The sequence below is a fragment of the Rhipicephalus microplus genome, chromosome 6 (assembly GCF_043290135.1).
Source record: "Rhipicephalus microplus isolate Deutch F79 chromosome 6, USDA_Rmic, whole genome shotgun sequence".
Classification (NCBI taxonomy): Eukaryota; Metazoa; Arthropoda; class Arachnida; order Ixodida; family Ixodidae; genus Rhipicephalus; species Rhipicephalus microplus.
The window spans coordinates 58,904,968-59,049,146 of NC_134705.1; the positions used below are offsets into that span (position 1 = coordinate 58,904,968).

The following is a 144,179-nucleotide window of genomic DNA, read 5'->3' on the forward strand; positions in this document are numbered from 1 at the left end:
TTTCACATGCAAAACCGGGATGCTCCAAAAAGAACTTAACACTGTTTGTCACATGCGCGCAATTTGTAATCTATCAGATACCTCTTTCATGCGGTAAACACTACATAGGACAAACTGGCAGGTGTAATAATGACCGGCTCCGCGAACACGCTTGCAACGTAAAAAATGGTTGAGATGGTTTTTTGGCACTACATTGCAGCACGTGTGGCTGCAAACCACTTTTTCATGGTACGGTAATCATAGGAAAAAACAGAAATAAAGTAACAAGGGAGATTATTGAAGCAGAAAGGATCAGTAGATTAGGGCTGAACTGCGTCAGCAATCCTTCTCTCGGTCTTTGTGAAAAAGAATTGTCGTTTTTTTGAGATCATAAGTTTTTAGCGCATGGCAATAGAGGGTTTTTCATCTGTTTGTCTGTTGTTTTCGAATTTCATGAGCATATATATGTACGCTCCTCGAAATAAAGTTTCGTTGGAAGTAAGCGCTCCCTTCTGTCCCTTCCCTTGTCCTATGTTTCAAAACGCGCTACGCCGATTAAGTACATAAATAAGTTGTTCAGTCACCCTACAGCAGTGTGTAACAGGCAGAACACAACCTAACTAGGCACAAACAACACAGTAAAGACGCATGATTTAGCGCGAAAACATGAAGAGAGTCACCCAGGGCGAGCATCTCTATGAAAGGCAGAATGCGCTTTACTCGCCGGTAATGTTATTGTTGCATAGGAGTCGTACACTGATTCAGTAGAGAAGAGCAATGATATTAACAGCAAACTGTAGTCAACGCATTTTATCCGTCGACAATCGGCTCAGACCGCACGCAACGAAGCGCCGCTGCATGTATTTGTATACGCGCCGCCGACCACCTATCCACACTTTCGCGGCATGGTGCTGCTACCTATAGGCCGATCTCACCGCGAATACCACCTGTCAAAGAGTCCCCCTGGTTGTTTTCTTCATTACTCGCTATCATGGAGCCCGAAGGGCCCATGTGCCCCCCAAAAAAGCTACTGCGCGTCCTGCAAGTCGCCAACCCACTTCATGGCCTAGCCTCCAGTCGAAGTGAATTCTGCCTCACTGAAAACCACCCCACCTATGCACCTCTCCATTTATTTCCACTATCTCGAAGCCTTTCTCTCGACTAATCTGCCATGTCTCTTTGTGAAACCGGCGGCAGGGCCCCTGGCGGGTGCCCAATCTGTCGATGCGGGGAGGGCCATGGCGGCGCAGCTCAGAGATAGGGCAGTGCGCCCACTGCCCCCTTATTCTGGTACACTGTACTACACAGAGGACCTCCGTGCTGTACTAGGTGTTCTGTGACTGTACTCTGTGGCGACTATGCAAATTGTTACGTGATTGGTTGACCATGGTGGCCTACCGGCATCTCTGTGAGTTGTCCAAAATTCATAACGAACGGTGCTGCGAACATACAGTTAATATACAGACTCTGCATAATAAAACTCTATAGCGGTCATAGAGTTTCATACAATTACTGTATGAAACTCAATGGTGGCGGTGGACGACTCATTTGAAGGCCTCAGAGATATAAAACTGTGGGTGACCTTGAATAGGAGGAGTGTCCAAAATGCCGGCTCCTGCGTGGGCCTTTTGCAGTGAACTACCCACGGAGGAAGAAACGACGACCCCGCGTCAGGCCTGTGCGCTTTCCACGCTCAGGAGCGCGCGGAAACCGAGGGACGTCTGCTGCGCGCTGTAGTGTTACAGCGAAAGCTGTTATAAGATCACAACTCGAGTCACGCGCGGCGCCGTAGTTGTCCGCCACCGGTGTCCGTAATCACATCGCACGAAATTAAGAAAAAATTTTTTAGTACCAATGAGACAGTTGGGTTTTAACTCGGGTCCGCTGGGTGCCAGCCGAGTAATCTACCATAAAAAAAAAAAAAAAACTGAGCCATGCCAGTGCTTGGCATTCATTTGCAAACTTGCCTTAGGCAAACTTGATGTCGTGAAAGCAATCTCGTTAGTACGACTGATAAAGCGTTTTAAAACAGTGAAAAAACAACAAGTCATCGCACCATGCGAATAGCGTAACAAGTGGGTTGTGCAATGCTACAATCCATTACAAAAGCTTGTTTTTGATCACCTAATGACTGTGGCGCATACCCTCTTCAGGTATGATTCCTAATCATCTTCAGCCAATGCATGAGCGATTGGCACATTGGCACAAAGTTCCTCGCAAGTGTTTAACGGATACCAGGCTTCTCAGAAAAATGGTAAAAAATAGCATAGCAAATGCCGGCCTACTACACAGTTTTATTATTAATGCCCTATTGGGTATCAAGAAAGTGTGCTTGCAGCAGTTACTCAATGAGTGTTTAGAAAAGGTTCTGAAAGGCCACTCTTCTAGCTTTCGCTGCGACTGTGCTGCACCTTCTGCGCAGGCCTCGTGTTTTTTAGCATTGAATTTTTACAGAGGGCACTTGAAGTAAATGTAACTTTAATAATGGAGTTTACCCATCTTTAAGCATTGTGTTTGTGCAGGGGCAACAATATATTGCAAGAAAACTATGTGCAATATGAGCAGGCATAAGAACGGAAGGAAAAGAAAGTTGTTCGCACAGATAATTGGGCATTGGCATTGCATACGCAAAAATTAAGAGTGATAAAAGGAATTAAAATACATGCACAGTCACCTCAAATACTTACACGCAGTGACCGCTTCTCTTACCAGTACACACGAGCACCATTGCTCATGGTCACCAGCAATTTTCTAGCCATATGCACACCGCTGCATTCGACAATTTATTAGCCTCGACTCAAAAGAAAAAGTTGGGGTGGCTACACGACCGCAATACTGTTCGTTTATTTTCTTTTATGATGTTGCTACCGTACAAGGCTCACCGAGCGCAAGGCTTGTGTTAAGTTCTGATATTTGAAAGAAACGTAATGCCAGGTAAAATTACATTAAACTCTACGAACTTGTGCATAAGACGTGCATTACAGGAAATGTTGTACCAATATCCAGATATATCCTGAAATTAAAGTCACAAATATCCATCCTCCTATTGCACCAGTGATATAGCTGCCTGAACAAAATAGGGTAAAATGTTTAGAGACATGGACATGCAATATTTCAACCACTTTAGAAAATGGTACGAATATGGAGATTACTTATGTGCCTAGTCTGAAAAAAAAATGCAACATGTGATGATATATAAATTATGGACCATCTTCTTGAAGGTAACCGTAATGGGATTCGAACCAGCAGAGGTGCGCATGCCTATGACCCGGCTGAAACGGGCGTCAACACTGGTGCTGGAAGAACGGTTTGAAGCGAAACTTGGTGTAGGCTTCACTCGAGTAAGTGTTTCTTTGAAATGCAGAGACATGGGAGGTGGGTCGATTGTAAGTTTCATCCCAGATAAACGAGCCGAAAGAGTACTCGAGGAGCGGTAAAGCGCTGCGGGCAATGGAGAGGGTCCAGCTAGAGAAAGTGTGTTGCGAGCAGGCGGAGGAACACCCCCACCTAGGTGTGTTGGGAGGGGTCTGCAGCTGCTGTCGGTGAGACAGAGAGTGACGTCAACGTGCAGCTGTGACTTGACCTACTTGGCGTCGTTCCAACAACTGCAGCAGTGGGAGGGAACGCGGTGCAGCGCGTTGGCACGGAGACACGGATGTACAGAATTACACAGGCTAGTCAAAGAGCTGCTTTGCATCTAATGTATAGAGAGGTTTTGAGACTAGTCGTTTGGGTGCCTATGGCCATTCATACGTTGGGTTTGTTCCTATCTAGAAGGATTGCTGAACGTCAGTATGAAACGTTTCTGCAAGGTGTGTGCATTGCTTCATGCCTTCACTATACTAAATGAAAACAGTTTCAAACAACTCACTTTCAGCTTCAGACATCTTCGAGGCTCTTGGTGGCTAGCATTTGCATGGTTCAGATGCTTTTATAAAAGTATGTACACGAGTAGTTACACGAAATATATTTGTTCCCACGGTGAATGAGTGGGCGTTGATAGGGCACCTGGATAAAATTTCCCTCTATTTATTTATCAGCTCAATATAGCGTACACCACATTTCCATGTTTAAGCTGCCAAGCACTGACACAGCTCCTAAGTACTGGCACGGAATTTTCCAATTAACTGACACGATAATCTCTTCAATAAATATAAAAAGATTGCCTGATAGGTAGAGCAAGCCTCTTGTATACCGTGAGCATGTGTAATCAGCTCCTGTGAGCTAAAAATCCCGTTTGTTTTCGGGTAATTGATTGTAAGATAGTGAAATCGGGACATGCTCTGTGTTCCCTTTAAGAGTGAACGCATCTGTGAATTCAGTATTTGACAAGTGCCCTGTCAAACTACTCAAGCAGTGATTGCGATCACTTTCGGAGAAATAAGAACAGAAAGAAAAGTGATGATGATCATATATCTTTTAATGAAAGGTAATGAACGACTACGTGACTACACTCCTTTAATCATCACGCAGTTTTTTGTTTATTACTTTTAGCAAAGTACAATTTTCTTTATTTCAAGCTGGACAGGTATACCACTGAAAGTTGAAGTAAAGAGGTGTTGATGCAATGCACTCTCTAAAATCGTTGTCCAGCAAGGCCATCATGGCTTCTCTACACTGAAAATACGATTGAACACATTCACAAGCAACCGCTCCACAGGATGATGCGAGAATGTTTTGAGGAAAGTGATCACACCAGCACTTTCATGCCTCTACGCTTTGCCAGTGCTCTTAGACCTCCTGCGTCTAACATTGGCTCCTGGAAAAACAAGAATACACAGCACTGTGAACTGTGCACTCAGCCTTTAAATAAGTGTACTAAGGATGCACATATATGCTCAAAACTTGATGCAACCAAACCAGAACTTTTAGACTCTTTCCAAAATTGTAAAGCTAGCTTGCCTCGATTGCAGTCTCAACAATATAGGCGGCTTGTCATTTAGCACAAATAGCCCATTCAAGCGTGGTTTGCTTATGCAATGACAATGACATGGCAAATGTTGTGTTGGCTCTCTTATGCCTTGACGTAACAATATGAACACTCACGATAAACAAGCCCCAGTACTTTCAACTAGGACCGCGTCCCCGCTTGAAGCATGACAGGTGCTGCCATTACTTGAGCAAATATGATAAAAAGGGTCGATTGTAAGGCAATTAAGGGACAAAAGGTGCTTCGTCTAGTGACAGCTAGTAACGCCTTGCCAATTTTCCCAGCATAAGATAACTTCACTGCGGCGAAAGTGAGTCTACTGTGTGGCGCTAACAGTTTGCTAAAGGAGGTGGAAATATTAAAAGCCATAAAAGCAAGGTTCTCTCGAAAGTCAATGAGCAAACTGAACACAAAGAGGAGCACGCAGAAGATGTGCAAGAAATGAGTCCTACGTCCTGTGACAGTGGTAAGAGAAAAACGATGAGCACAGCAGCACGGCCCAAGTTTGAAGACAAGCATCCGAGATAGATTGCCCACTGGCAAGGTGCGCGACTATCTGAGAGTGACCGCACCGTTTGGGCACATGCCAAAAAACTATGCACTGAAGATCAATTAACATTGAAGACCTCAAGGCATCAAAAGGCTGGATCAACCGATTTAATCCTTCGATGGTCGAAAACGTGCAGTAAACTCTCGGTAAACAAAAATCTGGTAAACGAACCTGCTACTTAAAGGCCAACCGCAACGAAATTTGGCACTTCGCAAAAAGTCAATATATATGTAGTCCAGCTAGAGGTAGTGCTGACTGCCAAATGTCGCCTTTGAAATACAAGCGCTTACCTTAGAAAAAAGCTTGCAAACGACGTTGTTCTTGAGACCGAAACTAGACAAAACTACGCAATCATGGCTAAACGGAAGTGACGTGAACGACAGAAAAATTGTCTGCTCTGCGCTCCACGAGCATGCACATCGCGGATGCGATGTGCGTGTTTTTTTCTATGTTAACTTAAGAAAGCTGCGTGAGCATGGCTCTTATCGAATGCTGGTCTGGGCTTCCGTAGGTTTTCTGTCTGACCGCTGTGTTAAGAAACGCTGCTTAACTTGACTTGTCTTCGACTTCGATGCAGCCCGAACGCGTTTTGAACGCGCTGTCTTTACACGGTGCCAAGGCAGCACAAATGCACAGATGCATTTCAAACACGCTGCATTGATAGCGGTTTCAATGCAGGAAAGAGCGATTAATCGACAGGGAGGATTGCTCACAAGGAGCGATGCGGCGACGTTCTGTAGTATTGGTCATATGTGGTTCTGTCTTATTTGCCTAGGCACACTGCTAGAGCTCTGCATCGTCTGCTTGCTGACAATTAGAGCACCAATTATAAATTAAATACACGACTGCAAGGTTTTTCACTGTCGTTATCGTAACTTACTGTATATATACTACGTGTTTATGGCTCTTTCCACCCAAGTGAAATTTCGTTGCGGTTGGCCTTTACCTGGAACGAGTGCTTCTGAGAAGATTGGCATTGTTTTTGCATTCTGCAGCCTTGGCCATCGTTCAGTCAATGAAACTCCAGCTAAACGAAACATATATTCCTGGTTCCTTCAGGTTGCGTTTAAAGGGACACTAAAGTGAAATAACAATTTTCGTCAGAGTGAAAGCTCAATGTATGACAACACCTAAAACGAAAATATTAACAACAGTGCTCTACTTACCAAGAAATTAAGCTAAATGCACAAGAACACAAGCGCCGCAGTAGGACATTTTCAAAATGACCCCAATTGCATCAGATGGACCGCCAACAATGAACCACTGGTAATCAATCTAACTGCACTAAATAAAGAAATTTTTGTACATCAAGAGACACAATAAAATGCTGCTTGCCCGTTTCTGTTTGATGAAAAAAAGAACTGCCGGACGTTACTATGGGGAATGACGAGAGTGGTTCAAAAATTCAATTTTCACGTGGTTACATGGGACAGGTGGTGCCATCTAGCGGGGCACAGTTGAAACAAAAAAATTTCTGCAGTCTCGAAGCCAATGGCGGGAAATTGATCAATGGCCGTTGTTGGTGCTCTGCCTCCCACTGCTTTCGGTCTGCTTCTTGAGGTGGGCAACTTGAAGTCCGCTAACCTGATGCGGACCACTAAAACATGATTTTATTTCAATATAGGCCCTTCCTTGGTACAGAAGTAACATTACGAGGTTTCTGGACAGCCATTTAAAAAATTGTCAACTTAATAGCTGCCTTTAGTGCCCCTTTAATGAGAGTCTACTGTATACCTACGTCATCCTCAACAAGACGGTTGAAGGCATATATCCAGGTCATTACCTGTGGTTCTTAAATGCACGGCTTTTTCGATCATTTTTCTTGCTTGGCAGGTGCTGTCACGTTGAAATATTTAGAATGATTTTTAGCACTGATGCCACTTCCCTTCTTTTTTTTTTTTTATGCTCTATAACGGTGGTGCAACAGCTAGATTCAGTATCGTCGTCCTTCGGTCAGTGGCAGTTTATAACACCCACAAAACTGATGGCTTTCTGGTTTAAAATCTTTCAAAATATTACGGACTTGTGATTAGTACTTGTGATTAGTATCTTGTTTCTTGCTTTCCAGTATGCAATTATGCCTGTTTCTGTGCAAGCACTGACTGACACAAACTATGCCGCTGTGGTTGCGTTTCCTGTTTCGGGGAATCACGAAGACAGTTTTCTTTTCCTTGGTGATAACATAAAATGATTGTTACAGGTTTAGAATTTTGCATTGCTTTCTGGGCATGCTTACAACTACACAATTTACTTCAGTGCGCTCGGCTGTGCTCATTGCTTGCACTGTGCAAGTACACGGTTTCTCGTCTGCTACAGTGAGCCAAGCGGTGATTATGCATCATCGTCAGACTGGCAAATCAGAATCTGGATTGGTAAATGCCAGCCCATCATAAGAGGCTTTACTTACAAGCTAAGATTGCAATTTTGATAAGCAGGCAATGCCATAAGGGTGCGCAGCAAGATGATGATGATGATTGGATAAAAAGTGGCTTTTTGTGCTCTCTCTCTCTGTTTCTATTTTGCACTCATATTCTTATCTCTGAACTACACAGACGCTCATTGCAACACATAATTTCTTAACAAATGTATAGGTTTTTTTATAATGTACGGGGCTGTTACTCTTGAATAAACAAATAAAATAATAAACATGTGCATGTGTATCAACACAAAAAGATTCTTTTTGTCACTTCATGGTGACCAAAAAACAATTTTAGACAAGTTTTTGCAGAAATCAATTTGTCTGAAGAATTTAATTCAATAAAAAAATCACTTTTCTCGAACACATTTTGCAAAAAAAAAAAATTGACCTGCAAGAAGTTAAATAATTTCTTGGTTTCAAAACAAACTCAATACAACTGTGAAGGCACACAGTTCTGTCTGCGTATGATATCAGCAAAACAATATGTATTTTTACTAGTACGATACAAACTGAGCATGTCATCACTGAGCTGTTTTATTTTTTTTACCTATTTGTAAACTTAACAAATGTATATCCACTCGGTTAAAGCCTCAATTGGGGGCTGCAGTACTCATAAATAAACAAATAAAAAATAAGCAGATAAAACAAACAAATGAATAATTTCCATCGCTGCTTCTACTGCTTAGAAACGTGGTGATAATGGTGTTCAACCTGAAGCACCATAAACAGTCAGGGTCCCCCCCATTCTGGGTGGTGGTGGAAATGCCGCCAAAGACTCCACTTCGCCACTCATCAATTTTCTTTACTACCCACCAATTCCAAGAATCCACCCACTCCTCGAACTGTTCCCTTTCAAACGTGCACCTTAGGAACCAAGAACAAAAAGCATATATGTGTGCACAACGCTATCGCATAAAAAACCTACATACAGTAAACCTCGTTGCAATAAATCTGCTTACAACAGACATTCGGATACTACATACTACTAATTGTCTGCGTTATGCCGACCTCCCTACGGGGAGTATGCATTGAAACTGAGCGTTACGTGGCGCAGTGGTGCTCCGGACCGCGCACCATCTCCGTGGTTTTCATGCAGCAGACATTCACGCTTGCCACTGTGTTTACTGTTCGTATATGATAAGTGTTGTGTGGTGTTCCGTGTGTGTATTAAGTTCGTGATACTACGGAGCTGGAACTCTTCTCTACCACTGCATGTTGCACAGATCGAGTCGTTGACCTGGCTGTGTTAACGATCACCGTGTTGTTGCTGTGAAAAGATGCAGCTCAGTGACTACACCAAGTCACTGTATGATCCCGAGCGCAGCAGATACCACATCAATGTCGCAAAATGCGGTGGCGACGACCCCTTGGTGCTTTCTGACGACCAGTTCACAAACGATGTAGGCTTTTATCCCAGCGTGGATCGTGCAGATATAAACGATTATTTTGTTCACGGGACAACCTTTGTGAAGGAGGAGCAGCTTAAGAGCTTCAAATCCCTGGAGGCTCACAATTATGTGACAAGCGGCCTCATGGAGCCACCAAGGATAAAAACTCTTCGTGATGGCAATGTTGTCGTTTCAAAGGTAGGCTGTACATAACATACTCAATGTTCGCAACTTGCTCTAGGTATCCGTAAAATGAGAGATCAGGTGCTAAAGTGGTAAAGCTTGCTATCAGCCGCTAATGTGGCACTCAGCCAATCAAACTTTCTTGCCGCTATCACTAGATGGGCAGCCAAGCGTTTCGCATGTTTTTCGCACTTGAGACCAGGGAAGTGCTGGAATTTTAGTGCTAAGGGAGGGGGGCACTGAAGACACGCAAGTTCATTTAGGGGGATAGGGAACATATGTGTTGTGTTTTGACTGTTTGCTCGAGGGGGCAGGCGGAAATTTAGAGGGAGCTCCAGCCCCCCCACCTGTTGGCGTCGCCCCTGGCTTGTAGTCTTCACGACAAATTCTGCTAAGCCATAGAGCTCTGCACCTTGGTGACAGCTCCGTTGTCTTCGCACACTATCCTGATACGACTTTCAGCAAGAAAAAGAAGCCTACTAATTGAAAGTTCTCGTCGTTGAACTTGTTTTTTGAGCGGTTGGAGCAACAGTACACGATGCAGTTCACCATAGCTGATTGACACAGCTCGATGTGCAACAATGTACTAGGGCCTGTGCACTCGTACAAGTCCATAAAACACACAGTGGTAGGGAGAAGTTTCAGCGCTGTAGTGTCGCAAGTTTAACCCACGAGGACACGGAAGGTCAAGGAAGACCACACAACACCCATCACATACGCAAGGTAAACACAGTGGCAAGCATAAACGTCTGCTGCGTGAAAACCACGACGAAAACCACGAAGATGGCGCCCAGTCCGGCGCACTGCTATGCCACATGGCAGCTCAGTTTCAATGCATACTCTCTAATTGGTTTTGATTTAGCTTTGTTTACTACGGATTCTGGTACAACAGACATTCAGATGTAATTGACTCAAATATGAGACCAGAAAGGTGGTCAGGACTCCCTTACAGCGGACTTTTCTAGCAGACATCTTACATTGTATTACTTACGACTTCAAACATTGCTTGGTATACTTTCGGGGTGGAAATAGCGCTGTTGATCGACGTACCGATTTCGGAACTAAGGCTGCCAATCTCTGGTCTGTTAACAATTAGTAATGCCAAAATACGGCGACGAAAAATAGACGCGCAGTCTACTCCGTTTCGCGTGTTTGGGCGCTCGCGTGAAATCGCTAGCCTTTGCCACCACTGTTCCAAGCGATCGGTGCGTGGCGAGCATGCCCGGAGTCCGCTACCGATGCGCAAGATGCCTATTCGCTGTTCTATTGAGCCAGAAGCTGATGTGATTCATCGCTTGCGACAAGCACATTACGGCTTCGTTGCTTTTGCATATTTGCTAGAGCAACGGTCTTGCCCGCCAAGTTCGGGGAGGAGTTAGGCAGCCACGACTTTGAGCAGGAACCCGGCTGCGATGTGCATGGTCGCGGTGCTCGATGTTCCAAAAGTATGGCATGCTCAATAGTGAGCACAAAGATGTGTTTCGCGACGGTCTTCGTCACCTCGCGACACACAAGAAGCAGATGGTGCTATCCCGGAGGCGTATATCCCAGAGCGACCATCGGACCAGCGAGGTGTACTGAAAAACACAGTAGAAGTAGCCAGTGGAAGGCCTTGAAATGAATTTTAAACATCTGCTATTTGAATACTGAACGCTTTTTACGATACACTTTTACAACGAGCCTAAAATGCTGGTGCGCAGTTGTGAAGCTATACATTAAAAAAAAAAAAAAAAGTTTTTTTTAAAAAATTTTCACAATGAATTTCACCACCTCCACAGGCACGAAATCTTTTCACAGCCCTTTTCCACAGTTTTCAGTGTAGATATTTTAGAATCAGCTGAAAAAAGCTACAGAAACTGAAAATAGGATCTAAAAAATACATCTTTTTATGCCCTGCTGATAATATATCTGTTTATGACCTGCTATTCTGTCTGGTTATATCAGACCCAGTCAGTGTCTACATAAAAGTCTATTGTAACAGTACTTGGATTTTACAAGCCGCTTTTACAACAGTCCGAAATCCTCTTCATTATGGAGGTCTATTGTAGTGAGGTTATACTGTACTTGCATTACTTTGAGCTTGTTGTTTGTACAGTGGTTATCAGTGGGCCGTGTCTTTTACCACCTCGATACTTATATCTGTGTCACACGGGCACGTTTGAAAAGCCTTAGAGTCTCGAAAAACCACAGGTCCATCAACTCTACAGAATTGTCGAACTGCTACAGGGCCGTTTTCAATGGCCGTTGAGGTGTTCAGGCATTTCTCGCAAAAATTATGTGGCGCTGCAAATCTTGATCTTTATTTCCATTTTATCTCAAGTGAAAGAAAATATATACCCTTAAATGCACACATGCGTCTGTTATTTTTGTTTAAAGATTTCAATAAATTGTTTATACATAATCCTGAACGTATGTTCGGTTTTTAAATTGTTGAGCAGCTGGTCACCGCTTGTCAACTTTGGCACGTTCGTGCTGTTTCTGCTTCCGTCACTCAATAGCCATCGAAGTTCTAGTGGAGTTGTGGGATGCTCCGTTGACTACACAGACACAATAGCCTTTGAAACCACCCGTGTGGCTGCTCGTGTTTTACAGTTGAGTTAATAGACCATTGGTTCAATGGCCTTCCAGATGCCCGTTAGACACAGGTAATAAAAGGTGTCTGCACAGGTGAATTTGAGGCCTCAAAGATCACCAATTCTAGCATGAATGCTTGAGCACAAGCATGAATGCTCGAGCACAAGCGTCCTTGCCTTCATCTTGCATGCACCGACCTCGTCGTTCCAGCCTGCGCACTCAAGGAGACAGATGTGCAGTACAGCTTTCCAGTACGCACAAGCAGATATCAAACCTAAATTGCATTGAAAATGATAAAGTTATAAGAGTTTTTCGACTTAGGACACCCAAAGGTCTCATGTTTATCTTCTGTTACTCTTCCGAGCCCTCTGACAACCACAGGGTTCAACAAAAAAGACACTCACGGCGGACTTCGCATATTTTGCTGCACAAGTGTCTGCGTATGGCACTGAGCCTCCGTGCCGCAAATAAATCCTTGCCCACGTACATTTCGAAGAGCTCTGTGCAGAAGTGAAAAGAGATAAAAAGAAAGAAAAGAGGCAATCAATGCAATAAAATGTTGCAGTGAATACAGCCCTTACCTTATTCAATACATGACTTAATTAGAAGAGACAGCCCATCTTAATGCCACACTCCCACACAACACACCTAAACAAATGGTTAAAAGGTGTTTAAAAGAAATTTGTCATCCCCCCCGCTAATTAAACGTACTATACTCTGCTCATCTGCGCTCAGTTCGGAGCAAAGTGAGGACGAGCAATTCACACAGCAAATCTGCGCGCACGACGGAGCGAGCCACCCGGCAGCGACAGCATGGGCGCCGCACTGAACGCACCTAACCAGGAGATGAAACACGACCACTCCGTGTTTCAGTGGAACTGTCAGTTGTTGCTTAGAATGAGATTGCGATAGAGAAGCACGTACATGTATCGTGGAAAGTCGGTTGTGTCTATCATGTCGCTACTTCAGCCACTGAGCAAGTTTCGACATGCTCCTTGGCGTCAGCACTGCACGCTATAAAACGATCGTACTGGGAGTGCCAGTCCAATAACTTTTCCGCATTTCGGCAAAAATAAGAAAAGAAGACTTTCTGGTGCCTACTTTGGCCAACATCTGCTGTGGTAGTGTAGTATTTGTTTCAGGAGATGCACATCTGTACTTCTAAACACATCTGCCATTTAGTGCATGGTCATGCCGCATTCCCGGCTGGTGCAAATTATCGAGCTTTCACTGTATAATTCACAGTTACTTATGTTGGTGCCACCACTTTTGCGGGGAAATCACGATGATAACAGACAAGCACTACTTGGAAAAAAAAAGCAAGCCCACAAACGAATCGAATTACGTGACCGAACTACACTGGATATGAATGTGGCCACATTCTTTGTGTAGCCGACATCAGTGTTGCTTGGTCGACAATAATAATCGGCTAAATTTCGCTGGTTTAACTTCCGATCGACAATTATCGCCGAATCGCCGTTTATGTGCAGCCTGGAACAGGGGGTCAGATTGGCACAGAATGGCGCAACTGGCACAGCGTTTTCACTTCTGTCCATAACAAAGCAGCAAAATTACTTTTTTTACACATAGTGACACCATAATGAATACGACACCATTTGGCTTGTGCTCAGCACTGGCAACGTTTCAGCGACAAATGGACACCGTACTATCAGGCCAGAAGTTGCAGACGTGCTTAGTGTATTCAGATGACATCATCGTATTTTCTGCCACATTCCACGAACACGTCGAGGGACTGCACTCAGTATTTCAAGCTATCTGTTCCGCCGGACTAACACTTAAGCCGCAAAAATGCCACTTCGGCTTCGAAGAGCTTCTGTTTCTGAGACATCTTGTCAGCAGTGAAGGTGTGCGGCATGACCCTGGAAAAATAGCTGCCGTTACGTATTTTCCAACACCAACTGACAAAAAGGCGGTCAGACCATTTTTAGAACTCTGTGCTTACAACTGACACTTCAGTGAGAACTTCTCGCGCATTGCCTAGCTGTTGACCCGCCTTACCAGACATGACCTCGCATTCGTATGGAATGACGAACACCAAAAATCATTCGACGAGCTGCGGCAACGCCTTCAGAAGCCACCAGTCTTCACACACTTCAATGACGATGCCCCGACAACAGTGCACATCGATGCCAGCAATGTCGGCTTAGGAGCTGCACTCGTGCAGTGGCAGGATGGCGCCGAACGAGTAATTGCTTATGCGAGCAGAACTCTTTCACGCATGCAAGAAAATTATTCCACCACAAAAAAAGAGCAGCCGCTTTGACGCCGTCTTTTTCGGAGGAACCATGGTTGCTGTCCACGCTCATCACTTTGTCGTCCTCTGCCTGCCTGCCCGGCCTTTAGCCATGAAAATATTAAATATTATGACAGCATTTTTGTACCACACTTGACTACACTCAGGTGAAACTGCGCTAAAAAATCTAACTGGCATGTTAGACTCTGCGATCACAATTAATCACCAACTGCATAGGAAAAATAGTCTAGCCCTTTTGGCCCTGAACGACAGCACAAAAATATTTTTCCGAAACCTTGAAAACAAAACCAAACCTGCTCATTCTTAGAGAAGTATTTTTCAATTATCCTTACTGCAATAGACACCACCACCGTATCATTTTTGCGGAGCTCAGAGATGTAAAGAAGTAGTTTGACCGAAGTCATGAGTGATGACGAGGCAGGGAAGCAGAGATGGGAAAGCGGTGTTTTTGGAATGAAGTCTCGAAATCGTTTTAAGAGCTTCCACAGTGTCAAATACTAAACTGGTTCAGATTTTGTGTACTCTAGTGCATGGCAGGAACAAATTTACCATTTTTGTCATTTCATGACTACAGGGCTATGACGACCTAATTTGATGTCATGTCTGTAAAACCATAAATACTTACAGCACTGACTAAACTTTTTGTTTGTGGTCCTCTAAGCTCCTAAGTATTAGTAAAATACGTACTAAAAATGTGTCTGAAAAAAACTGAAAATTTCAAGGCTGGAAGGGCTGAGATACAAGTTGTTAAAAAGTGTGGTCGATGTTTTCCAACAAATTACTTGTAGTTTGGCTAGGCTTCTATCCTAACTATTTCCAAACTTGGGCTCGAGCAATACTACCATGATTAAATGCAAGAACAATATTCAAAGTCGCAATCCCCATGACTCTGAATCTAAACAAAGACATCAAAGACACCGCAACTCCATTCCCATTAACTCAACATTTACACCGGGCCATTTTCACACACTATGCAGTCTAATTGCATCACAAATAATAGTCATCTCTATTAGAGCACACTCATTGTCACCATGTATGTGATTTGTCACAAGGCACAGAAGTGGCCGAGAGGTTCAACAATGAAGAGCTTGCTAGGTCATTGTTTAGCGCCTCAGTACGTCACTGGCTTTTATTCACACCTACAAGAGAACTGCACGGGTTTCCATGAAGTTTACACTTCCTGGAGACCTTCTTTACCCACAGCATCTAAGCTTATCAACAAGCACGGCAAAGACAAGGCGTAATGAAGCTAGGAGCTGAAAGTGTTCGTAACGATGCGCTCCGAAGACAAAGTGTGAACATCTTTATTACCCCCCCCCCTTCCCTACGTAATGCCTACATGGCGATGCAGGTCACCAGTAAATAAATAAATAAATAAAGACACAGTGTCTTCAGACGGCCTTAAAGGTTACCGGACAGTTTTCTTTACAAATTACATGAACTTTTTTTTTACAAAAATAGACCGTAAACACAGAGCGCATACGAGGGGCTTGTGCTAGGGTGGGCTTTCACCCGCTACTTGCTTTCCAGAAAAGTGGTTCTGAGCCACAAAAAATGCCGCTTAAGAAAAGCATGAACGTGGAAAATATGCACAAAAGGGACAGCCTTCTCCAATTTCAAAGAAAACAAAAAGATTTTTTTTAACATTTGCCTTACCTTGTGCTTTTAATCACAATACTGTAACTGTAGGCTGTGCAAGTATTTCTCGTAACTGTTTGTCATAAATTTTTTTTTGAAAAGCTTGCACCAAAATGCACAAGGCTGGGTCGCAGCAGAGCTAGCGGGCACCTAGCTCGTTATGGATCTGTTAGGCTTTCACGCCTCTGTCTTCACCACCCCTTGCTGAGCAACAAGCTTAAAAAGGCACTGAAACGAAACTTCTAAGCTCGAAATGTTTTCTTTATTTGATTGCTCAGTATGCACAAGTATTTTTGACCAAATTTGAATGACGTCCATCACTTGGGAAGTTATTTTATTTCGAGGGAAAAGAACGTCCAAAAGCACATGGGCTTTCGGCACATTGTGTCATCAACACTACTCTAGCGTGTTCGGAGTGGCGCATACCACCCGGAGTGAAGACGTGCAACGTCAACGATCCAAGTGTTCTTTCTAATTGTGGAGCCAATGCCTGGAAAAGCCCTCACTCTTCATGCCTGATCTTCCTCATGCTGCTTCAAATTATTTCATGGAATTGCAAGACAAAATCCATCAAAAGACAGGCAAAAGGATAGAGCCTAATTCAACATGTGCTCGTCAGTCAGCATATTAAGGAACAGCTGTGCGCTGTAGTTGTTTCGTTGGAAACGTGGAAAAAACGGAATGAGTGTATCGTTTCATTACATGTACAGTACAGGCTGACACGACTACTAGCTATCAAAGTGGAGTAGCGCACGGATGAATATCATCGCTAACTAACACGCAGGTAGCATTAACAGTGAATTAAAGTTTGTCTGTAGACCCCTTTGTGCTAGCATCATAGCCGGTTATTGCAGCTGCGAATGTAAGAGGTTCGATAGGCAGGCCCACCTGACCGCACAAAGAACCTGGCAAGCACAGAAATGCTTCATTGTGACAGCAATTATATGAACACTTTCTGATCAGGGTTCATGCTTGTTTATATGACCAAAATTCAAGGGTTGTCAATAACTTTCAAGATTATGTGTGCAAATTTTCAAGGAGCACATTGTCTGTTAGAAACCCTATTAAAAAATGTTCAGGGGAGAATAGAGGTTGAAATATAGCTTGAATTCATCAAAAAAAAGGGTAATATCACTGCAGCAGACGTTAAAGACATGGCTCCAATGACATTTCCTTTCTAGACAAATTTTATTATTTCATTCATTCATTCACTGTTTATTTATACAAAAACAAAGATTTTCCTAGGTTGAAGGGACTAAAGGCAGATTACCTCTGCCTGACTAAGGTCCCTCCACCCATACATTTAGATAGGAAAGTCTTCGGAACACTTACCGCATTTATTCCAATCTAGGCCGAAAGTCTTTTTCAAATTTCTTTGAATCAAACTGCAGAGTTGGCTTAGATTTGAGGATTTTGAAAAACGGGCCATTTTTCATCGAGAAAGATGGTGCACACTTAGTGCCACTTAGACAGTTTAGAGTCGTTAGTAGCCAATCCAACACCTAGCTTCAGTACACATGTGAGGCTGCTATTTTTATCTTTGTGGCAAGTGTTTAGGTACACTGTAGGTGAGATGTTGAGGCGAGCAGCATTTGTCATTTGGAGGCGCTGCGCCGTGCTCCCTACTGGGCTGCAGAAATTAGGCGTCTTCTTCTTTTTCTAACCGCCACCATTTCGAGTCACACTTTGAGTGGTCCTGTGTGTGGTGTATCTCAATGGTGCCAAACAGGCAGTGTCATATTAGTGCTGCTTATAAAAGGAAAGTTTTCCGAGCCACGGAGTCGTTGTCCAACGTTCAGACCGGGCGGGAATTTGGAGTGAACGAAAACAATTCGGGAACTTTGATTGCGTGCTTTTTTACGAAGTGCTGCACATTCAATGTGCTTGATGGCACCAAGAATTGCGCACTGTTTGAAGACTGCGACAAAGAAGTCAGCGACAACGACTTGGAATGAGCGCGACAGCTTTATGATGCAAATAACTAGAAGCAGCGCAAAAAAAAAAGAATGACGACAGAGAAACACAACAGGACTAGCGACTGTGTGTTTCCCAAGTAATTTGCACCATGAACCGACTGCTTTATTTCACCTTCATGCTCAATAAATGTTCTCTCTTTGTGAAAGCTGTCCTTGCTGTTTTGTTCGGCCTAGGTTTGAGGTAAGGCTTCGCGCTTTTGGGGGTCAACATAAAAATGGGGTTGGTCCAGATTCGAATGAATATGATATTACACTATGCCTAGTTGATGCTCCAGAATTTTCATATCAATATCCACTATTTCCTGCTGCTTGGTATTAGAAGATTCAAAGAATATTCAAGAGTTTTCAAGAATTTGCAAAAATTTTAGCATTTTTAAGGCCTTGTGAACAAGCTTTTCAAATTCAAAGGTGTTCAAGGATTTCACGAGCCCGCATAAACCCTGCTAATGGTTTTTGCCATCACCGGCATGTGCAGTATATGTATATGTATCTGTATGTATTTATAAAAGACATGAAAAAAAATGCCAATTCAAAAAAATTTTTCTGACACGCACAATTGAATGAGGGACCTCTCGCTCAGCAGCGCTGCATCAACCGCAGGTCCATTAAGGTGCACGTCCTTTAACGTTCAAACGGCCATGTATTTATATACACAAAATACTGCTGGCAGTTTTGGATCAAGGAGGAAATATCAGCATGTTCTCAGTATTATCAGCAAAATGATGCAAAAGGTGTGCTTGGCACCCTGCTCGTGATGGCGCAGGAGCACATGCGCTCATTCCCCGCACATACTTTTTGTTGTGGGGGATAGATGTCAGTGCGCGCGCATTTATCTCGCGGTGGGGGTGAGGGGTACTTCTTGTGCTTTCACCAGAACGACTGTGTTCTAGTTACTGAGCGTATGAAGGTTACTTTGCATTAGTGAAAGAGCACATTTTTCAAACTCAGCGGAGTAACAATGTGACACTTGTTAGCTCACACTCATCCAGTCTGTACCTGCGAGTACGTTGCGGGCGTCGTTTTCTTTGAGCTGAACCTTAAATTTCGAGCTGTGAATGTTCTTATTTCGCTCTCATCGTGTGTGTGTTGCTTTCGTGCATTGTATGTGTGTGAGCAGCACTGTACGTTTTGATCTGCTTGCCATTCTCCGCATGACATTTTCCATTTTTTTTCTATTGCATTCATTACTTTGTCCTTGTCACGAAAATGTGACATTTTTGTAGGAACCTAATGCAGTCTATTCCTCTGCTGGTGTGTATTTGCTGCACCGATATCCATAAGTTGGCAAAGCTTGTGGATCTCACTCACACTCACTCGTGAAATATATTTCGAGCATTGGACTCACTCGAACTCAGACTGACGAAAAGTTGCCTGATCCGGACTCACTTGGAACCACATTCATCAAAGTTTTCTTCAGCCAGACTCACTCAGACTTATACTCACAGCTTGATCTGAGTGAGTTCGAGTGAGTGGACTCATGAGTCCATCAGCCAAAAATTAGCTTCTAAGACTGTGGTGTCAATGCTCTTTAACAACAGTATCTCTCGTAATCGGTGCTCTTCTTGGTGCCGTTTGACATTGTATCTTCAAAAACGAGTTCCAAGTGCCTTCACACCAGTAAGCTAATATTTCTTGGAAGAAATGACAGCAAAATATATAATAATAAAGAAATTCTGTGGAATAGTTGATGGGGGGGAGGATAATTCACACTTCTAATTAATAAATATTGAATTGATGTATTAACGACAGAATGACACTGTTTTGAATGCCTGTGAGCAGACGTGAGCATAAATGTGAATTCAGGTAAGACGGACAGTAATGCTAAAGATGACACGATAGGATCTTATGAGGGCAAAAAAAAGTGTAACTTGCTCAGACTCCCTCAAGCACTATATTTTGCACTTTGGACTGACTCGGACCCACACTCACCATAATTTTTCTGGGCCAAACTGACTCGGACTCACGAAAATTTTCTTGAATCCGACTCACTCGGGCTCACAAAGTTATTACTCACCTGGTTTGACACTCACGGCTGGATGTGAGTCGACTCATGAGTGATTTCACCGACCTATGCTAATATGTTTTAGGCTGTGTTCCAATACTCATCGTAGACGGCTAAATAGAGAGCTAAATGGACGGCGGCCATCTTAAGTCCTATTTTAATTCTCACGTAGCCGGCAAAATAGACAGCTCCGAGAAGACCGCATCGTAGACAAATACGGTGCAGGCTACTTTGCCGTCTAAACAAGATGGCGGCTCATCGAATCGCTCAGATAGATCGGATATCGCCGGAATGGTCATCTGCACTCAAGCTGACGCTTTCCCAGATGCTCAATGTGAGTAACGTTTATTTGTTTTCGATTTCAACACGAAATAAGCCAGAAAATACAACTGTTACGTTTGTTTATTTTAGCTTTTCTTTCTCGACGCGAGGTAGTGCAATGTTGCGTGAAAGCAGTCTAAATGTGTTCCATTTCTCGGACAGCATGGGCTCGAAGCTGTCTTCTAAGCAGTCATCCTAGACTGTCTATGTGCTGTCTGAGAATTGAAACACAGCCATAGATCCTTTTATTGTATACTGGAATACGGTCCACAGTAAGATTTTCTAGCACAGGTGAGACACACCAGTGAGCAGGCATGCATCCTCAAGCACCTCCTTGTTGCTGCTGACAACAGCATCCATCTTTCAATAACTGTTCTGCAAAGGGGTCAAAGTGAATTGATTCGTGACATCACAAACCGTGGCAATTGGAGCAGATCTCAGCACTGTGTCATCAATTTGCAGAGAAGACTCAGGCTGGCTTTGTTAGGCTCTAAATTACAGGGCAGCCCTGTAGCCAGGAATGTTTTGCAGGGAGGGAGGCCCTTGTTGAAGGTCTTGAAAAACACCAATTTTTATTCTTTGTCCTGAGTACATCCTACTCCATCTAAATTTTGCGAAGGGGGAGTGCGGGCAGGTCCCAACCCTTAGCACCCTCCTAGCCTGCCCTCAGGTGAGCACGCTATGCTGAATTCGTGTCTCCAAATTCTGATCAAGACATGAGAAATTCAGACATGACAAACTCCTTTGTAAAGCTACAGCCTGTTTTCAATTGAGGATTGTTCCACAGACCAATACGATCACTCAAAATCTAAGAAAAGAACATAGTTCCATTCACGGAAGTGCCCTGCCTAGCCCTTCATTTGCGTAAGGGAGTAGTACCATGAGCTTCGTTCAAAGCAAATGTATTTTTTACACAATACTAATTTAAATGCTCTGCACATCGGAACAGTGTCTTTTTTGACTAAGATAATATTTTTGGCTAAGTGGTGATGTCAGAATGTTTGATAACATTTGCAACAACAATTAAAATGTTCTATTTAAAGCACGCAACAACAACGCACATTGCTATGGTCAAATTCGATTGCCTGCAATCAGTAGAAATATTTAACATTGCAAAGAATAGCAAATGCTATGGCATCAAGCATGCGTGCAAATATTTTTGCATAGGATGGCAATTGCTGTGGGCAGAACTTATAAATTTTTTAAAGTTTGAAATAATCTACGGTTATATATAACGCTAACTGCACTTGAACTACTGTATTTACTTGCATAATCCTTGCATTTACATAATTCCCGCACCCCCCACATTGGCCAACAAAAATAAGATTTTTTTTTTGCGAGTAATTTTCGCAGCCCGGAAAATTGCAGCCCTAATGTCGTCTGCTCCTTCCAACCACTGATGATGATAGCACACGACAGCCAGGTGCCATCTCTTATGCGTTTTGTGTAGTATTAATGCACGAAGGCTCAATCCAAGCTAAGCCAAGCCAAAGTGACAAGTGTGCATTGCAGCGTATTAGTGCACTCTATGCTTGTTATGCGGTTATGCGATGGGCCGATACGGGACCTACACTGTTGCTTTTAAGTTGAAAGTGATTGATCATGCGCTAAAGAATGGCAACAGGGCCGCTAGTAGGTACTTTTGAGTCAACGAGTTTTGTGCTCGCTACTGGCGACGAAAGCACAAGCAACTGAAAGCCACCAAGATGTGCTGGGTCTTCCGTGCGCCTCAGACTGGGATGGATTCTAAAACTATTTCGTCGGAAGGTAACTGCGGACGATTCTGTGTTGGATGTCCATCATACCGAGGTTGATGTCATACGCTAATCTTTTGCTGGCTTTGGTTGAGTGCAAACGCTAATGCTATGCCTGCAACGCCTTCAAGCTTTGCGTGGTATTCCAAACTCGGTACTATTTGCTTGCCGCTTTTGTGTCACAAATAAATCTTGCCTTGTGTTAAACCTGTGGTTTTATTGTTAAGGTAAGTCTTGACTGGCACTTCTCAAAACTTGTAATTAGTTGCTAGTGTGAGAATCCCGATTTGCGGCCATTTCGTTTTTTTCTCGCTCCGTATGTGTTTGCGTAAAATTTCGCTCGTGTAATTCTCGCACCCCCAACTTTTCATCAGTTTTCTGCGAAAAAAAAGTGCAAGAAATATGTGAGTAAATACGGTAATTTATTTTTTGTGCCTATGTACACTTCGTGGCCAGTAAAAAGCTTACAGGCATTACCCTAAATAAAACCAACAAAAGGCACTGGCCCACAATTTTCTTTTCAGTTATTGGGTCTTGTCACAAGACTAGGGGGAGTAGTCTACATGCTTCACAGGTTGCAGTAAGCGAGGCGAGAGAAGACACTGTCGCACCTTTCACGGAGTCTACCTTCTCGGGGGTGAGTGGCGGCCTCGCTTCGGCCCGCGTGCCTTGAGGTGTGCGTGACCTGTTAGCTGTTCCGGTGACGCTACGCTCCGACAGCTCCTTGTTCGTCCAGAAGAGCGAAGCAGCAATGGAGCAGAACCTGATGTCTGTAGGAGCATTGAACAGTAGCTGCCAGTCCCGCTTCTTGACCCAGACATTCTCGCCTGCATAGATCTATGGAGAAGCAGATGCATTGAAGGTGTCAGTCATGATTATCAATAACGTGTAGTTCTGTATCGTATGATGCTATAATGACTCCAGCACACCTTAAATGCAAGCACGTTTATGAATGGCACAAGGATAAGTGCAATAAAAGTAAAGCTGTAAGTGAAGGCAGAATGTGCGATTATTAGGCTTGTGCAAATATTCGAATACAGTCGAGCCCGCTTATAACCTGAATGTGACACGGAATCCGTTTGCTATATCTTGAAGTTCGTAGTAAATGAAACTCAGCTTTTAAAAAAAGTTGCGAGTGAAAACACAAACCTTTTTTGTCTCAAAAAGTCCGTGATGCTCGTGTATCGAAGAGCAGAAGCGATAAGGGTGGTCTCGAGTTCATTTAAAACGACAGGGTGCTCGTTCGCCGAGGCCCATGGCATAAGCTGCATGAGGCACTGGTTCCAAAGTTTCGTCGTTCTCGCAATCAGATTCCTCCAAATCGCTCTCGCCACGTACTTCATTCACAATGCCCCGATTCGTGCACGGTTCCGCAGTGTCGGCATTATCATCGGCTGTAATTAAACCATCGCAACAGATGTCCTATCCGCTTTCCCACGTTGTAGTCAACGACGCGCTACCACGAATCGTTGCCGCAGTGGTCTTGTTCGGAAGCTTCAGACTCGGCACCGGGCCCGACGTCGACGAAGTGGGCCTCGTGAAAACAGTTTCGCACGCATGTAGCCATCACCGCCGCCCACGAAATACTCACCATCTCCACAGCTGAATACCAGGACGCCCAAAGCGGCAAGTTGGCTGCCAGGTGGTCAACAGCTATGAGCAAGCGCGCAGTAATGCGGCAACAAACTTCTTGTTCTTCTCTCGCAAGTCTGCTCTCCTCTCTTGATAACAACCCCTTCGCCCGTCTCCACTGCTCCGCGACGCCCGCCACGCCGGCTCGAATTAGTTTTGTTTTCTGACTGGAAACGGGCCCAGAGCTGTTTCACGCATTCTGGCATGGTGTTGCGTGTGCGCGTCTTGCTCGCTCTTGGGGTGCATGTGTGGTCATGATGGCCAACAGGAGGACTAGCACGCTTCTTTCTGCCGCTCAACAAAACGTCGAAAGTGTGACCACTCAAGCTAAACGGTCACACTTTTTGCCGCCTCAAACAAAAAAATGGGAGTACATCACGTGGGAACTGTCGATGAGTGCATTTTGCGAGGATCAAGACGTTATCTTGCATAAAGAAATGACCGATCAAGCCATCATCAGTAGTGTGTGTGAGGCAGGTAATCCTAATGATTTAAAAACAGAACAGCCAAAGAAAAGTACGACACCGCAGGATGTCTTGAATGCCCTCGATGCAATTAGCTCGTTTTTGGCGAGCACAATGGTGACGTAGTGGTGGACCACTTTTTACAATGCGAGTCATAAGCTATGAAAGTGTTGCAGAGAAAGGCTCAGCAAAGCAAGCTTAGTATTGACTTATGACAATAAAGTGTGTTTTTAGTCAATTTCCTGTTCTTTCTGCTACATTCTCGCACCAATTTAATTGCCACAAGACGAAATTTTTTTCGCTTTCTCTGCTGATTTTATTATTGCTGGTTTCAACAAAATGCTAATCCACATGTAAATGCCTGTAATGGTGGTTTCACTGCAGTGAAACGGTGCTAAGGTGCACAAGCACCTATTCAGTGCAAATAAGCTTGCATGTAACTTCCCTGTGAATGTGGTTTGACTGCAGTAGCGGGTTGCTAAACGGTAAAGACACCAATTCATGAGAAATGTGCACAGCCGCGAAGTCCTACTTCAAGGTTAAATGTACATATTATTCTCACACCAATTCATCATTTTTTAGGTTTAAAAGCTTGTTGCACTGGCTTCTATGCTCTAAATATAGTAAATTTGAAAATGTAACAAATGACAGATTAATTGGGCCATGACAAATATGCCAATTTTTCTGAATAATATGTAATTTCAAAGTCGATTTGAAACTGTACGACCAAAATCACTCTTCACTTCAAACCTAAAATTTACTATTCGCACAAGCCTAGTCCATATGGATATTCTAGACATTGACCGTTACGCTTAGCCCACAGCTTGCCTTGTTACTTCTTCCAGCCTCACTAGCATCCCACTACACCTAATGCTTGTAATGAGTAGCCAAGCCTGAACTTGTCATGACCAGAATTGAGCTCATGAATGTCACGGTTGCCCGCTTTTTGTAAAGGTGTTGCCATTAGAACACATGTCTATACCAGAAGGAAGCACTTGCTGAGGGCCACATTTGGGCATCCCTTGCACATTGCCATGGATGTCATCAAGCCGATTAATTTAAGCGAGCCAACCTCTTCAGCCTTGTCACTCAAAATCTTTCTAACCCTCTTTTTCTTTCGTTTTCTCTCTCAACTCGTTCTCTTGGATGAAGACAGCTGTAATTTGGGTGCACTTGGAGGCAACCTAAAAGTATCATTCCTCTTCAATGAAGTACAACACACTTATTTGTGTTTATGTTCTAGTAACAGCTCGACAACTTCAGGAAGATACAAAAAGGACTGGAAAAATTTGTTTGTTGTTTTCCGCCCCTTGCAAGCTTTCTAAGTGTGTGTACTAAACAGCAACAGGAATAGTCAATCTTGCACCATTCGTCACGAGAATAGGTTTACTGAATGCCAATCCGATGTCGTGTATGAGATATTGTTGACATGTGGAAAAGTAAACGTAGGACAAACGGGGCAATGCTTCAATGATCGGGCAAGACAGCATGCGTTAAATGTTAAGAATGGCTATGGTAGTCTTGTGGCCGTACACTGTAAAGAATGTAAGTGAAGTCCTACGTTTCATAAAGCACAGTTTTTTAAAAAAGCAAGAACAAAAAATGAAAACGAAAGAGAAATTTTAGAAGCATTTTTTATCAGGAAGGCCAAGGATCAATGCATCAGTACACCTTCACTTATCGTTTCCGAAAGAGAGTATTCTTTTTGCAGTTAAGATTATATTATCATGGTCACACATGTATAGTCATGCAAGAGCACTGTATTTTTTTTTTGTATTCTGTATAAAAGCGGTCATAGCACCTTCAATAAAATTCAGTTCACAGTCAGCGCTCTTTCCTGTCCTTTTTGTCTCTTCCTGAAGTTGTCGCGCTGTTACTAGAACATAACCACGATGAAACAACTCGCCCAAATTAAGCTCTTGTTATTAGTGTTATGTGCGAGTGGGTGAAATGGATAGATGGATATAAATAGATAGATAGACAGACAGACACCAGAAGTACTTGATGATGATATGTGGAGTTTAGCGTCCCGAAACTACCATATGATTATAAGAGATGCCGTAGCAGAGGGCTCCGGAAATTTCGACCTCCTGGGGTTCTTTAAGGGGCACTCAAGTGTGAGCGCACAGGCCTACAGTATTATCGCCTCCATCGAAAATGCAGCCCCAACGACCAGGATTCCATCCCGCGACATGCGGGTCAGTAGCCAAGTACCTTAGCCACTAGACCACCGCAGCGGGGCAGAGAAGTGCTTGGAATTCGCAATGAAATGTTTCACATTTAGAAATTGCGCATGTCACCATAATGGTCAATAGTAAGCCAGCATTGCTAACTATACCACTGCCATATAAAAAAGTTAATCGCTAACTGCTACTGATGAGAAAACGTTATAGTAAATATGTGGGGAATCGTATGCAGCCCACAATGCAGCACCACTTGCCACCCATCGCACACTCATCCATGTGGAACTGAAAATTGCATGCCCAACCAGTGAAGCACTGGCCATGAACACACATGATCAACTGCTGATGAGCAGACACCGTAGTGGCACACTGGTTCCTTCACTTGCGTCGCTTTGCTCTGAGTGATGCCACGTATGCAATGTTGCCAACGATTGTGGGAAGCCAGGCGAATGATTTGAGAGAATCAAATGAAATCCACCTGTAAACAATCTGTGCATTTGTCAAGCCTGCAGTTTGGCATAAATGATGGAAACGTGCAAATGAACGTACCGAGCCAATTTCACTGCGATTCAATGAAGTCGAGAAATTGCCGGGGTTGGCCTTTAAACCACCCACTATTTGGCAATTTGCATCGAGTGATGCCAAGCTATACTGAATCAGGTAACGCAATTCCTTGCTTGAAATGAAACTTTTATAGGGCCTATTTGCAAAGCTTCAAGCAGTGCTGCGGCTCTGTGGTAGATTACTCGACTGCCATATACAGCAAGAAGGTTGAAATCCCACTTGAACGCCCCCGCCCTATTTTTTTTTTTCGTTGGGCATGATAGCTATTACAAACACCAGTGGCGGCGGCAGGAAACAACTATGTCACCAAAATCGGCTGCTGTGATTTCATAACAGCTTTCACTGAGAAAATACTACCACATTGTTTCCTAATGAAGTTTCTGGGCAGTAAGCTGAGTGCATGTGGCATTCTTTGTTTTCGCTGTTTTGTGTTGTTTAGTAGCAAATTCACGACACCTGGGTTGACCACTAAGTTAGCTCTTTAAATTTTAAACAGGCTACCCTAACTCAATAGATCCAATTACCTTTCCATCCTCTCTGGCAGATCCTATCTCGGGAGTTTCGATGTCATCTTTCATGCAAGGATATTCTACGCGCTCATGCTCCATGTCTTGCTCACCCATGCTGCTAAGATCAACAGACTCGAGCTCACCTGGAAAGACAAAGCCCGAATGAATAGAAATTCATTATAAGTGACAAGTCAGGTAAAAAAAGACAAGTTGCAGTTTTTTGCCACAGCAAAGGAATGAGTGCAATGGCAACAAATTGGAAGCAATATGAATCACCTCAAACACAACCGTACTGCAATGAAGCCATGTCTACATGACGAGAAAGACTAGGTAGTCACGACAAGCGGTGTTTGGAACGGTGGAAAAGTTCGTGGCCGGCATTTTAACCGTGAGCATGAGTAGTTTAGCTCACAAAGCATAAGGCGGTTTGCACATAATGTCACACGTCTCTCCATACTGGCACTCCAATGTTTCATATCCACTGCCCCGAAATGCTATGGCGCGTGTGTGATAACCTACAGCCGGGCCATCATGCTTCAATGCCACCAAGATGTAATTGTGTGGCTTCTGGTGAACTTGTAGAAGAATCACTGTGCCCGGACAAAACAGGATGCAGTCTGCGTTTAGGTAATGTGCCTGCTGCAAATCTTTATTATTCAGCTACGCACCAGAGCAATGTCCCACCGGCACCTCATTCCAGATCAAGATCCAGTGCCTACATATATGGCATGGCCGATGAACGATTCTGCAGCGTGAGCAGTCTGTTTTTTCAATCAAGGAACTCCCTAGCAGACACTGCCAGCATCGGCGTTGTACTTCGCCAGCAAGGGCGCGCTGTCATTCCTTGCAAGCTGCTAGTTTATCGCTCCTCTCAGTAACTCAGCATAACTCAGCGGAAACTAGTGATTATCTTAGTGTTGTTCATCATTAGAACCTAAAGCAGTTAGTAACAAAGCCAACGCAGACAAGTGCTTCGAATGAACGCCACACTTGCTGCTCACACTATCATCTTATCCCTCTTGACATGTGCACCATTGTGTACTTATACGTCCTTCTAATGCGAGAATAAACCAGTTGTTAGTTGAGTGCTCGTGCTGTATGCCTCCTCTTTGCTTCATATCTGTGTCACTCCCGCGCTCCCAGTTCGCTGAACAATCATGGATTACCAACTAGCCCACCTTTCCATCCTATTGCAAGAAATTGCAAATTACCGACCTATATCGCTACTTCTGATTCTGTCAAAAGTTTTTGAAAGTGCTATTAATATTAGATTACAAACATTTTTTGCATAGTACAATGTCATAAGTGATGCTCAATTTGGCTTTCAAAAATACAAATCTACCGAGCTTGCATTACTGAATATAAATAATGAGATACCAAGCAATTTTGAAAAAGAACAAAATACGCTCGTACTTTTGTTGATTTTCGTAAAGCGTTCGACACCGTGCACCACAATGTTCTTTTAGAACAACTTAATAACTATGGTGTGTGTGGTGTTGATAATAAATTACTTCGGATCTACTTAACAGAGCGCTATCAGTATGTTGCCATCAATCAAGAGACATCTCCGCGTGCCAATATTAACAACAGTGTGCCACAAGGATCGATACTTGGCCCTCTCTTGTTTATAGTTTATGTTAACGACTTATGTGATATTCCGGTTTCTCCTAAATTAATCAGGTATGCTGACGACCCTAATATTTTCTTTGCTGGTTACTCCATCCCTGAACTTCAATGTAAACAACACAAATTTAGATTTACTCGCATTTAGCCGCAACTGGTTTAGTTTAAGCCAGCAAGATAACTTATTCAAATATGTGTTGACATGAACACATATTTGAATAAGTTGTCTTGCTGGCTTAAACTAAACAAGTTGCGGCTAAATGCGAGTAAAACTAAATTTGTGTTGTTTGCGCCTATCAACAAGCCACGAAACATAAGTATAAATGTCTCCCTTGAGGGCCAGCCTTTAGAACAAGTAAGAGTACAAAAATTCTTAGGCGTGTGGTTCCAGGAAGACCTTTCTTGGAATGAACGCATAAATAAACTAGTAGCAGACCTAAGTAGAAGCGTTAGGTGTATGTACAGACTGTTTCCTTTATTACCCCTTTGGCTAAAGAAAGCATTCTACACTCTTCTACTCCAGGCTAAGTTATTGTGTCGTGTTGGGGAACAACGACAGCACAGAACTATAAGACGTTACTCAGGTTACAGAAAAAAGCACTACGACTAATCGAAGGATACTACCATCACCCACAAAATTTCAGCACACATCCGTTATTTTCCAAATATTTCTTATTACAAGCAAACCAAATATATTACTACAAGCTACTCTTGTACATAAAAAAAATAACAAACTATACCCCATGTTTGATTCTTCTCGGTGTGTTCAGTACTCTCTCCGTACACCTGGCATAAGAACGCCGAGAACTAGGACCACCTGTGGTCAGCAACATACTATCAAATACCCAGTCTTCTCAACAAACTTGAAAATGTTGTTGACCTAAATAAAAAAATTCACAAAATACATTCATGAAAATTCTACTTCATAACTGCATTGAATATGTGTAATATATTATTTCGATTAGTTATTACATTATGTGTACGAATTGTTAACTGTATAGTTTCAATGCTCTTGTTTGCTTTTGATGGTGTGTGATGCTTTTTGGCACAAGGGCCAATTGATGGCCAAAGAGCGCCATTTCAGAGACATAAGATGTGAACAATGATATGGTGCGTGGCTGTATAGTGGCCTTAAAATTCCTCACGCTAACGCTGGTAAAAACATAAGTATTAAAATCATGACAGTGGCGTGAAATATGTGCAGTGAGAGTGAATGTCAAAAGGTCATGATAATAAGACAATGGCGGAGATGTAGTCACCACAGGTCCTGCTACAGATCACCTTGAAATGTGCAGTGAAAACTATGTACAACATTTAGGAACGTAAACAATGAGTGAATTTCAGAAACCGAATCCTTACCGATAAGCATCCCAGGGTGTAGTAGGAGTTGCTGTCGGTAGGGCAGTAAAAAGTGCTTTTTCCTTAGAGCGTCCAACTCATTACACTGGACGAGGATGTGGAGAACTGTAAGTGGTTCTCCACATCTCGCACAAAATGGTGGATCACCGGCAGACAGAATATATGAATGTGTAGAGTATGTATGTCCTATTCTTAGCCTTGTAAGTGTTACTTCTGTGTGTCGCGATTTTGATAGCGGCGGCCAATGACCAAGTTGTGGCTTAATAACATGTAGTTTATTACTTGTGTGTCTGTTCCACATGTTTTGCCAATAACCTCTGAGCTTTCGTTTCAGGAAAGGTTTCATGTCAAGTGCCGGGATTGGTATAGATGCATTAGCGGTATCGTTGCTGGCGGATGCAGCCAGCTGATCTGCCAAAACGTTTCCCTGTATATCTCGGCGCCCAGCAGACTACAACATGCTGTTTGGATGAGTAGACTGTGCATAAGAGTGAATAAAGGGACTCAAGAACTGGGTTTTTGCATTTTGTAAGTGTTTTCAAGGCTTTCACCCCATTCAGAGAATCCGTGTAAATTACCGCTTTTTGTAGTTTTATATGTGCAATGTGTTTAACAGCTGCAAGTATTGCGTAGGCTTCTCCTGTAAAAATTCTGGCATCAGGATGCAGGATGCCAGTATCTGAGAAGGATGGGCCAATGGCTGCGTATGAAACAGAAGTGTTGGACTTTGATGCATCTGTAAAGAACTCAGGGCATGTGTACTTTTGTTGTAGTTCTAGGAAGTATGCGCGGATATGTGCAATGGGTGCATGCTTTGTAATCTCTAAAAAAGACACATCACAATCTATCAATTGCCACCGCCATGGTGGCCGACATGCTGCGGGAGCCATCAAACGATATTCGACCGACACACCGGTTTCCTCAAAAAGGCCCCTCACACGTAGTGAATAGGGTTGTCTCAAAGATGGACGGTTTTCAAACAGAACAGAAGTAGACATGTCATCAATTGTGAAATGTGAAGGGTGGTCCTGGTCTGCCTTCACTTTGAGATAATACAGAAAAGACATGTAGCATCGCTGTAGGTGGAGTGACCATTCGTTCGATTCCACGTACAGGCTTTCAACAGCGCTAGTGCGTAAGGCACCCGTAGAGAGGCGAATGCCTAGGTGGTGAATATGGTCAAGGATCTTTAGGGCGGTGGGTGTCGCAGACTGATAGATTATTGCTCCATAATCCAAGCGAGTGCATACGAGGCTCCTGTACAAGTTCATGAGACACTTTTTGTCACTCCCCCACGTAGTGCGTGACAGCACTTTTAGAACATTCATGGTTCTGATGCACTTGTTTTTTAGATACTTTATGTGTGGTACGAAGGTTGGCTTGGTGTCCAGAATCAGGCCTAAGAATTTGTATTCGGCATTAACAGACAGGCGTTGACCATGCAACTGAATGTCAGGGTCAGGGCGAGTGCCTCTCTTTCTAGAGAACAAGACACACATGCTTTTTTGGGGGTTTAATCGGAATCCGTTTTCCTCAGCCCATTTGGAGACCTTGTTCAAGCCAAGCTGAACCTGCCGCTCACAAATTGTCAGGTTACAAGACTTAAATCCAAGCTGGACGTCATCAACATATGTACAGTAAAACATATTTTGTGGGATAGAAAGACGCAAAGAATTCATTTTGACAATAAAGAGAGTACATCTAAGTACACCACCTTGCGGTACTCCTATTTCTTGGACAAATGTTCGGGAAAGAATGCTGCTCGCTCTGACAGAGAATGTACGATTGGACAAGTAGCTTTAGATAATAGTAAACATCCTGCCAGGCACACCAAGATTAAACAGATCTCTTAATATTCCGAATCTCCATGTCGTATCGTAGGCTTTTTCGATATCGAGGAACACAGAAAGAAATGATTGTTTGTGGACAACAGCGTCTCGGATCTGTGCCTCGATACGTACCAGGTGGTTGGTGGTGGATCTACCCTCTCAAAACCCGCATTGGAATGGGTCGAGCAGATTGTTTGTTTCAAGGTAATGTACAAGTCGGCGATTTATCATTTTTTCAAATAGTTTACACATGCAACTTGTAGCGATTGGCCTGTAACTACTAACAGTAGATGGATCCTTGCTTTGCTTTAAAATCAGCATAATAATGGCTTCTTTCCAGACAGAAGGGATTTCACCGGAAAACCAAATAGCGTTATACAGGGAAAGCAGGGTTCTTTGCGTTTCAGGAGGCAGTTGTTTTAATATTTCGTATACTATACGGTCCGAACCTGGAGCTGATTTATTGCAGACATATAGCGATGCTTGTAACTCGGCCAAACAGAAAGGGTTGTTGTACGACTCATGTTTGGAGAATTTTTGCTGTAGTTTCTCTGTTTCGATTTTTCTTTTGTGTCGTTAAAAAGCTGCAGTATAATGCGAAGAGCTGGACACCTGTTCGAAGTGGCACCGAGGAAGTTCGCCTGGTCTTCCAAGGTGTCCCCTTGTACGTCTACGAGAGGTAGTGAAGATGCGTGTCGTCCTGCTACCTTGTAAACCATGTTCCAGACTTTAGTTTCTTGTGTATATGAAGTGATACCTGATAAAAACTTGTGCCAACTTTCTCTCCTAGCCTACCGGCGCGTTCTCCTGCCTTGGGACTTAATTTTCTTAAAGCTTTCAAGATTATCTGTTGTCGGCGAGTCCCGTAGCAACCTCCATGCTTTGTTTTGTTGTTTGCGTGCATTCAGAGTTCCACCATGGGACACTTCGCTTGCCAGGCAGTCCAGAAGTTTGCGGGGTGCATTTCATCGCAGCGTTGGTCATAAAAGCTGAAAAGTGTTGTACAACTGCATCTATGTTTAAACTAGATATGTCAGTCCAACTTAAGTGAGTAATCTGCGAGAACGGTTCCAAATCAGCTTTGTCAGTGATCCATCTGGGGACCTGTGGGCGATATTCATTTGATATGGGTGTGCGTAGCATTACAGGAAAGTGGTCACTTCCGTAAGGATTATTGATGACGTTTCATGTCAGTAAAAGAAGGAGGAATCGAGAGACAATACTGAGGTCTACGGACGAGTAGGTATTGTTGGCGAGGCAGTAGTATGTGGGCTCTTTCCGATTTAGAAGACACACACCAGAAGTAAAAAGGAACCATTCAGTCAAGCGACCTCGAGCATCGCAGCGAGAGTCACCCAATAGATTGTTATGTGCATTGAAATCTCCAAGGAGAATATAAGGTTCTGGAAGTTCGTCTATGAGGAATTCATGCTTTTCAAGACGGTGTTGTTGAGGTATGTATAGAGAGCAGATGGTGACGAGCTTATTTAAAAGAACTGCTCGAACAGCCACTGCCTCAAGGGATGTTTGTTGTGGTAGGTGTGTGCATGCGATCCCTTGATTGACTATAATGGCAACACCACCGGATGGCACAATGGCATCACTCTGGTCCTTTCGAACGATAACGTAATTGCGTGGAAAGTTAGTGTGTTTCAGTTTCAAGTGTGTTTCTTGCACACACACCACTTTTGGTGTATGTTCGTGTAAGAGCTCCTGGATATCGTTGAGGTTTCTCAGCAGTTCGCTGACATTCCACGGTAGTATTTGTGTCATTTTAGTCTTGTGTGGTGCTGTGTGTACAAAAGTGTTGCCTTAGGTTACAGGGCCATTTGGGGGCCCTGTATTTTGGGTTTTTTCTTTTTTGGCGCGCTCCAAAGAGTTGCGCCTATCCTTCTTGTATCCATCACCTCTTTTGAGCTGGCGGATGGTGCCTGCTCGGCAGGCATGGTCACAGAACTTTCGGACCTAACTGCGCTTGCAGTGGTCCGAGGTTCAACAGACACAGGGGTCTGCTGGCCCTGTTTGTCAGGTGGTGGAGCAGTACAGGCTGCTCCAGCCGGGGGCACTGGTGGGACGACCGCGGCGCCCCGGCGCGTCACATCTGCGAAGGAGGGATAAGATGGGTTGTGTAGTGCGAGACGTTGACGTGCTTCTAGGAATGACACTGAATTTCACCTTAAGTTCTACTATTTGTTTCTCTTTTTTCTATGTGGGGCATGATCGTGAGAAAGCAGCGTGGTCTCCTTCACAATTCGAACAATGAGTTGTTTCCGAGGTGCAGTTTTCTGATATGTGTTGGACGGATGCACACTGTGTGCAAGTGGCACGTCCTCTGCAACTCTGCGATCCATGCCCGAAATGCTGACACTTAAAACAACGACGAGGGTTGGGAATGTATGGTCTTACACGGAGCTTACAATAGCCGGATTCGTTTGATTCTGGTAGGTCACTTGTTCCGAAGGTAATTATTACGTGTTTTGTAGGGGTCAGTTTGTTGTTGCGACTTATTGTTATTCGTAGGACTTTGACCACGTTCTGGTCCTGCCAACCTTCGAGCAGCTCACTTTCAGAAAGCTCAGTAAGATCATCATCGGAAACTACGCCACGGACAGTGTTCATAGACCTGTATGGGTCCACCGAAACAAGGGTTTCCCCAAAGGCTACAAGTTTAGACAGCTTCTTATACTGAGCTTTGTCAGGAACCTCCATAAGAAGATCGCCACTTCCCATCTTTGTCACTTGACAGCTTGGGCCTATTGCTTCCGTGAGAGTTTTCGACACAAGGAAAGGGGAAATCGCTCGGACTGTCTTGTTTTCTTTCTGGCTGTGGATAACACGGTGCTTTGGGAATATCGGCTTTGGTGTGTTAAGCAAGAAAGTGTATTCAGTGTGCCACCTTTTCAGGGAGCGATCAGGAAGGGGGGGAGAAAAGCTTTTGCCATAAAATACTATGAATTTCGGCGGCGATGGGTGCACCCACCACCGAGCCCAACATGTGGACGTTACAAGGTTGAAAGCGAACACTTGTAGACGCCAGCCATACATCACCGCTATAACCTGTTATAATTATCCTAGGCTGGATAAGTACACCAGGTTAACCCTCGCCGGCAGGAAATTTGGAAGAAAACGGAAGAGAGAAGATGACAGGACAAATAAAAAGCGAGAGATAAAGACGAAGATGTAGGAAGAGAGAGATAGGAAAAGGCGACTGCCGATTTCCCCTGGGTGGGTCAGCCGAGGGGTGCCGTCTACGTGAAGCCGGGGCCAAAGGGGTGTGTTGCCTCTGCCGAGGGGCCTTAAAGGTCCAATCACCCGGCGTCGGCTCAACCCCCAGGATCCCCTTTTCCTCGGACACAGCTCAGCCACGCACGGCTAGACGTGGGAGGGAGTCGAAACCCCTTCGTTAGCTCAGGTCCGTAATGTCGCTACACACCAAACGCCTACTTGTGCAGACACCCCTGCGGGGCTCTTGTTTGCTTTTGAAATTTATATGTCTGCAAATGTGTTTTTGATCTCATCTATTTTACATATTGTGATAATGACATTTTTCTTTACTGGTATTTTGTCTTGTTATGCATATTGTTGTGTTCTTTTCCACATTGTAGCGTTTATTTGTCTGATTATAATTTGCTGATTTGCTGATTGTTAGTCTTTGTGTAAAAAGTTTTTTTTTTAATCTGCGTCTGAGCTATGTACCAGACTATATTTCTCAGCAAAAGCCCCCGTCAGGCTTCATAGCCTTTTGCTTTTGCTTCGTTTTTTCCTATGTACAGGAAAAAGAAATAAACCTCGAACCTGAACAATGTCTTTTTGGAATTACATCCTGGATGATTTCACACAGTGCACAGGGTTTAAAAAATCATACGGTGACTGCAGGCGGCAATATTGCAGTCTCTGCGGCAACTAAACACAACGGCATGGCACACGTGAAATGGCTGTTAGTAGACAAGGTGTAACTCATACTTTTTTGTCTGACTACAGATGATAACAGTATCAGCAAGGTGTAGCAGAATTACATAACGTCTCTTGGCCAGCTCAAGCACCCAACACAACTAACCAAGCATTTTATTAAAATAAATGATTATTATTTATTCTTTATTCTGTTCTAAAAAGCAGCAAACTTTTTTATTTAAAGAAGTTATTCATATGAAGTGACTCACTCATAGAAAAGCACCCAACATAAGTTTACTAGGACCAAGTTTGACAGCATCTTGATAGCGTAAAAAATAAGAACTGTTTCATCCACGCACGGAAAAGCAATTCTCAATATACATACTTTCAGCAGAGGCACTATGCTCAGGATTGGCCTCTTCTTGTTTCACTGTAATGCCTGGGCAGAAATGTCACAGGAATCAGTTGAAGATATACATTTACCTGCAAAACTGACACAGCGCTAACAAGCCTTTCGTCACTGTTTTTTTTTTCAAGTCCAACTAACGCACAATTCTGTCCGAGAGGATATCTTCTTGAATGAATACAACAGCTTCACAGATTTGCTGTGTTCACTTTGTGTGAGCTCCATATAAGTGAGGCTTCATGTGTAACACATGTGGAAGAGAGCAGCAAAAGGGAGGTAGCCTATTACGAGACATGCATTTGTAGTTAGTGAAAACTAAAAAAAAATCATCGGTATAAGTCATTAAGCAAAGACCATCTAGGACCGCAAACTTGGAGATATCTGGACCTTGAATATGAACTGGCTGATTTCATGAGGCAGCTCTCAATAGATCACATGTCCACCCTTTGCTATTTGCTATAAAGCTATTTGAACTCTTTGAGTTATTCGAGTTTAAAGCTATATTGTAAAGGCCTTTGAACTTTCCCGGCAGCAAGGCCTTGCAAAAGAAAGTGAATACAATGCTAGCTGGTATCAGATTATCTGGTTCATGCAAGTCGACTCTCCAGAGTGTGGTAGATGCTGCTGGAGGCTTTTAAAGGATCCCTGAAATGGTTTTCTGACATTTCATTTTTGCTAAAACTGGAGCAAATTAATGGCACACCATCATTCAGTCAAAACACTTTTTATTAAGGGAGCTATGAATGATATGAAGCTACTTCCTTCCTCCACTCTGTATTTACCCTCAACTTTTCCTTTGGGTGCTTGGGGCTAAGCAGCACCTTTAAGGAGCTATGCGTCATGATGCGACATGAGAGAACGCTTGCATGATGTTGCATTGCCCACTTCCACTAAGTCGAAGCCAGCACCATAGCCACCGATAGGTGAGCCACTGCCCATTGGCTCGGCTGATCACATAGAATTATTATGCCGACTCTAGAGGAAAAGCTGGGCCGTGAGAGCGTTAACCAGAAAAATGCTGACATCTTGCAACGTTGTCACTGATGCCATTCCATTACTTTGTCCCTGCATTGCTTCGAGACGTTGGCCATGTCGGCGACACTCGCCGCTGCTCAGACCTTGGGCTCGTACCAAGCTTCGCCAGCCAGCCCCCTTCCCAAGACTCTGTCCAGTGAGCTCGGCTCTCTCTTCGCCCCAGGCACTGAGTTTGCCAAGAGTTCATTACATCAAGGCTCGACTTGAGGTGCTTCCTGTGACACCGAAACTTTGACGTCTTCCACTGACACTACGACCTCAAGTCTCGGAAGAGCTCCATAGATTGGAAAAACTGGATGTCACCGAGTTCATTAATGCCTCTGAGTGGGAGTCAATGAAGGACGGTGACAATCGACTCTGTGTTGACCTTCGGGAACCTAACAAAGCTGTCATCGCTGATAGCTTGCAGCTTCCTCACACAGAAGAGCTCTTAAACGGCCTCATCAGTGTAACAATCTTCTCAAAGTTGGATCTTGTATTCGCCTACCTCAAAGTTGGATCTTGTATTCGCCTACCACCAAGTTCTGCTGCACCACGAGAGTCGCGACTGGATGCATTCGCGACGGCCTGTTTGGTTTCAAGCATGTATGCTCTGGGCTGGCGTTTGCCCCTGCAACTTTCCAGCAGCTGATGTTGCAGACTCTCAAGGGATATTCTGGCGTATAGTTTTACATAGACAATATTACTATGTTGGGCTGCACCGAAGTAGAGCACTTGATGAATTGAGCCCCAGTTCTCCACCACATCAAGGCCGCTGGGCTCAAGCTTAACCACAAGTGCTCCTTTTGTGTCTAAGAATTGTCCTTCTTGAGACATACGGTCACAGCCCAAGGTATTTCACCACTGCCCGAATAAGTGAATTCAATACTGCACACCCCTGCTCCTACTGACGCTGCTGGTCTGCGTTCGTTTCTCGGCTTAGTCAAGTACTACACCAAGTTTGTTCCCGACTTGCTGAAGTTCTGGATCTGATGTATGCTCTGTTCCGCAAGAATCAAGTCTTTACGTGGAGTGATGCCGTGGACCCTTTTTCCGGAAGGTCAAGTTCTTGCCGTCATCCAGCTGAGTACTGCAAATGTTTGACCTCGCTTTTCCGGTGGTTGTCTCCACAAATGCGTCTGACTGCGGCCTCGGGGCTCTTTTTCAACAAGTGGATGGAGACAAGCTACGCGTCTGGGCATGAGAGCGTTGGCGCACATACCTTCGGAGATGGCACTTCATATTTCATACAGACCGCCAAGCCTTGGTTTTCCTTCTGTCACCTCATGGCTTAGGAAGACGTCCTCTTCATCCCCTTGCACTCTGGTCAGAGTGTTTTATGCGCTATAATTATATGGCAGAATACCGCAAAGGCTCTGAGAAACAAGTTGCAGATGCCCTGTGCCATCTTCCAGTGCCTGTTTTGCAGGAGGATGCCTCGGTCAACGAAGAGGTGGTGTCTCTCATTGCCCCACTGTGCCTCCACACAGCAGTTCCAGCAGTCTCTGCAGGAGGGTGCTACCTTGGAACAAGTAAAGGCTTCCGTCTCATCATCTTAGCCTCCCCACAAGTTTGTCTCAGGTGCAGTACAGCCATTTTTTGTTGCATGTAAACAACTGTCTGTGGTCGTCGACTTGCTTTTGCATGGAGAATGCCCATAGTTCCTCCATTCCTTGCCCCACAGGTTATCCTGTGGGTATTTCTTACCCCACACGAAGCACACCCTGGGACAGTTCGCACCAAGGCACGACTCCAAGACTGATTTTGTTGGCCTGAAATGGACAGACAAGTGGGGCTTGCTATTCAAAATTGCGTAGTTTACCAGAATGCACTAACTTCGCTACACACTCTTTCCCTTCCAGAGCGGCCATGGCAGGTCTCCATTGATATCGTTAATTTCATGAAAAAAGCACCACACAATTGCCGGTTCGTCATCACCTTTGTAGACTGCTCTTCCAAGTGGCTGAAAGTACAGTTCTGTAGCGATGTGTTGATGCAGACAGTGACAAGCTTTCTGCTTTCAGTATTTTCTCGAGAGGGCTGCCCTGACGAAGTTGTGTGTGACAACGGCCCTCAGTTTTGCTCCCGAGATTTCAAATAGTTCCTGAAGGATCGTGCCATACGCCTCTGTCACTCTTCATTGTACTGCTCCCCGGCAAATGCTCAACCATGTGTTCAAAAACATCGTACATACAGCGTTGCTGGAATATCAGCCACTCCGCCCAGCGGTCATCGAGTACTTTGGCATCTACTGGTGCACACCACACGCGACAATGAGGGTCACCCCAGCTCCGTTGCTGCATAGGAGGCTGTTGAGAACACGTCTGGATGTCGTCAGATACTCGTCCTCTTCTTTGTTCAAAGACCCAGCCATTAAGCTCGATTTGATGTGTTGCAGGGTGAGAACAAAAGCAAGACAGCAGCAAGAAGCAAGCGCACTTTCATCGAGCCACAAAGATGACCAACATCACTGTTGGAGACTTTGTTCGAAAGAAGCAACCCTCTGTCACCTTCAAGAGTGACCTGTCGTTTGGCAGTCCTCATAAAGAGGTCAAACGAAGAGGATCTCCCTCTTTTGACCGCGATGATGGCAAGACATAGAATGTATCTAAGCTTGCCAAAGTTCCTTCATATTCCTATGCCTTGCATTCACAGGAGACTTGAAACGTGCCAGAGGCTAGCATAACTGTGTAGCCATCACAGGGAAATCTGGAGCTACCAGCTGCCCGTGAAGCACCTCAAGTGGCGGCTGCAGCCATGCCTGTTTCTGCGACCACCCATGCGGCTCAGGATGCCAGCACGCCTGAAAAACAAGCAGGTAAGCCTCTTCCCGCTGGGGTGGCCAACCAACAACCAAGCTGCTTCAGGCCCGCGCCTTCCTGATCCACAACTTTCTCCGGCTCTGGTATGTGCTCAACCAACGAAGTCAGAACACCCTTTGAAACTTTACAATGACCATGTGCGATAAATAGTGGGTTTTCTCTTGTGCACTCTGTTTCTTTTTCTTCATTAAAGATTAGTGTTGTATATGAAGTATTCTCTGATAGTTGTTGTAACTTTTTCTTTTAACACACAAAGAACATAATAACACAGAAAGTTATAAGAGGGGATATGTTGTCTTGCTACAACATTGCATGTGCTGTTGTTGCCACACACACATATATATATATATATATATATATATATATATATATATATATATATATATATATATATGGGAAAGAAGTGGATACCTAAGGGCTCGTTTTTCCGTGTTTTAACACAATATCAATGAGATATAACAGACAGTAATGCCAAGGAATGTTATTAAAACCAATGGAATGTAAATAAGAAGAAAGAAAAGTGGATGAAAAAATTACCAACTGTGAGCAGGAATCGAACCTACGACCTTATATATATATATATATATATATATATATATATATATATATATATATATATATATATAAATAGTTGTTCTATAATAAAGCGTCATTTGTTTTGTTTTGTTGTGTTATGGGAGCTTGTGCGAGCTTGTCCGCACTCTGCTTCGTCGCCCCAGGCAACGACACCACATGTGTGTACGCCTCTTCCTCTTGTCCGTGTCCTTTTGTGAGCTCAACTCATCCCAAGCGGTGACCAACCAACAATGCTGCATCGCCAACCTTGTGAGATGCTGTGATCTGCAGTGCAGGTTTGAAGCTTCATAAATTACACAATTAATGCAGAAAGCCTAAATGAGTCTGTAAACAACCATTTTTAGGACTTGTGCAGCTGGCCCGATCTGTACAATATCGTCAAAACCGTTTCAGGGTCCTTTTGAGGAAACGTTAAAGACTTCCTAGAGGCACCTTCTAGGTTGTTAAGTAACACTTACCGTATTTACTCGATTCTACCGCACCCTCGATTGTAACGCGCACCCGGTTTCCACGACGAAAAAAAAAAGTAAGACATCGATTGCAACGCGCACCCATTTTTCTCGTTGGCCCACACGATCACACCGCTTGGAAAAAAGACTCGTTTCGGGAGCGTCTTCCGTTTAAATATGAGGTACGAGGGAAGCTTGTGCCTATCAGACGTGCAACAGAGCATTGCCGTCACTCTAGTTTTACCGTGGCCCGATGTCAGCACGCGAACTTGCTTCGCTCCCTTCTTCTCGACGGTTGTGGTGCCAGGCATGTCAAAGTAAAGAGGCGTCTGATCGTCATTCCCGATTTGCCCAAGCAGGGAGCCGTTCTTGTGCCGCAAGTTTAGGACGAACCTCTGAAAACTGAAGCTTTTCTTCGTACTCCTCCGGCAACTTTTGGCATATGCCCGTTCGCCTTCAGAGGGAAAAGCCTTTCCTCTTCATGAAGTTAGTTAGCCAGCACCTGCTCGCTTTAAACTGGCTCCGCTTTAGCCTTTTTTCTAAGGCTAACTGCATAGCCTACACTTGGAGCAGTTCTGTCGTCACGGGCCGCTCGCTGCTCAAGCACATACTCGGCGAGCAGCTCTTCAATTTGCGGAAACCGACCCTGCTGTGGTCCGCTGAAGCCTTTGCGTGAATCTTTGCTGTCGACTGTTTTCTGCTTTTGTTTCCGCCAGTCCCGCACGCACGTTTTGGGAACTCTGAACGACCGCGATGCAGCCCGATTTACGTACGTTTCGGCACACGCGATGACCATTCTTTTAACAGCGGCATCGTGGTGCACTCGTCGAGTTTTTGGAGTCGGCCCTTCCATGCTGTCGATGCTAATGCACACCAAGATGACGAACTCCACAGCACACGTACGAAGTGCTGCACATGGGAAACACATAGGCAGAAATGGCCGACGCGCCATGCCGACGCACGTAGGGGGCGGCCATTTTGGAATGCCGATAGCAATAGAATGACCGTATTCATTTTTTTTCGTGCTCGATTCTAACGCGCATGCGATTTATGAACTCGCTTAATTGAAAAAAAGGTGTGCGTTATATTCGAGTAATTACGGTAATAACTTGGGCAGTATGACAATGCCTATTACACGAGAGTGTATTTTGACCTGGTCAAAAACACAACAGTTGAGTCACTGGGAGAGAAGTGTAGCGGAGAAGGGATACTGAATGAGAACTAAAAAAAAAAAAGAAAAGTACTTTGAATTTTACTTTGAAAACGTGATTGTTCTGGTAAGCAAAGTTTATTTCATTAGTTTTAAAACATTGGGCTGTATTTTTGCAACAATGCCAGCAAGCAGTGGCTGCATGTCTGAGCGAACCGTGATGTTGCAATCACCGTGGTGGACCCTGTGACTCACCCTCTATAGCCTTTACCCCAAGTCCGGAGCATTGTTTATTGCTGATCACCGGGAGTCCACTACTCCATCATTCTTGACACAAGCAAAGTTCCGCAGCTAGCTATTCATTTCCCAACAGGATCGTCGCGTTTCAAGCTTTTTTTATTTTTCCTCAGAGCACTTACACTTTTTTCTGAGCCTTTGCACAACATTCTTAGAATGCATGTGTTATACCAAAACTACTAAGACATCACCCGACCAGTGAGTGAGTGGTCAAGTGCCACAGCATTCTCTGGTTGGTAGGTGACAGGTTTGAACCCGAGTGTTTCTGATGGTGTTCATAACGGTTTTAGGAACAATAGTGGGACCTGAGTGGGCTGAGAGACGTGGGCGATGGCTGTCATTGTTGACAGGCCCATTTTCTGTGCATAAAACTTCGCAATGTTACCTCCTCTACATTCCAGAACGACCATTAGACGCGACAGTTTGTGAAAAATGCATTACCGTATTTACTCATGTAAAGAACCCACTAGCATGTCAACCCCGCCTCCCCTAGTCCTCCAAAAAAAAGCATACTTTTCCACGTATCTGTTCATTTCATTTCGGTGAGATAGCCAGTGCCGTTGACGATCGAAAAAATGTTAAATTAGGCCATTGAATAGCAAATTACCAAACTATAAAAGTAAAAACATAGCTTAAGAACCATGCTAAACAGCTGAGAGTGTGCCACATCAATCAAAACATAAGTTCTGCTATTGAGTGATGAAAAAACCTCTTTGCTTATAGCACCACGCAAGCACAGCAGCCTGATAACAAACAACAAAGCACAACTTGGTGCAATGGTGCGGTTCACTCGCAAGGCTGCACTGTACATGCGGCGACAGCCGACACTGCATTTTTGATGTCGGGTTTGTCGTAGTGAACTACGTTGAACCTCTGCTGCGAGGGGAATGAGCGGCTGGACGACGCTTTGGCGTCGATCTGTGCATGTTTGTTATGGGAGAAAACAGCTTCGGGCTACAAAAAAGGTTTGTCAGGCATTTTGCGGGTGAAAACAAGGACAGTATGTTCCTATGAAGAGGGAAGTTCTTGAATAGGGGCTCAATTATCCTGCCACTGAATTGAAGGCCATCATCGGTTGGACAGCAAGTTTCTTAATACCGTCATACGAAATTCTGACCGTAGTAACTCAAGTGACTTTCTTTTTTCTCTTGCGTAATGAAGCCTCCCCCCAAACTTGCGTCAACTTCTCTGGAAAAAAAAAAGTGAATTCATTACACGAGTGAATATGGCATATTCGTTAATTTCCTCTAGTCTCTGCCTGAAAAGGAGGTTACATCTATAAATTTGAGCACCCAATCTTTCAATCTGGCTGAAAATTTCGGCCGCAAGATTTTGTTCAGTCTTCCTTCATGCTTCACTTCGGGGAGTGGCAGAGTAATAGGGCACTTTTTGCATTGCCATCTTATTTAAATGCCTTTCTTCGCTTCTTAGTTGACACCCGAGTCGTGCTACGAAGAAGGGAGTGTCAGTGCATGTGACATTGGCTGTCGCATGTGCTCCTTGAATGCCTACCACCGTACATCTGTGGAGTGCCCACTACCCCATAATTCAACATTCTTTCGAAGTAGAGAAGTACCCACTGTGCATCCATAAGGCAATATGCACCACTTGTTCATGTTTTGGCCAACAATAATTATATTATGGCTGAGCACTTTGTAACAGATGGGGTACTGCCCGCTTGTGAGATTAACATGGTGTGCTGCCTGATATGACAGAATGCTTCTGCCAAGTAATATTTTGTCTGTTAGAGGCTCCTTGCACAACGCAATTCTTGTATAGAGCATGTCCCGGAGCAACATCAAGCTCTGGTATGGCTCTGTGTTAGAACACCTGGCAGTCGCACAGAAGGCTAAGGTTCGATTTCGGCTCAGAATTGTGATATTATTCTTAATCAAAATGGCTGGTTAGGCAAATTGGTGATTCCTTATACTTGAAGTATGAGCGTGTTAACAAAAACAAGGACTTAAGCAGACAAGGAAAAGCGTATGGAAAACGTCATTGACTTACTCTGCTTAAGGATTCATTTTTGTTAACGCACTTGCATTTAAAGTACACTGAAACCTCGATATAATGAACCCGGATATAACAAAATATCAATTACAACGAAGTAAACGAAAAAAGGTCTTAATATTGATACAGTGTTAGCAATATACCTTTATAACAAATGTTTCAATATAATGAAACTTATTTTCATGTAAGATACAACTTTGTTATAATGACCCTTGAGTGTATCATTATTCTTTGCACTCACCGCAAGTTTTCACTCACAGAAGAATGCTTGCGTCTGCCTTCCTCAACACAGATGGCCTTCAATACGAAAGGGAACACGCAGAACTATGAATGATGGAGCTCACATGCATCCCTTTTGCCTGTTTGATCGCAGAGTCACCAGGACATGCCCCTCTTCATTTTGCCCTCCATTCTTGGTATACTTTACGTCAGTAGCAAAAAGAATGGGTTGCCAGCCACCTTGCTGGAAATGCGTCGCTGGATGACTAGGCACAAAACTAAAAGTAACTTGCCATTTGGCACTTGTTCTTCGGTCACCATCTCTTCCTGGGCAGCTGCTACTTGAACGTCGCTTCCAGCAGCATGGTCTGGGTGTCCTTCTGAAAGAGGGCATGCATTTTGCTTTACACTGGCTACAAAATGTGTCACTAATAGAGAGATCTCAAAAGCAGAGCTTAATAAGCTTTTCATTGCAGTGGGTAGTGCGACCAGGAACAATCATCATCATGAATGTATTTTCATAGTACATATACTAAACTCATGAATTAGCATGCGCTCATTTTATCCTATTCATCTTCTGCTTCACTCCCATAACACACGCACAAATCTGTTTGGCCGTGGAATGTTTGATCGTGGCGAGTACGTTGAATGCCTAAAAAAATAAGGAGCGTCACATAGCAACTCGTCGCGGGAGTAAAAAGTCCACAGCATCATTAAACAACAGGTCACACAACTTGAAATCCCACAACATCAGGTAACGGCTACTCACATGACTAGAAGCCCATCAGGAAGCAGCCAGTCATGAGGCAGGTTCCTGACAAACCCATGTATCACATGCGCCGTGTGAGAAAGCAACCAAAACTAAAGGAACACATACTGTGCATCTCAGATGAGAGTGAAGTGCATAATAGATGCCTAAAATATAGTCAAGCTTAGTCATACTTAGTACTATTGGCAAAAACTTAGCATCTTTGGCAACACCTTGGAATACAAACTGTGAAAAAGATAGAGACACTAGCTTTGCTGTTGGTTCCAGCCTTTCGCAACTGATGCAAAAGGCACACATTTTTCTTTTTAGCATGTACAATAACTGACAAACAGGTATGACCAAATGCCATTGACTAGGACATGTACGGTACACTGGCATCAAGCTATCTGGGTACATATTCATGGGTACATATTCATCTACTGCCCGTAAGCTGAATGTGCCAATAAGCTAAGTGTTTCATTAAAGATCAGTTGTCAGCACCACTTTTGTGTTAAGCCTCAGGGTGGTGTGGTCTACTAGTACAAATTTCGCTGTGAAATTCATATAAAGAAATACAAATTTACTACAGCTCCATTAAGTGCCTTCAAAGTGCACTGCCACATTGGCCAGGACCTATGCCATTTTTATCTTTTATGAATGTATATATATATATATATATATATAAGTAAGGCTCATAAAGTGATTGAGTTGCCATTCAAATAGTTGAAAAAGTTCTCTGCTGCTCATAATATCACGATGCCTTACGTGTGACTCATTTTATGATAAATTATCTAGCACTATTAGGCAGTAGCTAAGTGCATTCATATACTCACCCGACTGATTGTTATGGTTTTGGAGTATTTGAAGTTCTCTTTCGCAACGCTCCAGCTGCCTGACCCTTTCCATAAGCGACTGGTGCTTCCTTTGAAGTTGAGTGTAAGTGCTTCTGGGTACAACGTCGCGTGCTACGGGTACCATCGGAATGCAACTGCATCGGCCTTGTCGTCTCAGTCGGTCCACCTCTTCCGTCAGTGCTTGCAGTTTGCGTTGCATGTCAGCGAGAGCGCCACTGGGTAGCGGTCCCACTCCGTACTCCACCAGGGCAGCTTCAATCTGCTCTTGCCTCTCCTGCTCTGGAATGTGCTCTTGGTCTCTGGACACTGGAACGGTGCTCTGAAGTTCAAAAACCACGATTACTGTTGAGTAGAGTTCCTAAGTTCACATGCCAACAGCACCTAGATCAGAAGGTTATGTTCAAATTCCCTGGGGAGGCACAATTGCTAAGTCAGAAGTCGCGGGATAGCATTCGAGCCCTGGTGGCCACATTTTGATGGACACAAAAAAGCTAGAGACCTGTTCGCTTAATAATGCGAACATTAGGAAAACTTGCGTGGCTAAGATTTCTAAAGTCATTCGCTATCTTGTCTTATAATTATATCATTGTTTTGGAACCTAAAATCTTATAGATTACTATTATAATTATTAAGTCACATTTAAGCCACAACTGTTATAGCAGGCTTCTGACTAAAACTCAATGTATCTTTTTCTCATCCTCTGCAGCTGCTAAGTGCAATGACCCTAAGGTCAGTCCTCTAAGCCGCCACCAAGACACCGACTTAGTGTGCCAACCTTAGCGGCCCCACAATGTGGTGTTAGTGGATACTACAATCGCAAAGTGTTCATTAAAATTTATGGTTTTACATACTAGAACCACAATATGATAACTACCTGTGCTATAGTGGAGGAGTTATTCTAAGCCCATGGGTTTTTTTCAACATGCACCTAAACTTAGTACAAGGGTGTTCTTGCATTTCACCCACGTTCAAATGCAGCCAACACGGTTGTGTATCAAACCTGCACCATCAAGTTTAGAATTGACACCTTAGCGACAGGGACAGCCTGACAGTTCCACAAGTGAGCAAAAACAATTATTTTTACATAGAGCAGCCTATGCTAAGATTATGCCTTTTAGTCGTGATTGAGTACACCTTGCAAAGAGTTGTATGGGCAGGCATATTTATTCAGTATAATAACTGTTCAGGTTTTTAAAATTTAATAATGAATAAGTCCTAGCATTAGCGATCCCATTAGCTACTAGAAGCGACACCAGACTGCTGAGATGAGGAGCTGTGCTTGAGTGGCTGCACAAAATTTAAATTATGTTGAAAGGAATGTGTTAGAGCTTGTGCTATATACACCGGAAACAAGATGTAGGTATTATGTGACGTACTCGACAAAGTACAACATGCACATCCAATAAACAACATGCACATCAGCCTGCCTAAGAGTGTTTGCCAAGCAAGGTTACCTGTAAGTACAGCCTATCGATTCAACCAAAACAAATTTTATTTCAGTTGGCCTTTAAAAGGAGATTGAAAATGCTGCTTCATGCTATAGTTGGGTGAAACCTTTACCACAAGAAACAAAGAAGTGTACATTTAGGGTTCATTTTCTTTGTTAAACACAGTGTTATTGAGTCAGTAACGCCAAGGAAAGTGTAGGGGATGTTATAACAAGTAACTGCAATGTAAAATTTGTGAAAAATGAAAAGTGGGCGAAAAGGTAACTTGTTGTGGGCAGGAACTGAACCTGTGACCTTTAAATAACGCATTGGGTGCTCTACCAACTGAGCTCCAACGGCAGCTGTCCCCCAACCACTTTATTGGGCATGTATGTGAATGAAACGTGGGTGCGTCAGTTAGCGCTACTTGTAGCCATGACGGCAAGTGTGGAACACTTTTTTTCCTGCCTGTTTTCCGTCACGTAGCACGTGATGTCAAACAGGCAGGAAAGAGTGTTCCTGATGAAAAGCGTACCGACGGACGCTCCAACGTTTCATTCCCATACATACCCAATAAAGTGGATAGTGCTAGTTTTATTTATTTTTTAGTATGCCAGGCATACGTTTTGCTCAATGTTTGTTTCGTCACTGAAACTCATAAACTCACAAAGTAGAACTGCATAGCAGGATAACGGAGAGGTAGGCAGGGCGTTTTTTTTCTTATCTCGTTCTCATTCATAATTTCAATGTATATATGTTAATATTAATAATAGTATATGGAGTTTGATGTCCCAAAACCACAATATGATAATGAGGGAAGCCATAGTGAAGAGCTCCAGAAATTTTGACGGTATGGTGTTCTTTATTCTGAACTGACATCGCACAGGACACGGACCTCTACTATTTTGCCCCCACTGAAATGCAAACACCGCGGCCGAGAACAATCCTGTAACTTTCCGGTCAGCAATCGAGCACCGTAACCCCCCCACCAGCATGGTGGACATTGTGTGTCTGTTGTCTAGCCATGCCTTCTCATACACAAGCACAGTTACTCCAAAAGAAAAACAGGGCACACGAACCGAGACTAAAGTACATAAAACTGCATGCCAGCATGCGCTATCAGAGAAGTTGTTCTTTATTTATAAATGGCAACGTGCCAGAAGTTAGTTGCATCATTTCTATTTATAAACGAAGAACCAAGGAACTGCACTGGCATGCAGCTTTGAGTCCTTCGGCTTCAGCTCGTGTGCCCCGTTTCGCTTTTGGAGCATCAGTAAATGTAAGAAAAAGGGTGCCAGGATATTTTTTCTAGAGAGTAACTACAACGTGAAAGGTCTTCCAGTGGCACTTATGAAGGCTGGGTCAAGCCTTCTGGCACTCCTGTGGAGGCCAACGAGGAGAAGGTCAGAGCGCTTTTCCCCTTTCCTCTCTTGCACCCACTCTCCCCAGTAAATGAGCCTTACACCCCCCCTATCGGAGAATTCTTTTATGTTACCACTGCCAGTTTCAAGGCTAAGCACCATTCAGTCAACACCGAACCATCATAGGAAATGGCAGAAAAAAAGAAAAAATTCGTGCCAAGCCTCTCAGGCATGAATTGCCGCGTTGTAAATTGTGCCACTATACAATTTACAATGCGGCAGTTTGATTTCCTTCCCATTTTGGTGTGAACTGTTTCCATTATACTAATGTCGTTTGTTGCAACAAGTACCATATTACTGTCGTTTCTTTCTGGATCCGCTTGCCTCCGAGGCCTCGTAGCCCTGAAAATGGCCATTTCCTCCAGTGTTTCTGCATGGCACAAGAAGAGTTATTAATGCACCAGACATGAAAATGACAACATCACGCAGAGAACAGTAGGAAAGCTGATAAATATGAGCTATATTCATTAAAGGAGAAAGGAAATAGCTGCATGCTGTACGCATGCATTTTTTTTTCTCCAAGAATAAATGATGATATAGGTTTTCAAATATAGACTATGCCCTAAACATAAATTGTGAACAGAAAATGTCAAAACTTTCATGGCTCGATTTTTTTGTGTCACAGAGTCAAAGCCATAGAGCAAGTGCATCCTGACACATTAAAAGGACACACCAAAACAATGAATCGGTTTAGATTGACAAATTGTGCTCTGCAGACTCTTATGCTGTCAGTTTCACAATCATCGGTAGATTAATACAAGTAAATATCAAAGTCAAACTCTCGTTTTTCAATTTTGCAGAATAATCACAGTGCGTGATGTCATGGATCTCAAAGTATGTTTTTTGTATTGTGGTCACACATTATCAATGAAAATACCTTACACTTTGTACATTAATTGTATGGCCCCCTCAGGGGGCCTTTTTACTGATAAGGAACGATGTAGGACTAAGAAAATACTATTCAATCCAAATTTACATCACTGCATTTAGTGTTGGAATTCCAAGATGATGTTGGCAAGCACATTTTTTTTTCGCATGTTTTCCCTTACCAAATGTCTTTTTCCTGTAAGCGTATTGATTATGGAATTGTGAAGGAGAATTTTCTAAAATGGAATGTAATGTAAAAATAAAATGTGTTGCTGTATAATGTGATGGAAGGGGTTTATCATTGCCTTGCAGCACTTCTTTCATATCAACGTGCATAAACATGATGTTATTTTTTTATTGTGCACACGCGACTCGGGCGGAGTACTAGGAGCTAGGGAGCATGAGAGGGGGTGGTGTTTTCGCGGCACATGGAGAGGACCGGCAGTACGTCAGTCATGTACATCCTGTTCCGGCGCTTTTAGCACAGCACTTCCGGACAATGGGTGAAGGTTTCTAAATCTAGAGAATCGAGTGATCACGCGATAACCACCACCACGCGAACGCCCTGAGTTGTCGCTCATAGCATCACTCGTCGCTGTCGCGTGAATTTTCGCATTTATGGGGTTTGGCCTTTATGCTTGAGAAGTCTGAAAAGCTGGCCTGCTTGGTTCATGTTCAGATGCAACAAACCAACGAAAACTGAAAACAAAAACGATGAAGGCACTGGCTAATTGTCTCATTAGTGCAGGAACAGTTTAACATACAAAAAGGTAGAGGGTTAACTTTTTTACCATGATTAATATTAGTATTCCAGGGTTCGTACAGGTTGCCAAAAAGAAAATTCAAGGATATTCAAAGGCATCCCAAGACCTGTAGCAAGTTTATCAAGGACTCAAAGTGGCATGCTAAGCTGGAATTTTTCACTCGTAAATAAAAAAAATGATGAATTTTATTGCACTTACAATAAGTATATAGATATCCCAATAATAACAAAAAAATCTAGTCTTAACAACTTCTCCCACCCTCTTCCTCTCCTAGGGAGGGGGCACGCGCCATGCCAGAAAGTTACGTGCTGACGGGCTTCAACGCGTATATGTACGTGTGTAGGCAGGCCTTAAAGGGATGGTGCCACATGGCTTGCACACTCTTTGCTGCAAGCTTTGATAATAGGGTAGCTCCAACAAGCATGATACACGCACCAAGCTTAATTTATTCTCGCTATATATTTTTGCCTTATTGATGTGAACGATTTTCAGTTCCTGTTTGTGGGCGCCAAGTTGCGCAGGTATGTACAATGTAGCCGACTTAGCCACGAGATCACAAAGCTGCACGAGTCATGCTGAGTATTGTCTTCTCTCGCACACATGTGCCACACAAGCACCTGCAAAACAAACGCGCCGCTAGCTGCAGCAGCTGTGATGCTTTGCTCGTATGTACGAGGCTGAAGTCTGGAGGTCACTGCCTCACTAGAGATCTGATGTAACATCACTACAACTTTCGTTGCCCTTCCTATAGAGCCATGTCAGTATTGGACGTGCTCGTGATGAGCCTCGATTAGGAGAATGAGCAATTGGGTACACTAGAGAAGTGACTTAAAACATATTCTAAACGTTTCCAAAGTCCTACATTTCATGTGAAGTGTTCTTGCTTGTATAGATAAAACCCACACGATGCTTGCTACAGCCTTGAAATTAGATGGCACCACCCCATTAAGAGTGTTGGCTTGTGTACAGTTGACACTTGCAGCATGTTGCTCACTAACCAGGAAGTAGCAACTGTGGCAGTGGTTATTTACGCTCACTTTGTGATGCTCTTTTGTAGCATCCTTTTTGGTGTTTAAGCAGCACGCTTCCAGTGTCGAGCTGCGACAGTTCTTCATCAGCACTCATCCTTAGCGCTTTTTCTTCGTGTGTCCTTTGTGCTTGGCAGCGCGTTGCATCTATGGAGTTGCTTGCCCTTCTTCATGTGACATTCTAATTTCAGATGCATTTTTGCAAAATGAGATCATGTGCACCCACACTGCATTACTGCTTTAGAAATGGGGAGTTTGAGATGCCAATCTACCACATTTAGGAGGTCGCGATGCCAATATGAGAGTGCACTGCTCACGAAATTCAAGAATTTTAAAGGATGGCAAAAAACTGCAGGACCATGAAGGGCCTTGAAAATACATTTTTCAAAATCAAGGGTTTCAAGGACCTATACGAACCCTGTATTAATTATTTTTAAAGGGGTCCTGAAAAACTTTTCTGAGTAACCATGGAATTAATTAACTGGAAAAGTGTATTGCTTCACAAAACCAACGCCGCAAAATTTTTAAGAATCCGTCCACTACGAGCGGAGTTACAAAGATTTGTCACACGCTGCAATCGCATTCTCTCTTCTCTCGTGTCGACGAAAGCACTGGAAGCTAAGCAGGGAGGGATGGGAAGGGCAAACGAAAAACGTCACGCATGCCTCATGACCTTGAGCCCCTTTATCTTTTCATTTCTTTGAATAAATGGCTTTTACAGTGTGATCCCGTGGACACGTGGACAAGTGATGGCCTCTCGCGGTGATCACTGCAAAAAGCAAGCGCGCCATGTTTAAATAAGCCAATGGCTGATAGATCGGCAATATAAGTGTGATTTTTGAGCATCTTCTGCCATTTGTTGAGGGAAAAGAAAGCAATTTTTAGCTGACTTTGATAATTTATTATGAATTCCAGGCCGCGTGCTGCGCTATAACATTTGGCTTGCATGTTCTTGGGAGCCCCTACTACTGATTGGCAGCGTTTTCTAACCATGCTCAAAAAGCTTGTCAGGGCTCCTTTAAGCATGTCAGTTATTGTCAAAATAATGACTACCTATTCTGTCTGGTCTAAATGGGAGAACAACACTTATTGCACTATTTTCGTTTTATGCACATTATTTTTCTCATAAGTATTCAATATCGAAAATGTCTAACTTATGTAATCACTTCTTGGCCAATCTCCTTGAGTGGGTATGAGCCATATTTAAAGCATCACCATCAGGCACTATCGTCAGTGTGCAAATCATCGAGCCTTCTTCATCCTTGATTTAGTTTTCACTGTTTCTTGTCCCCATTTATTCCCTACAAGTGTGAAGCTGCCTTAATCTTTTTGGCTGCCCTGTTCTGCTGCCAACAAGCGTGAGTTAACTGGCCTGCCAGTCTATTCCTACAAATTATGAAAATGCACAGTACAATATTCACATGCACAGCGTAAAGCCAGTACAACCAAGCGTGGATGGTGTGCAATTCGCTGAGGCAAAAACTGGAAAGCCACTGAAGGTACACAACTTCCAACATGCAGGCACATCAGGAAATAAAAGGATAAAAAAAAAGGTGCCTTGCACTGTTGCTTGTCGATCAAAGAAAAGCTGCATCTTCACAGCTCAAAGTTCAACAGTGTAAGGGATGTGTTCATCTTAATCAAATGCAACATACCCAAACACTCACCTCATTGAAGACAATATTATGTCCCAAAAGTGTTGATTGCAATTAGTACTCAACTTAATCTTACATTGCTCAATGCAGTTAATTAACAGCTTCTTTTCATGTGTTGCATTTACTCATAAGATGGAAATCATTAATATTACAGCAATTTACAAGAAAGGTGATAAAAATAATCTCGCAAACTACAGTCCCATCTCCAGTCCACCAGTCTTTTCGGAGGACTTGGAAAAAATCATTTTACCATATTCAGTGCCAATCATTTGATATTTTAACATTCTGACTCCCAGAATGGCTTCATAAAAATAATGGTCTATTAAGGTGGAACTGCTCGACCAAGAAAAAAATAATACTTGAAATGTTTGAAACTCAACAATCGTTCCTTGTCAACTGGATTTTATGAAAGATCTACTATGAAGATCTTGTTAACACTTTATAATTATTAAAATATAGAACTATAGCACAAAAAGGAAAACCCTTGCTTTTTTTATCGTACCTAAACCGTAGATCACAGTCTGTCATGGGCAGTGGTCACTTTTCTCCAAATATGTTAATTTACATCATTCATAGGGAAGCACTCTGGGTACTCCTTTGTTCTTTACATAGAAACACTATTACCATTGATCATAGAACGAAACATATTCTGTACACTATGATACTAGCCTGCGTCTTGCTGGCTAGCATGTTGCATGTCCATCAAGTAGAGCAAGCAAGATACTTCATTAAATTTACTTGTAGACCACAAATAATCAACTAAAGCTACACATTACCAAAATTAGAACTGCTTTGTTGACCTGTGAAACAACTCTGTGCAGTTTAGCAATTACTGCTGAACAATTCCAAAATAGAAGTTATAGAAAGTTTTCAAACTCCAGGGTATATTTCTCTCTAATAATCGGTCCTGGAATGCTCACGTTAATTTGTTGTAAAAAAAAAAAAAAAATGTCAGATCCCACGTACAGAGGGAGTCAATGGTGTGCAAAGCACGAATGAAGAAGGTCGATATGCCACTTTAAAGTTACCACAGTGTTACTAGGTGGACATAAATTGTGCCGTACATGACTTCCATGTCATGATTATCATGTTTGCACCTGAAATTAGAGTTTGTCGCGTATTAATGTCACATAATACCAAGTTTGGTATATGCGAAGCTACCGAAACGGCTGTGAGCACGCTATGAGCATAGCACGTAGTCATGTTTTACATGACACGCATGTCATGATTATCATGCTTGGACGTGTCATTTACCTTCGTCATTTATTCACGTCACGTAATACCAAGTTTGTTATGTGAAGCTACCGAAACGGCCGCGAGGGCGCTATGAATGTAGCATGTAGTCACGTTTTACATAACATCCATGTCATGATTATCATGTTTGCACCGGTCATATACCTTCGTCATTCATTCACGTCCCGTAATACTAAATTTGGTATACGTGAAGCTAGCGAAACGACCGCGAGCGCATCTTGAGCGTGGCGTGTAGTCATGACTTTCAAGACATGCATGTCATGATTTTCACATTAGGGCCTGTCACTTACGTTCGCCATGCTGTCATGCCATACCATACCAGTTTTGCAACATGTCATGTGAACGAAACCACTGCGAAAACAGCAAAACCATGAAATGTAAATCATGATGTTCATGATATACATGTCATGATTTCATGTTATGCCATACCAATTTTGGTATAAATAAAGTCGCCGAAGTTCGCTGAGAAATGCTTGGCATTCAAAAAACTGTCAGATAATATTTTTACACAACGCTCTTTTTTCTTTAAAGCCGGCAAGAAAAAGAAATATTTGTGACTTATTTCACTTCAAAGGATATGCACAGTTTATAAAGCTCCTTAGTGAAGTCACATACGAGGCATGTTCAAAAAGCTTAAAAGTGTAAACGTAAACTGCATATGCCATTTCAGATTACTTTGACAACATCAGCTGGAAACAAACAACAAAAGTTTTCTCCTGAAGTCGATTGCGAGGCTGAAAAAAAAAATCCCTAAACACTGCACACACCATATGAGAAATGGAAAGTGTGCTGGGTAGTGCTGTGTTGTGTTGAACATGTCTTGTTTTGTCCACATCCTTTGTCTATGCTACCATCTATTATCTTGCTAATATGGCACAGCTTGTGGAAAGCAAATACTAGAGATTACAAAAATTATTAAACGGGCCAGCAGAGAATTGGTACTGATTTAGCTTTGGCATCTTTGAATGAGCTGGGAAGCATATATGTACAACTCTGCAACGATTCATATTTTAGTTTAATGCATTAATCGTGTTATTTTTTTCACCGGTGACACAGTGAATGCCTCGTAGCATTGTTGTACGTTTGTGTATCTTCCTTGATGCAGACACTTGTGTTTTTGGTTGCACTGTTTTGTAGTCATGAGTAGGTTTGTCATTTTGCTTTGCAAACCAGTTTTTCCTTATGTATACTCATGCATAAAATTTCTTTCTGTTTGTGGGCGCCAAACACTTGAGAAATATTGAATAAAATTGAATTGTATTTTAAGCGTACACATATGCACACACATGCACGAACATTTCCACAGGGCTGGCAAGAAAAGCTGTTAGTAAACAAGGCTGAACTTTCCTTAGAACTTGCGACGACGAGTGCTTTTCTTGCTCACTTTCTGATTGCCTAATATGGCTCCCGCGAATCATTACTTAACGATATCTAAGCAGTTTGTGCGCTATGCCCTGCGAGCCGACTACTTCTTCAAGTGGCACCAGCATACCACTGTCACACGGTTACATTTTAGTGCGATCGTTCCCAGCCCAGATCGAATTTCTTTATCGTGATCGTTTCCTTTACAGGAGCTGCTAAAAGGAGCTCTGCTGAGAAATCAGATTCCGATCAGTCTGAATCTTGATTGGCACTGCACCACAGGCTCTACCACGCCAGACATTAGACTTATGGACGAAGATCGCTTAATAGAGGGTACGAGAGAAAGGAATATAGGCCAGAATGTACATTTGTTGGCTTACCCGTAATGTGGATGACTTTGATCGCTTCGTAGAGCCTGTCTTTGTGGCACGACCGAACATAATAAGTCTTCGAGCGGCTGAAGTCATTCACGTCCTTTGGATTGAAAGGTTCCATGGGAGAGCAGTGAATACGCGTGTGTTCCACAACGCCAGTCTTCAGTGAAGGCGTGTACTCCACGTAGACGAACATGGTGCGTTGTCAACTTGGAAGCTGTCACCGCCAAAGCACGCCGCCAAACGGTACCTCGCCGCTCGTCGTAAACCACGGAGGAAGGAAAGGTGTCGTAAACAAATCTGCCCGCCAAAACAAAAACTATAGTGAACTAGAAGTACTCTAGTGGTGCGACCGGCCAGGCTCTGGCGCCAGCCTTTCACACGGATGGCGCGAGGTGGCGCCACTGCTCCATTTCCTAGGAGCTTCGGCTGCGTTGACCGGCCGTCGCTGGCTCCTTCTGAGTTGCAGCTATGGTCAATTCTAACGCGCGTGTTTGCTTCCTGGCTCATGCAAACGTAAAATTGCTAGGTTAGTTATTGCGTGGCTCAGCGGTTTGTATATACATAGTTTGGCCAAGAATATATATATATATATATATTCATATTTACCACACGCGCTAATAACATTCGCTACAAAGCGATTGCTCATCACCATCACAAGCTTACGGCGCGCTTCCACTATAGTTTTGGTGCTGGCTTATTACATAGAATGTCATGGTAAGGACACAGTGCTCAGCATCGAAAATGAAAACAGGAACATCTTTTTAATTATTGTGATGGTTGGAAGAGTACAAAAAAATACAAAATAACAAAATAAATTTCACTAGTTTAACAGCTTTTCAAAACTATTACGAGGATTCGCAAAAAAGAAGACACGTGAGATGGACATGTGCAGAACTTAACATCTACTGAGCTTTAGGTGCTTGGCTGATTCTCGTTTTTTAGCACTATTCTGGTTCACGCTTTTAGTTAGGAAATGCAGACGAGTAGTGATGTAAAAAACGATGACCTCAGCTGCAATGCCTTCAGAATGGTCACGACAACCAAGCCCATTTTTTTGCTTTGCCTTAACTTCGCTTAAAATGTCGAGTATGCTATCAGCGTGCAGCTCCAGCAAACTGAAACACGTTGTGAAGGCTTTTTCTAAATCATGAACAAACTTAAACAACAGGCTAGACGGATAAAGCAGGCCACCTCTGTCTTTCATGTGTGTCAATTGCGCAAGGTGTTTGAGACTTTCAGCAGACTCCTTTTGCATTAGAAGAAGTTTACGGCACTCTTCGCAGCCAGACTTCAGTAGGCATTTCCTAGCTACATATCCTGCTATATAAAATGTTAGCCGGTTGTCACTGGCAGATATAATGCATGACGCATGGTCTGGCGCACTCTGTGGGAGCGAGCTCTGCACGGCAGCTACATTGTCACTGTTTATAAACTTGTCCATTAAGCGCTGTTTACCAGATGGAACATTTTCAGCACCTGAATTTGCGGGTAGAAGGGCATGGAGCACTGCAGGCTCACAGTTTCCCTTTGAAGCTGAGTGAGCAAGATTGTTGAAGCTCAAGCAGTTGATAGTGCTAATAAACTGCTGTGGTGTTGGGTGCGTGTTACATCCAGACGACTGCCTGACAATGCCAAAAACATGCTCAACAGGATCTTGGCTTACTCTAGATGTCATTAGGTACCTGTAGCCTAGTTTCTCAGTGAGATACTGAAGCAAAGAAAGCACACTTGACACTGTCACTCGCAGCCCAGCTGCTGTTGACTGGCTCAGGAATCCTTTCTGCCCCTTCGTGTGGTCTTCCCATGATGAAAGATACTCCTGAAACGATCGCAGCTTCTCAACACTTGCTGAACTTGGGCGCAGCGCTTCAGCTGGAAATCGTGAAGTCATCATTTGCACAAGGTCATGGATGATCCTGTGAAATGAACAAAAGCAGGATGAATCTGTGTTTGTGAGCAAGAGTCAGACTGTCATATGCAAGGTGAAAGGTGCAATCGCAATAAAACCACAATGTGATGACACTTACTTGAAAAACTTTAGTGTAGCTGTGATGTCACCACAGGTATCTTCAATTCCTGACTTGTACAGCTGCAGACCATGAATCACTTTTTCTCCGAAAAGCTGAAAATGTCACATAATACCAATAGCTAAAGATACTCTCATCTTTTCAAAATTGTTGGGGTTCGTGTGGCTTCCGGTGATTCCATGCATTGCCTGCAATGTGACACTACAACCATCCAGTTCCAAAGCTTTGCGTACGAATTGTAAAGATACCTGAAAGGAATACCAAAGTGAGAAACTGTTAGAAACAAACAGATTGTATCAATAAAGTTGTACAGCATGCTTGGTGATCAAAAACAACTTACCCGGCCCTCAGGTGTTTCGTAGTCCGACCTTAGTAGTCCATTCCTCAGGCACTTAATTAAGTGAGGAAAGTCCGACAGAAAATGGAGTTTGCGCGTTGGGTCCACTGGATGCAATGTGCTGCATTTCGTTTCTGTCAGTGATGCTTTGATGCCCATCACAGACCACATTTTCCGATTCCAAGTGGCACCATCAGACGTAATGAAATCAACCTTGAGTACGGCCTTCTCAGCTAAAATGACGGCTTCAAGCATTATCTTCGTCAGCAGGTTCCCATTTATGTTTCCATGAGTCGCAAATGCAGCGAGTATTTGCGTCCATTTGCCAACAAAGGGCACAAAAATTATCACCATACCGTGATCACAGACACTGTGCTTATCTTTGTCAGACGTAAACTGTCCCAAGTCAACGAAGCCATCAATGCGGCCTTCACTGTTCACTGAGAGGTGCTCCGAGAGTTTCAGTTCATCCACGATGAGTCCTCCATGGCATAAAAACTCGTCCATAGTGCAAGTCTTTTGCTTCAGCACATCAAAGATTTTATTGCTAAATCCAAACCCAGTTCTGTAGCATTTTAAATATTTGCGAAGCGTAGTCTTACTGGGGAGAACTAAGATTTTTTCTTTTCTCAAGTGCTCATACAACCTTGCACTTTTCAGCTTCATAATCAAACATTCGAGCACCCACTCATTTGAAAATATCATGCCTTTAGTACTCTTCCATGAAGAAGCTTTGAATATGTGGAGAGTTGCCTCACGCTGCTTCTCTGGTAGGAGAGCTACTTTTGCATTGAAATCTTCTTCTGCGATTGCCACATTCTTGGCAAGCATGACACTCAACTTTTTCTTAAGCACACATGCCTGATTTTGAAGACGTGCTGTCTTCTTCTTTTGTTGCGTCAGTCGTGAAGAAAGGGTTTTCTTTACAGGCAGGTGTACACGACAGTTAATGTACGACTTTCTTGTCAGTAACGCTTTCCTAAGGGACTTGCATTCTGCACAACTTGAGCCTGCAAATGAACAAACAATGCATACGTTAAAATCACACCCCTCAATACCTGAGGCAATGTGGTAATGTTATGGGCATCCTAATGCACTTTACGTCTACTTACCTTCAGAAGAAACTTTTCCGAAGCAGCGTACGCTGATCACGGATCGTCCAGCAGTGTTTGCTTCAGCTCGATGATGTGCGGTCAGCCGAGAGGAAAGCGGCTTGAATTCTTGTTTACACATTGCTCCCTTGCAGACAGGGCTTTCTTGAGCTTCTTCCAATACGGATGTGGCCTCAGCAAGGGATTGCACGGGTTTCTCTTGACACAAAACACCTTGATAGAAGACTTGGGCTACAATTTTTCCTTCTGTGGACACAAAGCACACAGCTTTTTCATGAAAAATATCCAGTTTTGTACGCTTGCTTATCACTGTCGTCACAAATATTAGATCGCAGTGGCCAACTGCTTCTATACGACACCAGTAGTTTGCAGGAACTTCAAGTGTGCGAATAGCTTCAATTGAAAGTCGCGCACTAGTGGCAGCATTAAAGTCCATGCCTTCCATTTCACCGCCGTCGCACACTTAGTCAGGTGCATCAGGCCTGCGCCGTTTTCTGCTTGCGCCTTCAGGAGGTTTGGCTGCTTTCCTTCTCTCGGGTCTTTGCTTGGGCGCAGCGACGGAAAGGTACGCTGGACAACCTGGCAAAAGCGTTGGCACGGCATCAGGCACCAATGACGGTTTTCCTCGGGGAGTGCGCACTTCACAGCCATTTATCACGTGCACATATTCGCGCAGAATATATCTTGGCTCGAAGTGATGTTCGCACACCGCTGATGTTTCGGTCAGAGGCTTGTCATCCCTCCGGAGGTTACGCTCCCACTTTCTGCGGAGATCGTCTTCTCTAGGAGCTGCAAACAACGATGCCTTCGGGGCGCCCGGGTAGCCGCTTCGGCAACCCGGAGCAAAACAGTGTGAATCCGTCCTCCGCTTCGACATGTCACGAGCTACATGTTTGTTGGTACGGAATACCTGAACAGGTAAAGACAGCTGCTCCACAACGGTCCGTGCGAGAAAATGCAGAGCAGAGTATACCGGTACACGTGCAGTACAGTAGCTGCAGACAAAGCGATGCGCAGGATACCGGCAGACGTGCTGAACTAACGCGCTGAATCACCAAGTGACCGCGCCTCGCCTAGGAAAAGGCGCAGTAGCGCCACGAGAAACCCTAGCGGCGGTCCGTGGTATTTCCGACCGCAAAGAGAGGCGGCGTGGCCTGGCGGTCGTGCCACTAGAGTACTTCTAGTTCACTATAACAAAAACCAACGTGACTATGCGAATGATCACGTGAGCAATTGACCATGGTGGCCTACTGGCATCACTGTGAGCGGTCCAAAACAGTCTCAAGGGTTCCAAGATTTAAAGAAGCACTGACATCAAATTTACTCATGTCAAAATTTTTTCGGCAACGAGTAGCTATGTACCCACTAGTAGCAAGTTGCGACCTATAACGCCATTCATGTACGAATTACTGTCACCTTTAGTGATTTATATCGCAGGTATCTAGCAGGATTCAAAACGGCCGGCGATCCCACCATTTTTCGCTCTGAAAGCGCGCTATAAATGGCGAGATTGCCGGCCATTTTTAGCGTGCTCCCAGCACTAGAATTGTGTTCCTCAAACCCATATAGTTTCCTAAACTTAAACTCTATGCTCATGTAAGCCGCGGTAACCCATGAAGTTTCATACAATAACACCTAGAGGGTAATGTGGCGCTAGGGTCTACGCGAGCTTAGAGTGCCTCGATGTGCTCGTTCGCTTCCGGTACAGTGTTCTACAGTACCGACCTCCGCCACCTTTCCTTCCTCCGTGATCTCTGCCAAGGAGGCTCTCTGAGTATACTAAAACTACTGGAGTAGTGGTCCCGCACATAGAGTTTCTCAAAATTAACTAGAGGGCACTCTGGCGCTGCGATTGTTCAGCGACCATGGGAATGATGGGAGAGGCCCTGACGTCACTCGTTGTGAAGCCGCGATGAAACCGGAAGTCGGCCATATTGACTAGGCAAATTCTCCTCTCTTGTTTACATGTGAATGCGAAGCAGAAGACGCGACTCCCTCTATGTCTCAAAAAGCACGTGGCCTGCGCGCCGCGTGCGTCGGTACTATCCGAAACCAACGAAACGGATTTCAACACGCTGTCTTGCCGCGGTACGGTTGACGAAATCTCTGCGTATGGCTGTTGTACTCTTGCACTGCCGGCGTTAACGATAAACACGGCAAGTTGCACGTTAAGCTTTTTTATTTGATGTGTTCTCTGTGAAAGTAAAGATTATATTTCGGACATTGCCGCGCGACGAACCAGGCACCAAAATTTGTACAGCTTCTTTCAGATCACTTTTTTCCCCTTTTGCGCTTCTCTTTAGGTTTTATGAAATTTTCGGTCAGTCTGTGGGCTAGACAAAACGATGAAAAAAGAAAAAAAAAGTCTTCCCTGCAATAAACCCGGAGGTCCGTAATTATGCCAGTAAAGTCGGCGTCGGTGGAGCTTAATTGCGTGCGTGGCAGCCCGTTGAGTATGTGCCAGCCTCTTTGTTTTCGCCCCTCTTTTGTCCGACGCGCACTGGTTCCTACGGATATCTCAAAGACCATGATTTCATTAGGACGAAAGCAGCGAAGACCACCCGAAAGTGCGTGGGAACACGTCTCCAGTGTGATTCATGCGCACTAGTAGCTACGGAGAACGGAGACCAGGATCGCGTTAGGGCGAAAGGCGAATTAGCCAAAGGAATGCGTGAGAAAAGGTCTGCGGGAAGCTTCACGCGTCGACTCAGCCGCCAAGGACGGCAGGGAAAGCCAGCCAAATGCGAGGGAAGATGTCTCTGGGATAAGTGGCTAGTCATTAGAGGAAAATAAAGAGAAGGCGCTTGTTTCTGTCTTCCTTATCTGGAACAGAGCTCAGCGCCTACCGCCAACCGGTAACTGTACAGGAACATGAAAAACAAGATTAGATTACAGTCTTAATAAGGGCCTGTGGAACGCAAATGCATCGTCCGTTGTCATAAGAAGCAACACCGCATAACTTTCACTAACCTGCAAGGCATTCATTGAACGAATTCTTGAGCACAGTCGTTATCGTCTATGATGGCTTTTCAGCATAATTTTGACAGACGCTGCAAATTCGGAGTACGTATACGCGCGCTAGTTCCCTGGTTACAACCACCACCGGAGGAAAATCGCGTAGCTAACAATGCGGCACAAAGAATGGATGCTGTCGAACACCTGCAGTACGCCACGGTTAGGTGCGAGGCCCATGAAAACGCGCACACCGCCGCTGGACCGCCTGAACGGTGCCGCACCGCACTACCTCGACAATAACAAAACGCCGCCATTGTGCCTAGTGAATATGGCCGCGCGTGACGTAATTTCCGCCACATTTTTCACGTCCTGCGCCGGCTGGGCATACCCTCTCCTTACCTTTCCTTCCTCCGTGATTCCCATGCTCCCTGAAGCGCCGTGCATTGCAGCTCCCATAGACACTAGCGCCAGAGTTCCCTCTAGTAAGTATTGTGGGAAACTCTATGGTCCCGCATACCCGCCCAAATATCAAAGTGAAGCCGCAGCGGACATATTGCGCAGGGCAGAAGGAGGCGGCGACTGCCTTCATCCTGCTCCATCCTGCCAGAAAACGATGAAGCAGGATTTGGTACAAACTACTCCACAATAGACCATATTCATACTATTGATCAAGTACTAGAGAAATGCGCGGAATACAACCAACCGCGATATATAGCTTTTATAAATTACGAGAAGGCGTTTGACTCAGTCGAGACATAAGCAGTAATCCAAACACCACGGAATCAGGGCATCGAAGAACCCTACATAAACATACTGGAAGAAATCTACAGTGGATCCACAGCCACCATAGTTCTCCATAAAGAAAGCGACATAATCCTAATAAAGAAGGGTGTAAGGAAGGATACACGATCTCGCCAATGCCATTCCACGGTGTTTACAAGAGGTTTTCGGGACCATAGATTGCGAAGTGTTAGGGATGAGAGTTAATGGAAAGTACCTTGGTAACCTACGATTCGCTGATGACGTTGCCTTGATGAATCACTCAGAGGACGAGTTACACCTCATAATTCACCTCAGTTACACCTCAGCTGGACAGGGAAAGCAGAAAAGTAGGACGGAAAATTAATATGCACAAAACTAAAGTGATGTGCAACTGTATCTTCAGAAAAGAGCACTTTGCGATAGGTGATAAATGGAGAGACGCGGGAAGTTGTAAAGGAATATGTGTATTTAGGACAAGTATACTGCGGAGCCGAACCATGAGAGTGCTATAGCCTAGAAGAATAAGAATGGGGTGGATTACATTCGGCGAGCATTCTCAAAACATGAATAGTAATCTGCCACTAACCCTCAAGAGGAAGGTATATAACAGCTGCATCTTGCCAGTACTTACCTAGGGAACTGAAACCTCGAGGCTTACAGAGCTCAGCTTAATTCAGGACGACGTAGCGAGCGATGGAAAGGAAAATGATAGGTGTAACCTCAAGAGACAAGAAGAGAGCAGAGTAGGTCAGAGAACAAACCGGGGTTGATGCTGATGCTGATGACCTCAAATGGATGGCGCTCACTCACAGAGGAAGTTGGGCCAAGAACCGTGCGGCAGGATACTTAAATGAAACTGAAATGAAATTAAAGCCAATATGGAAAATTAGTTTAGAGATAATACTGCCAATAAACAAAAATGGTTGCTTAGCAAGCGGTCAAACCATCTCTTGTTCCTGAAAGACATCGCTACGAATTATAAACTAAAGATCTGAAAAGGTTAGGATTCACTAGCACGGTAATCTTTTAGTTGCATTGATGTAGTTAAACACAGTGGAGCATATATCCCTGTGGTAGTAACCAAATGAAGTGCCGCCAAGTGATAAAAGTACTGGTTGATGATTTATTTGTTGGGTTTAACGTCCCAAAACCACGATTTGATTATGAGAGCCGCCGTAGTGGAGGGCTCCGAAAATTTTGACCACCTGGGGTTCTTTATGTGCATCCAAATCTGAGCACACGGGCCTACAACATTTCCGCCTCCATCGGAAATGCAGCCGCCGCAGCCGGGATTCAATTCCGCGACATGCGGGGAAAAGTACCGGTACATTTACTTGTATTCCTAGCTTTTGTAATGGGGCTACTAAAAATATTTTTCTCTGATAAGAGTAACGACGACAGAATAAAAAGCTATGTTCAATTGTTTAAATTTCGTTGCAAAAAATGCACAGCAGTGACGCCGTGAGTCGAGCTTTGTTAAGGTAATAATTTAGTTGTGGAACTGCACAGCGCAATCTGGTATAAATGACCTCTAACTGGCGAGATACACACCACAGTTTATTCCATCAATACCTTAAATGCTCGAAATCTTTAAAATTACCCAAATTACCTATTCCTTATTGCAAACAAGCATTTCGGAACCTCAGCGCGGTCACGTAAGCTGTATCTGGCAAAACTGGAATGGTGGGCCCACTACGGGATACTGCTGCTAAAGAGTCTGCCATTTCGTTCAAATGTAATCCGAGCTGGCCAGGTACCCAGAGCAAATGAAATTTTTTTTACGTTATTCGGTACTAAATGCCGAAACGTATTCTTCAGCTCTGCATTTGTTACCACAGAAAGTGCATTACATACCGATAACAAATCTCTAATGATAACTGCTGATGATTCGCTTGAGGGCAAGATCAATAGCCAATAACTCTGCAATGAATGCAGGCGTATAATCTGGGAGTCGAATTGAAAAAAAAACAAGTCAAACGAAGGATATAAGATGCCAACCCCAGCCTTTTCTTTTGACACAGATGCATCAGTCACAATGATATTGCTTATCTCTAGGTGAGCTGGATAATCTGCTAACTGGTAATTTAGGTACCTATGTGCCAATTGTTTCGCGTTATGAGGAAATGTATAATCAAGTTGCATGCTAAGCATTGACTTTAGGTTGTGTATTGAACCAATATATTTAATTTTTTCATTCAGTTGCTGTAGCATCGCATGTGCAAATATTATTTGCGGGGTGTGTAGTCGCGACCAATGTGTTTCGAAAAATAAAGTTGGTTCTTTAATGAAAACGTAAAATGGGAGTCTTTGGTGTGAACTGTATATCTTTAAGAATGCTTGCACAGTAAGAATTTTAAACCTATTTAGCAGAGAAGGTAGGCGAGCTTCCATATACAACACGTCGTTTGGAACAAACTTTGGGCGACCCATACACAAACGCAACGCTTCTCTTTCCAGCAGTATTAGAGGTCTCATTTTATAGGCTGCACTGCTAGTAAATAATACACATCCGAATTCCATGATAGGCCGCACATAAAGTTTATATATCATTATTTGCACATCTCTTCTTAAACCCGCTCTACGGTTTGCGAGCTTCCGTAGCCACCCCATGGCCCATGTTGCCTTGGAGTACACATCATCAATGTGGCTTCTCCAATTTAATGTATCATATGCAGGGTGCCCAAATATTTAAGGAAATTCGCCTGCGGAATGAGCTCATCACTATATATTAACGAGATGTTGATAGGCTGCAGAAACGAGAATGCAAAAAAAAAAAAAAAACGCACTTTTCTTTACGTTCAGCATCAGAATGTTTTTGAGCCATCTTTCTATCACATTGAGATAATTTTGTAGACTCTGGTATAAGGATTTAAAATCGGTATTACTTGCAAAGAAAGCAATATCGTCCACGTACACATATAACTGAGTATCCTTAGTTGATGGAATGGAGCTTAAGAAGATGTTAAATAAAACTGGCGACAGGACAGCCCCCTGTGGTACGCCACGTGTCTGCTTATATCTATTCGCCGAGTACCAATCTTTAAAGCAGTAATATTCTCTCCCTCTTAAGAACTCCGACACCCACGCAGTGATGTAGTTGGGAAAGTGGGGATATTTCATCTGTTTTAATAAAATTAAATGCTCAACCCTATCGTACGTTTTAGCCAAATCTAGAGTAACTAATGCACAGAATTGGTGCCGACGCCTAGCCAGTTGTGTTCGGCTCTCTAAGTCAACATGCGCACACCATATGGAGCAACCAGATCCAAAACCAATTTGACTGGGGTTTAATATTGCGTTATTATCAATATATTTTATTACGCGGGCATTCAAAACTCTTTCAATTAGCTTAAGCAGATTAGACGTGAGTGATATCAGCTTTACATTGTCTAAGGCAAATCCTGTTTCCTGCCTTTTAAGAAGCGGAATCATTTTTGACAGCTACCATTCCGCAGGTATCCAAGCTTTTGTCAAAGAAAAATTCACCAGATTAAGTACTTCAGGATGAGAAATCTCGAATAATACTTTTATCATTGCATTTGTTACCCCGTCTTGTCCAGGTGCTGAAGGAGATAAGTGGCTTATTATCTCTGCCAGCTCATCTAAAGTAACCTCCTCGAAATCCTCGCCCGCCATTGGGTTCACAATGCACAGTGGTATAGTTGACATAGATCTTTCGAAATATTTTCTACTAAATCAGAGAGGTCGCGGGAAATAAAAGAACGGAAGAGTCAATATTTTCAGCGGGTGGTAACATATTTAGCGCTCTTAAAAGTCTGGAGAGCGCTTTATTGTTTTTAGACCTAGAAAGATAATCATATCGTTTCATATTATAGTCATCTTTTACTGTACTTACTGTGCGTTTGAAGTCTGCTGCTGCGAATTTATAATCACACCAATTTTTTGGACATTGGTTGGCCAGCAGTTGTTTCTATGCAGCTTTACGTTTTCTATAGCTCCTCATGCAATGTTCAATCCATTATAGACTGCAAGAACCTCTTGTGGTCGAGTTTGATTTAAAAATTGCGTCTTTTACTGATCTTTTTAACACTGCACACAGACTCATAGCCCTATGTCACCTTGCATGTCCTTGCGGCGATCAAAAGTAGCCCTCAAGTCTTTTTCAAATTTTCTATAGTTGAGGAATGAGCCTGCCTTTTTGGCGACAAGTATTCTTGGAAAGTTGAGTACGAAACTAATAGGCAAGTGGTCACGGTTAGTAGCACAATGTAAAGTTTGCCACGAACATAAATTTAGAGATGAGCTTGAAAATGTCAAGTCAATTACAGATTTAGAGACATCGGACAAAGGTAGGAGAGTGCGAATTTAAACAAGATAAATTCTTGTCGATAGCCCATTCCCACAAGCGTTTTCCGCTTAAATCTGTTTTAAAAGCCGAAGCCACGTGATGTGAATTGAAGTCTCCAGTGATTAATATATCCTTTCTGCAGGCAGAGAACATATCGTCTCGCCTTCGTTTGTCTTGCACCCCGGCTGGGAAATATGCATTCACAAACGAGAAGGGAGAACTGTCGGGTAATATATGTATACTATCAAAATTTCACAATCGGGAGTCACACACTGATAAGAGATCTAAACTTTGTGACTAAACTTAGTTGCTATAAAGACAGCAAGTCCACTACCTCTGCTAGGTCAGTCCAATCGAAATAGCCGATAATTTTTTAGGTAAAACTTCTGGCCGGTTGAAAGCCAGGTTTCTTGCAGTGATATATTATCCGGGGAAAGTTGTGAAGAAAGGTATGATAGGTCTGTGGCTGCGGAAAATATAGATCTGCAATTCCACTGTAATATGGTTAGTGAACCTATTTAGACGACAGAACCGTAGCAGAAACTACTCTGTCCAAAATGTCCTTTCGCAAAAAGTCTTTCTTAGATATGTTCCCAAAGAATTTTTTTTGGACAGATACTTTTTTTGATTTCGAATTATGCGAAGCACTTTTTGAATGGGGAGATCGGGTTCGCTTCAGAGCCTTATGAGAGTTCGTATTCATATCTGCACATGCTTCCGAATCATCCGTTAGATCACCCTCTTCCGTTGTTTTGGAAGTCCCTGCCTCAGGAGAAACTGATCGCTGACGTGTTGTCGCCCTGTCTGTCTCCGTACGCTGCGATACAACTGATGCCTGATAATCTATATCGTTCTTATATGCTACACCAAAAATTTGAGACAGTTGATTTGAAACCGATTGTGCCAAGCTTCAAAAAGGTTGTTTGCGAGGCGTTCTATTGCCTTTTCCGTAGCCTTCTCTATGGCCTCTGCGATAGATGTTGCGAAAGATGCATCCATGGCGGTGGTATTACGTGCTGCAACACCTGAATATCCTTTGGATCTCTCCTGCATTTCTGCAACGGCTTCTCTCCGAGAGCGCCGCTTTCATTCTACAATATCCAATATAGCAAGCTCCCTTTCTGTTGTTGTTGTTGTTGTTCTCCTATTGTTAGTGGCGCATACCCACTGTGGGGGATTGGCCAAGAATCGAGTGGCTTTAAAATTTACTGTTCAGATTTAGAATGATGGAGGTATAACAGAAAGATTACCGATAGCCTATAGGCAAGTGTGGTGCTTAATGTAATGCATACAAATATTTACATAAACAAATTTATTCTTAGAATAGACCAATAATCTGATTTTATACGTATATAATTATGTAAACATGTTAAGATAATGAAACTGGTTAATTAGTCAACCTATTAGTTTCATCAATATAGTCCTGGACGGCCGCGCATACTGTGCCATTAGAGAAACCAGAAATGGAAGCTCCAAAAGACAAAATGACAGGCAGAGATAAGTCCATACCAATGCCACGCAAAGGTACTTCTAATAGGGTTTTTCGTAATGTGTTAAACCGCCTGCAGGTCAAAAAGAAATGGTCTATTGTTTCCAGTTCATCACAGAATGCGCACAGTGGCGAAGGTGCCTGAGCAGACCTGTGTTTATAGAAATTTAGATTTGGTACCCGGCAACGCAGCCTTGTGATAGCTACTTCTTGTTTTCGAGTGCGGCAAAAGTCTCTTCACCAGGGATATAATAAATGGCGATATTCTGTACAGTTTGTTAGTGCTGAACCTTTAAAGACTTGCATAAGCGTACGTCTGCGGAATCGAGCAGCAGTCACATAAGCGGATGATAGACAGAGCGGTAGAATTGGTTCGCTGATTGACGACTTAGCTAAGGAATCGGCTATTTCATTCAGAAACAAACATTTATGTCCAGGCACCCAAACTAATCGCACTTTTCTCAAATGCACAGGTACTAGTGCACGGAACGCCCTTGTTACGTGATTATCAGCACCAACAGAAAGTGCTGCACAGAGAGATAGGGAATCTGTTATTATGACAGCTGATGTAATTGCTGTATCTAGCTTGCGTAAGGCGAGCACTACTGCCAGAAACTCAGCCACAAAAACGGGTATGAAATTGGGTAGTCGAAGGGAATAAATCCAATTTAAAATCGGGCTGAAAATACCAACCCCTGACTTTTCGTCGTATTGCGATGCGTCTGTAGCAATAATAACGTTCGTTGTAATACGGCGCAGGTGATCTTGTAGTAAACCATCCAAAATATTATGGGGAAGTAATTTGGCATTATTGGGAAAAATGTCGTCGAATTGAATTTCCACCGGGGCTGAATTATAACGACTCGGCATGATGTCGCATATACGTAAGTTTAGAGGCTCCAGTAAATTTTGCGCAAATATAATTTGTGGCGTGTGAAATCACGGCCATCTAGCAGCAAAAAATGATTCCGGGGTGGAAATAAAGGCTGTTTCTGAATGTCGTAATGGTGATTCATAAATTCTTAAGAATGTCTGAACAGTCAGAAGGCGAATTCTACAAGAAAGCGGAGGGACCCTCGATTCGAGATACAACACATTGTTGGCGACTGTTTTGGGAAGGCCAAGGCATAAGCGCAAAGCTTCTCTTTCCAGAAGAATTAGAGGCCGCAACTTGTAAGCTGGAACTCCAGAGAAAAGCACACAACCAAATTCCAAAATGGGACGAACATACATGCGATATATCATTAATAATGTGTCTCTTCTCATACCTGTGCGGTAGTTGCTTAGCCTACGTAATATGCCAATGGCCCGCACACCTTTTCCGGTGATATATTCGATATGAGATGGCCAGTTAAGCGATGTGTGATAAATTACTCCAAGGTATTTAACAGATTCCACCTGTGGTATATCCTCATGATGGTAAGACAGAGAGATGTTCACAGGGTATTGCAGCGGGAAAACAAGGAGGGCACATTTACTCGGATTAAGTAAAAAGCTGTTGCCATCGAGCCAGCTCCCCAATATATTAAGGTAAGTCTGCAGCCGTTCATATAAGGTCTGAATGTTATCTGCCATTGCAAAAAATGCGATATCGTCTGCATAACCATAAGTTGTTATATCCTGTTTACGTGGGATGGTGCTCATTAGTAAATTAAATAGCACCGGGGAAATCACCGAGCCTTGCGGTACTCCCCTCGATTGGGTATGAGTAGATGATGAAAACCCATCTTTAAAACAATAAAATTTCCTGTCTGCGAGAAAATTGTGAACCCACGCTACTATGTATGATGGAAAATCAAGGTTTCTAATCGATCTATTAAAATACAGTGCTCCACGGTATCATAATGCTTTAGCGATGTCTAAGGTAACTAAAGCAGCATATTTTTTTATGTAGCCGAGCTAACTGAAGCCTACTTTCTAAGTCAACGTGGGCATCCCAAATTGAACAACCAGCCCTGAACCCAATTTGACAGGGACTTAGAATAGACCTCATGTTAATAAGTTCATTAATTCGTATATTGATGATTCTCTCAACCAATTTCACTAAGTTTGATGTCAGTGCGATCGGCCTTATGTTATCCAACGTGTATGCATCATTTTCATTTTTTAGCAACAATACAATTTTGGCAAGTTTCCATTCCGGAGGTATCCATGCATTCCCTAAAGAATAATTCACTAGTTCTAGCAAAAGATTAGGCGATTCCTGGAGTAAACATTTCAACATAGAGTTCGTAATCCCATCTGGTCCGGGAGCAGTCCTCGGTAAGCATAATACTGTCTGATTCAATTCAGCTAAAGAAACTTCTGGAAAGTCATGCAAGTTTACCAAAACGGACTGAATAGCCGAAAAATTCGCAGTGAAGCGGCGTTCTAAACCTTGCGCTATGTCTTCTAGAGAGGTGTTCATTTCTACTGGCGTCAAGACACATGACTGCAACGTTAAAGGTGCTGGTAGTACTTTTCTTGTCCGAAGATAAGCGAACAAAGCACGCTTATTTTTTTATTTAGAAAGATAATCAAAATGTCTACTCTCGTATTCTGATTTGATTTGTGGGGTTTAACGTCCCAAAACCACCATTTGATTATGAGAGACGCCGTAGTGGAGGGCTCCGGAAATTTTTGACCACCTGGGGTTCTTTAACGTGCACCCAAATCTGAATACACGGGCCTACAACATTTCTGCCTCCATCGGAAATGCAGCCGCCGCAGCCGGGAATCGAACCCGCGACCTGCGGGTCAGCAGCCGAGTACCATAGCCACTAGACCACTGCGGCGGGGCTACTCTCGTATTCTTCTTTCGCGCGGTTCACTGTACGCTTAAATACGCCAGCAAGGAATTGATAGTCTTTCCAGTTTGTTGGGCTCTGATTAAAAAGAAGTTTTTTTCCAAGCGGCTTTTCGTCTTCTATAATCGCGCGTACACTCATCGTTCCACCAACGAGAGGAGGATCGTTTATTGGATGGAATAGAAAATTCAGAATTTTTTTCTAGATTCCTCCAGCATTGAACCAATCGTAGATGCAATCTCCTTAGTACTGGCATTTCCAAGCTTGGAAATGGCAGAACGGAGGCAGGCTTGAAATTTGCTATGGTTGATGTATGTGCGTTTTGGCTGATCTAAAGTTATTGTTGGACAAGTAATGTCAAAAACTACAGGAAGATGGTCACTGTTAGTTGCCGAATCCAGAACAGCCCATGACAAAATCTTGATTGCATTGGAGCAAAACGTTAAATCCAATACTGAGCTAGTTTGACCTCGGACAAATGTTACATGACATTTATTCAGACAGGAAAGGTTGTGATCAATAGTCCATTCCCACAGTCGCCTACCACAAGAATCTGTCCTTATACCTCAAGACAAATGGCGTGAATTAAAGTCTCCTGTGAGTACAATTTCCTTTCTACATGCTACCAAAATGCTTTCAAGATAACGCGTGCTTTGCACACCGGAGGGGAAGTAACCATTTACGATTGAAAAAGGGTGGTATCCGGGGAGACACAAGCCTAATGCTAATAATTCACAATCCAAGTCTAACATTCTGAAAGAAATTTTCGCCCTATGGCATAATTTACTTGATACAAGGATCATTAAACCATCACCACGTGATGGGCGATCTAATCGAAAAGAACGAAAACCTGCAAGATGGAAATTTTTATCTGGTGTAAGCCAAGTTTCTTGGAGAATTATAATATCAAGATTAAAATTATTGCAAAAGTAATGTAAGTCAGTTGAGGCTGAGAATATAGAACGGCAGTTCCACTGTAGTACCCTCAACTGACCTATGGTGTTGAGCGCACCGCAGAGGCGCATGTCGCGCCCTTGTTAGCATCTTCACGCGAAATAGCTGATTCATTCCGTTTAGATTTGGACTTGAGATCGGTGAAGATAGGGGATCTGGTACGTTTATTAGATCGTATATTGAGTTCCATATCTGTATCAGTACTTGTGCTCGGCCGAGGCGAATGTCGGTCCAAGTGCACCTGTGTTCCTGGCTGCTTAGCCTTGCCTGCAGATGCAGAAAGTTCGTCCATCACTACATTGCGTAGCTGTGTGGCGTCACTGGTAATGTGTAATACTGCAGGTTCCGTACTAGTCTGTACTGTTTGTCCAATCTGGCTTGAAAGAATTTGCGCTAAACAGTCGGAAAGGTTAGATATTAGTTTATCCATTGCCTTACTCACTGCCTTTTCCACAGCAGTTTCAATAGCCTGCGATAGGGTTGAGTCCATACTGGAAGTGCAGCGCGCTGTAATACCAGAGTATCCAAAAGCCCTGTCTCTAACTATGTAAATGGCTTCCCTTCGAGAAAAGCGGCGGCGGTCAATAACTTCTAGGATTTGAACCTCCCGGGAACGAGCGGAACAGTCAGAGTTGTCGGCGCAGTGACTGCCCCCACAGAGACAACACTTTTCCACTGTTGCAGTACAATTGCTTGAAGGATGACTCTCTCCGCAGGTGCTACAACGAACGTTAGATTTACATCCTCCCGCACTGTGGCCGAATCTCCAGCAGTTCTTGCACTGAATCGGACGAGAAGCGAGGGGTTCTACTCGGAAGATGAGTGGCCATAATTTTATTTCTGACGGGCATTTTGTGCCCACAAATGTCGCGATAACAGATTCGGTTGGTACCCTCTGGTTGTCGACTAGGCGATTACACCGGTAAATAAAAATTACACCTGCTCCAGAGAGCCTGTCTAGGGTCTCGGCTGGACTCAGCTTGGAGTCGACTCCCCGTACAAGGCCTTTGGTACATGCAAGGTGTGGTGGAATAAAAGCACTCACCGGGGTAGCAGCAAAGGAGGTGCATTTGAGAAGATCCTGCACGCAGGTCTGATCCGGCGACCTACACACGATACCTCCTTGCCCAAATGGGCGCACATCTGTGATCGTCTGGAAATGATTTGAAGTTGTCTTAAGTTCCTTTTGAACCACCTGAGGGTTTGAAAGTCTGATGAAGCCTCCATTCGTAGGTACCAGTGCTACAGGAATGCTGTCGATACCACTGCGGAAAAAGGAGTCTAGCGGTAATTTATTAGACGGCAGGGACGCTGACCAGGCGGATCGCGCCTGGCCAGGAGAAGTAGTCGACATGGGCACTAGAGATATGGTTAGACTCAGAAACAGATAAACTATAGAATCGGACTCTAAGACAGAAAGTTAAAACCACTCAATCCTCAGCCAAGAACACCCCAGCAGGTTGAGCACGGCACTGCAGCGTGGCAGCAAGTTCGCGCGGTCCACTCAGCTCAGGTACGACTCAGGTAGGACCACTCAGCGACAGGTACGAGTGGCAGCTCGCGAAAGGTGCTCGAAGGAAAGCTCGAAGGAAAGCTCGAAAAGCTCGAAGGAAAGCTCGAAAAGCTCGAAGGAAAGTCCTTTCTTTTGCTGAACCGTCTGCAGAGTCTGCAGGGTGCGCCTCATTACATAAGCACACCGCTCTTTCTTAGAGCTGCACTTCTGGCTGTCATCATTTTGACCACACCGACGGCATCTAAAAACTGATGAGCACTCTCTGACGCTATGTCCATATCGCCAACATTTCAAACACTGCAGGGGTTTGGGGGAAATCGGCTCTACTTTATAGATCAGTGGACATGCCTTAATTTCGGAAGGTCGGACTGTTCCGAAAAGGGTCACTATCACCGATTCCATTGGGGATTTTCTGTTGTCAATTGTACGGGTGCACCTGTACACTGAAATTACACCCGCCACCGAAAACAAATCGAGCACTTCTGCAGGTGTCAAGCTTGTGTCTACACCGCGGACTAATCCTTTCGAGCATGCGAGGCGTGCCGGAATAAACGGGCTTACCGGATGCATTGCGAATTCGGAACATTGCAGGAGCTCAAGAATGCATTCCTGATCTGCGGAACAGCACAGGATGCCTCCGCCACCAAACTAGCGGACCTCAGTGATCTCCTGGAAATGCGAAGTGGCTTTTTGAGGCTCCACTTGAATCGCCTTTGGGTTCTTCATCGAAATACTGCCCCCATATGTAAGTACCAGTGCAACAGAGACATTGATCGCCCCACTACGTAACGAATAGTTTATCGGCCAATCCTTGGTGGGAGCGGAAGCTAACCAAGGGGAGTGCCCTGGGCCGGGAGAAGAAAATGACATCAAGATCGAATGACTCGCTTCGGCTGAGAAAGACCGATAAAGTTACCGAAAATAACCAACTCTCAAGAGCAATAAGGATACTGCCGCCCGATGCTGAGCCCGGACAGCTTCTTCACAGTCGAGTTTCACAGTACAGGTACAGAAGGTGCGCAAGGTGGAGCCTGGACGTTGCTAGCAGCCTTCTTCTCACGGGGTTTTTGGATATCATAGTTAAAATTAAGAAGAAGAAGTGGACATGGGCCGGGCATGTAGCAATCAGAAAGAGCTCCGGAAGGTGACTGAACACTACAAGTTGATCACTGAGGTGGGACAGTTCGGTCGCGGAGGCATTCTTTGCTGTTTGCCAGACCAGGCCTGTGTAGCAGATCTCCTCAAATGCACAACTTTTGCATCTCTTCCGGTGAACTGTTTCATACCTCCACATTTGGCGTGTGCCAAAGGTTTAGTCCGTGGGGTGGACTTGAGCATAACTCCCCCAGAGATTTTAGAAATGTTTTCCGTAGCAGGAGCCGTATCAGTGTTCCGGTGCTCGCGTATCATCGACAAAAAGGAGATCCCGACAGAGTCAGTGATAGTTACGTTTGCCGGTGCAACTCGACTAACCGAAATCAAGGCGTGGCCCCTCATATACCGGGTTGAATCAATAACTTCTCGTCCACTGCAATGCGTCAAATGCTGGCGTTACGGTTACGGTCACAGCATAAAGGGGTGCACATTGGGGGTCCGTTGTCAGAGGTGTGCAGGGCAACATAACGCTAAAGAATGTACAGCACATAAAATGCGTTGTTGTTTGTGCAACGAGTCTCACACAGCTGACGACATTAACTGTCCTGCAAGGGCTCAGGAAATGCAAATAATGGAAATCGTTCTGCAGAAAGGTTGTTCTAGACGCGAAGCTCGAATCATCATTGTAGAGCGGTATCGGGGATACGCCAGTGCTACGAGTCGTCTCAATCAGGCGATAGATTACTCTCTCCCACAAGTAATAGCATCAACTATTGAAAGGTCAATGGCAAAGGCTATGGAAAATCTTTTCCTAACCTTAACCGAATCCTTCACACAAATAGTGAACGTGCACATGACGAAAATGCCGCAGAGCGTTGTACAACCGAGTATGACTTCTTTGCCATCATCACCACCTAAGGCGCTTAATGCGTGGTCGATAGAATCAGCTTCAACGGTAATCACCCGGAAGGAAATAATACCTGCCGATGAAGAGCTGTACTCCCCAGGTAACATGAACCGTAAGCTTATAATTCCAGGAGAGCAGGATTTGGATCGGAGTTCCAATTCAAGTTCCCATGAATCGCAAATGGACTCGGAATCTAGAAACATGAAACGGCGTGCGTCGCCTATAACTCAGGGGAATCACAAAATCAAGAGCAAAAAATATTAGAAGAAAAGCGCTTCAAAAGAGGACTTTTTGCAAGATAGCATCTTGGAGAAGGCAGTGCATATTGCTGGTATCTCGTGAAAATAGGTGGATTAAAAATATTACACTGGAAACTGCCGATCAATTTTTTTCCGCTACAACTGATTTATATTACCTTTGTAATCAATACGTTCCTGATGTAATTATTTTGCAAGAAACTTGGCCTTCACAAGAAAAGAGTTTTTATATAAAAAATTACCGCATCTTTAGGTTAGACTGACCCTCTAAGGGTGGCGGCTTAGCCGTATTTATTACATTAAAAATTGATCATCGAGTTAAAATTACAGGTCAAGTAATGGATTCAGGCAATGAAAGTTTAGCATTAGATATCTCTCTTCCGGCATGCCCCACTTTTTCGCTGGTGAATGTTTATTTTCCAGTGGGTGTTCAAGATATTTCTGTGTTTAATTTTGTAATTTCGTCATGTAGAAAGCAAATAGTATTGGGGGATGACTTCAATTCTCACCATACATCGTGGGCTTTCAGCACCAATATGAGTGGGAAGCGTTTGTGGGATCTGGTTTTACAGTATAACCTAACATGCCTTAACACACGAACACTACTTTTGTTAGTAGTCGGTCTCGATCCACGATTGACCTTACTTTCTACAGTCTTAACCTCACTATCTCTAAATGGTCTACCCTAAACTTGGGTACAAGTAGTGAACACTTGCCTATATATTTTGAGATTGTATGTCTGGTGACCTCGGTAATCAGCCACTCAATAACTCACATAAATTTTAGTACATTTGAAAAATCACTACGGGCCGCCTGGTCACACCGAATAGTTGAAAGTGAAGAGCAAACGGCCATGAATTTAAGTAACGTGATAAAAGAATTGGTAAATAAATCGAAATTCAACGTATACACTTAAAGGGAACTATCAAAGGTCCTTATAATCCTTGGTGGAATTCAACTTGTGCACGCGATTACAGACTGAGAAGAGCTGCGTGGCGTAAACTACTTTACAACCAATGCCCTAGAAATTGGAGTGACTACAAATACGCGGCTGCCATTTTTAAGAGAACAGTTGCCGCTGCGAAAGACAGCTATGACAGTCAGCGTTCTCAGTTTCTGTCAAAACCTAGCAACAGGAAATCCCTCTTTAATTTCCTCAGAACCAAAAAACTTATACCTTCATCCAACAACATTGAATCAGTGATTTCTGCTCCAAGTTAACTGTCTAGTTTTCTCGAAGATATTGCAAAAAGACTTGAAAGTCGCTTTATGTCTGCCTTCTCAAACCATTCGCAATCTTCCGAGAAAAGTGACAGTTTTGAGGAGATCACTGCATTGGAGTTAGAACAAGTAGTAAAGAACTTGCCCAATACTGCGCCAGGTCCTGACGGCATAACTAATTCGACAATAAAAATCATCCATAAGGTTTTACCCCGGGAACTCCTGACATTGGTTAACCACTCTATCAGAAACTCATCTATTCCACCTGATTGGAGAATCGCTAAGATAATTCATTTATTAAAAAAACAAGGTGCTGGGTTTACGATAGATAAAATCAGGGCTATAGCACTTACATCTAATCTGGTAAAACTAATTGAAAGGTTCTTACGCATTAGGATAGATAATTGGTTGAATGAAAACATAATCTTGAGCCCATGCCAAATTGGCTTCAGGCGTGGTTGCTCAATTTGGTGTGCCCATGTCGATTTAGAAAGTAGAATACAGCTTGCTCGTTATAAGAAACAATAGGCTGCCTTAGTAACCCTAGACACCACAAAAGCTTATGACAGCGTGGAACATTGAAAACTAATAAATTCACTTAAAAATGCAGGTGGTCTACCACAATACTTTGTAGCATGAGTGAATTCCTTCTTAAACGACAGGGAATTTTACTGTTCTCAATCTTGTTTGTCGTCTCTAAGGCACAAACTAGAGGTCTCCCACAAGGATCAGTGTTATCGCCACTGTTATTTAATATTTTACTATGCACTATATATTCCTGTAGAGGTGGACGTGCAAGTGTATGTATATGCCGACGATATCACGTTTTTTGCTACAGCTGCAGGTTTACATTCACTTTATCTAAGTCTGCAGACATATATGAAAGCTCTACAGACGTGGTTAGAAAAAAATAAATTTATCACTGATAGTAAAAAAAAGTGCGATGGTAGTTTTTTCTTTGAGTGTTGCAGTCCATATCGCTTTGCATTACCGGCAAGACGTTATCCCGCTGGTAGAATTCGTTAAGTATTTAGGGATCACTTATACTGAAAAACCTAATTGGTGTCCACATATAGAAAACATGGCTGCCAAAGGAACTCGTGTGCTGGGGATGCTTCGTAGACTCAGCAGCAAACGTGCAGGTTCACGCCGTGATGTTCTCATCATGATTTACTGCATGTATATTCACCCGATATTAGAGTTCGGCTGCGTCTTGTTTTCTGGTGCACCTGCATACAAACTACGACCACTGGTTCTTTTAGAACGCGAATCGTTACGATTATGTCTTGGACTTTCAACATTTGTATCAAATACTATTTTGTACAAAGAAGCACGCCTGCCTCCTCTTCGTACTCGGTTTAACATCCTAACCGTGCGTACATTTCTAAAAATCTATGCATCGCCATTGAGGAGATCGCAATATGTTTTTCTTGAATATCCGATGGAATTTTTCGGCCATCAGTGGCCAAGATTACGGTTTTCCCAAGTCATTTTCGCACAGACAGAATTGGAAACATTACAAGTGCAGCTCCGTGAGATATTGATCATTAACACAACTGTACAAACAAGTCGAATAGATTTTGATGACATATTTCCGAAGAATTGCAAAGATTTACCCAGTAGATACTTAAATTGCATTTTGGAGGACCATTTATCTAGATTAGAAACGGCTGCACTGATATCAACTGATGCTTCAGTTTGTGAAGAAAAGGCAGGGGTGGGAATTACATCATTATATTTATATTGGTCTTTTTCACTTCAATTACCGGACTTTACTCCTATTTATCATGCGGAATTACTTGCCGTTATATTAGCTCTACGGAAATTACCCCTATCACTATTAGAAGCCGTCATTCTGACAGACAGTTTCTCCGCCTGTTCCTCTTTAACTGCATCAAAATTTTCAAATTCTTTAGAAATATTTCATTCCCTCATTCCAAGACATATACGTATTATTCACTTGGTATGGGTACCTGGACACAAATGTATTCCTCTAGATGAACAAGCGGATGCACTCGCACTTTTATCATGTAATGGTCCGATATTGTCTATTTTGCCGACGTTGGCGTTTGTAACTGCGGCACGTTTTGAAAATTTGCCGTATCAGACAACTTCGCCAAGTCTGCGTTGTCAGTTTCTGAGTTCCCTCACCTCAATTATTGTTGGAAGAATCGATGGTGTCCTCCCAGAAGGACCGAGATCGCAGTTACCAAAATACGATGTCGAGTCCCCCCCACTGATTTTTTACCTACACAGGTCTGGTCTGGTACAGTCACTTTTATGCCTTCATTGCAATGAGTGTGAATCTCTTGATCATTTCTTGCTAACGTGCATATTATTCACTAATCAGAGGAAAAGACTTCTAGACGAACTGCTTCAAAGGTTGAGATTAAATTTATCCCTTCCGGTTCTTCTTTCCTTTGGGGCTACCATGCTGGGTTTTAGCCACAAGAGTGTTTACGAAGCCGTTTGCGATATACTTCGAGAGACGAGAAGAATAGAATGCTAAATTCATCGTTAAAAATGAAAATCAAGCATATTCTTAAAAAATTAACATTTGAAATTATGAACACTTCCTTTTAAATAGCCAGACACCGGTCGTTTCATGGCCGATCCCCCATGGTGGGTTGCGCCAGGATAAAAAAAAAAGGGACAAACAAACAAACGTAGGCAGGATAGCCGCTGGTCATTAAAGGTAACTGACTTGATTCCCAGAGAAGGCAAACGCACGAAAGAGAGACAGAAAGTTAGGTGGGCTGATGAGAATAAAAAGTTCGCAGCTATAACGCGGCAACGCAAAGCACAAGACTGAATTGATTGGTGGATGATAAAAGAGGCCTTTGCCCTGCAGTCGGCGTATACTATATTCAAGCTGCTGCTGCTGCTGCTGATGATGATGATGAACTATTTATGTAGTATTAGACATGGCCTAAGTAGACCTAGTTTTGCTTTGATTAGTTAGGCGATGCCATGATCAACAATGCTATATTCAATACCTGCCTTGGTGGCACCTATTTAACTTTTTATGCATAATTAGTACAATTATGCCCCGTGGCACTCCAGTATCCAGGTCGTGTTCGTGTGGATATCAAGCTATTTATTCAGGTATAGTTAATATTTACCCCAATTTTGAGTAATCGTACCTTAATGAGCTCGATTAGTATCGAGTCAGTAAAGAGAAGTCCATCCCGGCGCAAGGTTTCTCAGGGTTCGTAGGGAACTCAACTTGGATTAATTGGCCATGATTAGAGTTGCCTTATTTAGGCTAGTTACTCTCGGCTAAATTAAGGGACACCTTGATCAACTACGTGTAATTGTCTTTGGCTATTCTTACCTCAACTCATCTTGGCTTAACATAAAAACAGAATTATTTTAAATAAATATAATTATGCTTGACTACTGCTGAAAATTATGTACAAGACGAAGAGTGGCGATATCATCATTAGGAGCAGACTGTTCGGGTAAAGAAGAGGTGGACGGTGTGTGATTTTATTCAAGCTACTAAACGTATTTCAACATAATGCCCAATTTAACAATTACTAAAAAAAGAACCACGAAATAATTTCAGAAATGTGAACAAATATGAGGCAGACATCCCAAAGTAATCGATCAGCTGTCTCGTCGGCTCCCAAAATCAAGATATAGTCAATAAATTAGGAATTATTTTATTGTTTTTTTTTTCACTTTCTAAATCTTTGTTTTTTTATAACGTCTTCCTTGCTCTACATTTTTTTTTCAGTAAGTAATTGTGCAGTTACTGTCCATAGGATACTTTATGTTTTCTTGGCCGATCCCCCAGAGTGGGTATGCGCCATGGATTCCAGGCTACAAACAAACAAACAAACAAACAAACAAACAAACAAACAAACAAACAAACAAACAAACAAACAAACAAACAAACAAACAAACAAACAAACAAACAAACAAACAAACAAACAAACAAACAAACTTAGCGATGGGGATGGCGGCTCGTCCTTTCCTCAACATTTTGGTGCCGCGAAATCCGGCAGAAAGCGCCTTCGAAGGTGAGGTGGAGTGGGCTTCATGAATTTCAACCGCATCCGCAGCCTCAAAGACTTTTGTGGAGCCGCCGTGGATAAAGTGTGAGGCCGTATACCAGAGCTCTAGATCGTGACACCTCGAAGATACCCAGATCTTCGTTGTGCGGATCTTTGTTGGCGTTGGGCGTGTTGACTCCGACTTCGCCTCGTGACGCGGCCGGGCAGTGATTTCAAATGTTTCCGACACTGAACCGAATCATGGAGGCCCTCTACGAAATGCGGAGTCAAGTACGCAAGGCTGTCATGTAAGTCATCGCAGACATCGAACGTCTTCGGGAATCAGATCACTCACCATTATGTGAGTTACGAAGTATTCACCGAGTATTGATTGAGCAGTATGCTGAACTACTTTTTCTTTTTAGTACATTTTTGTAGGTTTACTTGCTGCACATTAGCGTAACCACACACACACACACACACACACACACACACACACATATATATATATATATATATATATATATATATATATATATATATATATATATATATATATATATATATATATATATATATATATATATATATATTTAATAAATTCACCTTGTGAGCACTTATTGTTAGTTTTCCCAGCAATCTAGTGAATGTTGATTGTATTTTTGTGCAGTTCACCCGCAATAGCGGCGAGAAGCTATTTTTTATTATCTTTCGTTTTGTTTGAAGTCTAATATGAGTACGCTTTCATTGTATCGATGCCACTTTATGACAGCTCTGTTTATATTCGTGTGCGCATTTATATAATAGTTTTCTTTAATCCTGTAATTATTCTGGATGATTATGCACCAGTGCAATCTGAAACGACAAATGCTAGTTGGTGTGTTTATGTAGTTTCTGCCACGGTGATACAACCTAGTCAGGCCTTTTTTCAGCGTTTAGTCGTGTCCCCCAAGGCAACGCGTAACAATTTTGCCTTGAATAAATAAATGACATAAAATAAAACTCAGACAAATTGACAAAGAAGTAGAGAATTTAGTTGATATCGATAGTTTGGAAGCACAGATGGAGAAAGCCGACGTTTATGAGCGCCAGATTATTCTATCGAAGGTTAGAACCAAATATAAGATTGCCGACGTGTGAAAGCCACGGCAGGCTCGTCTGGAGACAATCACACAGCAGATTAAGACGCAAGGTGAAGCGCAAGTAGTTTCTTAGTCTGTGACGCCAACACCTAGCCACTGCTTCTTAGACATGAATCTTGCCGCACAGAAGCAGATCGATTCTACTTCTCGACAAGTAGTGCAACTTGTCTTGGTAGGAAGCGCAGCAACTATTACACAGAACACACAACACAAGCGCTTGCCAGGATCCTGCGTTCGGAGTGTCACAACCAGACACGCCTCTACCGAGATATTCTGCGCAATCAGATCTACATGGAATACGGCTCAACATATCAGAAGAGGAAAACGTGCACGGCGTGAATCGTGGCGCCTTGTGGCCTGCGAAACTGAATGCCTTTAGCCAACGATTCTGTCGCGGCTGAAGTCCAAGCGCCAACCGAAGAAACCTGCTGAGCGCAACATTATTCACACCACGGATGACGTCGTTTTTCCCGAATTCGTGAAGGAGACGTTAAGACGAGGTCCCAAGTACGCCGTTGAACCAAGACTTGAAGCGCCTAAGCTCCTGTCTCTTGTGAGACAACTTTCTGGTTGTGCTCCGGATTGTGAAAGGGAACGGTGTATTTTCGAGGGCGTTGATGTGCTCGAAAAGCTCAAGCCCAAGCGTCAAGTGTTGCCCATAAGGAAGGCGGACACATACCTCAAAGAATCAGCACTTTTTGTCATTCCTTTTGACAAAGAAGGTGGGTTCTGTGTTTTCCCGAATGGTTCTTTTTTTCAAAAAGTGCAAGTAGCCATTGAGTCGGTATTTGATAATAAGCCAAAAGTTTCACTCAAATCTGTTCGAACGGCTGCAAAAAAACTTGTGCAACAGCCTTCTATTGCGTGATTTGGCTAAACAGACCATGAAAACAGATAAACTGGGCTTAGACATGTTTTTTAGTTGCAAGACGCACAAAGATTTTATTTCAGAACAGGGTTCTTCGCACAAAAAAAAAGGTGTGGCGCTTTTTCTGCTGAAAAAGCTGAATTTCCTTCAAAAAATGACCCACTTCACACCAAGAATTTTGATCAGATTGTGATTTTTTTGGTATCGAATGCCAAAGCAGTAGTTAAGGCGTTGTCCATTGATATGAAAGATTTGTACTATCCTTTACCTCATGATATTCTTCTAGAATTTGTCGAACAGTGTATACTTCAGCATGGTGCAGCGACCTTTTAGAACATTTGTGGTATGTCAGTGCAGGGTTTTTTGGGATTTACTGGCTTTGTGCTTAAGATCCACATTCGTTAATTGGAATGGGAACCTCTATATCCAAAAAAAAACAGAGTATTTGTATTGGTTCGGCTATTGCACCCGTTCTTAGTGATATTTTTATGGCCCATCGAGTAATTGATGAGAGGTTGTCGGGAACTAAGGTCTTAAAAATCTTCAGGTTTCAGGACGATTATTTGGTTTTTTTTTGAAGAGTACGTGCTGCCAGAGAGTTTCAAAGTGTTGCTGTTTTGACACTTGGAGTATTTGAGGCGGTCTGTCAGTTTCTGAAAATAACACATGAGATGCCATATGAGAATACGCTCAGGTTCCTAGATCGTTCGTTGCAATTTCAGGATGACCATGTTTGTTGGCTTTATGAGCCCAGGAGCAAAAAGCCATTGTTGCCTTTCTATTCTGGCCATACCAAGGTATTGAAGAGGTCCGTCGCACGACTGTGCCTTTTTAGTTCCTTGAAGAAGTTTTGTTTTCACCTCATGAAGAAAAGCTTTGAGCAACAGGTTTCGCGACTGCAGGCAGCAGGTTACCCGCAATGACTGCAGGTTATGGGCGTCGCTGAATCGCTACATAGGGACCTAAACAAATAAAATAGGCAGCGTATTAACATTTCCCTGCAGCAGCGTGAAACGACTGTTGTTTCCTATATCCATGGTGTGGCACACAATCTTAAAAAGATTGGAAATAAGGTGGACGTCTGAGTGGTCATGTATGCTCCAGAGAAACTGTCAAAAATATGTCACAAAACTTGTCCTGTTTCGAAAGAAAAGAAAGGTTGCCAAATTAAGCATCGCAATAAATATGTTGAGTGTGCAATGTCGGTTGTTTACAGAGTGCCCCTGTCACGAGGTCTTGTTTTTGTGGGAACAACTGAAAGATGCATAAATGAGAGGTTAAAGAGCACCACAATAAAGTGCAAAAGGTTACCGATAGTCACTTGGCGATCCGCTGTAAGGAGTGCAGTTGTGTGCCGTATTTAGATAACACTTGCGTGTTATATCAGGAGAGAGATTTATTAACCCGTTTGATAGTAGAAACAGCGGCAATGACACGTGATTATTTTGAGTGTGTTAGTGCACCCTCTATCTCACTCACGGGGAAAGAACTTTGTTTTTTGGATGGGGTGATAGATAATAACGGATAAGTAATGTAAGGGACTGGGACGTGTGCTTTTTGTTCGCCTGCCTTTTATTATTACTTTTTTCTCTTTCACCCCCTTAATAAACTCTTACGTTTGCAATAAACGTTTAGTTGAAGTTAAGCACTTGTGTTGTGTGTTATGTGTAATAGTTGTTGCGCCTCCCACCTAGACGGATTCATACCAACTGGCCCGATACATTTGTTTACTGAAGTAGTGCAAGATATCCAAATCAGACAGTCTAGCATTACTACTGCTGAAAATACAGTCTCGAAGATACCGAAAAACAGCTTCAAAATCTTGAGACTCCTTTCACCACTTAAGCAGGCTCGTCAACCTGCTGCACCCGTGAAGCAAACGACATGATAGCATCAGGAACACAGGTGTACCTGTTGGAGGAGGCCTGTACTATGGAAAAGCAGAAGGCATCAGGAAATCCAAAAGACGACACACCAGAGCTTGAGGATGATTGCACGCCGAAAACGGCAGATTCAGTTGTACTGCAGTCCTTACGACTGTGCGAACAAATACCTGAAGAAAGGAAATCAAGGCCATTTAACCAAGGGAAACGAAACGTAAAGATGTCAACGAGAAAACGGAAGCCTACTGCCAGTACTTATGAGAACTACCGCACTTCGGGTAAGCCACAGAAGTCAAGATTAGGGAGACTGTGGTTGACACGGCTTATATCTGCGAAGATGCGAAATCTCAAGACGACGTCATCCCCCCGAATAAGGCAGCCCAGACCAACGCAGAGTAAAAGGGCTGATGTTTGCCAAGAAAAAAGGCAGCCAATAGAAAGAAATCAAGAAAGGTTGTGAGGAACAGCTAGACCAGAAACTTGCGGAAGAGACGTCTGCATAATAAATCTTCCAATGGAAACCGATCGTAGAAAGCAGTTTACTGAAGTTAACACGTTCACTGGCAAGAGAGTGGAACAAGCGCCGTAAACACCCAGGGAAGGCCAAGCGCAAACAGAAATCCAGATGATTTCACAAGGACAGACAGAACTCATACCGATGAACATCAGTACGAGTTCTCGGAATTCATGTGTTATTGTGTACATACACGTGTACTTGAAACCCATGTGTGATCTCAGTGTTCTCCGTCATCATTCGCCACTGTGGGGGCGTGGAGAATGTTGATAATTATGTAGAAGACGAGAAGTGGCGACGTAGTCATTAGGAGCAGAGTGTGAGAATAAAGAGGTGGACGGTAGGCTTCACGATAGGAACGGCGGCTCGTACTTTTCTTAACAAACAACTTTCATGCTTATGCTTGGCGATATCACGCTCAACTAGGTTTTATAAGTTCCGACTACACTTTGGCTTAACTATAGATCATGTAAGTTGAATCTGCCTTAACGCGACAAATGCAAACAGGGCTGAGAGAACTTAGTTTTGTATACATTTTGGTGCACACACAGTGAAAGAGGAAACGGCTTGTCTTCCCGCCTTCCGTTTTTCCGTCTGATGTGTACGCGTGGATATGTTTCCAAGGCTGTCCTAAACCAATTCGCTCAACTTACCATACTATTGCATTCATTTTGTAAGTTTCGCTTTATTAGGTTATACAACCCTCGCTAAGCTTAGGGTAACTAGCAGGCGTAAGAAAAGACGCGAACTTGGCGCTTAGACCACTACCCCCACCCCTTCCCTGTTCTCATTGCAGCTGCTACGTAGCAGAACAATACAGATTCTATGGAGCAAGGAAAGCGACCCCCGGCTGTCGTTTTGACTATGAGTGCCGTGACCCCACCAAACAAATTGGCATAGAAGGCCACCTGATAATGACGGGACGTGCACGCACACCACGACAGCACCACGACAGCACCACGACAGCACCACGACAGCACCACGACAGGCGCCACGTTGGTAGATGGCGCGTTTATTCATTCTGCCGCGCGTTGCCCTGGTCTGCACACGTTTGCTCGCGGCTACATGCTAACAAAAACTTTTGCCCTTTCCGCTTGTAGTCGCAATTACTAGAGTCAGTGTACGAATGAAAAGCGCCTGTTTGGCACGTAGAAGACAGCCTCCGATTGACCCTCTCGGGCTATACTGCCAGTTGCTGTTCACTATTGCTTATTTCTTTTTTAGCTTGCGCATTTTTTAAAATACTTATCCGTCTCCTCATTGCAATTTGGCCAAAAGCTGGGCGATCAATTTTATCGCGGATTTACAAGTCACACATAAGCAGAAGCAACATGACGTTAGAAATCATGTGACACAATAGGATCGACGACATCTGCTGGCTCAGCTATATCCCCCCTTTTTTAAACAGGAAACACGCCTCAATAGTTGCGGGTACCAGCAGCGCTTGTGGCCAGTCATCGTTATTGTGCGTAGCTTTTCAGATTGGTGGTCTTCTCTGAAGCCTTCTTCAGATACTTTTGCCCGATTGACTCCACGATGCAGCGTCATGTATCGCAGTTGTTCTTGTGAGTGCCGGATTTGCGACTATGCTTCATTTTAAGCATTGCTAAACAGTACGTCTTAGCTGGCCTTTGAAGAACAATAGCGACTAGACTCTCTGCGAGGAGTTGCAAGCAGTAGCCGATTGTCCTGGACAGAATGGAGGCAAGTGCCTGCTACCACCTATATGTCCTTCCTGGCGCCTTGATCTTGTGCAGCCCTTTCAGAACAGTAGTGCCTGATACAGCAGCCCTACCTAATTTGTGAGCATGGGCGAGAGTGTCCTAGTTTGCCATCACACGAGTCTCTAAACAAGTGGCTTGAAAACATAACTGCTAGGGGTGTTGTGCCCATCGAGTGAAGTCATCAACTTTACCGAGGAAGCACTTTTAGAGGTTTTAATGTCATCTCTTGCTGCACTTTCAGACGTACCTTTACGATGAGCATCATAAGGAACTGATTTGATGGACAATTTCTTGATGAATGAGCAGCTCTATGGAAAGCTGGATTTTGAACGCTGAACCATTACCACTGCAGATATAATGAAGCAAGCCGTGGAGAGAATGTAGCTAGGTCTGTGCACCATGACGTTGTAGCAGTGCTGCGTAGACTTTCTGAGTATCAGAGCAGAAGCAATAAAAACCTACAATTCAAGCAAGTTCATGGCATTCATAGAACCACGTGTTCATGCCCATGACCTCTGAGGGAAATAAAATGGCATTCTTGCCTATCACGACAACCGCTGCGGTAGTCTAGAGGTTAAGGCTCTCGACTGTTGATCGGAATGTCATGGGATCGAATCCCGGCCGTGGCGGACCAGTGTACTTAGATTCAGTTGCACCTTAAAGAACCACAGATCATCGAAATTTACATAGTCCTCCCCTACGCGATCTCTCATAACCATATCTGAGTTATGGAATGTCAAACAACAAGAATTATTGTTTTTGCTGATCGCTGTTAATGTCTCTGGCAGACATCACATTTTTCAAAAGTTCTGCATCACTCGAGGCATGGTTGGCCAGAACACCATGTGTCTTGCCCACACCTTCACCTATTGCACATCCAAAAGCAGGGCGCGAAGCAATAGCATGATTTATCAATTTTTCGAGCAGCCCCAGAGCCGACGCTCATCTCCGGATTCTATCTTTTTACAGCCAACCTGCACGTAGCTGGAGAATTTGTTCGTTGATTGGTCCACACGTAGAAACTAATCTCCGTATAGAACGTCGCTGGAAGTATCCCGACCAAACACCCCTTCTTCCGTGAAAGGTAATCGCGCTAAATTTCGATGACGGAAAGGGGGGGAGGCTTGCAAGGTCGCAGACTGAAATTTAGGACTGGGACCGGAGAGATACTAAGTGCTTCCAAAGCATGGCCTCAGTTAAGTTTTCCTTCTCGTTCGTTGATCTCCTTGATGTGGATTGAAGTCCCGTCAAGGAGATGATCGGCGTCGATGAAGCAGGAGGCAGGTTGGAGGTAATGAAAACTTGAAGGTATCTTACAGCGAAATATTTACAGTCATATGTACATCTTGCCGAAGCACACTCATGATAACACAGACATCAACAGCGTCTTACTCTTCTACTTAACTTTTCTTAAGTTAGAGCCTAGAACACTGTTACTACATAAACGTACTTAGTCTCACTGTTCGACCACCAAGTGGTTACGGCCCAGACAAAAGTTGCATCGTACGGAGTCGTACTGATCTATCAGTTAAGTGATTGCAGCCTCGACTGAAGAGAAACGGATTCCCTCCAGTCTTAAGCATCTTGCGGTAACAAAGAAAAAGGGGAGGGGGCCACTGCTGGTCCGCCTCAACATTCTCTCATCCAATCTGTTTCCACTAAGATTAAGTCACTCCCTACTGGGCTGACCTTACTCTCGACAGCAGCGCTTCTACAGTTTAAACAGGCGTTTTGGTACTCTTTCCCATCATGTCTCTCTCTCTCTCTCTCCACCTCCCACGCGCTCAGGAATTCTAACCCTCGAGAGATATCGGCATTGTAGACCCGGTACATTCATGCCCTTTCCCACACCCAGCGAGCCGAGACGAACCTCCAAAGCCGGAAATTGAATGATTGCGCGCGGAACGTAATTGCCCCCGCAGGTAGCAAGCGGCCTTTGACTTTCTCCGCTTACCTTGTGCTCGGGTCGTGCATCGCTGCGAATTTGAGCCGATCGCCAGAACAGAGCGTGTCGCCTACTCCCACTGAGCTCGCGCCCGGCAGCCGAGGCAGGACGGGGTCGCTTAATCCCATTGTGCGTTTGCTCCCGGCCGCGGCGACTTGTCTCTAAACCGCAAACATTCCAAGCCGGTTGGCAAAGCGGGTTCGTTTCACATTGTGTGTTTGTCCCCAGCATCGGAGGAGACGGACGTAGTTTGCATTCCAGAGGATAAGTGGTTTATAGTTACACGGGCATACCGAGAGAGAGTCGAGAAAGAAGCTTTGTATAACGTAGCTTCCCGCGCTGTCATCCCATGCTCACAGGAAGCAATTTGCGACCTTGCCGAGAGAGATCCGAGAAAGAAGCTTTGAATAGCGTAGCTTCTGGTGCTGTCCCATCCGCACGATCAACTTATGAGCGGCAAAACATAACAGCCTCCTCCATGAACTTACGACCTGCTCTTCGGCGCAACGCCTATAGAGGTGTTTGGGCATAAACATTGGCGCGTAGGGACTAGAGATGCCGCCAGGTGCCGCCACGGCTTACCCCATAGCAGACGACGTACGAACGTCGTGGTGCACTTGTGCGTGCGCGTTCCTTTCATTGTTTTTCCAGGTTCTGACGCGTGGATTGAGGAATTCACTGATTAAGCGTCTCCAAGAAACATTTTAGTTGTCAGAAGCACCACGGTGGCTGGCTCCTGGGTCTCCGCTACCGGATCTCAATCTCTGCGCGAGCGCCTTAGTTAAAAAAAAAAACCGAGCGAATGCGTGCACGCACGTGCAGAAAGCAGTTCGAGGGCTGCTGCGATGGGGGTTAGTTGTAGCGCCATGGCGTGCTGTTCCTAGTTCTGTGGCACTTAGGCGAGCTTAAGAAATAAACAAGCAAAAGCAAATATGGCGACATGGGGAGTGGTGGCATGAGCAAGTCGTAAGTTTATAGAGGCGGTCGTGTTCCAACGACATATTTTATTGAGTATAGGCGCATTTACTGTTTTAGGAACGAAGATTCTCTTAGTCTACCCTTATCTCTCACCAGGCTTAACCGGCAGGATCTACTGAACAGTATAATAGATGGCGCTTTCTCAGAAGTATATGCAAACTGCAGTTGAGTGAGGATATTCCAGATGGTGCTGTGCCACTACTCTAGGACATGGAGGGCAAAATAGACTTTAAGCGGGTAGAATTAACTAGAAGGAGGTTATCTAATTGGTGGCTAAAGTCAAGGTACGAGTAAAAATTAAACCCTTCACTGCAAAGTACGAATCCTCAACCTCACTATTTAAAGGAAAAAATAAATCTAGTTTTTGGGTGCATTAGTAATTTTGGGTGCCTTGGTGGCGCTAGCCACCACCCAATCTAAAGGCTACAGCCATATCCATCCATCCATCCATCCATCCATCCATCCATCCATCCATCCATCCATCCATCCATCCATCCATCCATCCATCCATCCATCCATCCATCCGCTCGCCCGCCCGCCCATTCGTCCGTCCGTCCGTCCGTCCGTCCGTCCGTCCATCCATCCATCCATCCATCCATCCATCCATCCATCCATCCATCCATCCATCCATCCATCCATCCATCCATCCATCCATCCATCCATCCATCCATCCATCCGAACGTCGATTGTTTTCTTGACGTAGCTAAGGCATATGAGAGTGCCCCACATGAATCCCTATTCCAGCGGATGGTGGATGTCGGAATGTCAGAGGTGTGGGTCGGCCTAATGCGTCGATTGTACAAAGATAATTCAGTTATAGCGTGCTTTGACGGAGCCCAGTCCCGACCAGTAATAGTAACACGGGGACTTAAGCAGGGCTGCCCTCTCTCACCCCTGCTATACATGATTTATGTTTCTGGACTGGAACATATGCTCCTAGCATCCGGTATTGTCTTCTCATTGACCCACCTGCACGATGGAATGCTCCTGACTTGGAAGCTACCGTGTTTAGTGTGTGCTGACGACCTGGTCCTGCTAGCCGAAAGCCCAACGGACGTGCAACACCTGGTCACCCTCGCTGCGACCCATCTGTACCACCTGGGCCTGGCCTTCAATGCAAAGAAGTCTGCTGCACTACAGTTGGCAAGCTCCCACCCTAAGGCCGACATATACCTGGTAGGAGGAGTTCAGATACAGTGGGCCACTGAATATTGGTACCTCGGAGTAGTATTGAGCACCTGCGGTGGCTTGTTGGGGGCACATAAAATAAATCTGCGCAAGACTTCACAGAGAGCAGCAAACGTGCTGCGCCGAAAAAGCCTATGGGGATGTAACCGTTTCCTCCTCATCCGATACTTGTGGAAGGCTGTTCATGTCCGAGGCCTCACATTTGCCAATGCCATTCTGTGCCCCACTGTGACGACCAGGCAATGGCTGGAGCGTGGCCAGCGGGAGGTGGGCCGTGGCCCTTGGATGCCATGGGCGTGTCGCCATAGAGGCCATTCAGGGTGACCTGGGATGGTCCTCATTTGAGGATGGTATTCATTTGAGTATGATCCTCATGACTAGGAGCGATGGTGACAGCTTGCAAAGCGGCGATGAATAAAGCAGTAGACTCAAGCACAGTGGAAAGTTCAGCTTTTAAGCTTGTTCTTGAGTCATCGGGCCCAGGAAAGATGAAAGACCACGGTTTTTAGCACTATGTAGATTTAACGGAGAGTCGGGCTAGTAGGTTTTTATTTAACTTGAATTGTCTTTTGCAGCTCAAAATACAACTTGAACAGCAACGAAGCACACACGTGCAGTGCTGCTTATTTCTCACTCTTCCTCTCTCTCTCTCATCAAGAACGACCTCACAGAGATGTGTGCGCGCACAAACTACTAAACACCTTGATGATGCAAGTGAAGATATCTTATTATACTCATATTATTTCATTTCGCCAGCTGCTATAAGTAGCCGCTGATAATGTGGCCGGCGATAGTCTACTTGAATAATATTTAGAAGAAGATGCTCACCGACTACCCCAAAAAGTTTTAGGTATTGTTCAGCACGTGAATGTCCTGTTTAATGGACATTCGCTGTAAGGGACACCATAACATTTCATAGATTCGTGACCTCACGTAAAAAAGCAGGCAATTTTATGACACACAGACAATTTTAAATGTCAAAGAACCGATGGCAAACACTGTCTCGTATTGAAAATAGTTGATTCTCTTTTTTTACGTGGTCGTTTATCAGTGGTCTTTACGCGATAAAAACATATATACCCCGGCTGACGAGTGCGTTTGGTTTGCCCCCCCACCCCACTTGCGAAAGAATTGGTACGCCCCTGTGCACTGACGCCACGGGGTGGCAGGAGAAAAGAAAACACGCACACACATACACCCAAACAAGTAAATACTTAGTGACTGAACTCCAAAAAAGCTGCACAATGTAATAGGTGCTGTATAGGTTTACACTGCTGCTTCATTAATTATAAAAGCAAGGTCTAAACATGCAAAAACACTTATCTGCGCTGTCGATCGGGAGCGCCCGAAGAACACGTACACCCACCGTGCCAGTGCAAACTCGCTGTCGGATTGTGGTTCATCCCTTTGTAACGGGTAGGTAGCTCTCAACTGCCTTAACCAGAAAAAAAGAAAAAAAAAGAAAAGAAGGGAGACTTAGAGAAAAGTGAGAAAGACAGAGAAAAAGAAAATGTGTCACACACACATGCACGCACACATACACACATACAAAACGAGTTATCACGTTTGCAACAGCCAGCCAGTGTCTCTTTGAAGACCGGCTACATCGCAGGCGTCTTTCGTAAGTAGTCTTACTTCTTGCCTCGTACGCCTCAAATGAAGACCATCCCAGGTCATCGCATGATATGGGCAGGAAAAACACGATTTCTGCTTTTGGTGCCCATTTCGGGAATAACCTCCAGGCGGAGCGTAACAAGGCCTTGGGCTTTCACCACGCGAAATGGGCCGGCACACCGGGGAAAGAGCTTCTCGCAATGCTGTGAAACACGCTGGGTGCGTCGAACCAGCACTAGGTCTCCTGGTTTGAAGGGGTGTGGTTTTCGTTGGAAGGCGAGTGGAATTTCGCTTGACGATGCGCTATGGCCAGGGGCGCTCTAAAGCGCGGCTTCCGAAGAAGCTCCGAAGTACTAGTATCATCCAAACGCTTTTGCGTTGTTGTGTTCAAACCAAAGAATTTCTCTTGCGGAAGCCTTGGCGTCCTTCCATAGACACGCTTGAACGGTGACTCCCGCGTGATTTCCTGCTGTGACGTATTAAGGGCGAAGACAGCTGCGGCGGCGTATTTGTCCCAGTTGCTATGACTGAGACTCACGTATGAAGACAGTATGTCTTTATGGTACGGTTTGTACATTCCACCAGACCGTTTGTTTGTGAGTGCTGAGGAGTGGCCGCGGCATGCCGAATTACATGGTCGTTCAGTAGGTTTCTGGATGCGCGGAACGGGAAGGCCGTGCCACGGTCAGTGATGAGCAAGCGTGGCGTACCGTGTCAAAAAATGACGCACTTGTTGATGAACGTGAGGACGTGCAGAGTCGAAGAGTCAAAATCGGCTCCGACTTCGGTGAGCTTTGTGAGATTGTCCGTGGTGAGAGTGAGGAACTTGTTGCCGCGCGATGTGCGCGGAAACGATTCCTTATCATCAAGTCCCAGAATCTCAAAAGGTGTTTCCGGACGAAAGATGGGTTGCATGGGGACCGGTTGCGGATTTGTGGTGGCCTTCCGTTCTTGACGGACTGTGCACGACAAAACATAGCGGGAAATGTCACTGTGCATGCTCCGCCACCAAAACCTCTTTCTGATGCGTGCCAGCGTCTTGTGAAGCCCGAGGTGACCGGAAGTCGGAGCGTCGTGGCACATGAATAGCACCAATTGTCGCATGACTACCGGCACAACAGGCACGCACGACCAATCCTGATAAATTTGGTGATAAACAATTCCCTCTCGGGCGACATACGATGCAAAAGGCTTTCTCGACGATGCTTGGAAGGGCGTACTTCCCCGGATAGTCATCTGGTTATATCGACAATTTCTGCGTCTTGTAGCTGTGTAGTTCGTAAATCAAGCACAGCAGAGACTAGAGAGATGTCGCTGAAAGCTGTCGGGTGGCGAGAAAGGTAGTGAGCGTCTTGATGGCGAGCGCCGCTGCGATGGACAATAGAAAAGTTTTAATCTTGCCATTTGAGAGCCCACTTGTCGAACTAAGCATTGAGGTGTTTTTTGTTTGAAGCCAGCGAAGGGCGACATTGCAGGCAACGACGGTGATGGGTTTACGGTAAAGGTACGGACAGAATTTCTCTTCTGCTCAAACAACCGCCAAGCACTGAAGCTCAGAGTCGTGGTATCGGCTCTTTGGTTCACAAAGCCGGCGGCTAACTTAAACAACCAGTCTCTCCTACCCGTCTTCGATAGCTTTCAAGAGAACAGCTCCGAGGCCAAGACCACTGGCATCGGTGTGTAGAATTGTCGGGGCATTCTCGTCATAGTGCGCGAGCATCGATAGTTCTTGAAGGGCAGTTTTAAGGTCGTGGAAGGCAGCTTCTTGGTGGGGTGCCCATTTACAGTGAGCTTCTTTTTTCAGTAGCTCGTTGAGAGGCCAATTCAGGGACAAATTGTTTGAAATATGAATCGAAGCCCAAGAAACTTTTAAGCTGCTTTGCCGTGGTGAGAGGCGAAATACAGGCAATGGCTTGGAGCTTCGTGGAATCAGGGCTGATGCCTTTGGTGCTGACTAAGAGCCCCAAGTAACTAACTTCCAAAAAGCCGAAAAAGCACTTGGATGCTTTAATGCAAAGGCAAGCGTCTTGGAGAGAACGCAAGACCATTTCCAAACGCTTGAGGTGTTCGGGAAACGTGGGAGCAGAGACAATTATGTCTTCTAAATAGACCAAAGACATCGACCACTTGAGAGGCCCAATAACCCGTTCCAGAAATCGCTGAAACGTAGAAGGAGCGTTGGAGAGAGCAAATGGCAGGCGGTTGAACTGGTATAGTCCATCCAGAGTTATAAAGACGGTCTTCTCAGCGTCATTCCGGTCTAGTTTCATCTGCCAATAGCCAGAAAGAAGATCCAGCGTAGTGAAAAAACAGGCTCCATGCAGGCGGTAAAGGGCATCGTCAAAACGAGGAAGCAGATACTCGTCACGCTTGGTGACACTGTTTAGCCGTTCATAGTCAACACAGAAACGAATTGTGCCGTCTTTCTTTCTTACAAGATTGAACTACTGGGGACGATCAAGGACTTGACGAACGCGATATGATACCACGCTTAAGCATGTCATGCGCTTTCTTAGCAATTTCTGCGCGTTCAGAGGCAGAGACTCGACGCGGGTGATGCCGATCAAGAACTTCAGAGCCGGTGTCGATTCTATGCCGCACCAAAGGAGTGTGGCCGAGCTCACTGGGTGACATCGCCACGCAGTCACGGAATTTCCGTAGAAGTGCTTGAATGCCAGCTTTCTGTGACGGAGTCAAGTTGGGGCCGAAGTTGAATTCATTCAAGTCTAAGGGCGACGCAGTTAGTGGCGAAGGTGCTACGGGCTGTACTACTGCTACGACAGACGTTGCTTCAAGTTAGGTACAGGTACCGAGGACAGTGTCAGACGGCACGCAGAGGATACTGTCGGACAGGTTGAAGACAAGCACGGCAAAGGTTTTGCCGGAACAGCGATTGAGGGCTCACAGCATTGCGAATTCGCCACCAGGCCGGGAACAAATGGTACTTTCTACAAGAATGTCCTTGTCAACAAAGGACTTGTCGGGGCTGTAAACATAAACCCACGCAGTGGACGACAAGGGGATGGTAACTGAGGTTGCCGTAATCACAGGATTGAAAAGCAGGGATGGTTTTCCAATTTTAGGTTGTTCACTTCTGTTTGTACCCACGGCCGCATTCATGCCTGTTGTTAGAATGCCGACTTTCGAAGAAAATTTAATACTGAGACTTTTCATCATGTGGCAGTTGTCAGTGAGCACGGAGCGCGCTTTGTCAACACTTCTGTAAATGACATGACTCAACGGGAAATACGACTGCCTTGAGCAAGCTTTATTGCAAGTTTCAACACTTGCTCGAATCGGTGTCGAAGCAGTAAATGTCAGTTAAATTGTGCAATAAGTGCCAGTAAACTAGAAAATAGTGCCAAACTCTGCGCACCAATCATAGCCTAAGATCGCTGGTACACACAGGTTTGGGACAACAAGGAACGACTGTATCAGTCTTCCCAAGCGCACACACATTCAGGCAGACTTCACCAAAAGTAGGTAGAGTGGCTCCACCAGCTAGGACAAGATGGGGTCGATCGACCTGCTCAGAGCTCACTGAAAATCTTCCAGACAAGAAACTGATCGCAAAAAAAAAACTGACTGCAGCCCTTTTGTCCGCTAGTGCTTCAACATGCTGCGGCGGATTTCCAAGCTTCACCGGCAGAGTTAGCATCTTGGTGAAGGGGCCAAATGAAAGAAGAGGGGCTTCAGCCCTCACACGGGGTCCTGCCCTCGATGGCCCGCATTGTAGTTTCCCGGGGAAGACTGCATAAGAGCAGCTGAGTTTGTCAGCGACTCGGTCACCCGAAGGCAGTTCCGAGCGAAATGCCCAACATAGTGGCAGTGGCCGGAGTACCGCTGTAGGTTCGTGGAGCCGAGTAGGAGCCAAATGCCGAATCCGGGAGGGTGCGTCCGTGTAGGTTGGCCTCCGGTATGGATCCTCAGCTGCTTGCTAACGTTCTTGTATCTCCGCCTCAAGAGGGACAGCTAAAGATGATCGTACGTCGATCGGACGAACGAGGCGGACGAAGTGCCGAATGTTTGTTATTGATGATGTCAACAAAGGCATAAGGTTCATGGTTACGGTAGAGAAATCCAACAAGGCCTTCCGGGACCAGCTGTCGACGTGAGCAGCGAGCTCTTGAAGGTCGAGGTTACCTTGCCGGACGTGTTTCAGTTGTGTGAGGCAGAGGCGAAGAAGATTACTGTCGCCAAATCTGGTTTCCATCGCCAAGACCAGCATTTCATAGTTTGAGCGGACGACTTGCGGGATGTACTCGAGGTATTCAACCCCGGCGCCACGGAGCTGCACAGCGAGCGCCTGAGCTTCATTTTGAACTGTCCAGCCGTTTAGGGCAGCGACAGACTCGAACTGCACCAAAAATGCTACCCACGACGTGGTGCCATCGAAGTTAGGCGGTGAAAGTTGTGCTCCGAAAAACCGAGGCTGAGCTGACAGAGGAACTATCCCTTCGACCGTGGTAGACACACGTTGGTGAAGACTAGACTGCTCCTCAATGACAGAAAGCCACGCAGCTAGGTCGCCGACGACATCCGCCGTCAGGGCTCGTTGGGCGAGGGTGGCCTCAAGAGAGAGCTAGCGGGTAGCGAAGCGGTTTTCGAAACTTGCATAAGGGCTCGTCTGTCGGCTTTACCTTGTGAAACAAGGGCTTGCAGGCAGTCAGATATAGGTAGACTGCCACCAGCGCTTGACCGTTGAGGGTTATTTGGCGTATCCTGGATATCAAACTCAGACAGAAGAGGCTGATGGGGTGCTGGTGGCGGGATGTGTGATGAGAATGGCGCTCCCGGGGCCTGTGCCAAGCTTTCCTGCGCAGTCAGAACAGGAGGTTCCAAGGCCGTCGACGACATGTCGTTTTCCGTAGGGTGCATCTGTGAAGTGCTGACTGTTGCTGTCATCGCGGCAACAGTCAGCACTTCACAGATGCACCCTACGGAAAACGTAGGGTGCATCTGTGAAGGAATAGGATGAAGTGGGGTGAGATAGAACAGCTAAGGGAGGAGAAGCTGATGGTAAATGGATTTGTAGAAACACGTCTTAGGGACATGGTACAACCACCCAACAATCCGGACCATGCATGGGGCATTCATTTATAAATGTACAGACTGGCAAAGTGCCAAACGGTAGAGCTGAGAACATTTATGGCTAAAAGGAAAAGTGGCAAAGCCAATGACGCCCCTGTGTTTTGTATACTTGTGTACAGGGGCAAAAGCCAGAGAGGAAAACCAAGAAATGGTGCAGTGCACAAAAAATGTCAAACGAACTAGGAGAAGAGTGCGAGGTAATTATATTAGGAGATATGAATGCGCACACATAATATATGGATGGATATACTGACCCAACAGGCAGAACGCTAATGGATATGTGTGAAAGGCATGATTTAATTATTTGCAACAGCACCGACAAATGCGAAGGGCAGATAACATGGGAGGTGGGAAGGCTGCAGTCGACGATCGATTACACAATGATGCCATATAGGATGTATGATCGGCCAAGGGTGATGAACGTAGATGAATATGGGTCGAGAAGCTTATCAAGCTGAGTTTTAGAACAGAAACGAAAATGAAGGGGAGTCATTATGAGCAACCAAATGGTAATATTTATTCAGAAAGGCAAATATAAATAACAACCAACGAGATTGGGAAAATAATCACCGAGGATACCAAAACAGAGTGGACGTACACATATCTTACTCGATTGTTTGAGTTAAAGCTTGCTAAGGTACGGGTCAAATCAAGCGGAAAAAGCAGGCAGAAACCCAAGAGCTGGTGAGATGAGGAAGTTAAGGGAGCCATAGTAAGACATCAGGAAGCCACCAGGGAACACAGGTATGCTAAACAGAAGATAATGTCTAAAGAAAATGGGATAACTTCTTGAGCTTCAGAAGAGAAGCGTCCAATCTGATCAGTGAGAAGATTAGAAGAAAGCGGGTCTAATGCATGGCGGAAGTAAACAAAAAGAATAGAAAGGTGGCTCAAAAGTTTTAGAACCATCTGAATTCTCCGAGTAATAAGACAAGCATGGGACAGAGGTTCAAGGGATCAGACTGGAAGGGGATGAGGCAATGGAATATACGAAAACAATGATGACAGAAAAACTTTAACACCAACAAAGCGCTGCATGCACCGTTCTAGATGATAATGGACAATTAGCACAGCGGCTCCACTGGGACAACGAGAGTGGGAAAGGGCATAGAAAAGGATTCCTAAGAGGACATCAACAGGCCCTGACTGCATGCCAATTATGCTAATAAAGAAACTGGGACTAAACTCTAAGCAAACATTAAGGGAGGCAGCGAGCAATGCAATAATGAATATTGAAGCCCTCAATGTGTGAAAACTAAGCAGGATGAGCATGATCTATAAAGGAAAGGGGGACAAAGCCGATATAAATAACTGCTGTCCCATTACAGTGACATCAGTGGTTGTAGGCTAGGCTGGTGATGCAGATAGTGAAGGAAAGACTACAGACATGGGTGGAGAACGAGGGTGTGCTGGGAGAACTACAAAATGGGTTCCGTAAACATGGAGGTTGGAGGACCTCCTTTGTTTCATTGATGCAGTGTATTGAAATAGCACAAAAAGAACACAGGCCCCTGTGACTGGCATTTCTAGGCACAGAGAGCTTATGATAGTGTGATTCAAGAAGACTTGTGGGGAATACCTGGCCCAATAGATGTGGAAGATGGAATAACTAATATTCTGAAGAATGCCTACAAAAGTAACAGGGAAGTTTTAAAGTGGGAAGAACAGGTATCTGAACCTGTAGAGATACAACGCTGGCTTCGACAGGGATGCCCTTTGTCACCTTTGTTATTTATGCTGTATCTACAGAGACTAGGAGCCAAATCAGAGGGGAGTTGACTCGGCTTCAGCCTCTTCTTTGCCAAGCAAGAAAACCATTGAACAATCCTTACCAGTACTGATGTATGCAAATGATATAGTACTAACAGCCGACAACGAGGAACATCTGCAGGAATTGATAAACATTTGTGGTAGTGAGGGAAATAGGTTAAATTTGAAGTTCAGCAGGAAAAAATCGGCAATCATGATTTTTAATGATAAAGGCAGTGACCATAAGATACAGGAAGTCACGCTATAAATAGTGGATAAATACAAATGCTAGGGCGTATGGATAAATAATCGGGCTGAGTATCTAAGGGGGCAAAAAGATACGTAATGACTAAGGGCATCAGCTAGGAATGCAGCTGTAATGAAAAATAGGGCACTGTGGAACTACAATGTATATGACGTTGTAAGAGGGATTTGGAAAAGTTTCCCAGGTTTGACGTTCGGCAATGCGGTCTTGCGCATGAAATCAGAAGTTCAAGCAAGATTGGAAATTAAACATTGTGGCATAGGTAGACTTGCTTTGGGAGCATACCATAATACCCCAAAATGAAGGGGTACAAGGAGACATGAGATGGACATCTTTTTAGTGCAGGGAAGCTATAGTAGCAAGATGGAATTGGAGAAACGATTGAGAAAAATGGGAGACGAGCGTTGGGTTAGGAAGGTTTTCCCTTACTTATACATGCATGAAGAATGTTGATACTAAACGGAGGAAACGAACTCGAAAACTGTCAAGCAAGTATTTAGACAACAGCAGAATACCAAGCCAAAAAGAAACACCGGTTAAGAAGGTGAAGGAAAGAGAGAGGGACATGGGGAAGATTGGAATGCTTACGATATCATCACTGGAGACGTATTGACCTTTCAAGCACGAAATAGCAAGGGGAAAGATGTGCGTTAGTTCTCGGGGTAGTTCTCTGCTGTTCGAGGCCAGAACGGGAGTATTTCGGACTAAGGCGTACCAAGCCAGATACACCGTGGGTGTATTTCACACCGTGTGTGTATTTCTTCCTCTTCACAGGCACACACCGTGTGTGTAGTGCCTGTGAAGAGGAGGAGGAAATGGCTGAAGATTTGATCATGTTCTGTAAAGGGCTCCACTCTTGAATTCAAGATAATGGCACCAAATTTTTCGAAGCATTGGGGCAAATTAGACTTTACACAGTGAAGGCAAAAGACTTCGAACGGGTCGAAATAGCCCGGAGGAGGTTAACTGATTGGTGGCTTCAATCAAGGTGCGAGTGAAAGTCAATCCTTAAACACATAGTATGCGTCTTTCTTGGTGATGTTGTTAAGGTGGCGATAGTCCACACAAAATCGCCACGATCCATCCTTCTTTTTAACTAATACCACCGGGGATGCCCGTGGACTGGAGTATGATTCAATAATGCCTTTCGCTAGCATCTTGTTCACCTCCTTCTGAATGATGCTCCGCTCAAAAGCAGACACTCTGTAGGGACGGCGGTGAACAGGGTTGGCATCACCTGTGTGTATGCGATGCTGGACAAAGGACGTCTGCCCTAGAGGTTGGTCGCCAAAATCGAAAATGTCCTGGTAGGCCTCGAGAAGATGCTGTAGGGCTTCAGCTTGCGGAGGCGGAAGATCAGTGGCGATCATGTATACAATTTGACGGCTGCCCGAAGGTGTTGCGACTGGTGTGTGCTGCGTTGAAACAAGGTTGTCTAAGGCAACTACTTCAGTTTGTGAATCGAGCAACGGACACAGGTGGGCCACAGAGATGCATTGTGGAAACACATGATTCATGGTGCGTAAATTTACAAGTGGTAGACAAGTTTTGTTATCTGTGATGCTGAGCACCGTATAGGGCACTGCAACATTGTGCGCAAGGAGTACGTCGGTGAGAGGCGTAGCGTAATAGTCCCCGTCGGGCACAGCTGGTGAGCACAGAAAATCGATGTACGTCACAGTTTTGAAGGGCAGGTGAACAAAGACGCTGCATTGTAATCGGCAGGCATGTAGGTTGGTACGGGGCGTCACTGATTTGGGGCAGTTCAAGGCGGAGCAAACCAGTGGAGCAATCAATCAGAGCAGAATTGGCGGCAAGAAAATCGAGGCCTAGTATGAGGTCGTTGGGACAAGTGGCAAGCACGGTAAAAAGGACGACCACTTGATGACCGGCTACGGTAAGTCGACCTGTGCACATACCGACGACAGCGACTGTTGCGCCATCTGCAACTTGGACGACACTGGTCACGGGGGGCGTGAGGACCTTCTTCTTGGGACGACAAAAATGCGAACTCATAAAAGAGACGTGAGCGCCCGTATCTATCACAGCTTCAACAAGTGTGCCAACAACATATACTTTTAGGGAGTTCCGGTTCAAACGTAAGGGCAACAGAGGATTTTGGGTAAGGTCGACAGGGCAGCTTCACCCCCAGAAGCTGCGCAGCCTAGTTTTCCGGGGACATGCGGCGGTTAAACGATGGCGAGGGAGAGCGGCGACGCGTATTTGAACGAGAAGGCCGGCTTTGAGGCGGTGGCCACGACGGGACAGGGTGGCCGTAGTCCTCATGGGCAGTAAATGCTGTAGACTCAGTAGACCCAGAGCTTTCTTGGGTATGTCCCACTATGCCCTGTTTCAGTCAGCCGAAATTACGTAACAATATAAATCAACGCTGTTGGTTTCTGATCATTGACAGAACTGTGAGTCGGATCAATGCTAGTGAGAGAATGCGATGCGCTTCGCTACTGATGTACGTAATGTCTCACTCTAACTTGAAGAAAAGGTCGTGTTATGAATATGCTGCTTCAGCGCCAACTACTTAGTTTCCTTTAGGTGCAGTAAATCACAAACTTCAACTTCCTCCCAAGTAGCGTCCATGTTAGCCGTGGCATGGGTCTGTGAACGAGGATGGAGAATGTCATTTTCTTGTCCTATAAGGGTGCCAAGGTTCAGAGAGAAGTTATATAGACAAATACTATTCACGCCAAGACCTAGTTACTCTTCATGGCTTGTAGGGCATGTGCCTGAATTTTCCTTGTGACACATGACACAAAGTTTTGATAGATGATGTCACTTGTAAAACTGTACAAAGTCCTCGTTCCTTGTAGGGAAGAGTCTCAAGCGCTGCTGCACTTATAGTGGTTGCCATAGCTCCAGTATCAAAATTAGCCCTGACAGGGTCCCTGTTAGTAAGTGCATCAAACTAAATTACATGAGCTTTGCGTCGCCCTACTCGTTTCCTGGGTTGATAGACATATAGGCGGAAATGCTAGCGCTTCATGGGTATTGTGATCGTGAACCTGGATAAACCATGCACGACGAAGCATCTGCATTCGAAACGTGGGTACTAGTACCATAGTAGAAGGTTGACACTGATGTGGGCTGCCGCGCGCTGCGCTGATTTGCGTGTTCCGACGTTGTAGAGTGCTCTGAAACTCCAGTCTGTGAATAGATGGCTGACCGCGAGGCCCAGCTGGATACCGTGCCCCAGGTGTGTGCTGATTAAACCCAGCAAGGGTTATTTTCTAATTGGCGGAAATGCCATTGATGCATCCTGATATAAGGTGTGCATGCTATATGTTTGGCAAAACGTCCTAGAGAAATTATTATTGCGATAGAAATGATATGGACACTCCCGGCTGTAGTTTGCCGTCGATGTCAGCGTCGACGTCACAGTCACTCATTGTATACGTATACGTATCTATATATGTGAAAATGCAAGAAAGACAAAAAATACAGAAAACAACTACGGCGTGCGGAATCGAACTTTGGTCCTCTGAATCTTGAGTGCGAGGCGTTAACGACTGATCTACTTAGAAGACAGTCCTCGAGCGTTCCAATGGCAAGCTATTTATATCTACCACGTACCGCTGCTGATGGGCATCTCGGTGGGAATTATCGCGTTTTCAGCTTTACCAGCAAGGTGGCGCAGTGAGCACGCGGTGGCTCGTGCTCTAATCTCCCACGTGTACTTCGCCCCATAGAGTTTCTCAAAATTAACTAGAGGGCACTCTGGCGCTGCGATCGTTCAGTGACCATGGGAATGATGGGTAGTACACACATTTGCCTAGTCTTCGTACTTGCGGGCGACGAATCGTACTTGCGGTTTCGTTTATCACTAGTTACGGTTTTGTTTTGAAAGAAAGAACAAACCCTTTTGAACTTAGGGGCCTTATTCGAAATAGTAAGCTTAAAAGGATAATGTTGTGAAACGCAAACCGTGAACATTTGCTAATTTATGTTTTCGTGAAAAAACAGCTCCAAGCCTCACGAACAAACACGGAGCCATAAGCAGGCCAGATGTATAAAAATTAGACAAATGTGTGTACTACCCATCATTCCCATGCTCGCTGAAGCGCCGTGTGTTGTAACTCCCTTAGACTCTAGCGCCAGAGTTCTCTCTAGTAAGTATCGTGGAAAACTTTATGCTTCGCCCCGCTTAGAGGAGGTGGGCGACGCTCCCTCGCCTGCAGTGGGGATGATCGTACGTCTTAGCTGGCGTCCGGCTTTACCTGAAACAATTCTTTTGAAGTTACCGGGTGCACAAAGGCAACTGCAATCATTGCAGTCTCCGTTGGCGCAAATCGCGCGCATTTCAGACACAGCGAAGAAACAACTGAGACGCTTATTCGCGTGCATCTGTACTTGTGAGTACGTTTCGTGCGTCATTTGTGCGTGAGAAACGCGGGGCACGTTTTGATCTGCTTTCCATTCTGCGCGTGACCTTCCAATCTGTTGCTATCGCGTTCATTGCTTCGCCTTTGCAGCAAAGCTGTGACTTTTTTCTGAATATAGTACTCGTTAAGCATTTGACCAGGTCTCAGGTGACAGTGAACTAAAGGAAAGAATCCGAGCCTTGAGGCAGACATTTCCAAAAAGTGTCAGTGTCGGTAACCTCGGAGATGAATCATAGAAAAACTTCACCTTGAAGGTGCTATATGACAAGTGGTATAGCTTGTCTCACTTCGTCTATACGACGACTACAGTTTTCAGCTCGGAGAGATGGAACCACTTGTCAAGGGGCACGTCCTCAGATGCTCCCGAGTACTTCGGGATGTTAGTAAGGCACGATAGATCCTGTTCATTAGCGTAATGAAGATGACATCATGGGTCTACCTAGCTTGCTCGCTTGTTACTCTGGTATGGCTTTTACCCGTGACGGGGCATTGGTGAAGAATCTGGTGAAAATTATAACAGCAATAAATTATAGCCTAGACAGATGAAAGGAATAATGATTTCTTTTTGTTTTGAATGGAATAAGATAATCTTTTCAAATACAAAAAAGCATGAGTATCAGACCCTCCTTCACCATTTCCGCACTGAAACACGTAGTCACGACGCGACCAAACGCATTTTGCAGACAATTGCCTGGAGTTACTCCGACTACTATTTGTGTTCCCATCAATTGCCTAATTAGGCCCCTTTATTTACTAACTTCTGTAGGAACGAAGATGCGTAAAGAACTTTAGCGAGAAAAGTGTAGATCACTTTGCAAAACGTTTGATTAGGCATTTCGCAAATTGAGAAAGTTAATTATTGGTGTTTTTTACTAACTAAAAATGGCCGCAAATACCACGTGACAAACAATGGCACATGTGCCTTGATTCGGATGCTCCTTAGCGGTTCACGTACGAACGATACTCTGCCCTCGCACCGGTTCATGAGAACGATAAGCAATCACAGCAGTTATCGGCTTTGTGACCGACAGCAAAACTTGTTCAACACCTTCGTCACGGCTCTGTCAAAAAAACAAAACAAAATAGCGCAAATGCGATGGTCGTTAGTATACGCAGAATATTAGAGAGCAATAGAATCATCGGGAGCCCTTGAGCGCGAGCAGGCTTGTCACGTGGTATTTTTTGTATTTCGCGTGCATTTGTAGTTGGCTGAAAAGCACAAAAAATGACTGATATAAAGCTCCAAACTGTCTAACTGAACGTTTTTCAAACCGATTAACAATTTTCTCACTGTAATTTCTGGCATATTTTCATTTCTCTAGAAGTTGGTTCAAAAATGAAATTAATTAGAACATAAAAAATATTTTGTCTTATTTTAGGCAACAGTCCGCACCATCGATTTTATCGCGTCGTCATTGCGTGCGTCGGCATATCTCTGTCAGAAATTAGATGGCGTTGACACATTAATTTGTTGCATTGCAGCTCTTGACTACAGATAGCGACCCTGCAGATATTGTGGAGCAACAAATAGAAATGCTTCAATTGAAAGGCTATCATGTGATTTTTGATGCAAGTATCTTTTTCCATGCTTTGGTGCCAGAAATAGGTATGAGAAGAGATACGTACATTTCGATATTAAACTTGCAGCCTCGTACAATTTTCAGTGGAGTGGTCATGAACGTTAGAATCTTAACTCTTTCATTGTAGTTTTCAGCTATTTGTCAAGACTAGCAGCAACACTTGGAGTGTTCACAATATCTGCGCAGGAGAAACGCCACAAGGGAATTGATGTGCATTTAGGTGTAAGAGTTCTTAGTAGCATCTCGTGAATCGTGTGAGTTTCATCGCAGTTTTGTGCCACAAACAGCTGTGTATCATTTATTTGCTCCCTTGGCACAATAAATTACCATTTTTATTGCTAAAGAGGGTAAGGCGTGGAAACAACAGCGTGGGAGATGAGGGCGAGAAAACAAGAGCGTGATTCCACGAGAGATCGACACGGGTCCAAAAGTTGATATTCTATATTTCATTGAGTATTTTATCATTCGTGCACCTCTCACCAGGTAGCCCGAAAGTCAACTTCGTTTTATGATTAACGGCATAACTTACGAGAAAAAAAAAATCAAACTTCACCAACACGGAGGCACCGATTTCGTCACCTGTCATTTTCGAAAATTGCATAATGCTATAAAGAGACAAATATTTTTGTTTCAAAGAAAATATCTTTTAACTGAAATGTATATCTAATGAAGAATGAATTCATACGGTTTCAAGTTTGCAGACCTTAAGAAAATAGCTTGTAAGAATGTCTAATTTGGCGACAGTTTAAAATAAGTTACGTATTCCCCATTTCTTCGTCCGAAAAGAATGCAAGCAGCGTTTTCAAACTTGACACGTTTTAAGGATATAGTGTGTTCATTAGGTACACAAACTATTGCTGCCGTAGGGCAAATGCAAATTTTTATATATTGCCCCAAAGTTCTCATATTGGCAAAAGTGTACTCTACTGAAATTTGAATAATAAAAAAAAACCCATCTTCGATTTGTCTTAAGATCTCGTATATAGACAACCGAAGGGCATCATACAGTAATATATAAAAACATGTTGCATTATTTTGTTTTTAGCGGAAATATTCGTGGTAAAAATCAGAGCTTTTCGAGAATGCGCTGATAAGTTGAGAAATCTAGAAATCGGAACGGAAAAGCGGCAATAAGCTTCAAACGCGAGTAAACCTGACCGCATTTGGTGAAGAAAGGCAGTTTCAGCACTGTGACAAATACGTACCCACGAAGGCGCATTTATGCTCCTGATAACACAGCTCAAATGGAGGAAATCTTTGACACTGTAACTCAGTTGCAAAACATCTGTCTATATTTGCAGATTAACTCGAACATGAAAATGTTCCAACGCAAGTGCTGGGTCTCGCTAGAAAAAGCATATGCACTTGAAGTACCCTCACTGGTATTTTGGAGGTGACTGCGTGAAACAAGAGATGCGCTCAAAATGGCCGCATCTTTTGCAGATCACATTTAGCAGTACGCGACGCTAACAAAACACAACCACGATCAGTGCCCTCAGATGTGCTTAGCCAAACATGCCAAGAACGTATGCCTGGAACACGTGGCAACGATTTCCACTGGCTCTTCTTAAACTGACGGAATGTTTCTAGCTCGTCTGCATTTGCACACAGCAGCTTGACATTCTTGAGCTTCGCGCTCATTTGCGCCACCATTTGGGATGCTGACATAATCACAGCTGGGCTTGCTGCTCTGAGGTTGTAGAGCGTAGCCTGATGCTTTAGTAGGCCACCAACGCCGTCAAAAGAGTTCTTGCCATGTCCTGTGGTCGAAAAAATCCACTTTGTTGATATATGATCTTTCTGACATAACTAGAACAACTGGTACTTGTTTTTGAAGTGACTGCATGCACCATCAGAAACATAAGTAACATGCGTGTCAGGCTTAAGTTGTTCCTTCATATAGTTGTGGATTATTTGTAGAGCAAAACAGGCATGCGCAGCATCATGGCATGTGTCATGACTGATGACGGCAAAACTTTGAATTGATTGCTTCCTTGTGACGACACACGTGAATATAGACACCTGTATTTTCTGCCAGAAACACGACTGTACCTCTTTCGGTAAAATGGCTGCCCGATTTTCGGCGAAATCAAAGTGAAAAATGCAAGATTCTTTTTCTTGGTTCTCTTTCGCCTGGCGTATTGCTGATTCTTGAATGTATCTTATGTAATCATGGGTAATCCACTTCACGAACCATAGACTTAGTTCTCGCAGAAAAGCACTTGCCTGGGCTGTATTTTTACTATATCGCCATTTTCCCATACTGCATAGGCTACCTCAATATCTTCAGGGATTCCTAAACATGTGGCTGTCAGAGCATCCTCCTTAGCACAATAGTCACAATGGTCTAAAAACAATCACTTGTAGGGGAGCTGCAAAGACATAGTTCTTTCAAGAAGTCCGCCGAGTAGGCACCATCGGTGACGTCTTGTAGGGCAGAAACACACTCGGTGGCATTAGCACAGTATATACAAAGGCACACTTCTTGGTGTGGTGCAAGAAGAGCCCGCTTCGGCCTCAGTGAACAAAAATTTGAGAGCCCTATAGACGTGTTCGGATTAGCTTCTCTAAAGAGACGGTAAGCCTCTCGCACCGAAAGTGTCATAAACCTTTTTGAAACAAGCTCCTTTTTTACGTCAGTGATAACAGATACTACATCTTTTTTGTTGGGACTCTGCCGAGAGCAGCTTTACTCATCTTTGGAGTAGTAAGCCATAGCCGCCTGGACGTCCATCGGGGTCAGCCGTGTCCTCTTTACCACATTTGGTGCTAACTATATGCCGTGTTTTGCGCGCCAGCGTTGGGATCTGTATATTATGTAAGCTGACAAGTTTTGTATAGGCGCTTGGAGTTTTCGGCGCTCTATATCGCTCGGCAACAGTGTTTACAAACGCATGCGCTCTTGATACGAAGAACACGCTTCATAGGCTTGCTTGAAGTTCTTGAACCACTGGGCACACACACTGCATTTTAGATCTGACGGTGGAAAGTGGCGGTTACACACGTTATGGTGGCATTTCACGGTTACCGTAGAATTGCTGCTAAGTTGTCTTGGCTCTGCATGAACTTTGCTATTTCGTGGCGCTCCAGGTATCACTCTAGGCGAGTCAAAATCATCCTCTCCATCACTTTCCCGAAACAGCTGGTAAGCGCGATGGGGCGATAACAGGTCAAGTGCAGAGGAGATTTACCTGGAATGGCTGCATAGCCTGGTACCTTAGCCGCATAGTACACTGCAAATCATTTCACACCCTTAAGGGTGGATTTTTGAATAAATCACCCATCTTACACCTATTATTTCTGCCAAACTTATCCGCATGGGTGTAAGTTCTGCAATTCCACCTTTTGTACGCCCATTTCTCATTTTTAGGTGTATTATAGGTATATGTTAGCAAATTACACCCAAGGGTGTTTCCTTGAACGTTACACCTATCATATATGTATATAGTTTAGAGCATCAATACATATCACATCTCAACGGATGCAATCAAACCGCATGCATGCCAAAAGTCTGGTGAAAAGATCGAAGTTGCGGCATTCGTTTTCATTTCCGATAATTCATTCGCCAAAATATATCGTGCTATGTATTATATTTATTAAACCACCCCCTATTTATTATATTCAGAAGATTCCTCACATGTTCAATGACTTAATTCATGGGTTAACTTTTTGGGATTCCTACTAAAAATATTTTGCTGCCGCTTATGTCCATTCTTCCCTAATTCTAACAGAGACATCAGTAAAAGAGATTATGTTGCACTTAAACATAGCATGAAACGATTACACACGGTTTTCGACAGGCTATTGTGCGCGCTTTCTCATTTGAAATCACACTAAGTTTTTTGTACCAGAGGTCCTGATTTATTAAAGACGATAGTCTTTTTTGGGGACCTTACACGCAAAAATTTTGGTCTGCCTGCCTGCCTGCCTGCCTGCCTGCCTGCCTGCCTGCCTGTCTGTCTGTCTGTCTGTCTGTCTGTCTGTCTGTCTGTCTGTCTGTCTGTCTGTCTGTCTGTCTGTCTGTCTGTCTGTACATTTGTCGGTTTGTCCACTCTATACGGCATCTGGTACTTGAAATGGCCGACCTCATCCGCAGCGTCCACCAGTGTTGCTCAAGATTGAGCGTTCATGCTTGTGCAATCGTCAATTAAAAAGCCATGATTGCGCATGTCTGTGGCACCGTAACAACACGTATATATTCTGCATGTGCGTCTTTTACTAGAAAAAGCACACATTAGTAATATTAAGGGCCGTAGCGCTTATCACGCTGCGCTGACCATGCAATGCTTGCACGGAGCAGGGAGTGTTTCCAACGCTTTGCTAAGGTGGTGGAATCTACCCGTCGCCTTGCGTTCTACACCTTATCACCTCTGAGATGGGCGGGCACACCCCTATCAAAGCCACACGCTTTGTTTTCTAGGAAGACTGCCAGATGGCACTCATGTCTCACGTGCCACATGATTTGATGTTCTTTTTCGCCTTAGCTGTACGCTCGAGGCACTCAAACGCAGTGCCTACAGAATACCACTCACCGACTTTCTTGCGCAGAACACCAAATAAATGTCCTGTTCACTCTCTCCACACGCAAGACTATCGTCTTTTGACGACATTTGCAGAAACATGGAGATACGAGGCCAATTTTTTACAATGGGGGTCCATATATTTCCTCACACTGAAGTATTTCTCATCAATACACGGGTCCCTGATTTATTCAGTGAGTTATATTTAGATCTATGAACATGGGTCAGTTCAAATGGAATGTTTGTAGTATTCGCATTGCCACGGAACTAGGCATGTTTGCAATTAACAGGCTAAGCTTACTCTGATGCAGCTGCTGTGCACGCATGCTGCGCCGCAGGAAAAGCTTGGCGCACATACGCTAAGCACGGGTGAACTCTTCCAATGGGTCGCACCACTCTGTGGGCACGCAGCGTTTTCAAACTTGACACGTTTTAAGGATATAGTGTGTTCATTAGGTACACAAACTATTGCTGCCGTAGGGCAAATGCAAATTTTTATATATTGCCCCAAAGTTCTCATATTGGCAAAAGTGTACTCTACTGAAATTTGAATAATAAAAAAAAACCCATCTTCGATTTGTCTTAAGATCTCGTATATAGACAACCGAAGGGCATCATACAGTAATATATAAAAACATGTTGCATTATTTTGTTTTTAGCGGAAATATTCGTGGTAAAAATCAGAGCTTTTCGAGAATGCGCTGATAAGTTGAGAAATCTAGAAATCGGAACGGAAAAGCGGCAATAAGCTTCAAACGCGAGTAAACCTGACCGCATTTGGTGAAGAAAGGCAGTTTCAGCACTGTGACAAATACGTACCCACGAAGGCGCATTTATGCTCCTGATAACACAGCTCAAATGGAGGAAATCTTTGACACTGTAACTCAGTTGCAAAACATCTGTCTATATTTGCAGATTAACTCGAACATGAAAATGTTCCAACGCAAGTGCTGGGTCTCGCTAGAAAAAGCATATGCACTTGAAGTACCCTCACTGGTATTTTGGAGGTGACTGCGTGAAACAAGAGATGCGCTCAAAATGGCCGCATCTTTTGCAGATCACATTTAGCAGTACGCGACGCTAACAAAACACAACCACGATCAGTGCCCTCAGATGTGCTTAGCCAAACATGCCAAGAACGTATGCCTGGAACACGTGGCAACGATTTCCACTGGCTCTTCTTAAACTGACGGAATGTTTCTAGCTCGTCTGCATTTGCACACAGCAGCTTGACATTCTTGAGCTTCGCGCTCATTTGCGCCACCATTTGGGATGCTGACATAATCACAGCTGGGCTTGCTGCTCTGAGGTTGTAGAGCGTAGCCTGATGCTTTAGTAGGCCACCAACGCCGTCAAAAGAGTTCTTGCCATGTCCTGTGGTCGAAAAAATCCACTTTGTTGATATATGATCTTTCTGACATAACTAGAACAACTGGTACTTGTTTTTGAAGTGACTGCATGCACCATCAGAAACATAAGTAACATGCGTGTCAGGCTTAAGTTGTTCCTTCATATAGTTGTGGATTATTTGTAGAGCAAAACAGGCATGCGCAGCATCATGGCATGTGTCATGACTGATGACGGCAAAACTTTGAATTGATTGCTTCCTTGTGACGACACACGTGAATATAGACACCTGTATTTTCTGCCAGAAACACGACTGTACCTCTTTCGGTAAAATGGCTGCCCGATTTTCGGCGAAATCAAAGTGAAAAATGCAAGATTCTTTTTCTTGGTTCTCTTTCGCCTGGCGTATTGCTGATTCTTGAATGTATCTTATGTAATCATGGGTAATCCACTTCACGAACCATAGACTTAGTTCTCGCAGAAAAGCACTTGCCTGGGCTGTATTTTTACTATATCGCCATTTTCCCATACTGCATAGGCTACCTCAATATCTTCAGGGATTCCTAAACATGTGGCTGTCAGAGCATCCTCCTTAGCACAATAGTCACAATGGTCTAAAAACAATCACTTGTAGGGGAGCTGCAAAGACATAGTTCTTTCAAGAAGTCCGCCGAGTAGGCACCATCGGTGACGTCTTGTAGGGCAGAAACACACTCGGTGGCATTAGCACAGTATATACAAAGGCACACTTCTTGGTGTGGTGCAAGAAGAGCCCGCTTCGGCCTCAGTGAACAAAAATTTGAGAGCCCTATAGACGTGTTCGGATTAGCTTCTCTAAAGAGACGGTAAGCCTCTCGCACCGAAAGTGTCATAAACCTTTTTGAAACAAGCTCCTTTTTTACGTCAGTGATAACAGATACTACATCTTTTTTGTTGGGACTCTGCCGAGAGCAGCTTTACTCATCTTTGGAGTAGTAAGCCATAGCCGCCTGGACGTCCATCGGGGTCAGCCGTGTCCTCTTTACCACATTTGGTGCTAACTATATGCCGTGTTTTGCGCGCCAGCGTTGGGATCTGTATATTATGTAAGCTGACAAGTTTTGTATAGGCGCTTGGAGTTTTCGGCGCTCTATATCGCTCGGCAACAGTGTTTACAAACGCATGCGCTCTTGATACGAAGAACACGCTTCATAGGCTTGCTTGAAGTTCTTGAACCACTGGGCACACACACTGCATTTTAGATCTGACGGTGGAAAGTGGCGGTTACACACGTTATGGTGGCATTTCACGGTTACCGTAGAATTGCTGCTAAGTTGTCTTGGCTCTGCATGAACTTTGCTATTTCGTGGCGCTCCAGGTATCACTCTAGGCGAGTCAAAATCATCCTCTCCATCACTTTCCCGAAACAGCTGGTAAGCGCGATGGGGCGATAACAGGTCAAGTGCAGAGGAGATTTACCTGGAATGGCTGCATAGCCTGGTACCTTAGCCGCATAGTACACTGCAAATCATTTCACACCCTTAAGGGTGGATTTTTGAATAAATCACCCATCTTACACCTATTATTTCTGCCAAACTTATCCGCATGGGTGTAAGTTCTGCAATTCCACCTTTTGTACGCCCATTTCTCATTTTTAGGTGTATTATAGGTATATGTTAGCAAATTACACCCAAGGGTGTTTCCTTGAACGTTACACCTATCATATATGTATATAGTTTAGAGCATCAATACATATCACATCTCAACGGATGCAATCAAACCGCATGCATGCCAAAAGTCTGGTGAAAAGATCGAAGTTGCGGCATTCGTTTTCATTTCCGATAATTCATTCGCCAAAATATATCGTGCTATGTATTATATTTATTAAACCACCCCCTATTTATTATATTCAGAAGATTCCTCACATGTTCAATGACTTAATTCATGGGTTAACTTTTTGGGATTCCTACTAAAAATATTTTGCTGCCGCTTATGTCCATTCTTCCCTAATTCTAACAGAGACATCAGTAAAAGAGATTATGTTGCACTTAAACATAGCATGAAACGATTACACACGGTTTTCGACAGGCTATTGTGCGCGCTTTCTCATTTGAAATCACACTAAGTTTTTTGTACCAGAGGTCCTGATTTATTAAAGACGATAGTCTTTTTTGGGGACCTTACACGCAAAAATTTTGGTCTGCCTGCCTGCCTGCCTGCCTGCCTGCCTGCCTGCCTGCCTGTCTGTCTGTCTGTCTGTCTGTCTGTCTGTCTGTCTGTCTGTCTGTCTGTCTGTCTGTCTGTCTGTCTGTCTGTCTGTACATTTGTCGGTTTGTCCACTCTATACGGCATCTGGTACTTGAAATGGCCGACCTCATCCGCAGCGTCCACCAGTGTTGCTCAAGATTGAGCGTTCATGCTTGTGCAATCGTCAATTAAAAAGCCATGATTGCGCATGTCTGTGGCACCGTAACAACACGTATATATTCTGCATGTGCGTCTTTTACTAGAAAAAGCACACATTAGTAATATTAAGGGCCGTAGCGCTTATCACGCTGCGCTGACCATGCAATGCTTGCACGGAGCAGGGAGTGTTTCCAACGCTTTGCTAAGGTGGTGGAATCTACCCGTCGCCTTGCGTTCTACACCTTATCACCTCTGAGATGGGCGGGCACACCCCTATCAAAGCCACACGCTTTGTTTTCTAGGAAGACTGCCAGATGGCACTCATGTCTCACGTGCCACATGATTTGATGTTCTTTTTCGCCTTAGCTGTACGCTCGAGGCACTCAAACGCAGTGCCTACAGAATACCACTCACCGACTTTCTTGCGCAGAACACCAAATAAATGTCCTGTTCACTCTCTCCACACGCAAGACTATCGTCTTTTGACGACATTTGCAGAAACATGGAGATACGAGGCCAATTTTTTACAATGGGGGTCCATATATTTCCTCACACTGAAGTATTTCTCATCAATACACGGGTCCCTGATTTATTCAGTGAGTTATATTTAGATCTATGAACATGGGTCAGTTCAAATGGAATGTTTGTAGTATTCGCATTGCCACGGAACTAGGCATGTTTGCAATTAACAGGCTAAGCTTACTCTGATGCAGCTGCTGTGCACGCATGCTGCGCCGCAGGAAAAGCTTGGCGCACATACGCTAAGCACGGGTGAACTCTTCCAATGGGTCGCACCACTCTGTGGGCACTTAGTGCTCTTTTTATATTTACTTGAAATGCACGCTTGCGCGTCGTATAATATACACGTGAACGATCGTAGACAACACTAGCGCAATGTACCCGTGCCACAAAGATGGAGAGTAGTTGACTAATTGCAGCATTGTAATTGACAGTTGTTACTGTCGCGTTACAATGCACTGATAATCGCACATTGGTATGCTCACACAAAATTTAAGACTTGAAATAAAAGCAAGCGTCCTTCATACTTTGTCGGTAAAAAAAGCAAAGCCCCCGGTTCTTGCTGATTGGCAGAGTGTTATTTAAAAGAAGCTAATAGCACAGCAGGAATGTTGCTAGGATTTATGCGTGCAAGGGAACAGAAAGAGGAAAAAAGGGGGCCTGGCGCAATTTGTATGTAAATTTTTGCCTGTAGTTGCGCACGTGCGGATCCGAATCACAAGCTTTCTTTTTTTTTTTTTGCGAAATGGGCCAAATCCTGGCCCGAAAGTAGCTCAAATGACACTCAATTGGCTCATACATACGTTCACGTTTCCTCTTAAACAGTAATATTAAAACATTACTTATAAATATTACTGATCTAGAAGAACGTTGATAGTTTGTATATGTCAAGGCAGCGTTAGTTCAGCTTGTTTCGGTTCTAGATTTGCCCCATTTTGAATTAAAAAATATCTCCTCAAACGAACATAAAAAAGGGTGGGAGATGTGTCAAATATGGAACAACCTCCTTGCCACCCTTCCCTAACTTTTTATTTATATCTATGTTCCGCAAGTAACAAATTTTGACTCCGAAATGTCGAAACAACGCCGCAATAACGGCTCACCCGGGAAAAAAAAAGTACATTACGAAGGCTACGCATTTGCCACCTGCACACGTCAGTGGCAAAAAAAAGACTTTGAAGCTCTGCTAGCAAATAAATATGTTGTCAAGCATGAAATATGACACTATATCTTGGAGGCTTGACATAGCTTGGAAATTCTATCATAAAACGGTACTGCTATGTGTTTCGGTTTCGGTTTCGGTTTTGAGGTCTCGGGGCAACTGCGCATCGCCATCGTCAACAGGCAGACTTTGAATTGGGTGGTAACATGTCGTGTGCGTGTTTGCTGCAGGCTGACGGTGGTTTATTATTTTACTATTCACTTGCTTTGTCAGGGACGCGTACTTATACGGCTTGCACAGTTTAACTTGTGCTTACAGTAGATACAGTACGTGTCACTGCAATCTGTGGCGTGTCGGCTAGTACAGAACAACTTCGGTGCGGCGGAGTGTGTGTCCTCTGTCAACGGCTTTCGTTGAAGCTTGTGCCCGCCACAAGCAAAGTGTTTCCGATCAAGCAATCAACGGACTGTACGCTGGGAGCTACATGGAGAACGCTTTTGGATTTCGTGCTATTGCTGAAAAGGTAAGCTTTCGTGTATGCGAACAACGAAGTCCAGAAGTGCGTGCCTGCTTGCCAACTCCCGATTTGCCCGCGATACTCGTAATTGCAGGAAGCGACCGTCTCATGGCGTCGGTAGCTTCGTGACCTTCGCTCGCTGTGTGCTTATCAGCTGCGATGTCTCAACAGTCGCAGTGTTCGTGAACCTCGCTTTGGGGCATGGTTAAAGAAAACGGGGGGATGTGCCCCGCGCAGATAAACCTTACGGCATTCGGCAGCGGGTGAGAAAACAAAGGGGGGGGGGGGGTCTGAGCGAGCCGAGGTGGGCGAAAGAAATGGCATAATAATGATAATAATAAAAACGAAGCAGATCAACGGTAAAAGAGGCGCCAGTTGTCAGCGGGACTGCAGTGGACAAATGGGGCGCGTTCATTACGCGGGAGAAAAAAAAAATCAAGATTTCAATCACTGAAGATAGGGGTGCGTTTTTAATGCGAGTAAATACGCTATTTAAAGCAACAATTGAAAAATACTTAAACTTTGTATCAGTACCCCTTTGATGCCTGCGCTTTGCAGCGGTGTGACGTGTTTTGTTAAAAATCGTGCAGCTAACCAAAGAATTTATATGTACCTTGTTTAATCAGTAATTCGCGCTTTTTATGCCTTGCTAGGTTTGTTTATATTTATACTAGTATATCGTAAATAAGCAGGATATAGAAATATTGATCTGCTTTAATAAGGTGTTGAACAGCCACACTCAATTGCACACATCTTTTTGCATTTTAGCACCATTGTACTGCGGCACATAGAATATTGTAGAATACAATATTTCTGTATATTTTGGTGTAGGGTTTTGCTATGTGGTTACATATGAAAGCTTAGCCAAAGTGTACCAACAAACACGCACACAAAACTTTCAGTTAGACTGATACAGCACAGATGATAATGGTGTAGGCATAGTTAGCCACTAAAGAACACGCTCGCGAAAAACAAAATGAGGATGGCGACACAGGTGGCTGTAAATAAAAGCAGGCAGACCTAACAGCTCTTGTCTGTTTCATGCATTTTGTCTGTGCAGGTTTCATCCTTACGAATGTAAGGACACTGATCCAACTAATAAGCCCTCCATGCATATATTCCTGTTAGCTACTTCTCCAATATGTCATGCATTTTTTAAATTACACATATTTATGGTCCAACAGTTCAGAGCTTATTGAGCATATATTTAACTTACTTGTGATACATTATCTGTTGCATGGCTGTTTTTATGAATTAAAAAAATTCAACTGCGAATGAGCTGGTTATGCATGCACTCGAAGAATAAGGTTAGCAGGTCTTATTTATTCTTGAGAGTAGTCAGTTTTACTCGTGGCCTAAAGTAATCATTTTGTTGACCAATAAGCAACCTGTGAAAGACATAAAATTATCGAGTACACCAAATTTATGTAACTGGAAAAGAAATTTAGAGGTGAGCTTCCACAAATACACAGTGCTGTTTTTCCAGCAGCAGTTGTCATATTGTAAGTGCTGTTGATCCTTCCATATTGGGGCTTGCTCGATGTTTTACACTATTTTCACACAGTAGATTGTACATCTGTGATGTGTACATGTCTACACAACGATCCTTCAAAGTAAATGATAAATATTGCTACTTTTCTGTCTGAATGGGTTTATATAATTTTTTGTATCAACCATTGTAGTGGCCTATTGGTTAGGGTATTCTAGCTTAGCAATAAAACTTGGTATAAACGCTGAAATTGGAGCTTCCCAGTATATTTCAAGCTTCTTGGTAGGTGCATGATTCAAGGGCGAAGCACTTTTTCACCACCACCACGGTGGTGAAAAAACCATACTCAAACATGGCACTTGCATTCGTACACTAATATGCACAGATGCTTGTAAACGTAAAAGTGAATATAGTGGTAAAGCTGAAAGTGGAGAAACTGGAGCTTTTTATTATATGACACATCATAATGAGGTTCTGATTGTTCCCAGTATTTTTTAAATGCTTAGTTGAATGTTGTGCATCTCTTACATGCAGAATGTTGAAAGGAAAGCACACTACGTCTTCTACGATGGACTGGGTGTTGACAATGCAGTGCACTCTTCATCACAACCTGAAAGCAGCTGTGAACGGGCTCACGACCTCACTCAAAGGGTCGCAGCAGTGGTGGACGCTACTCATAGGGTGCACCAAATATCTTGTACATTTTAGGAACATTCCTCTGATGGGAAAGGCTTCATCTCAAGCTATGTGTCTTATATACCTATTTATATTTTCAATATAAGTATCAGTTTGCCATCAGATCAACAGCAGTGCGTGTAGAAAACTGTGTTAAATGCATAATGTTACAGTTGTATGAAAAACTGGAGATGGCCTAGATGTCGCCAGCTTAAAAGGTTAATCCACTAATGGGTCAATCCACGCCAAACATCCCAGCTATTTTAGCGACCATCTCAAATGTATTAAAAAAAATTGTGATGATTTACTGCATTGAAAACAGTGAAACAGTAAAATAATTTCAAAAGAAAAAAAATTTTCCGTCACGTAGTTGCCTTCTGAACTTACAGGAATGTCGTTTCAGTGTGGTTTATGGGAAGGTAGTTTAAAAGTACTGCTCATTGCCTCGATACCAAAATTTGTCTACATGTTAAGTACAAGTTCATGTGTAAAGTGTTTGAAGCGCAGTAATATTAGTGCAATTTCACTGGCACATACGCCTCCAAGATTAACAATGTGCTTGATACGACTGGTTGGTGCTGTATGGTAGACAAAGAAAGTACTTAACAGCGCAAAGGACAAGAAGGGAAAGAAGAAACGAGAACAGAGCCCTGAACAAACAATCAAGGTTTATTGCAAACCAACTGCAATATATAGAAAACAGAATCTGCACATAACCACGCACTATAAGCAGAATCGCACATACATGCACCATACAGCCTACCTTATCAACAACCGGTCATGTAAATGGACCCAAGATAACTAACTTCACAGCAGTTAAGAAAAATTGAGGGTACGCTAACACAGGAAGCACCAAGTTGTTGAATATAGAAAGCTTCACTAATCTCGTGCTCGCGCCGATTTTTATATCCCCCGTGATCAAACACTTGTCGAGAATTGGCTGAAAACAAGACTTATTACAATGGTCTGCCAAGTGGCTGGGAAGGAAACCTTTTAGAGAGTTAGCGTACCCCCGCATCGCCCTGTTTGGCCAATGTAACCATGCCCAAAAGTAAAAAAAATATCTTGTAGAGAATCGCTAAAACACATTCAAGATGGCACGTAGTGTGTTTCTTAGTGCATTCTTCTTTCTTAGGTCCTTCGCTGTTGACCCTGTGACATAGCCCAGCGAGTTTATCGCGTGCGCAGAACACAACTCTTACACCTATTTTGCCAGTGACCTTCTTTAGCCTTTGGGAAACTTCGTGTATGTAGGGAATAACAGCCTTGCTAGAATGAGGCTTGTTGAGTTAGCTGTTGCTTTGTCTCTTATCAACCACTCTTAGTGACATTAGGAGAGTCTCGGCAATGAAAGTTAGCTCGGGATTAGAAAAGCCTCCTTGTTGAAGGCAGTGAACTTGGAGCGAGAACTGCACTCTATCTGGTGGTGACAAGAGCCAGTTAAAATTGCCTTTAGGCAGGAAAAAGCGATGCTTCACTTGACCAGCTTAGAATGGGCGGACGTAAAAAGGAGGTTCTTTCTTGAACATGACTCGTACCGCCAACATACATGATGAACAAAAAAAAAGCTTTTCTAATTCTAGACATCTTAGCTTGTCGTCAGAAATAAACTCCGACGTTATTTCTAGTTTCTTCATTTCACACCCGAAAACGTCAAATATCTCATCGGTGGTTCGACGAGGGTCAGATTGATCGATGCGGTAAAGCACTAAAAAGTCGTCAACGTAGTCGAACACTTTAGCTGTACTCGTGTGATCAAAGTTAGCCATGAGACTTCTTTCATACCGCGCGAGTAAAAAGTCACAAAGAACCGGTGCTAGACTTGAGCCATTGCACACATCTGCACCGGTGAGATATTTGACATTTTTTGGCGTGAAATGATGCAACTGGAATTAAAGTCGGAGTTCGATTCATGACGACAAGTTACGATGCCTTGACTTGGAAATGCTTTTTTGGTTGACCATGTATATTGGCGGTACGAACCTTTCTCAAGGAAAAGCCTTCTTTTTACGTCCACTAATTCTAAGCTAGTCAAGCGAAGCATCGCTTTTTCCTGCCTAAAGGCAATTCTAACTGACTCTTGTCACCGCCAGATAGAGTGCAGTTTCTCGTTCTAAGTTCACTGCCTTCAACAAGCAGGCTTTTCTAATCCCCTGCTAACTTCTATTGCTGAGACTTTCCTAACGTCACTAAGATTGCCTGATGAGACACAAAGCAAGAGCTAACTCAACAAGCCTCATTCTAGCAAGGCTGTTATTCCCTACGTACACGAAGTTTCCCATAGGCTAAAGAAGGTCGCTGGAAAAATAGGTGTAAGAGTTGCGTTCTGCGCAGGTGACAAGTTCGCTGGGCTATGTCGCAGGGTCAACAGCGAAGGACTTGAGAAAGAAGCATGCACTAAGAAACACGCTATGCACCATGTTGAATGTGTTTTAGCTATTCTCTACAAGATATTATTTACTTGTGGACATCGGCCAAACAGGGCGATGCATGAATGATCGGTTGAGGGAGCACGCTAACTCTCTAAAAGGTTTCCTTCCCAGCCACTTGGTAGACCATTGTAATAAGTCTTGTTGACAGCCAATTCTTGACAAGTGTTTGATTACGGGGGATATAAAAATCGGCGCGAGCACGAGATTAGTGAAGCTTTCTATATTCCAGAACTTGGGGCTTCCTGTCTTAGCGCACCCTCAATTTTTTTAACTGCTGTGAAGTTAGTTATCTGGGGTCCACTTATATGACCGGTTGTCGATAAGGTAGGCCGTATGGTGCATGTATGTGCAATTCTGCTTATAATGCGTGGTTATGCACAGATTCTGTTTTCTGTATATTGCAGTTGGTTTGCAATAAACTTTGGTTGTTTGTTCAGGGCTCTGTTCTCGTCTCATCTTTTCTTTCTTGTCATTTGCGCTGTTAAGCACTTTCTTCGTCTACTACGCCTACAAGAACTTAGCCAACATGTGTTATGAATGTCTGACTAATGAATACTAACTACACAAAAGGTATATTTTGAAGAAATAATATAATGAGACTTCTTAAGCTGCTAAACATTACGAGAAAAAATTACGAGTTTCGCAGAATCGTCATTTTCGTTTATATTGAGACCCGATTTGCACTGTGGAGTGGACCAAATAAATATGACCTTCAAACCTAAATCGAAAGGAAAAAAAGGTATTTTCATGTGCCAATTGTTATCATTACATTTTTTTGTTTTAAGGAAGAAAATAAGTTTTGAACTTTCCCATTGATGAAAATAGGAAATTTCAAGGTGGCAGCTGTCGTATGACGAAACGGGAAGATAGGCACCAATGGGAATGCTAAAAAAATAATTTCTTCCTTAAAACAAAAAATTCATTGATAGTATATGAAAAGAAGTGTTCATTTGCTTTCAATTTATGTATAAAGGTAATTTTTAGTTAGGCCACCACATGGCATAAATCCCATCTGAATATGATCAAAATATACGATTTTGTAGAATTTATGATTTTTTCTCAAAGTTTACCAGCTTGATAAGTCTCAAATATTTTTTTCTCAAAATATACCTTGCGTGGAGTAGGTATTCACTACACAGATATTCATACAAACTGCAGTATTGCAATAAAGAAATTGCAAACATAGCACATTTTGGATAAATTCTTAGAAGCATATGTGCCAGTATAGTTGCAATAATATTACTGAGCTTCAAACACCTTACACAAGAACCTTTACTCAACATGTAGACCAAGTTTGGTATAGAACGTACTTTTAAAATAAATTCACCCACACCAAAACGACATCCCCGAAAGTTCCGATGGCAACCTTGCGACCAAACATTTTTTCTCTTCGAAATATCCTACCGTTTCACTGCTTTCAATACAGTTAATCAGCACAATATTTTTCGAATGCATTTGAGATGGTCGCCAAAACGGCTGGGCGTTTAGCATGAAATCACCCTAACAGTGTGTCATGAACACAGAAAAAGGTCCTATGCTTATTAAGCCCTTTCTTTACCAAAAAATATACTGAAAGTGCCTCCTCTGAGGCACTGTATAGTGCCGCTTTTTTCACAGTTCTAAGGGAACTAACTGCACGTGCTATTGTTGTTTACATGTGCAGCAGTAGCATTAATATGCAGTAGAACTTGCTCTTGGGATAGTTGGTGCATGTTTGCATTAAATAATAGTCAATTTTGCACCAAAATGACGACCACACAAACGAAAAAAACACATAAACGGAATGGGCACTCATTTGCAATTGTTGATTTCTTGAGAAAATAGGCTGATATAAACTCACTTTTTGTCAACGCTTGTGCAACCTACTCAGGCCGTCCCTTACCTAATCACACTATAGGACACATGATCGCTAGATACCGTGCTTCCAGCTCATACATGAGGAGTGAAGCTTTGCTAACGCAATTGATACCCCTTTTCTTTTGTGAAAGCCCATTAAAATGGCTCTTGGTGTGAATCCACATGAAGTGACATGTGCTCTTGAACGGGCACCGTCGTTATTCTTTGCCGTAAGGGCGTGTTCCCTCGCTCGATCATTGACGCAGCGCCTCGTCGTCTGGCTAACATGTGTCTCGGCACGATAGGGGTATTTTGTAAACCACTTCAGTGGCAGACTTCGTGAATGGCCAGGCATGCTTCTTTTTACAGCCTTTCAGCTGCTCAGCATGATTTTCAGCGATGCACCGGCACAATTTTGCTAGTTTGTTAGGGGCACGAACACGATCAGTACTTCATGCCGGCTCGCCACCTTTTTAAGGTTGTACATATGAATATATAGTATATTATGAATATAAGGTACAAACAGCTGCTAGTGACACCCGTCCTGTTCATGTGTTTTCTTTGTGCGGTCGTGGTTTTGACGTGAAATTGACTATTCAATTCAGGCATTCATGTCTATTTAAGCACATGTTTAATGTCTGTAGCTAAATATTACATGATATTTTCGTATTCATATTTGCATGTTCAAGAGAACAGCAGCCGTGCCAATTGTGTCAATTGGATACAATTTCCTAATGTTGCACAAAACCATTATGAAATGCCCAACCAGCCTCAATTATTTCCCAGTATTGTTAATTTTATCAAGAAACATAAAATTCATTATTCAACTTAAGTTTGCGCATCACCATCCAATTGATTGATGTGTGCAGTTTAATGTCCTAAAGCCACCATTTGATTATGAGACGCTTTAGGGGAGGGCTCCAGAAATTTCGGCCGCCTGGGGTTCTTGTGCACCCTAATCTAAGGAATTGGGCCTACAGCATTTCCGTCTGCATGAAAAATGCAGCTGAGTACTTTGGCGACTAAACCATCGAGGCAGGGTCATCGTCATCCAATCTAATACAGATGTGCCAACCGTAATTATAACTTTTAATTGACTATATTCTAACCTCACAGCAAAAGAAAAGAGTAGAACGGTTTAAAAGAAAGTTCTACCCCCCCCCCTTTCTATGACGTCCATAACGCTTTTTAAGTCGCTTTTGCCAGAATACGCTTTCGCTCTGCGGAAAAGGGCTTTTTGATTTACAGGACACAAAATATTTTGTCCCTATATTACTCTGCCATGCAGATGCCATTCAATAACGAGTACTAAAATAAGTGCTGGCCGTGTTTCAGAGTGATTTATGAGGTTTTTGCAGCCTTAAGCGACGATAAAGAAAATCGTATGCCACTTTTTTTTTTCGCCACCCCCTTGAGCTCCTCCTTTACGAATATCTGGAATTTCTGGGTCGCCTGTCAAACAGTTGGACAAGCTCACCAAATGCTACTGCGAGTTTTACACCCGTATTTTAGAACGTCCCTTCACTAAATGCTTCACCTTGACTTGAGAAAATTGATTCCAGCGCAGTCTCTAGGCACAGCAAGTCACTCAATATCAGGGATAATCTGCTGCGATTCTCAAGAAACGCAGCGTCATTTTTAGACAAGCGGTGGTGCTGTGCTCAGCTAGTACAAGTGAAAGATGAGATTCGAGTCGAGGAGCATTCGTATATAGGGAGGATACCATTGTTTGCACTGTGGGACAGTTGAAGAGTGCTTTTGTTGAAATAGCTGCACTCGTGTATTTTGAATGAATTAGCGTACGTCAAATAATTTCTACGTATACTTTTTTGTGTGTGTGATTCAGTATAATTTGTTGTACTACTGTAAATTTGGAGCACCACCGCGGTGGTCTAGGGGCTATGGTATTCGGCTGCTGACCCCCAGGTCGTGGGATCGAATAATGGCTGCGGTGTCTGCACTTCTGATGGAGGCAGAAACGCTGTAGGCCCATGTGCTCAGATTGGGGTGCACGTTAAAGAACCTCAGGTGTTTATAATTTCTGCAGCCCTTCACTACGACGTTTCTCATAACCATATGGTGGTTTGGGGACGTTAAACTGCACATATCAATCAATGCTGTAAATTTGAAATTTCAAGCTCAAAAATGCTGTGTTTGTTTTTCCTGAAACTTGCTCCAAATTTAGATTTTCTCCCTAGAAAAGCAAGATATGATGCTCCAAAATATTGCTCCAGATGATAGCTTGGCTGCTCCACCTCTGCTAGCTGTAAGTGGTTACTCTTTCACCCTGCTTTTGTGTGCCCATTTTATGTTCTTTGATGTTGCATTGTTTCAGGGGGACATATTATGTGATGTGCTTGATATTTTACATCTTTAAATCAATTATTCTGCGTGGTTAGTATCTAGTGACACTGTTAAGCTATTGTAATTTTGCCTATTGTTTTCACTCCGGTATTATTGTTTCCCCAGTATTCTGAATGTCTGAACACACAAGAGTTATTGTGAAATGAAAATGCCATTTTAAGACTGTTTTGTCATTACATTCATTAGAATGCCACTAGCATTGCATAATATGCATAAGGCATGCCACAACACATGCAAACTGTGGCGTATCATTGTGGTAATTGTAGTGCGCATTGATATATTATTTCAGTATATTGGAGAAACAAGGCATGCTGCATTGCACTACTCTTCCTGCTGTTGGTATGCTTCACTGCACTGTGTTTTTGTGCTGCAGTGAAGCATGTTAAAATTAGTTCATTTTTAAGTGCAAATAAAGGCTCTTTAGTTGTACTTTGATATGCATGCATTGGTCGTTAGAGCTCCATGCCGTACCATTGACGTCTGATTTCCAGTCTTCTTTTGTAGCAAATGGCATTCTGCTTTGCACAATTGAAAAAGGCTTTTGATTAAGGTACAATTTGTCTCTGAATCCTGTATGTTCTCTGTGCCTAATAAAATAAAGCTTGATTTCGTTTTGCACAATGGCATGACTTTGTGAACGTTGTGTTATGTGTGGCAGCTCATTTTGAGTGATGCCTTTGCATTAAGCTAAGATTACGTGTTATATGCCGTGCTTCATATTTCACCATAAAAGCTGTGCTAAGGCCAGGATTACCACACTGTGGCAGGAGCCACTACAATAGGACATCTGCCTATGAAAGGTCTAGCTAAAGGGTAAGCTTTCACGTGCTTCCACAGGGGCTTACTGGAAAGGGGTAACTTTCGAATTATGGTATTTTTTGCATGGGTGTTGGGGCATTATTCAGCATGAACACCCCCACACCCTTTTTGCTGTTTGAGCAATTACACCCCTACACTACTTTTGTTTTTTAAGGGTGTTAGGGTGTCAGAGCAATATTACACCCTTACGCCCTTAAGATTACTTGGGTACATTCACTTTTACACCCTCACTCCCTTAAGGCCACTTGGGTGTACATTTGTCTTTACACCCGAAGAAATGTTTGTGCCATAGGGTGTAAATTCGGAAATCCGCCCCACGATATAGGTGTAGCCCTGCTTGATACACCCATTTCGTGGGGTGTTGGGGTGTGAGTTATAGACACTATAAAACACCTATATGGGTGTAATTTGGTTTACAGTGTAGTATCTGTAGCCGAAAGCTGCCCGCCATGCACATAACAACGACCACGTCTGCCAGACCTGCTTCAGACGCCTCAGAGATATGCTGTCTTCGTCTAATGGCTTCTCAGCTGAAACAGCTGATGAGTTTTTACCGGAAGAAGAAAAAGGCAGAAGTCAAGAGCGGTGCGTAAACACGCCTGAAGCATTGTCACATATGCGACTGGAGAAGCCCGACTGAGGTCCACACGAATGCTAGTGGTATCGGCGTAGGAGCGGTGCTTGTACAATGTCGTAATGGCGCAGAGCATGTCGTGGCATATGCCATCCGATTACTGAGAATAAATCTTAATCAGCAATGTAGAGTTTAACACATATTTTTAAACTTTCAATATTATTTGCACATGCACCGCCATGGTAGTCTAGTGACTAAGGTACTTGGCTGCTGACCCGCAGGTCGCGTGATTGAATCACGGCTGCGGTGGCTGCATTTCTGATGGAGGTCCACCCCAGGAACTGCTCAGTGACCAAGGCCGCGTCTTCCTGTCTGAAGTCGTTGAAGCCATTCTTAAAGAGTGCAACGTTGCTCACCGCAAAACTGCTGCTTACCACCCGCAGACGAATGGCCTCACCGAATGCTTCAACCGTACGCTCGGCGACATGCTCTCCAAGTACGTCGCCGCCGATCACACAAATTGTGATTCCATTCTACCCTTCGTCACATACGCATATAATACCGCCCCTCAGAGCACCACTGGCTTTTCACCTTTCTTTTTATTGTATGGCAGGCACCCGTCGCAGACCATCGACACGATACTTCCGTACAAGCCGGATCCGTCTGAGTGGGCGCCTACTTCTGCTACAGCCAAGCTTGCTGAAGAGTGTCGAGAGCTTGCAAAGACCTTTACTGCGCACGATCAAGAGCGGCAAAAAAGCATTCGCGCTGACGCCAGCACTACTGCGCCCACGTTCGTCCCTGGAGCGCTCGTCTGGCTCTCGATCCCTACCACTGCAACTGGCCTATCTTCAAAACTATTGCCCAAATACGAAGGCCCCTACCGTGTCATCAAATGCACTTCCCCTGTAAACTACTTGATTGAACCAATCGAACCATCTTCGGACATGCGCCGTAGAGGACGTGACATTGTTAACGTGGAGCGCCTAAAGGCCTACCATGACCCGCTCATTGTAACCACCTGTTAGGTCACCACGCGGCTCCCTTTTCGTACCCGGGGTAGTTGTGGCAAAGCCGTTGAACAGTGGGTCGTCCTCTCCAGTGCCTTCTAGTGGGTCGCCCTTTTCATAAGAAGAGCAGCTCGTGCAGAGAGTCGGTCCCTGCATTGACTGTCGCTGTCGTGGATCATCAACGAGTGTCCGCCAATAAACGTCTTAACAATATATATATATATATATATATATATATATATATATATATATATATATATATATATATATGTATATATATATATATATATAGATATATATATATATATTTATATATATATATATATGTCATGTATAGTAGCAGTATGTAGCCACCTCTAGCTTAATAGAAGACGTTGTGTGTATATGTCCTTGAGAAGATATAGCTAGATGACGTTAGTGGTTTTCGCAGCATATCCATGGAGTGAATGGCGATGAGTGGAGCCAAGCGTCCATCCGTCGGTCCGTGTGTCCATCAATCCGTCCGTTCGCCCATCTATCCATCGGTTCGTTCGTGCTTTCTGCGTCCGTCCATGCGTCCACGCTTCTGTCTGTCCATCCGTGCTTTTGTACGCCCGTCTGTGCGTCCTTCTACCTATACGTTCATCAGTCCGTCCACCCATCCGTGCATCCGTTCCTCTGTTCGTCCATGTATCCGGATGCATGGATGAACGTACGGACGAACTGACGCACGGATGGATGGACACGTGGATGGATGAACGGACGCTTCGCCCCACTAATCATCATTCTCTTCGTGGATATGCTGTGATGTTTTTCGACAGCTGCTGCTCATGCAGCACATATTCCATTCAATATTGCACATTTCTTAGGCTCCCTAGTGAAAGGAGCTTCTTGGGGTTCTGTGTTGCAGTACACAAAATGTAACACTATCTTCTAGATTATCAAACAATAAATATTCAAGTTTATACCACAACCCAGCCCATTCATTCTATTTTGACTCCAGAATGGCGCCACCCATACATCGCAAATCACATTAAGCGTCTTTACAGACACAATATAGCCCTCAATTCGAATTAACGATTTAGCGGCTCTGTGATCATTATATGTCGGCACAGAACTCTCTAAATTTGCTGTTTAGCCACGTGTTTCTAAAGCAGTGTCACCGAAGAACAAGCAACAATACTCGTGCGATATGTCACAACGTGAGCTAGCTTCAACTACAACAGTGATAGAGCTACCTTGATACATGGTGCCACACGGAGGAGATCAATGTTATAAAGCCGGAAACTATTGCCCAATATCACTGACTTAGCACCCATGTCTTTAATTGTGCGAACTGATGGAATACTTGTGACCCGTCCCACATGAGGGGTACTCCTGGTACCATACCGCGCGACTTTGATTTTCTGCCAACTTTGCCTCGAAGTACGGGCTGGGACAGCTTTCCTCTACGGTACTCGATGGCTTGGAACTTAATTGGGGATGTACATTCGTAAAACTTACGACCGTGTCAGACATGATACGATGACTGCGATCTTACCTCAGCTTCGCCTTCCAAAATTACTGTACGCATTCGTCGAAGCCTTGATTAAGACCGAAGGTTATCTGCCTGGCTGAGCATTCATATAGTTTGTTCACGTGGAATCGTGGTGTCTGACTAGTCCTTTTCAACAAACTTTTTTTTCCCGCTGGTTTGGCAAGTAATGGCACAACCTTGCGTATTGTTCCTGATGTACAGAGGCGTCCACTTCTAACTTGAACACTGCACCGTGGGGCCAGTGCAGCGCGCTGAGCTTCTCGTGGGCGCATGAACAACTAGCGAGCAAGCTCAGTGACAGCTGCAGGTAGGGCCCTCGCCGCGTCATCTGCTAAAGCATGGTGGCAACGCCGAGTCGCGATTGTTTTGCGCTGAAGCTCACTTTGCTTTCACTATGCGTACGTGAATTGAGAATCAGCATCGGTTTTCGATACGTACAGCGACGACGCCTCATGCTATTCATCTTTTGCTCCTGCATGACAACTCTTGCTTACGTTCATGTTTTCAGCATGGGATCGCACAACTAATAAACCTTGGGCCTTGCATGGTTAGAACCTCGAAGACCGCTGGCGTTCCCACAACTAATCTACTTAGCTGTTTCGTGCTAATCAGAACATTACCACGACTGATACGGTTGTTAGGAGGGAAGCTCCTTAAGACAGGACGATGTTCATGCGGTTTAAATTCGTCCGTGTGCCGTGCACTGTCGAAGCGCAGGTCAACAACATCTGTGTGCAAAACCTTCTACAGAGCACAAATATAGTTTAAAATTAGACCATTCGTCCGTACGATCATCCATCCGTCCGTGTGTCCGCTCGTGCGTCCACCAATCCGTTCTTGCGTGTGCCCATCCGTCTGTCCATCTGTCGGTTTTTATGGCAACTATCAATTAGTCAGTGACTTTAAAGTAGACGTTATGGACTTTATGATACATGTACGCTCTATTACCACCATTTACTTTGCAAATTTTTTCCACATCAGTTAAATGTATGAGCAAAAAAGTCGACATTATGTTATAGATATAAGCTTGAATATGCTTCGATGTGAAGATACAGAAACTTCCCACGCCACACCAATATTTTGAGCAGAGAAAGAAAGGAAGTGATGTAGGAGCTTTATTCCGCGTAGCAATTAAAAGTGAGTGAAGCTTTGCCAAGCACCTGCTGACACAAGCAAAGCTTTGGTCGCGTGCTTTTTTGGTGCACGGCTTTCCTTGCATGAGTCGATATGAAATCTCAATTTTAACGTTGCTCATTTTGCCTGCAAGAATGGTTCAAAAAACTTCAAAAAATGTGAGTGACGTTTTAGCAATTTATATAGGCTAGCGCATAATGATAACAGTACTGCAAATACCGGAAAGATATGCCACTTCTCTGAAATTGGCAAACTGCTCACACGTTTTCGTTTTCCAGTGACTAACCAATGGAAACTTTCCCACATTTAAAGTTGTTATCTATAGAACTTTAACATGCATTCATCGCAAATTTCGTGGTGCGCCTTAAATTTAGGCTTATCAGCAAGAATCTCGCGAGGAGCGGGAACATTCTGGCAATTGTATACAAAAGAACTTAGCAGTGGCGTACCCAGGGGGTGGCATACAAGGCCGCCTTCCCCTCCACGAATTTTTTCCCTTGACGTGTACAGAGCACAGAGTAACCATTATCCTGTCCAGTATTCCCTTCATATCAAAATGATGACCTTTCCCCCCCGAAAAGACACCAGGCCTGCGCGGTAGGCACAGCTCAGTCACAGCGAAAGCTAGAGGAACGGCCTTTCAGAGCCTTTTCAAAACACTCATTGGATAAGTACTGCAAGCACACTTGCTTGATATGCACTAGTGCTATAATAATAAACGTTTGGCTAGTATGCTGGCATTCGCTAAGATATTTTACGTCATTCTTCTGAAAAGCGTGGTATCTACTACTTGCAAGGCCTGGATGCCCCGCCAAACATCTAGTGGCTAAGGTACTCGGCTGCGGACCCGCAGGTCATGGGATCCAATCATGGATGCGGCTGCTGCATTTCCGATGGAGGCGGAAATGTTGTAGGCCCATGTGCTCAGATTTGGGTGCACGTTAAAGAACCCCAAGTGGTCGAAATTCCCGGAATCCTCCACTACGGCGTCCCTCATAATCACATGGAGGTTTCGGGACGTTAAACCCCATGTATCAATCAAACACTTGCAAAGAACTTTGTGCCAATTGTCCATGCAGTGGCTGACGACGATGGGGATTTATGGCTGTAGTGGGTATGTGCCACAGTTAATAGGTAAACATGATTAAGCTTTTGTAATAGGTTGGAACATTGGACGGTCCACTCGTTATGCTAATCACATTGTGCGATGACTGGTTGTTATTTCGCTCTTTTGAAACGCTTTATCAGTCGTATTAGCACGATAGCTTTGCCGACATCAAGCCTGCCTAAGGCAAGTTTGACAACAAGTCGCTGACAACTTCGCTTCTAAACATCGACAAAACTTTGATAGTTTTTGGAAACTTTATTTGTGTTTGTGACGTGAGAGATCATTCATACAAAACAAATCGTTATGATGCAAGTGCAAACTTACTGCAGAAATTATTGAATGATAACAATTTAATTGGGAGTGCATGCACTTCCTCGGTGTGGTTCACGCACTTTCAAAGCATCTCTCATGCTCGGCTTGACCGTGTGCATGTATCTCTAAGCTTATGGTCTCACATTCATATTTATGCTGTAAAGCCCTTATTTTACAGACCATTGCTTGGTCACTGTTTCTTGGGGTCATGAAAATATTCGTAAAACTCCTCTAAACTGGGACCTATGGAAGCTTAACGAACAGTTATTGCGCGAAGATTGTTTATTTAAAATAGTAAGAGAATTGGTACAAGAGGTAACACAGTGTCGACAGCTGGCAATTTTCGCTCAACGGGAAAGGTTCAAAGAAGGTGTTCAGTGTCAGGAAATTAGTATTTCATGTGGAAATAGCGCGAAGAAAAAAAGCTGAAAAACGATATTTTCATGATTTACTTCATAAGCTCCTTACTTTTAAAAGTCAACTGCCCGGATTGTACGTGGACGAGATAAACGTGATTGGAGCACAGATACAAAAACACGATGCAGACTTATTTATTGAATTATTGATTTATTGATTTATTTATTTCAATACCCTCAGGGCCCGAGGGCATTACAGAGGGGAGTGGGTTACACAACATAATGAAAAAGCGGCAAATAGGTGGTTACGTAGATCAGTGAAGGAAACCAAAAAGAAATAATGCAAATTATAAAAACAAAAACAGGTATTAAAAAACTACAAAGCTTAACAGGTCTACTGAAAACTGGAAATACTATATTCCTAAAAATTATGGCGACAGGTTAGTTATAGCTGCCTTAAACATAGAGGTATTAGACATCTCGACTACAGATCCGGGAAGGTGATTCCAACTTGCTGACGTACGGGGGATGAATGAATTGTAAAAAAAGGTTGGTGTGGCATGTGGGAATGCCAATCTTATGACGATGGTCGATGCGAGCGGATACGTAAGAAGAAGGGGTTATCAATTTATTTTTAAGGACTGAATTGTGATAATATATATTGTGAAACAAGACAGAGGTGCAAAAATTATACAGAGGTGCAAAAATTCGTTCCCGTGTTACCCATTTTACTGAAAAAGAACCCACAAAAAATCCCTCGGGGATGAATAGAGTTATGCACTTTCTAAACAGATACTGCAAATTGAGTCGCGGGGTTCTCTTTGCACGGAGACATGTGAAATAAGAGCCGAATTTGAAGATTATTACAAAAGTTTGTTCACCGCGGCTGAGCTTCACGAGAATTTTGAGGAAAAAGCTGACCACTTCATTGTCCTTGTGCCTCAGTTACAAGATGATGATAGACTTACTGTAAATGAGCCCATAACCAGAGAGGAAATTAGATTTGCATTAACAACGTTGCAGAAAAACAAAATTCCTGGCCCAGATAGCCTTAGTGGCGAATTTTACTTAGCTTTTCAGGAACTTCTGATACCTTTCCTTGAGCAACTTTTTAAAGACACTTATGACCATGGTGAACTTCTTCTTTCTATCAGGCCCATACAACATTAATCCCAAAAAGTGCGAATCCTGACGCAATAAAGAGAGTTAACGAATACAGGCTTTTATCGTTATGTAACGTTGACTACAAAATATTTGCTAGATTGTTGACAAATCGTCTACAGACAGCGAATAATAAATGTGTTGGTGACCACCAGACATGTGGAATTCGTGGTCGCTCTATACAGACAAACATTCATATTGCACGTTCAGTTCTTGAGTGCATTGATGGTAGCATGGACCAAGTAGCCCTCCTTGAAATATACCTTGCAAAACCATTTGATAAAGTGCAGCATGCTTTTTCTTTGTTCCGGCTCCTAAGACACCTGCAGTTGGGTGATGTACTTTACTGTGGTATTTCACTCTGTTGTAGAAAGTGCACAACCAGGCTAATTGTAAATCGCACACTTTCCAATATAATAGAGTTAAATTGATCTGTACGTCTTAGATGTCTGCTCTCGCCTTTCCTTTTTGCAATTGATCTGAAACCAGTATGTTTAAGTGTGCGTCTGAAGTCTAGCATAAGAGGCTACCTATATGATGCTGAGGAAGTTAAAGTTCTAGCTTATGCAGATGACATTTCCTTCTTTTGCGCTGATAAACGCAGCGTCCACGAAGAAGTCATTACTTCTTTACGTTTCTGTGAAGTCGCTGGCACCAGCATAAATTTTGATAAAAGTAGCGGATTCTAGATTGGAATGTGGGCCCAAACTCCTTCGGTCTTCGCAAATATCCATTGGAATGCGACTCCTATGAAGTACCTTGGTGTGCCTCTTGATAACTATCGTAACAGCGGCCTACACTAGACCTTTGCGATAACTACGATCCGCCGAAAGGTGACAACATGGCACGGATGGGAGCTTTCCATTTTTGCCAGAGCGAAAGTGTCCAGTATATTCCTTGCATCAAAGCTTATTTATGTTCTGCAGGTGTTGCACTGCTTTCGTGTGCACATTCAAGCCTTTCGTAGGATATTTGCCTGCTTTATTTGGAGCTCTTCCGGGGAACCCATGAGAGGAGACAATCTTTTTCTTCCGCTTGAAAAGGGGGGCCTCGGCCTTGTGCATTTGTTCGTGCGACAGGTGGTGTTACGATTTTTCTACCTCAAGGATGTGTGCCACTCATGTTTATTAGCGGTTCTTCGTAACCGTCTATGTTACCACCTTCCTTTTATTCATGTCACAACAAACATTGCTTAGGAATTCCCGTTGCGGGGATTCCTAAAAGAAATTGTTGATACTGTCAGTTTTTTAAAAGTCAGGTTTACTTTAGAGTATTTGTATACTATTGACAGAACAAATTTCACCGCTGCACTTGTGAATAACCTTTTCCCCGAACCTATTTATCGAAAGCCATATTCGCTTCTGCCTGGTCACGATGTATTATTTCGTGTACGTAGAATGTGTATATCTCCTTCAGCGAAAACATTTTTCTTTAAACTGCACACTTCCACGCTGCCAGTGAAAACGTGGCTGAATAAAAATAAATATACGTACCCTGGACAGTGAATTGTAGACTCTGCAACCAACCTGAGACTCTAGAGCACTGTTTCATCCATTGTCGTGACGCCTTTTATTTTTGGAACATTCTAAAAAGAACAACAATAAAAGAACTTCTAATCACAATCCATGGTAATGGGTTCCTCTTATAGCACTCTGAAACGCTGTTCCGAAAACACAGCGTGGTTTATTAATGCATCTCCACCATTGTTCCAACTCCTTCTTTTTTTTCTCCTCAGCAGACTACCCACTACCAGCTTATGTCCCATGTGGGTCGTGCCAGAAGAAGAAAAAAAGTATGCCACAGATAGCCCCCCCCCCCTGCAGACAAGTGGCCGTGGGCACTTGAAGAAAAAAATGATCAGACGGAGCTTGTCACAATGGGTGCCGGCTTGACCCTTTCAATGCTGACTGTGTCTTCATGCCCATTACGCAGGATTGTAAAATGATGTTCAGAACGCTTGATGAGTGAGAAAGGACCGTCATAGCGAGACTGAAGAGCACGGCGAGATGCATCGACATGAAAAAAAAAAACGTGTGAAGATGTCTGTAGGTTTGCCGGCAGAAAAACATTGTTCTTAGTGTGAGCTGAAGTTGGTGATGGGCGCAAGTTTTGCATGAAGATCCGCAGGCGCTGGACGAAAGAAGATGGATCCGAAACAGTCTGCGTAATAACGGGGCTGACGAGGTCACCAGGCAAATGGAGTGTGTAGCCATAAACCATCTCGGCTACAGAGCAGGCAAGTTCTGGCCGAAGTGTTGAACGCAGGCCGAGAAGCACGATAGGGAGGTGTGATACCCAATCTTTGGCGTGAGGATGCGAGGCGAGTGCTGTTTTTAGATGACGGTGGAGTCTCTCCACCGAGCCATTTGATGCTGGATGATACGCAGTTGTGTGAATACGCGCACAACCCAGTAGAGATGTGACAGAGGTGAAAAGCGCTGACTCAATCTCTCTGCCTCGATCAGTAGTCACCGTTGATGGCACACCGAAACGGCTAATCCAGGTAGCAAGGAAGGTACGAGCAACTGTTTCTGCCGTGACGTCAAGCATTGGAGCTGCTTCTGCCTCCTAGTGTACCTGACAATACACGTAAGCAAATACGTATTTCCGCGACATGGAGGTAATGGCCCGACAATGTCCAAATGAATGGTGTCGAAACGTGCATCAGGGAAAGGGAATTTTCCCCATGGAGGCTTGGTGTGCCGTTGCACCTTGATACGCTGACATGCTCTGCAAGTGCTAACCCAGTCACGAATGTTAGCGCGTATTCGTGGCCAGACATAGCGTTCAGTGACCAGATGTTGCGTAGCTCTTACGCCTGGATGGCAGATGGAGTGGAGGGTGTCAAAAACTGCACGACGAAGCTGTGAAGGAACATAGATACGAGCGCAGTTGTGTGAAATATCGCACCAGAGCTTGACGTCGTCGTCGGGAAAGTTGAATTGTTCCAGTCGGATGGAAGTAGAGGATTGGAGTCGTGGAAGCTCATCGTCTAATGCCTGTGCCTCCGCGAGCGAGGACAATGAAAGGTCGGTGGTGCCTGTCGTGGCGTTGATGGTAATACGACTGAGAGCGTCCGCTGCACTGTTAAAGCTGCCTTTTACATAACGTATGTCTGTGGTGAATTCGGCAACGAAAGCAAGGTGTCGAAGTTCTCTAGGAGTGTGCGTGGCACTGCAGGAACGTAAAGCCGAAACAAGGGGCTTGTGGTCGGTACGAATGGCAAATTGCCGCCCTTCAAGGAAGTACCTGAAATACTTCACCGCAAGGTAGGCCGTGAGGAGCTCCCGTCCGAAAGTACTATATCGGCGCTCAGTGTCGCGTAACTTGCGGGAAAAGAAGAAAATTGCAGCCCATGTACCATTGATCCATTGATGAAGAGCGGCCCCAACTGCTTCTCAAGAAGCGTCCACCATGGGGCTAGTGGGAGCAGTTGGTGAAGGGTGGTGCAGAAGGGTGGCCTGGGCGAGCTTGGTCTTAACGGTGGCAAAAGCTTGATCCGCGACCGTGTCCCAGAGAAGTGCGGCTGACTCGGCTTGCGAAGTCGAGAGTAGTGCTTCCAGAGGCTGCAGCAGTGTAGAGCATGTAGGGATGAAGCGGCGAAAAAATTGACGAGTCCGAGAAAACGTCGTAGACTGCGTATGGACGTGGGAGGCGGGTACTCGAGGATAGCTTGAACCTTGTCAGGTAGAAGAGTGATGCCATTTTTAGTGATCTGATGTCCGAGGAATGCTATTTCCGAGACTCCAAACTGACACTTTTCTACATTGATGACAAGGTCGTAATCACGCAGTCGAGTGAAAAGCTGACGTAGATGTGCGTTGTGCGTTTCAGCGTCCTTGCTGGCAACGAGAAGATAGTCGATATAGGCGAAACAAAACGGCCAGCCTCTTGTGACTTTGTCTATAAAACGCTGAAATGTCTGAGCTGTGTTTCTCAAACCGAAAGGCATTCGTAAATACTCATAGAGCCCAAATGGGGTAATTTTTGTAGTTTTGGTAATTTCAGAAGGCCCAACGGGGATCTGGTGATAAGCTTTCACAAAATCAACCTTCGAGTAAACAGTTGTGCTGGTTAAAAAGGCAGTGCAGTCCTGAATATTGGGTAACGGGTATCGATCTGGAACGGTGACTGCATTGAAAGCTCGATAATCATTACAGGGCCAACAGTTATTGTTCTTTTTGGGAATCATGTGTAGCGCCGACGACCACGAGCTTGATGACGGATGAATTATTTGCAACTGTAACATATGCTCAAACTCGTTGCGAGCAATTCGAAGTTTATCAGGGCCAAGTCGGCGAGGGCGGCCGTGAACCGGTGGGCCTGTGGTAACAATGCAGCGGGTCACAGTGTGCTTGGGGGTTTTATTCATTGGAGACTGCGCTGTAATCTCCGGAAACTCGTTGAGCAGAGCTGTATATGGTGACGTGGGCGGTTTCACAAAAGTGGGGTTTAGGGCCGTAGCGCGTGACAGAAAACCATTGACCGATAAGCCGGTATAGCTATCCACCAGGCGACAGCAGTTCATATCCACGAGCAGATGAAAATGCCTTAAGAAATCGTCGCCTAAGATTGCGTAGCGTACGTCTGTTATCCAAAATAACCACTGCAGTTTCCTCTTAAGACCGGGATCAAGGGTCAGAGACTTCTGTTCGTAAGTTGCGATGACTGAAGAATTGATCGCTTGTAAAGGAGTTGACTTCTCGTGAAGATGCCGGTCAGTTTTGGACGCTGGAATTATTCTGACATCTGCTCCAGTGTCCATTAGCAAGCGCAGACTTGTGGTTCTGTCGGTGATGTGGAAGAGGCGGCTTGATGTTTGGCCTTGATCGCCCACCGCTGTTATTGACGATCGGCCGGAGCGTTTCCCATGTGCCATGAGCAAGGTGGCACATATCTGCGAGCCGCGGCACGAAAACGCCGGTGATAATAGCATGTGTTCTGCGGTGAAAAGCAGCGCTCGGGCTGGTCGAGGGGCCGTTGCGGAGCAGCCGACGTGAGAGATGGTCGATGTGGACGAGGCTGGTCATTTAAGTTGCGAATGCTCAATAATTGCAGACGCAAGTTGGCGACTTCAGCTGCGAGATCTTTTACCGTTTCTCGAAGGGAATCTGCTTCGGAAATCGGAGAGGTGTGGGCAGCGTTTATGACTGCCGGAGCAACGTCCACCATGTCATCGGCCATTTCCGCCAGCTCCGACAGTGGCTTATCCTGAGCTGGGACAACAGCCATTCGCATGGTAGGTGGAAGACGCTGTAGAAAAAAACTCACGTAGTATGGATGTTTCCGAGCCGTCCGGCTGGTCCCCAAGCAGATGCTGCAGGTGACGTAGAAACTGTGTGGGACGGCGGTCCCAGAGCTCTTCGTTGCACAGAAGTTGCTGAATGCGCCGATGCTTAGGCGGAACGAGTCGGTGAAGAAGAGCCTGTTTGACTGTCGTATATGGAGTATCACCAGGCGGGCCCACGAGGATGTCGCGTATTTCGGCCATTGCCTGTGGCGGCAACGCTTCAACGAGGAGCTCATGCTTGCGAACTTCTGACGTGATGCGATGAATGCCGAACTTGTTCTCGATTTTAATGAACCATAAGGAGGGATCAGCAAGCCACAGCTGTGGTAGCGTCATGGTAGCAGTACCTCCAACAACACCCGAAGAGGGTACATGGCCGGGTGCAGTGGCAGCGGTACCAGACTGAGGCTATCGAGGTGCTCATGGAAGGTCGCTTTCGTAGTCCGGGTCACCAACATATATAGCACTCTGAAACTCGGCTCCGAAAACACAGCGCGGTTTATTATTGCATCTCCGCCATTGTTCCGATTCCTCCTTTTTTTCTCGTCAGCAGACTACCAACTACCAGCTTATGTCCCAAGTGTGTCGTTCCAGAAGAAGAAGAAAAGTATGCCACAATCCCGTTCAAAAAAAGTCTGACTGATAATACTCATTATGACCTGTTTATGTTGTTGGGACTTTACTCACTATGGAAAAGTTGCATGATGGATAGACACGCCAAGCCACCACGGTCGACGAGATCTGTCTTCCAAAAAGCAGCTGCTCAAGTGCGCAGTGTTGCTGAGACTTTTGACCCCGCTTCGGAGTGGCTTCCCATTCTTGACGCTTGTGTGTGTTTGCCTGACTTTTGATGAAGTATGTCGTGCGTACTTCACTCGTTCACTGGTGATGATTTCATGCATTAGAGTTAAGAAAACCGGTGTAGCTCAGTAATAGAATACTGGGCTGGCAGCCAGCAGGCTGCTAGCCTGGGCTCTAGCCCCACTGTGCCATTGGTGCAAAGTTTTTAGGGGCGAAGCTCCTTATGGCGTGGCTTGTGCGCCCCTCGTAGTACGTAACCACCAGTGGCACATACCCGAAATAGCGGTCCTTACGATTTTGACCTCCAAGGTGGTTCCGGTGAAAGATGTCTTCTGTGCGTTGTTGAACAATAAAAGATAGTGCTCAATGCACATGTTAATGGCTGCTAAGGGGGAATGAGAGACAGGAGCATTCGGCCTTTAGGTAACGTGCACGCTGCGATCCCCATTAGCAGCTATTGGCATGTACATTGAGCCCAATCTGACAAGAAAGGGTTGCTACGTTATACTCGCTGGGTGTAACCTCCTTGGTTTTAGAAAGGTTTAGCGAGCGTTGGGCCGAATAGCCATGAATACAGTGAACTAGCATATACCATGAACTCGAGGTGGTTAAAGGTGGGAAGTAAACCCGAAGCGCAAGCCGTAAGAAAGTGTGCATGTGCCACCTCCCGTTTAGTCCTTGAAATGTCCGCTGGATGGCGGTGCTTCTATATGGAGAATATATGATGAAAAGATGCGAGATGGTGGTACTTGGAGTGCTGAATAGATGGACGAACGGACACACAGACAGATGCATGGTTAAACGCATGAACGGACGCAGGCGCGGATGCATGGACGAACGCAGGGACGGACGCACGAACAGACGCACGCACGGACGGGTGGATGGACGCATGGACGGTTACGCAGACGTACGCAGGAACTGACGGAAGCAAGAACGAATGGACGGACGAATGCTTCGCCCACTACCCATCATTCACTCCGTGGATATGCTGCCATTTTTTTTTCCTAATTTTGAGCGATGTGGTTACGAACGCCGGCGACGGTGGGCGGCGGACAACATACAACTGCGCGTGACTGGAAAAGTGATCTCATAATAGCTCTCGCTGTAAAAAAAAAAAAAAATTCCGCGTATACTTCTGCAACTAAGTAGCTCAGTCGGGTGAGTGCCAGCACAGTTTCGAGATTTTATTCATGAATGGGCCCAGTTTTATTATTTGTGAAATCACATGCTCTTAGAAAATACAGATTACACGAAGCGTAAAAGTTGTGTAGAACAAAGAGCAGTCGCTACGTTTCTTGAGGAAAATGCCGCATTCGCGATTTGCGAGAGCATAGCAAGAGCGAAGTTACTTTCACCGCAAAGCAAGCGCGATTAGGCGCAGTGAAGGCCCCACCTGCAGCTGTCACTTTGCTGGCGTGCCAGTTTTGCAAGTGTCCACGAGAGATGCTTCACGGAGCGCTGGCCGCACGGTGCTTTGTGCAAAGTAGTAGTGGACGCCTCTTTTGTTTGGTTAAACTCGGCCCTAAAACATGGCAATACCTCAAAATGATGTCTGTAATCCACACAGAACAGGCCTTCGTTTCCGAAGTGACACCCGGCTACGTGAATGAAAGGAATGCGGAGACATTATAGACAGAACCTTAAAATAAAGAAATTGACAGATCCCACGTACGGGAATCGATAATATGCGAGGCACGATTGAGGAAGGTTGATATGCCACATTAAAATCAGCACTGCGTTGTGAGGTGGAGGTAAATTATGCTGTACATGACTTCCATGATTATCATGTTTACGTCTGGCATTTGTGTTCGTCGTCCGTTAAAGTATCGTTATACCAAATTTTGTGTAGGTGAAGCAAGCGAAACGGACGCGAGCGCGCTATGAGCGTAGAATGTAGTCATGTTTTACCTGATAGGCATGTCATGATTATTATGCTTGCACGCACCATGTATCTTCGCCGTCTATACACGTTACGTAATTGCAAATTTGGTATACGTGAAGCTAGCCAAACGGCCAACGGCGCATCATGAGCCTGGTATGTAGTCATATTCTTATATGACACGCTTGTCATGATCATCATGTTTGCACCATTCATATACCTTAGTCATCCATTCAAGTCTCGTTAACACCGAATTTGGTGTATGTGAAGCTAGCGAAAATGCCCCGAGCGCACTGTGAGTGTAGCATGTACTCATGTTTTACGTGACGAGAATGTCATGATTATCACTTCAGGACGTGTCAGTTACCTTCGTTGTCCGTTCGGTTCACGTAATGGCAAATTTTATATATGTTAACTTATCGAAACAGCCGCGAGCCTACCATGAGCATGGCATGTAGTCATGACTTGCATGACCCAAATGTCATGATTTTCACGTAAGGGCCTGTCACTTATGTTCGTCATGTAGTCATGTCACAACATACCAGTTCTGCAATATATGATGTGAACGAAACCACCGCAGAAGCAGCAAGACCGTGACATGTAAATTATGACATTCATGACATATATCCTCATTTTCATGTCATGACTAGTGTGTTGTGTTCGTCATGCAGTCACGTTATATCATACAAAGTTTGGTATTGATGCCACTATACAAACGGCCAGGAGAGCTACAAGTCATAGGAGGCTAGATAGAAAGAAAGAAAGATAGATAGATAGATAGATAGATAGATAGATAGATAGATAGATAGATAGATAGATAGATAGATAGATGGATAGATAGATAGATATGGTCAATGTCGCCGAAGCTCGCTAAGAAACGCTTCGCATTTAAAACGTGCCTTCAAGCTCAGTTGCGAGATACTTTACCTCTGTCCGACACCGTGGATTGAATCAGAGGCTAAGGTGCTCGGTTGCTGATCCGGAGGTCACGGGTTTCATTTCGGCCGCGGTGGTTGCATTTCGATAGAGACGAAATAGGCCCGTGTACGGTGCGATGTGAGTACACGTTAAAGATCACCAGATGATGCAAATTTGTGCAGCCCTTCACAACGGCATCTCTCATCATCATATCATATTTCCGGGACGTATAAAACCGCAGATATTATCGTAATACCTTACCTGCTCGGTGGCACGTGGCAGTTACTTCTTATCTATGTAATGACGTTTAATCGGCTAATTATTCAGTGTTGTTTTCGTTCACTCATTTTTTTCAAAAATAAAGCACCGGATACAAGGTTTACATGAACGTTCAAGGATGCGTGGCGTCAAGCGCAGATGGCAAGAGGCCATTATATGACTCCGCTGTGCGTGGAAAGCGTGTACAGTTATGTCCCTGCACCTGTTTTTATGACCTGCTATGTTCCTGCGCTGTAATTCCCAATTGACTGCTCTCATACCTGGTTCATGCTGCGCGTGCGTTTGAACTGCTTTGGGAACGTATTACTTTTAGTGATTCATCAGCTCCGATGGATTTTATGAATGAGGCAAGTACAATACTCGGTACAAAGATATT

The 144,179-nt window shown here is 44.1% G+C and overlaps 3 protein-coding genes across 7 annotated transcripts; all 3 read right to left on the reverse strand.

Moving 5' to 3' along the window:
* Positions 1 to 4,378: 4,378 nt before the first annotated feature.
* Positions 4,379 to 57,039, reverse strand: LOC119167634 (uncharacterized). Of its 5 annotated transcripts, none has more exons than XM_037419140.2 (9): positions 56,747 to 57,039; positions 49,727 to 49,806; positions 46,568 to 46,907; positions 45,280 to 45,363; positions 36,429 to 36,482; positions 27,357 to 27,484; positions 22,601 to 22,826; positions 12,428 to 12,523; positions 4,379 to 4,738 (listed from the first exon to the last, which is right to left on the reverse strand). In XM_037419140.2, exons 1-9 carry the CDS (start codon positions 56,934 to 56,936, stop codon positions 4,692 to 4,694), a joined length of 1,245 nt encoding a protein of 414 aa, XP_037275037.2. In that variant the 5' UTR covers positions 56,937 to 57,039; the 3' UTR covers positions 4,379 to 4,691. The 5 variants fall into 5 exon arrangements, 4 of the variants coding, with proteins under 4 accessions (XP_037275037.2, XP_037275036.2, XP_075722109.1 ...); XM_037419139.2 differs by having other exon boundaries at positions 45,280 to 45,366; XR_012884129.1 differs by lacking the exon at positions 22,601 to 22,826 and adding an exon at positions 6,406 to 6,536 and having other exon boundaries at positions 4,609 to 4,738; positions 45,280 to 45,366.
* Positions 57,040 to 57,523: 484 nt separating this feature from the next.
* LOC142765268 (uncharacterized) lies at positions 57,524 to 58,866 on the reverse strand. The gene is made up of 2 exons (XM_075865995.1): positions 58,771 to 58,866; positions 57,524 to 58,659 (listed from the first exon to the last, which is right to left on the reverse strand). The coding sequence occupies exon 2, from the start codon at positions 58,635 to 58,637 to the stop codon at positions 57,639 to 57,641; it is 999 nt and encodes a 332-aa protein (XP_075722110.1). The 5' UTR covers positions 58,638 to 58,659; positions 58,771 to 58,866; the 3' UTR covers positions 57,524 to 57,638.
* Positions 58,867 to 58,874: 8 nt separating this feature from the next.
* Positions 58,875 to 60,664, reverse strand: LOC119169682 (uncharacterized). The gene is made up of 3 exons (XM_075867658.1): positions 60,220 to 60,664; positions 59,111 to 60,117; positions 58,875 to 59,018 (listed from the first exon to the last, which is right to left on the reverse strand). The coding sequence occupies exons 1-3, from the start codon at positions 60,662 to 60,664 to the stop codon at positions 58,875 to 58,877; spliced, it is 1,596 nt and encodes a 531-aa protein (XP_075723773.1).
* Between the last annotated feature and the right edge of the window lie 83,515 nt (positions 60,665 to 144,179).

Excerpts from the sequence above, each read along its gene's own strand:
- LOC119167634 (XM_037419139.2), bottom strand. The coding sequence starts at position 56,936 with ATGTTCGTCTACGTGGAGTACACGCCTTCACTGAAGACTGGCGTTGTG. Across the intron at positions 27,485-36,428 it reads GCATAGTGCCTCTGCTGAAA|GTGAGCTCGAGTCTGTTGAT; the intron begins GTATGTATATTG and ends TTGTCTTTCCAG. Across the intron at positions 4,739-12,427 it reads CAAAATATGCGAAGTCCGCC|GAGCCAATGTTAGACGCAGG; the intron begins GTGAGTGTCTTT and ends TTGTTTTTCCAG.
- LOC119169682 (XM_075867658.1), bottom strand. The coding sequence starts at position 60,664 with ATGGAAGGCATGGACTTTAATGCTGCCACTAGTGCGCGACTTTCAATT. Across the intron at positions 60,118-60,219 it reads CGGAAAAGTTTCTTCTGAAG|GCTCAAGTTGTGCAGAATGC; the intron begins GTAAGTAGACGT and ends GTTCATTTGCAG. Across the intron at positions 59,019-59,110 it reads ACGAAACACCTGAGGGCCGG|GTATCTTTACAATTCGTACG; the intron begins GTAAGTTGTTTT and ends TATTCCTTTCAG.
- LOC142765268 (XM_075865995.1), bottom strand. The coding sequence starts at position 58,637 with ATGATGACTTCACGATTTCCAGCTGAAGCGCTGCGCCCAAGTTCAGCA.